Source organism: Capricornis sumatraensis, chromosome 8 (genome assembly GCF_032405125.1).
Source record: "Capricornis sumatraensis isolate serow.1 chromosome 8, serow.2, whole genome shotgun sequence".
NCBI lineage: Eukaryota > Metazoa > Chordata > Mammalia > Artiodactyla > Bovidae > Capricornis > Capricornis sumatraensis.
The window spans coordinates 44,452,103-44,596,281 of record NC_091076.1 but is presented as its reverse complement, the minus strand read 5'-3'; the positions used below and the strand labels follow the sequence as shown (position 1 = coordinate 44,596,281).

The following is a 144,179-nucleotide window of genomic DNA, read 5'->3' as shown; positions in this document are numbered from 1 at the left end:
ACACTTCCACAAGTGACTCCATAACCAACATCTGTGTGACTAGGTGTGTGCTGAATTGTGTCTGTCTCTCTGTGACCCCATGGACTATGACAACCCAATGTCCCTGACCATGGGATTCTTGAGGCAAGAACACTGGAGTGGGTTGCATTTCCTCCTCCAGGGGGTCTTCCTGGCCCAGGGATCACACCTGTGTCTCCTATGTCTTCTTCATTGGCGGGTTGATCCTTTACCACTGAGTCACCTATAAGCCTGTCCAATATCTGCACATTCTAAGGTTTTAGGTGCAGGTGGTAACTAAGTCCACAGGCAGACAGCTTCCAGCAGGGCTGTTCTTGGAGCTCAAAGATGTCAGCAGGAATCAAGGAATCATCTCTCCTGACCTCTCAGCTCTCCTTAGTGAGGCCCATGGGCTCGCAAAACATCAGACACGACTGAAATGACTTAATACACACACCTCTCTCAGGTGACTCTGCTTCATGAGAGCAAGATGGCACCAACTGCTACAGGGTGAGACCACGTGCCCACCACTCCCAACAGAACGAGAGCTTCTCTTCTCCAGGATTTCAGCACAAGACCCATAGCAGCTTTATAGGAAATATCAATAAACCATAGTAAGATGGCAATAAAATAGGAATAACCCAAGTATCTACTAAACAGGTGAATGGATACATGAATTGTGGTATATCCATAAACTGAAGCACTACTTTGCAATACATGAAATGACATTTATATTAAAACACGCTACAAAAAGATGAATCTCAAAATAATCATTCTGAGCAAAAGAAAGTGAGATTAAAAAAGAAGAGGATGTAGTATATGATTCTATTTATATAATGTTCTAGAAAGTACAGCTAATCAATAGCAACAGAATACAGATCAGTGATGCCTGGGGACGGAACTGGGGTGACTTGGAGTCTTGTGTGGGCAAAGTTTGGTGAGAAAGACTATAAATGGGCAGGATAATGTTTTGCATTTGGTGGGTATGCTCATTATCTCTGTCTAAAGGATACAAAATAATCACATATCACAGTCTTTGATTTTGTTATTTTAATGTTTTATAGGGAAGAGGATGGCAGAGAGGACTCTAGTGTTGTTTTCATTCATTTCCTAGATTTCCTCCACCCAACTTATTTATAACAACATATTTCTAGATTTTACTGTTAGACTCTAAAAATAAGTTTCCTCTTCTTACCAAGTAGGTGAACATACAGTACAGCCCAATGCAAAACTCTGCGTATTCTCTGTAGACAGTTTATTCATAGCACATGGTGCGTTCAGATTTTCATATATCCATCTGTCAGCTGATGTAGTCCAAGCTCACCTTTCAATTTACATAAGTAATACTGTTGGTAGCAAAGTCCAGGGAGAGCATATTTAAAACTCTCCTCTTGTGGATAAATTCTCCCTTGAATTACGGGGCATTCCGATTTGTGAACAGAAATGAGAGGAGCTAAAGAAGTGAGGAAAGTAAAGTAACTGGAGCTAAGATCTTGAAGCCTTCAGCGAGGTCAAAATGAAACTTGTTACAAAGTCAACACTGCCTCTAGTCAGGGTATTTCTCACAGTGAGGTATAATTTTTTGTGGGGAGAGAGGGTTGAGAAGTTGGGCGATGAACAGAATTTCATATCCCACTAAAGACCTGAGGATATCTTATACAATGGAATTGCAAGATAATACACTATGATCTTTCCAAAAAAAACATACATCAAATTTGAAATCCTAAATTGATTGTTGTATGACCAGAGGAACACAAAATAAAGCAATATCAGGGATAAACATATTATTATTAATCTGCAAATTCCAAGAGAAAACAGTATTAAAGATTAATTCGAAGACTTTCTTGGTGGTCCAATTGTTAAGAATCCACCTGCCAATGCAGGAGACGCGGATTCAGTCCTGGTCTGGAAAGATCTTATGTGCCACAGAGCAACCAAACACATGCACCACAACAACGGAGCCTGAGAGCTGCAACCGCTGAAGCCGTGAGCCTAGATCCTGTCCTCTGCAGCAAGAGAAGTGGCAACGAGAGAAGCCACTGCAATGAGAAGCCCCTACACCACAGCACAGAGTAGACCCTCTCACTGTAAGTAGAGAAAGCCCATGCAGAGCAACAAAGACCCAGAACAGCCGTATACCAACAGATAAATTTTAAAATATTAACATCGTAAGAATAGGCTTCACGTTTTTAGACATGGCTTTATGAGAAGAGCAGATTTGTGATGACTGATCATCTCATGTAGTTGAAAGAGAGTGTTTTAATATTCATGTCAAGTATCCTTCCTGAGTGAAGGTCCATGCCCAATCATTGACTGAACAGGAAAATGTCTTATGGAACAGGAAGAGGATGCAAACCGAGCCAAGATAAAGAAAACCTTTGGAGATATTTGATGAAACTCAGCACATAATCTCATATTTCTTTCAGAAAAACTATGATTCCTTTCAGTCAATCATGTGGTATACAACTATGACGTGATCATTTAGTCTACAACATAGCACCAGTATTTCAATTGTGCTTATATATCGAATAATAGAATGAGAGGGCTTGAGTACCTAGGGTACTAGGACAAGGGATAGACACTTAGAGAAGAACCACCAATAGCTACTGTGTGTGCAGTTATAGATGGAAAGAAAAAAAGCGCTAGTGTGCTACCAAAAACAAAAAACACAGAGGGAAGAAATTCGTGGAGAACCCAATGAACAGTGTAAAATTTCAGAGAATGCTAGTTCAGGTGAAGTTAACAAGACCCATCAAAGAGTAGAGGGCTATTTCTGCCAGTGCTATAAGTGGTATTGGGGCTTGACTGAGCTGAGTTGAAAAATGAAATGAGACTGAGCCTTATTTCTGAAAAAAAAAAAAAAGTCAAGGAAATAATAGAGGCAGGTTCAGACAGGTAATTAATGGATCAAGTGGGTGGTAATGGGTTACTGATTAGGATTAAAATATATTTTGTTAAGAGCTTCCCCAATAGCTCAATGGCAAAGAATCTGCCTGCAATGCAGCAGCCTCAGGAGACATGGGTTCAATACCTGGGTTGGGAAGATCCCCTAGAGGAGGACATGGCAACCCACTCCAGTATTCTTGCCTGGAGAATCCCAGGGACAGAGGAGCCTGGTGGGCTACAGTCCATGAGGTCACAAAGAGTTGGACACGATTGAAGTGACTGAGCAGGAGCATAATCTGTTAAACGCATATACAAAATTCATACTTTGGAAATTCACTTATTTTAAAAACAACACTTCCAGGGGTTAAAATGTGAATTTTGGCTATAGCTATTTGACTATAGATTGGATTGTGGCAATTGGATTAAGTAGGTTTCAGAGGTTTCACTTCAGTCAATGGTGTTAGGGTGTGTTTTCAACTCTTCCAAAAGCTAATCATGTGCACCTTTCCACAGGTTTGATAACCCTGTCACTGACAGGAAGTGAGCATGGTCTTTGGGCAACCATGGGCGACCTCCTCCAAGAGGGCTTATGACATATCCAGTTCTGTGGCACCCAGAGCCTGTGCCCCTGCGCAGGCCACTGTGGACCCACACCTCCACAGGAGACACTCAAACACAGTTCTGTCTCAGTCTCTGTGGGGTCCCTGGGTCCTGGTGTGCACAAGGTTTGTTTGAGCCCTCTGAGCATCTCTGGCTTGAATACTGTAAATATTGACTCAATATTGTCAAGATGACAGTTCTTCCCAACTTGATATTTAGATTTAATTCCATTCCTATCAAATCCCAGAAAGTCTGCTGTCATGGGGGCCAATGCGCCCAGCTGTTTGCTCCTGGCTGCTCATCTCTGTAGCAACCAGCATAGAAATATGGACTGCGGTCCACAGTGGGGCCGCTGGTAGAGCTGCTGAGTGTGGAGAGTTTATGTGCAGAAGCAGGGGTGACAGATAGAAAGGTCTGATGGAGTTTCCACTTTTTCCTCAACAAGAGCTTCTTCCTTCCCTAAGACTATGGGCCATGTCACCTGGGGGTCCATCCTCCTGTATCTTGCTGGGTAGGCTTTCACTGTCCTGCCTGCTGAGTCTCTGGTCACTAGAACTCCACCCTCAGGATCCTCTGCTTTATATGGATACTCTTCTGAAATTTGTCTCAGAGCTTTAAAAAGACAAATGTCTCACAAGCAGTACTGTCCTGGCTAAGAGTCCTGGGAAGCTGGCAGGAGGCCTGCAATCCTTCTGTCCGTGGTTCTAACCTGTGTTCATCCCACCACACTTCTCATTCAGTGGAAAGTCGAAGAAACCTACTCACAATCCTTCATCCATCCAATCAGAGCAGAACCATCCAAGTCTGAATCAGGACAATCTGGTGGCAATTATCAGAAGCTTATGTGCACAAATCCTTTTTAATCAGCCATCCACCTTATCTATCTTTCCAAGGAATTATCAAAAACAAGGATACATGCACAGAAGGATTTATTATGTAGCACTTTCAATAGGAAAATTATAAATATAAAATCACTCAAAATTTCTGAAATGTGCACTATCATTTTAAAGTGTACTTAGTTCAGTTAACTTCAGCCACTCAGTTGTGTCCAACTTTTTGCGACCCCATGAATTGCAGCATGCCAAGCCTCCCTGTCCATCACCAACTCCCGGAGTTCACTCAGACTCACATCCATCGAGTCAGTAATGCCATCCAGCCATCTCATCTTCTGTCATCCCCTTCTCCTCCTGCCACCAATCCCTCCCAACATCAGAGTCTTTTACAATGAGTCAACTCTTCACATGAGGTGGCCAAAGTACTGGAGTTTCAGCTTTAGCATCATTCCTTCCAAAGAAATCCCAGGGCTGATCTCCTTCAGAATAGACTGTTTGGATCTCCTTGCAGTCCAAGGGACTCTCAAGAGTCTTCCCCAACACCACAGTTCAAAAGCATCAATTCTTCAGCACTCAGCTTTCTTCACAGTCCAACTCTCACATCCATACATGACCACTGGAAAAACCATAGCCTTGACTAGATGGACATTTGTTGGCAAACTAATGTCTCTGCTTTTGAATATGCTATCTAGGTTGGTCATAACTTTTCTTCCAAGGACTAAACGTCTTTTAATTTCATGGCTGCAGTCACCATCTGCAGTGATTTTGGAGCCCCAAAAAATAAAGTCTGAAACTTTCCACATCTATTTCCCATGAGGTGATGGCACCAGAGGCCATGATCTTCATTTTCTGAATGTTGAGCTTTAAGCCAAATTTTTCACTCTCCTCACTCTCCTCACTCTCCTCTTTCACTTTTTTCAAGAGGCTTTTTAGTTCCTCTTCAGTTTCTTCCATAAGGGTGGTGTCATCTGTATATCTGAGGTTATTGTTATTTCTCCTGGCAATCTTGATTCCAGCTTGTGCTTCTTCCAGTCTAGCATTTCTCATTATGTTCTCTGCATATAAGTTAAATAAGCAGGGTGAAAATATACAGCTTTGACATATTCCTTTTCCTATTTGGAACAAGTCTGTTGTTCCATGTATAGTTCTAACTGTTGCTTCCTTATCTGCATATAGGTTTCTCAAGAGGCAGGTCAGGTGGTCTGGTATTCCCATCTCTTTCAGAATTTTCCACAGTTTATTGTGATCCACACAGTCAAAGGCTTTGGCATAGTCAATAAAGCAGAAATAGATGTTTTTTTTCTGGAACTCTCTTACTTTTTCAATGATCTAGTGGATGTTGGCGATTTGATCTCTGGTTCCTCTGCCTTTTCTAAAACCAGCTTGAACATCTGGAAGTTCATGGTTCACGTATTCCTGAAGCCTGGCTTGGAGAATTTTGAGCATTACTTTACTAGCATGTGAGATGAGTGCAATTGTACGGTAGTTTGAGCATTCTTTGGCATTGCCTTTCTTTGAAATTGGAATGAAAATTGACCTTTTCCAGTCCTGTGACCACTGCTGGGTTTTCCAAATTAGTTGGCATATTGAGCACAGCACTTTCACAGCATTATCTTTCAGGATTTGAAATAGCTCAACTGGAATTCCATCACCTCCACTAGCTTTGTTCGTAGTGATGCTTTCTAAGGCCCACTTGACTTCACATTCCAGGATGTCTGGCTCTAGGTGAATGATCACACCATCGTGATTATCTTGGCCTTGAAGATCTTTTTTGTACAGTTCTTCTGTGTATTCTTGCCACCTCTTCTTAATATTTTCTGCTTCTGTTAGGTCTATACCATTTCTGTCCTTTATCGAGCCCATCTTTGCATGAAATGTTCCCTTGGTATCTCTAATTTTCTTGAAGAGTTCTCTAGTCTTTAAACTGTTATGTAAGTGATGATATTTGGTGCTTAGCCCATGATTTCTTACATATGTTCAAATAATAGATGTAATTAACATTCTAAAACCACTGGTTCTATATGAAAATAAAAAATATGAAGGAACATTCACAAAACTGACTGATGCAAAATGAAAAATAGAAAGTCCCTCATATCTGTCTAACTCAGAGATAGTAGTAAGCTTAGAACCCAAAATTTTACTTTCTTACCTTTTCAATCACCTAGTGCAATCAATTTATTGAGTTCTAAATGTCCATCTAGGACATTTACTCTGTCGGTGGTCTTCATCACACACTTATAAAAGAATAAGTAGATTTAATTTTATATTTGACAGATTTTCTGGTGTATAGACTCATGATGGCTTCACGACATGCCAATTTGGAAGAGCTAGATGACAAAGGGGGGAGTGAGGGCAGCAGCTATGTTGTAACATGGACACATCTTCTGTGATTATTCATTCAGGCACTAAGGCAATCCAAGGACCACCATGATGGAGGTTGCAGAAATAAGTAATATCATTATCCTAATTTTAAACTAGAGAGTTTACAGTGATTGATCTTCCTAGCTGCTGCCTGAGGGACAGACTATTAATTAGATAGGGTCTGACAAGACCAACTTCATCCTCTACAGGAAGCTCTGGGCTAAGTCCTGTCTTCAAGCTCTTCCTCTGAGGAGATCCAGTACAGTGTTTCCACAAGAGGAAACCTTATACTTGAGTTTGGTGACCTCACTTGTGTCTACCATCATTTTGTAAAATACAGAAACATAGAGAAATAAAATTGCTTTCATGTCAGCATCCATAAGAAGACTTTATGACTAATTTATAACAGGTTGTATTATTGTCATAATTACCTACATTGCCATACTTCATTTAGGAAAGGAGGGTGGTAAAAAAAATAAACTTGGTTAAGACTTGGAAATTAAGGCCCCTGGGGTTACTGTTAACAAGAGTCAGCTCTCATTAAAGAGTGGTTGTGCTTTTGCAATACAAGGTCATTTTTAAAAATTTGCTCATAAACTCTAAGAACCATCAGCCACTTGAAATGTGTATAAAAGGTACACGTGTTTTGAAAAACTTAAAGATAGGGTCATGATTCCTACCCCTTTCCAAAACTCTGAATTCTCCATGTGATTGTTCAGTGGGAAATATGTCAGAAAAGAAAGATGAGGATATGGGCTATCCCTTCAAAATATTTTTTATCCTAATTTTTCAATGCAGTGACTGTTGTTTCTATTTTGTTCTAAAGTAGCCTATTAATGACATTGGCCTAAAGTGATGTCTGAGCTGGGGTCTCTCTCTACTGACCCTCTCCTTTGGAGTTGGCTTGGAGAGCACCAGACAGAGAGCCCCCCATCCTGTCATTGCTCAGAGGCACTGGGGGGCTTGGTCCAGAGCATGAGGGTGAAGGACAAGAGAAATTTCCATTCTGAAGTGGTGGCCACAGGTGTTTCTACCTTAAAGAGTTCCTTTAAAATGTAAAAATCAATCAAAAAAATCAAACTATTTCTCCATGATAGAACATGTTTAAACAAACCTCACTATATAGTGTTGAAATAATCTTTTCAAATTCTTTGGTTAAAAATGAAAATTGTTGAAATTCAGAAACTCACATATCAATGTACATTTGAGATTGGGTCTATGGTACAATCAGTAGCTCTTGATGATAGAGTGTTCGTGGAGATTGTTTATGAAGATAAGCCAAGATGTTAGAGCAATCTTATCTTGTTTCAGGAAATCTCATCATCCACATTAGCACCATCAGAAGACTGATGAACAAATGGGTGGGATTCAGAGACTCAATATAAGGAAACTCCAGGAGCCAAGGTCAGTCTTTTCCAAAACTGAGAGGGAGCTCAACTAGATCAGGAGATGGCCACACTTGGAACACTTAATCCCTGAGCCAACTTCATATTATTGTCCAGGGTAGACTGTTTCTACAACTCCTTAGGTGAGTACACAGTTCACCACAGAGCAGCTCTTGGGACTCTTCTGAGGGAAAACAAACTAAATTTCCTATTTTTGATTTATCAGTAATATGAGGGTTTTTAAAATGAAACAACATTCTTTACCGACTTAGTGAAATGATTCTGTTCTGGTTTTGTTAGCTTGTCTTGACATGCACTGTGGAATGGTTAAGAGGATTCATTTTACTTCTGTGATTGTATTTCTTTCTTAGTTGTTCTCATGCATTTTAAGGACCACATGGGCTGCAGCAGGCCAGGCTTCTCTCTCTTCTTCGGATTACTTGATTCTATAAGTAGTACCTAATCATTTACCCTAAAAGTGGAGTGTGTCTGTAAATACAGTAGAGATAATAGTTTACGTTATAGAAGTAGATGGGCTTAGATGGGCTTCCCAGGTGGCTCAGATGGTAAAAAATATGCTTGCAATGCAGAAGACCTGGGTTCTAATCTTGAGTTGGAAAAATTCCCTGGAGAAGGAAATGGCAACCCATTCCTGTATTCTTGCCTTGAGAATTCTATGGACAGAGGAGTCTGGTGGGATATAGTCCATGGGGTTGCAAAAAGTCAGACACGACTGAGCGACTAACACTTTCACTCTCACTTTCACAGAAGTAGATGATACATACAAAGATTTGCAGAAAATATTGTTAAAATTAGGTACCAATTGACCCTTCAAAAGTATGCATTTTTGACTGAAATTTTTAGTCATGTGTCGGTGTGAGAGTTGGACTATATAAGAAAGCTGAACACAGAAGAATTGATGCTTTTGAACTGTGGTGTTGCAGAAGACTCTTGAGAGTCCCTTGGACTGCAAGGAGATCCAACCAGTCCACTTTGCAGGAGATCAGCCCTGGGATTTCTTTGGAAGAAATGATGCTAAAGCTGAAACTCCAGTACTTTGGCCACCTCATGTGAAGAGCTGACTCATTGGAAAAGACTCTGATGCTGGGAGGGATTGGTGGCAGGAGGAGAAGGGGATGACAGAGGATGAGATGGCTGGATGGCATCACAGGCTGGATGAATGTGAGTCTGAGTGAACTCCGGGGGTTGGTGATGGACAGGGAGGCCTGGTGTGCTGCGATTCATGGGGTCGCAAAGAGTCGGACATGACTGAGCAACTGAACTGAACTGAAACAACAACTTCATGGATTGCAACTGTAAATGTAAGATATGACTTTTTAGCAGAGATTGCAGTGTAGCAATTGAATTAAGTAGATTTCAAAGGTTTGACTTCAATCATTAGCAAATAAAAATGCTTTCAACTCTGCAAAAATCTAATCATGTTCACCTATACCTTTTCATAGGGCTGATAACCATATCACTTGGAGGAAATGGGTGTGGTCTTCAGACAATATATAGAGCATTCCCTGAAGATGCAATTGCATTCTTCTCCAGCATCCAGAGCTGTCTGGATTCGAGTTTGTTGCACTGAGGAGAATTTTTAAAGTTCCTGCCAGAAGGAGGTGAGCACCTAAGTGCTGACCTGAATTTAATAGTTACTTACCAAACAGGAATAGAATTTCATCAACTATATTTCATCAAGTGTACCCAAAGGTGAGTTCTTATCAAGGTACAATGAAATTCTGCTATGCTCACTTAAAAATGAAACTTTAATGGTAGTTGCAGACAGAAATGTAATTGTTTTCTATCAGTGCTATCTATATGTGAACACTGCATCAAGCATTTATTCCCTGTTGAATTTGTAAACAAGTAACTTCTTTTACCCTCACTATGTCAAGTAGCTTCCCTATAACATGTGGGTAAAAATAGAAAATTAGTAAATGTTGTTGAGAAAATTGAAATAGTTAATTCATATAAAAAGTTAATCTAATACCTAGAAATATTTATAAAAAATAAACAAAACAGCAGTCTTCTCCTGTTGTTGTTGAGTCACTAAGTCATGTCATCATTATTTCATGACCTTATGTTACTAGAGGTTCTTAAGTCTTAAAAGAGTTTTCTAGAGACCCAAGTACTTATAAAACACATAGTACTCCTAAAATGTTCAACATAATGTATATATTTCATATCCTTCACACAGATGAACATGAGTTAAATGGGTGAATTAATCAGAAAACCTCCTTGAAATGGTCACATTTGCTATCATTTTAGAACCCTCACTTTGCAGTGCACAAGTGAAAAGTGTTCAGGATAGATCTAATCAGCCAGTAAGGACTCCAAAAGCGTGAAGTGGAAAGAGAGGGAAGTCTCAGAAAACAAAGAACCTGATGTTGCTTCCATTAACCAAATGTCTGGAATTTCCAGGGTAGAGAGGAAATCCTTGGGTATATTCAAACTAATTTCTTTGCTTTTATTAAACAACTGATTCTTTTTACTAACTATTGTTATAGTGGAAATATTCATCAGTTCAAAATATGACATGCTCTGGTCATCTGAACTGACTCCAGGTAAAACTGTTTTCCTGAACTAGCAATGACAAGTTTTGTTTGTTTTTATTTTTTCTTTTTGCTTTGAAAGGAGTAGTTTTGTTATTTGAGTCATAAGGAAACACTGACTTATTTACATATTTAACACATCAAAGTCAAAACCAACATTGATTACATTAAGTTTACATTATTCATAAACATTTTTCTTTGTCTTTAGAAAAGCACATATGTCACTTCAAAGGCAGAAGGAATAGGGAACATTAGCACAGAGACAAAGTGAGTGCTAGTGTGGGTTCCAAGCAGGAAGAGATGGAGAGAGAGAGACAGACTGAGGTTATATATGTTCTTTTGTACCCGTCACCTGACCAAATTAACTCGAGTCATCCTAACATTTACACTCATGTTTACTTTAAACAAAAAACGTTGCTAGTGACTCTCTTATCTAATTTCATCTTTTTTATTATAGCATGAACCCAACCGGTCTGTAGCCACCATTTCTAAGTTTCTATTGTGATTGTGCTTAGTCACTCAGTCATGTCCAACTCAACTGTAGGACACCAGGCTCCTAGGTCTATGGGATTTCCCAGACAAGCGTGCTGGAGTGGATTGCCATTTCCTTCTCCAGGGGATCTTCCTGACCCAGGGCTCGAACCCATGCCTCCTATGTCTCCTGCATTCCTGACAGATTCTTTACCCACTGAGCCATCAGGGAAGTCCAGGTGGTGATAGTGGTAAAGAACCCACCTGCAAATGCAGGACGTGTAAGAGACATGGGTTCAATTCCTGGGTAGGAAAGATGTCCTGCAGAAAGACCAGACAACCCACTCTGGTTTTCTTGGTTGGAGAACCCAATGGATAGAGGACCCCAGGGAGCTCCAGCCCATAGGTTCTCAGAGTTGACCATGACTGAGCGACTCAGCACACAGGTTTAGACTGGGGGTAAGAAAGTGTGGAAATGAGATAGAGTTCAAAACAGGACTGTGCCAAAACTTTATTTTCCCTGATCACAGCATAAGAATAGCTTTTTCTCTTACCCTCTCTTATTTGTCTCTAATTTTCAGAAACATGGATTCAGACACACTGCAGGTCTTCCAGAGTGAACTCACCTGCTCCATCTGCATGAACTGCTTCCTGGACCCCATCACCATAGACTGTGGGCACAGCTTCTGCCGTCCCTGTCTGAGCCTTGGCTGGGAAGAAGGCCAGACTCCAAGGAGCTGCCCTGAGTGCAGGAGAATAGCAGAGAGGCCCGATTTCCAAACCAATATTGTCCTCAAGAGGCTGGCTTCCCTTGCCAGACAGGCCAGAGCTGACCACGACCACAGCTCTGAGGAGCAGATCTGTGTGACACACCAGGAAGCCAAAGGCCTCTTCTGTGAGGCTGACCAGACCCTGCTCTGTGGGCCCTGCTCTGAACGCCCCGAGCACGCAGCTCACAGCCACAGGCCAATACACAGGGCTGCTGAGGAGTCCCGGGTAGGTAACGCCTCTAGAGCAGTTTGGGATCTAGAGGCTCCTAAGTCAGAGAGGAGGATGAGGATGCTATGATGGTGGTGGGGGTGGAGATAGTGGAGGGGGGAGTTCTGAATGTGGATCCTCACATATAATGTGTCCTCTCAGTGTTGTTTCCCAATTGTCCACGCATGTGGAAATGCAGCATCCCGGGGTGGGTGGCACCAGGGCCACAGGCTTCTGATGGGAGCTTGAGGCTTTCTTAATCAAACTATATAAATGTGTAAGTCTCAATTTATTAGGGTATGGATGTTGTTATCTGTAAAGTTTCCCCTGTTCTCTACTATACACTTCTGTCACCATCACATTCAAGTGTTAGATTCAGATTAATCAGGGAAAATCTGACCACAGCATTCTAACTCAAGGTTTCTGTGTAACCAACAACTACTTTTGCTCATGAAAAAGGGGATGAAATTTATGGCGTCATCTTCCATGTCACTAAATCTCATGACTATTTTGCAGGGAAAATTTCTGAAAAGAATGGGCTCTTTATGGAAAATGAGAGAAGAAATGCAACTGACTCTGAATCAGGAAGCTAAAAAAACTCGGTCATTTAAGGTAAGAATAAAAAGGCTACTATTTATTTGTACAGATATTGATATAATTCTTGCTGTTTGGTCCATTTAAGTTCCCATTGGTCTCTTCCCTGGAAATTGTGAGGTTTCAAATGACCTATCAGAGATCACAATTGAAACAGGCCAATTCATGCTAGTTCAAGGATGCTAGTACAAGGGAAAACCACAGCATGAAAAGTGTTCCTAGGCCAAATTTTGAAGATTTGAATAAAACTTTTCAGAAATGAAGTATAAGACACATTTCACTAGGTGTGACTAGTGAAGTAGAAGAGATGAATAGAGTCGTAGTATATAGAGGTAAGGTTCATGTCAGAGAGGAAATAATGGATGGAGTAAGAACCTTAGAGAATCCTCCTAGAGAGAGCGCTTGGGACCCCTCAGATGGCTTGATTCAAGCAAAGAAAGATACTAGGAACTCAGAGAATGCATGGACAGGAAGGACCAGCAGATACAGGACCTTTGATGTGTGAGGCAAAAAGTTTGCCAAGAGCTTTCCTGATTACATCAAAGAAATGTTATTTGAGTTTTGTTTTCAATGTGAGAATAAGCAATGCTTTGAATCCACTATGCCCTCAGAAATATGTGACCCTAAGGAAGGTGATGATTAAATTTGAATATCAGAGGAGGCATACATTGCTCCAGGAGGAGGAGAAACTGCATCTGGAGGCCCTGAAGAAAGAAGCCAAGGAAATTTGTCTACAACTCAAGGAGAGTGTGTTCAGAATGACTCAGTACAAAGAAAGACTGAAAGAAATGTACAGAGAGCTGACCGAGATGTGCCAAAAACCGGACACGGAGCTGCTCCAGGTGAGAGAGGAGGGTTTATTCTCAGAGAAAAAAACGCTTTTCTAGATGAGCTGCTGTGAAATGAAATGTTTCCTGCATATACTATTACTTTTGGCTAAGAAAGGTTTTTCCTTGACCCCCATTATTGTATTTGTCCAATCCCCTATTTTATCATATCCTGGTAACGTTTAGAAGATTTTTTGCCCATTTCCTAGCTAAAATAAGACTTTTTTTTTTTTTAGTGTGATCAGGGGTACTATCCAGATAAGTTTCCAAAGTCAGCAAAATTCTATGACCAGGAGAATGTTAACTTTCATGGAGTAAATCTAAATATGCATTCCCCTAAACCCTTGTCACTCCCTGCTATCCCAAATTTTCTGAAGATACTGAGCTTCTGCTTTATGTCTCAGCAAGATTGTTAGAACTAGTCGTCAATTTCCATGCACTCTATAATTCATTTTATATGGTTCCCTGTTTTGGTTTATTGCTTTCATAGATGGTGAGCTTTGTCCTAGGGAATAGCACTGGGCAATGAGTGACATTGAAATCCTGGATGTTGCTACATCATTATATACTCTTCATGGCTCCCTTCCTTCCTTAATGTGCCCTGAGGAAGCCCATCATATTTTAGTTTAGGCTCAGTTATGATGCCTTCTGACTGTTCCTTAGAAAACAATTAGCAAAACAGTATCTTATTCAATAAAAAATAGAGACTGCTACTGCTAGGTCGCTTCAGTCGTGTCCGACTCTGTGAGACCCCATAGATGGCAGCCCACCAGGCTCCCCCATCCTTGGGATTCTCCAGGCAAGAATACTAGAGTGGGTTGCCATTTCCTTTTCCAATGCAGGAAAGTGAAAAGTCAAAGTGAAGTCGCTCAGTTATGTCTGACTCTTAGCGACTCCATGGACTGCAGCCTACCAGGCTCCTCTGTCCATGGGATTTTCCAGGCAAGAGTACTGGAGCGGGGTGCCATTGCCTTCTCCGAAAGGAAAAAAAAAAAAAGAGAGAGAGAAGAAGATGCAAAAAGACAGAAGTCTCATAATTAATATGATCTTTTTTTTCTCTTTGCAGGCCATGGGAAATGTATTGGAAATGTGAGTATACACTAATGAGTTTTTTATTTCTGGAAAAGTTGTTCTCTTTTTGGTGAAATGGATACCCAGTCATTCCTTGGTACCATGGAAGATTGTTTTCAGGTCCTCCCCAATATCTAAATTCCAGGATGCAGGATGCCTTATACAAAATGCCTTAGTATTTGCAGTTAACTTACAAGCATGCTCCCTTACACTTTGTCATCTCTAGACTACTTATAACAGCAAACATACACAAGGCAAATTGAATATTATTCAAAAAGTTCCCTCGTACGTGGAATTTTCAAGTTTTACTTTCTGGAATTTTTTTCTCCAAATTTTTCATTCAAAACCAGGAGTAAGGATGGAGGAATAGGTAGACTGGGAATTTGGGATTGACATGTACACACTGCTATATTTAAAATTATATGTAAAATAGCAGGTCCAACAAGGACTTCTCATAAAATACATAAATATATAAGTAAGCAACTCAGAAATTACAAATTGAATCCACATGTGAATCCATAGGTGCAGAGCCTTCATATGTGGATTATCAATATCATCTTTTTGGCTATTTTCTATTTTATTTCAAATAATTTCCAGGCCTTCTGATCCTTGATCTCAGAAGTTTCCTTTTCATTTGGCTGAAATCAAATATACCTGAAAACATTCTGACATGCTGGACTTGGTTTTACCCACTCACCCCATCCTCTCCAACCTCACCACAATAAGACTTTGGAAGGAATTTGCCAAGATATCACAGAGGAAACACCTATGCTAGTGAGTTGGAAGGTGAAAAAGGCCTGAAAGAGGCTAATTCCCTAAGAATGAGAAGAGGAAGTGTGCTTTTGTTCGGAGGAGCAGCAGTGACTCAGCCTGCTCCATCATTGTAAGCTCCCTTGTAGGCAGGACCTCAGAGGAAGTGGCTTTCTGCTGTGCACTAAGTTAGACTTTCAGACCAAGGTAACCAGGTTGGAATTGGAATCCCTTGCTGGTCTGACAAGAGCAAACAGGTCTGGATCAATGAACTCTTCCTTGTAGACACTGAATGCATCCTTGATGACTACTTGCTGACTGCAATCTCAAAGGCTTAGGTTGAATTTTTTCTCTCTGTAAAATGCCCAGGATCTTTCATTATCTGAGATGGAATAGAGAAAGGGAATGAGGTTCGATGAGTGGAAAACTGGACTAATATTTGAGAACAATGGGGAAGTTGAAATTTTATACAATTTATATTTAGTAAAAAATATGGTAATGTTTTTATATTCCCAGCTGTGTAGAATATATTGTATATGTAACTAACAAAATGTCCTGGGTTAAAAGTTGCTTTTATACAATGGTCATGTGATTAGACTTTGGCCTTGAAATGTATTAGATGTCATTTGTTTCAGGGCCGACTTGGCACAGATGCAGAAGCCTCAGCCAGTGAACCCAGAGCTCACTTGCTGGCCTGTTGCTGGAATCCTAGACATGCTGAACAAATTCAGAGGTAAGGGTCAGCCCTGTGGTGATCAGGACTATGCTTCATTAGAGCTTCCCAGGAAGGAACCTTCTTTTATTATTTTATTTTTTCTGAAATGATGGTAGTACTTAACTTCCCAAAGTGGTAACATCTTTTCTGCCCGTGTCGTCAGATTACAAAAGTCAAAGTTGAACTTAGCCACCTGTAGTTTACTGAAAATACAAAGCCAGATGCATACATTAAGTTACAACTGACATAAGTGAAGCAATAGTAGAACAACCAGGACGCTCATGTTGTTATAAAGAGAATATTTAGTTTCATGAGTAGCCATCAACATTGTGTTTATTCTGGTTATTTCACTCTTGAAAGGTTAATTGTGGCATTTCTGGTTTTTAACATGTTCTGCATTTCATATGCATGTGCTATGTATTGTACAGAGAATATTTATTATTCCTAAAATAAGGACTAATTGACAAAACAGATTAAAATTGGCTTATGCTGAATAACTGTAATGCTCTTAGAGCAATCTCAGGACAACTGAAAGGCAAGAGATATGTGAACATGGTTAGCCAGAACATCCTTTCAGAAGCTTCCAAACTATTCATTTATGGATTTCTTTCAAATGTTTGGACCTTTGAGAATGTAATAGGTAGAGAATACACCCCAATAAATTTTCACTTGACAGCAAAGTGTCATCTATCTATTAAATAATATTAAAGACAAAGAACACAAGAAAAGTTTTCTAAACAAAAGATAAAACATATTTTAGGTGAGCCCTGATATAAACTGTCAAGAGATAGATGTTAGAGACTTCACACAGTTTATGAGGAATCTTTTTTTTTCCTATATGATTTGAGGCATTATATATGCTGTAGAGATAGTGATAACTATTGTTCTTCATCGTAGAGCCAGTCTGAACTCCCTTTGCTTTGTTTTGTGTTTCCTTGGAGGAGGAAAAATGAAAAAAGGCAGGGAGTAGAGAGCCTCTGCCTCTCAGAGACACAGAAATCCCACTTGCTAACCCAGTTTTTTCTCTTTCTACAGTGGATAATGTTCTGACTCAGACCACCATTCACCATGTGAGCCTTGATGATGCAAGTGCGATGTCAGATGATGACCCCCACGGCATGTCCAGACAGCTCGATGGTGGGGTGAGCTTTGTGGCCTGGGGAGCTCAGGCTTTCAGCTCCGGGAGGCACTACTGGGAGCTGGAAGTGACACACTTCTCCAGCTGGATTCTGGGGGTCAGTAAAGATATCTTGGCAAGTGATACTATTATCCATATTAATTATGAAGAAGCATTTCTTCTATTTTCTGAAAAGGTGAATGACCAGTATAGTCTCTTCACCAACTCCCCACCCTTAGTTCAGTTTGTAAAAAGGCCTCTGGGTAAGATTGGAGTTTTTCTGGATTATGACAATGGAGCTGTGAGCTTCTATGATGTTTCCAGAGGATCCCTCATATACAGTTTCCTTCCTTCCTCCATCTCCTCCCCTCTGAAGCCTTTCCTTTGTCTTAGGTCTCCATGAATTATCTAGTTCCCTGACCATATTTTTGAAATTCTTCCCTGAGGAAGTTGCTATCGTAAACCTCATGCAAGGTCACAGAATGATACCTGACTTTCTCCGAGCACACTGCGATTTAATGAAACATAATGATTGCATGTTTATAAAATGGCTTAATCATGTTGAATGTATAAATTTGTTAATAAAGTTTAACACAAAAATTTATTATGGAGTATCTCATAGAATAAAATCGATTGCTTTCCTTTCTTAAATGATGTTTTTATTAAAATAAATGTTACATTTCATAAAGATTAGCCTATTTAAAGTATGTAACCCAGTTACTTTTTTAATATACAAAAATTTATGGAACCAGAGCTATGTAATTCCAGGACATATCCATCACCCCAGAGAGAAATCAATGCCCATCAACATTTATTCCCCATTGCCCCTCCCCTTTCTGATGTCACCTCAATCTAGTTTTATTCCTCATGGATTTTTTTTAGCATGTATATATATATTATTGAAGTATAGTTGACTTGCAGTCTTTCAGGTGCATACCAACATGATTCAGTTATACATATATACAAATATTATTTTTCAGACTATTTTCCATTACAGATTATTATAAGACATTGACTACAATGTCTCTGTGCTATACACTAAGCTTTTGTTGCTTGTTGGATATCCATACTTTAAATTAGAAATCTAGAATTCTATTCATATTGTCAAATAAATGGAATCAAAATGCCATAAATTTTTTAGTTAAGCAAAAATTTATGTTTTCTAAAATATATATATATGAATCCAAAAGCTTTTTGACTGTACTTGATAAAGTCTTCAGAAAGAACATTAAAAAAAAAAAAAAAGGAAGAAGAGATGGAGAAACTGGAAAACGTAAACCAAATGAAATGGGAGCCCTGAACGTGAAATAGAAAAAGTGGAACAAACTAGATAAAAGTAAAATATCATTGTACCTTGCCCACCAGGCTCCTTTACCATGGGATTTTTCAGGCAAGAATATAGCAGTGGGTTGACGTTTCCTCCTCCAGAGAATCTTCCCAAACCAGGGATCAAACCCACATCTCCTGTGTCTACTGGTTACCAGAAGGATTCTTTACCACTGAGTCACCTGGGAAGCCTATTGAAATGTACCTCAAGTTAATCAAATTCATCTAGAAGTAACTTTGAGAAACACCATCTTGGGTATTTGCAGTTCATGTTGGCATATCACAGGACATGTTAGATTAAAAAAAAAAAAAATCTGAGAAACTTTGTACAACTCATTATTTACCAAAAATGTGTGTCCATGGAACCCTCTTTCCTAAAATTGTTTATCAAAAGCTCAGGCCTCCAGTGGATTGAGGGACATACTGTGAACAAAGTCTATTTAAAATGCACATTAAATGGGGGTGGGAAAATCCTAAGTCAAAACATTGGATTAATTTTTGAGTGTTTTCTGTCTTGCAAAATATAATCAAATCACACCTTTAACATTGCATCAACTTCTTTTGTTCTATTAAGAAAAGTGAAGCACACAGCTACAGCTTTCTTATTCTCAAAAGACTGGATTCCCAGCAAAGGGGAAATCTGTGCTATACTCGGTGTTATTCAAAGGAAATATGACCTATTACGTTCCTGGTAGGGCTTGATCTTTTTTATTCAATGCTTTTCTTGTATCTTCCCTTTTGACTAGCTGGTAAAGAATCCGCCTGCAATGTGATAGACATGGGTTCGATCCCTGGGTTGAGAAGATCCCCTGGAGAATGGAATGGCTACCCACTCCAGTATTCTGGCCTGGAGAACTCCATGAACTGTATAGTCCATGGGGTCACAAAGAGTCAGACACAACTGAGCGACTTTCACTTTTATTATGGATGATACCTACCGGCAGAGTATAGGTGACCATTCAACCTTGCCTTGCCTTATAAACTAAACAAGAGTGTTAGAACTAGAATGGCTTGTTTCTCTATGTAAAATAATTACAAAGAGAAAGGGTTTCCCTTGTGGCTCAGTTGGTAAAGAATCCACCTGCAATGCAGGAGACTGCCTGCAGCACAGCAGACCCGGGCTTGATCCCTGGATCAGGAAGATCCCCTGGAGAAGGAAATGGCAACCCACTCCAGTATTCTTACCTGGGAAATCCCATGGGCAGAGGAGACTGACAGGCTACTGTCCATGGGCTCGCAAGACTCAGACATGACTTATGGACTAAATCAACACCAAAATAATTACATGCAATTTGGGGGGGTAAAGCACAGTAATATGGTAAGTGGAAGTGCATACATGCACATATTTTCATCCACCTAGCCAGTCTATGTCTTTCAGTTGGTGCATTTAATCCATTTACATTTAAGATAATTAATGGTATGTATGATCTTATTATCATTTTCTTCATTGTTTTTGGTTTATTTTCTGTAGGTCTTTTCCTTCTCTTGTGTTTCCTGCCTAGAGAAGTCCTTTTGCAATTTGTTGTAAAGCTGGTTTGGTGGTGCTGAATTTTCTTAACTTTTGCTTGTCTGGGAAGATTTTGATTTCTCCATCAAATATGAATGAGTCTTACTGGAGAGAGTGTTCTTGATTGTAGGTTCTTCCCTTTCATCACTTTAGATATGTGATGCCACTCCCTTCTGGCTTGTACAGTTTCTGTTGAGAAATCAGCTGATAACCTGATGGGAGTTCCCTTGTATGTTATTTGTCATTTTCCCCTTGTTGCTTTTGATATTTTATCTTTGCCTTTAATTTTTGTCAGCTCAAGCATTATGCATCTTGTTGTATTCCTCCTTGGATTTATCCTGCCTGGGACTCTCTGTGCTTCCTGGACTTGGTTGACTATTTCCTTTCCCAGGGTATGGAAGTTTTCAAATATTATCTCTTTAAGTATTTTCTCAGGTCCTTTCTCTCCTTATTCTCCTTCTGGGACCCCTATAATGTGAATGTTGGTGTGTTTAATGTTGTCCCAGAGGTGTCATCATTTTTTTTTTTTTTTCATTCTTTTTTTCTAAATTCTGTCTGTGGCAGGGATTTCCACCATTCTGTCCACCAGGTCATTTATCCATTCTTTTGCTTCAGTTATTCTGCTATTTCTTTGGAAGGAATGATGCTAAAGCTGAAGCTCCAGTACTTTGGCCACCTCATGCGAAGAGTTGACTCATTGGAAAAGACTTTGATGCTGGGAGGGATTGGGGGCAGGAGGAGAAGGAGACGACCGAGGATGAGATGGCTGGATGGCATCACGGACTCGATGGATGTGAGTCTGAGTGAACTCCGGGAGTTGGTGATGGACAGGGATGCCTGGCGTGCTGCGATTCATGGGGTCGCAAAGAGTCAGACACGACTGAGCTACTGAACTGAACTGAACTGGACTGAACTGAACTGAACTGAATTCTGCTATTGATTTTCTTCTAGTATATTATTCATCTCTGTTGGCTTGTTCTTTAGTTCTTTAGGACTTTGATTAACATTTCTTACATCTTCTCCATTGTTTTCCTGAGATGCTGAATTATCTTCATTATCTGAATTCTTTTTCTGAAAGGTTGCCTATCTCCACTTCATTTAGTTATTTTTCTTGTCTTTTACTTGTCCCTTCATCTGGAACATAACCTTCTTCTTTTTCATCATAATGAACTTTCTGTAATGTTCTTCTAGCCTCTGTGGGATTATGGCTTCTTCTCTCTACCCTCTGATGGAGAAGCTAAGAGGCTTGGGTAAGCTTGTGATAAAGGACTGGTGGTGGGAAAAACTGGGTGTTGCTTTAATGGGCAGGGCCTTGTTCAGTAAAGCTTTGATCCAATTATATGCTGATGGGTGGGGTTGCTCTCACTCCCTATTAGTTGTTTGGTCTAAGGTGACCCAGCCCTGATGTCTACGGGCTCTGCTGTTACTGTTCAATCTGACTCTTTGGGACCAGAAAGAAGAGGGTGTTTGCTATGACCAGTGCATTTTCTTGGCAAAACTTTATTAGCCTTTGCCATGCTTCATTTCATATTCCAAGGCCAAATTTGCCTGTTACTCCAGGTGTTTCTTGACTTCCTACTTTTGCATTCCAGTCCCCTATAAAGAAAAGGACATCTTTTGGGGGTATTAGTTCTAAAAAGTCTTGTAGGTCTTCATAGAACCATTTAACTTCAGCTTCTTCAGTGTTGCTGGTGGGTCATAGACTTGGATTACTGTGATATTGAATGGTTTGCCTTGGAGATGAACAGAGATCATTCTGTCATTTCTGAGATTGCATCCAAGTACTACTGCATTTTGGACTCTTTTGTTGACCATTATGGCTACTCCATTTCTTCTGAGTGATTCCTGCCCACAGTAGTAGATATAATGGTCATCTGAGTTAAATTCACCCATTCCAGTCCATTTTAGTTTCCTGATTTCTAGAATGTTGACTTTCACCCTTGCCATCTCCTGTTTGACCACTTTCAATTTGCCTTGATTCATGGACCTAACATTCCAGATTCCTATGCAATATTGCTCTTTACAGCATCAGACCTTGCTTGTATCATCAGTCACGTCCACAACCGGGTAATGTTTTTGCTTTGGCTCCATCCCTTCATCCTTTCTGGAGTTATTTCTCCACTGATCTCCAGTAGCATATTGGGCAGCTCTGACCTGGGCATTTCCTCTTTCAGTATCCTATCATTTTGCCTTTTCATACTGTTCATGCTGTTCTCAAGGCAAGAATACAGAAGTGGTTTGCCATCCCTTTTCCAGTGGACCACATTCTGTCAGACCTCTCCACCATGACCTGCCCATCTTGGGTGGCCCCACAGGGCATGGCTTAGTTTCATTGAGTTAGACAAGGCTGTGGAACTAGTGTGATCAGATTGACTAGTTTTCTGTGATTATGGTTTCAGTGTGCTGCCTTCTGATGCCTTATTGCAACACCTACTATCTTACTTGGGTTTCTCTTAGCTTGGACGAGGGGTATCTCCTCACCGCCACCCCTCCTGACCTTGAACGTGGAGTAGCTCCTCTAGGCCCTCCTGTGCCTGCACAGCCACTGCTCCTTGGACGTGGGGTTGCTACTCTCAGCCGCTACCCCTGACCTTGGCTGTGGGGTACCTCCTCTTGGCTGCTCCTGCGCTGTCGCAGCCTGGCACTCTTGGCCACTGCCCCTGACCTCGAACATGGAGTAGCTCCTCTTGGCCACCACCCCTCGGGCATGGGGTCCTCCTGGCTTCTTCCCCTGACCTCGAAGGTGGGGTAGCTCCTCTCTGCCACGCTTGTGTGCCGTCACAGCTGACCGCACTTGCATGCCTTTGCAGCTGCCCACGCTTGCAACAAAGACATACAGAAGGCCAATAAACACAGGAAAAGCTGTTCAGTATAACTATTGCTGCTAAGTCACTTCAGTCGTGTCCGACTCTGTGCAACCCCATAGACGGCAGCCCACCAGGCTCCCCCATTCCTGGGATTCTTCAGGCAAGAACACTGGAGTGAGTTGCCATTTCCTTCTCCAATGCGTGAAAGTGAAGTTGCTTAGTCATGTCCGACTCCTAGCGACCCCATGGACTGCAGCCTACCAGGCTCCTCTGTCCATGGGATTTTCCAGGCAAGAACTATTAGAGAAATGCAAATCAAAGCTACAATGAAGTATCATGTCACACCCCTCAGAATGGCCATCATTTAAAATCTACAAACAATAAATGCCAGAGAGAATGTGAAGAAAAGGAACCCTCTTGCACTGTTGGTGCGAATGTAAATTGGTACAGTCACTATGGAGAATAGTATGAAGATTCCTTAAAAAAACTAGGAATCAAACTGCCATATCACCTAGCAATCCCACTATTGGGAGTACACCCAGAGAAAACCATAATTCAAAAACACAAATGTATCCCCAATGTTCATTGAAGCACTTTTTATAACATGGAGACAACCTAGATGTCCACTGACTGATGAAAGGATAAAGACATCTTTTGGTACTTATATACAATGGAATATTACTCAACAGTAAAGAGAACTGAATTTGAGTCAGTTGTAATGAGATGGATGACCTAGAGCCTGTGATACAGAGTAAGTCAGAAAGCAAAAAAACAAATGTCATATATTGACACTTATATATGGGATCTAGAAAAATGTTAGGGATGAAGCAGTTGCAGGGCAGAAATGGAGACACAGACATAAAGAACCGAATTGTGGATACATCTGGGGATGCAGAGGGTAGGATGAGTTGACACAGTATCATTGAAACATAAACATTACCTAGTATCTAGTAAAAACAAACAAACAAAAAAGCTAGCTAGCAGGAAGTTGCTGTTTAACACAGAGAGAAGGTGCTCTGTGATGACCTAGAAGGGGTGGGACAGGGAGGTTAAGAAAGAAGAGATATATGTATATTTATGACTGGTTCATTTTGTTGCAATTATCCTCCAATTAAAAATAATTTTTTAAAAACCGTGAAAAGCTGTGTTTTTTAAAACACACACACACACAATACAAATTGTTTGTTTTGGATCTGTACTGGATCTTCCTTGCATTTTGCAGACTTTCTCTAGTTGCCGCAAGCAGAGCTCAGTAGTGGTGGCGCACAGGTCTTGTTCCTCCATGGCAAGCGGCATCTTCCCAGACCAGGGATCGAACCTGCATCCCCTGCACTGGCAAACAGATTCTTACCCACAGTGCCATCAGGGAAGTTCCTGAACTACATGCCTTATCCTAAACCTCTCGATTGAATGGCACATTTTTGGTTAAATTCCATCTAGGATAAGCTCTATAAAACTGGATGAAATGCAGGCTAGCGAGGCAAGGGGGATGATAAAGAGGACAGATGACGCACTGAAAAGCAAACATAAATTTCATACTGGATTTTGATACCGGTTTCATTTTATTTTTAAGGGTCAATTAACTTCTAGAATAGATATACAACAGATGAGGTGTGATTATTCCATTTAGGTCATAGAAGGAAAGGAACATTCCTTCCCTTTCCCAGCAGAAACAACATCACAAGCACATCACCCAGAGCTTCAAGAAATAATTCACCTAATGAGTCTTGTGTGTGATGAAGCTGGAGCTCTTATTGTGGTGAAAATTGATCAATTTAGGGAGTACTAGTCTGATCCGGTGGAGAAGGCAATGGCAACCCACTCCAGTACTCTTGCCTGGAAAATCCCATGGACAGAGGAGCCTGGTAGGCTGCAGCCCATGGGGTTGTTACGAGTTGGACACGACTGAGAGACTTCACTTTCACTTTTCACTTTCATGCATTGGAGAAGGACATGGCAACCCACTCCAGTGTTCTTGCCTGGAGAATCCCAGGGACAAGGGAGCCTGGTGGGCTGCCGTCTATGGGGTCGCACAGAGTTGGACATGACTGAAGCGACACAGCAGCAGCAGCAGTCTGATCAGTCCAATATTCCAAGAAATTGAGTGTCTCCAAAGGAATCTATACCAAAGCCCAAAAGAAATTTCAGGAAAATATGAAGGAAATGAAGTTTTCCCCCATAAAACTTTTTTTTTTTTCATGAAGATTAAATTACATGAAGAATCTATAAAACCCTCCAAGGGCAGATCTCATTGTTCCACCAGGACTTGTAGTCAGTCCGAGTTGCAAGATGTGCCCCTAAAAGATGGTGTAGTGGAGACTGGCAGATCCTGGCAAGGCCTCTGAAGAGTCAGAAGGAGGTTTAACTGAACTGAGCTGAGCAGGTACAGAAACAGTACAAGGTGGACCCGGATCACTGACTCAAGTCTGTTTCCTGAAGAATATGTTGCTGATGGGGACTGGGATCTGCTTGTTTGATCTTAGGGTTCAGGGATTCCCACATGTTCATGTTATTAAGCTTAGTACAGGTAGTCTCTCTGTATGCACCATATATTTTTGACAACTGATGAATGCACATTGACACATCATTGTCACCAAAGCCCAAGGCTTTTATTATTGGTATATGAAAATATTTTTAAGACATAAAAGTCTACGAAGTAGGTAGATAAACAGATAGATAGTGCAGGTAATTATTGTTTTTACTTTATGAAAGCCAATATTTATTAAAGCTGATTTTGAGTTTTCATTGAAAAAACAAAAATGAATAGTGCACAAGTCATTGGGCATTCAAAAAATGACTAATACATGTATTCCCCATGGAATCTTGGGTATGCAATTATATACACAGGTAAGCTCTGTAAATATGTGCTTTCAGTCTCTTAAAGTTTCTGGTAATTTATCAGTTTTACATGCCTTCTAGATGGTTGTGTGTTAGTTGCTCAGTTGTGTTCAGCTCTTTGCAACTTCATGGACTGTGACCCACCAGACTCCTCTGTCCATGGAATTCTTCAGGCAAGAATAATGGAATGGGTTGCCATTTATCTCTCCAGGGGATCTTCCCAACTCAGGGATTGAACCACATTGCAGGCAGATTCTTTTTCATCTGAGCCACCAGGGGAGCCCTCTCTAGATGGTTAACATGTTGAATTTCTTTGGAAAATCCTTTAGCAGTTTGTGTCACTTGTTTCCCTCAATTTTAAATCTGCAAAATTAGTCCTAAGATATGATTCTTTTTACCTGAAAATCAGGAGATTTTCTCATAAGTCATTTTTGCAATGAAGTGTTATGTTGTTCTTAGTCGGTCAGTCATGTCTGACTCTTTGCAACCCCATGGATTGTACTTCACCAGGCTCCTCTGTCCATGGGGATTCTTCTGGCAAGAATACTGGAATGGGTAGCCTACTTCTCCAGGAGAGCTTCCCAATCCAGGAATTGAACCAGGGTCTCCTGCATTGCAGGCAGGTTCTTTGCCAACTGAGCTACCAGGAAAGCCCCAATGACATACTAGTAATTGCTTATAACCCAGGATAGTGAGATATCCAGTCAATTGGGGGCTCTTCTTGTGAATTTAAAGCACATATTATCTAATAAATTCAGCTCCTAATGTTTTTGAAGCCATGTCTTATTGCACGTGATACAAAGATACAAGTTATAATTCTTGATTTTAAAATATTTCATTCTATCTTTGAAAACTGAACAGTAAGTGTAATAGAAAGCATTATTTGGTTAAAAAAAATTCTGGAATTGGACAAATAGAAATTAAAACTGTGAATTTGTTATTAAAGTAAGATGACACGGGTTAAAATATTTAATACTTTGCTTAGCTGTGTCCTCCTCTATTCTTTCATTAAGTGAGAATAAAATCACAGTGAAATATGATATTATTGAAGGTTAAGTTTAATGTCTATACAATGCCTGGCTCACAGTAGATTCATAGAACATGTTAGGTTAAGCCCATTGGGGCTGCTATAACAAAGATATCATAAACTTTAAAAACAACAGAAATTGACAGTTCTGGAGACTGGAAGTGTCAGATCAGGGTGCCACCATGATTGACTGATGGCTCTGTTTTGGAGGCAGACTTCTTGTATCTTCACTTGGTGGAAGAGACTTGGGATCTCTCCGGAGCCTCTTTTATAATGCACTAATCCTATTCATCTGAAGGATGAATTCATCCATCATTCTGAAGGAGATCAACCCTGGGATTTCTTTGGAAGGAATGATGCTAAAGCTGAAGCTCCAGTACTTTGGCCACCTCATGCGAAGAGTTGACCCACTGGAAAAGACTCTGATGCTGGGAGGGATTGGGGGCAGGAAGAGAAGGGGACGACCGAAGATGAGATGGCTGGATGGCATCATGGACTCGATGGACGTGAGTCTGAGTAAACTTTGGGAGATGGTGTTGGACAGGGAGGCCTGGCATGCTGCGATTCATGGGGTCACAGATTTGGACACAACTGAGCTACTGAACTGAACTGAATCCTATTCATCAGAACTCCACCCTCATGACTTAAGCAGCTTTCAAAGACCTCCCCTCCTAAAGCCATCACTTCAGGCATTAGGGATATATGAGTTTGGGGGTTACCTAGATATTTAGATTGTAGCACTTATTTTCCTGTATTGCCTTATTTCATCCATCTACCATACTTCTCATTTAATGAATTCCAAATAAGAAACCATTAACACATACCTGATAGCAAAACAAATTATGTTAAAAAGTTAAATACCTTTAATGAAATTGTTGTACAATATTTATGTCATGATGACCTACAATCTTGCTAGAATATGGTTTTTACTCTGGCTCAAAGCATCTTTCTAGAAATTTTTATAACAGTGCTGATGCTATATAGACATATTTACACAAAATAATAATAGGGGATGTGATGAAAGTGAAAGAGGAGAATGAAAAAGTTGGCTTAAAGCTCAACATTCAGAAAACTAAGATCATGGCATCTGGTCCCATCACTTCATGGGAAATATATGGGGAAACAGTGGAAACAGTGTCATACTTTATTTTTCTGGGCTCCAAAATCACTGCAAATGGTGATTGCAGCCATGAAATTAAAAGATGCTTACTCCTTGGAAGGAAAGTTATGACCAACCTAGATAGCATATTGAAAAGCAGAGACATTACTTTGCCAACAAAGGTCTGTCTAGTCAAGGCTATGGTTTTTCCGGTGGTCATGTATGGATGTGAGTTGGACTGTGAAGAAAGCTGAGCGCCAAAGAATTGATGCTTTTGAACTGTGGTGTTGGAGAAGACTCTTGAGAGTCCCTTGGGCTGCAAGGAGATCCAACCAGTCCATTCTAAAGGAGATCAGTCCTGGGTGTTCACTGGAAGGACTGATGCTCAAACTGAAACTCCAATACTTTGGCCACCTCATGAAGAGAGTTGACTCATTGGAAAAGACTCTGATGCTGGGAGGGGTTGGGGACAGGAGAAGAAGGGGATGACAGAGGATGAGATGGCTGGATGGTATCACTGACTCGATGGACATGAGTTTGAGTTTACTCTAGGAGTTGGTGATGGGCAGGGAGGCCTGACGTGCTGCGATTCATGGGATTGCAAAGAATCGGACATGACTGAGCGTGAACTGAACTAATCATAAAAGCACAATGCCTTGGAGAACTCCTTCTACAACTCCTTTGTCTTCTTTCTGTCTTATATACAATGTACAGAAACTACTGACAGAACAGTGATCCAGAATAGAGTCACTCTTTGTTTCCTTCTACAGTGCACTTCCCAAAACTACACTTGGGAATCCTGGCAATACACACGTAGTGCTCTATGTACCATAGGAATATTTCCAAATCTCAAAATAAAACAGAAGAAAAACTAGAATCCAAAATAAAAATTCCTGAATACTTTCCACAGTAAAACTGACTGAAAGTCCCAAAATAAGTGGAGATAAATCAGGGATATCTAAGATCCATGGGGCAACAATTTCTGTAGAGAAGGAAGCAAAAGGAAGAAATAGAGTAACTGGTCAATTTTAGAACCCCAAAACTTAGCGACAGAAATACATTGAAATGTTGGCAGGTTACTTCAAGAATGACTGCTTAACCCAAGTAGGGTGAGTGGAGGCTGAAATATGTAAGGAGTCCACAGTAACATGTGAAGTGGCTGGTACTACCCAGTTCCTATAAGTCTCCAACATAACCAAATAAAACTCTTTTCCAGGATCAAGCTCCATACTGAGGAAAAAAGTACTAGGAATAAAATATGTAGGGAGCAAGACTGAGGTGGTGGAAGCAGAGAAAGTCTCAGGAAAAGAAGTGGGAAAAGGAAGCAGGAGACAGCAAAAAGTGAAGAGTTTACATGACTGAACACCTTATTCAAACAACAGAGAACTCTAGACTGATGCAGTGAAGAAAGCTTTCTTGACCCTTGTTCACCTGATAAAAGTCCAGGGAAACTAACAGCATATGTGTTTAGTCACTCAGTCGTGTCTAACTCTTTCTGACCCCATGGACTGTAGCCCACCAGGCTCCTCTGTCCACGGGATTCTCCAGGCAGGAATACTGGAGTGGGCTGCCGTGCCCTCCTGCAGGGGATCTTCCCAACCATATATCATCAAAAGATCAGGTTTTCCACTTCATATTTAGGAAATGTTCAGAGGAAAGAAAGTACCTTTCCAAATATAATAGGACTTGGTACTTACTGTTCATGAAGTGGCTCTAGAGTCCCTAGTAGAGTCCTTGGGCCAGACCTCCGTGAGGACTGCACCTTGTCCTCCTATCTCGGGAGAACATGGCTCTGAGAGGCCCTCTCTGCTCCTCAGCCCCAGAAACCTGCAGCCCCACAGCCCCGTCTCCCCAGATCCTTCTCCACCATGTGCGGGGCCACTTCCAGCTGTTCCTGAAGGTAAGTTCTGCAGCGTTTCATATTCCTCTCTTTCACACACCATCTCTAGTCCCTGAGGTCACTCCCTCTAAGGAACCATCTATAAGTCATTTTGTCCTGGCTTGGCAACAGCAAACTATTCTAAGAAATCATTACAGAAAAAAAAATGTATATATAAATATATATGTTATATACACATATATAAAACCTCCCCTGAGGGCCCAGGCTTTCTTATTCCTAATTGTGGGCCACACACCCAGCTCTCACTAGGCTTTAATACTTTTCTGTTGAATGTGTGATACAAAGGACCCAGATATGTCTGGGACCACAAGGTATTTCCAGTGATCTACCATGTCTACTCCTGACAGAGTCATCAAACTTAACATTCCCCTGTGGTAGATTATATATTGTATATAACACCCAGATTAGACATTTTCAAACCCCATGCAAACACTAAGAGGGAGGATAGTAATGGGTAGCTTCAGTCTCCAGGGTAAGGGTTACCATATCTCTCCTCCTATTGATCCAGAAAGGACAAATACAAACAGGGATTTATTTTCTGCCCCTGGATTAAGGTGGCTGTCATTTTTCTGGGAACTGGCAGTGAGAATTTCAGGGGACAGGACAGAGAAATTGGGAACACTGGGGAACGGAAAGGAAGGAAAGGACTAGGACTCCCACCTAGAGTCTATAAACACTGTCCTGGCCCATTAACTTTTGTGACTGAGTGTTCTGCCTCTCCTGCCTCATTCTCATTATTGCTTTCACTTCTTCATCTTAGCTCCTGTATCAGTCACCCTCTGTTTGTTGTAACGCTAAGTGTGCTTTGCATGGCTCTCTCAAATGACCTCACCACCCCTATGGATCCCATTGTAATTCACTAACCCACATCTCTAAACAGAAGATATTCCTCATGGTCCTAATTTGCATTTTTAAATATCTATAGGGCACATCTTCTTCCTTGGTGGCTCAGTGGTAAAGATTCCACCTGACAATGCAGGAGATGGGAGTTTAATCCCTGGGTAGGAAGATCACCTGGAGAAGGAAATGGCAACCCATTCCAGTGCATTCTTGCCTGGGAAATCCCATGAACAAAGGAGCCTGGCAGGCTACAGTCCATAGGGTCACAAAGAACTGGACTCAGCTTAGTGACTAAACAACAACAAAAGTGGAAGTGTTAGTCACTCAGTCGTGCCTGACTCTGCGACCTCATGGACTGTAGCCCGCCAGGCTCCTCTGTCCATGGGATTTCCCAGGCAAAGATACTGGAATGGGTTGCCATCCCCTTCTTCAGGGGATCTTCCTGACCCAGGGATCGAATCCAGGTCTCCTGCTTTGCAGGCGGATTCTTTACCAGCTGAGCCATCAGGGAAGCCTAAACAACAACAAAGAACACATCTAATTATATAAGGACTGCTCGCTTCTATTTTATTTAATATCGTCAATATCTTCACTCTACCGTCACCTTCAGTCATCTTCCAAAATTCTGTTTCTTTCTTGAAAATCATTTGTAGCATATTTAAATTCTAACTTTATTTTGTTAAGTAATTATGGCTAAGAAGAGCAAATTAAGCACTAACAAAATGATGACAAGAACAATATTTTATAGTATAGAATCAATGTGATATTTTACTAAAAGGTGATTTATTTGTGGTCTGTAAACCAAACCTTCATAACTCTCACAATCACATGGTGCCAGTCACATGACAGCTCCAGTGTCACCTCTAGTACCTCCAGGTTAGGATGACACGTTCAAAGCTAAGGACACAGAACAAATGTCAGTTCATGAACATTCTGGAACAGGAGTTCAGGGCAGTCTCCTGGAACCGGAGGTTAAAAGGGTGGACTCCTCCTTCCTGATGTTAAGGAGAACATTCATTGTAATTCTCCAACACTCCCACTTTAATTCAAAGGTGACAAGATCTATTTCCCTCAGTGAAACATTATAAAGTGTGGAATTACAAAGCACTGGTATGAGCTTTGCTAACGTTGCCCCAAAATCCCTTATACATAGCAACCCTCTCACTCTTTTCTCCAACTCTCAGACCTTTCTTCTGCTATAGTCATATTTGACCCGGAACAAATTCAGGAGTAAGGGTGACTGGGATTGCTCAAATCTGAGAAACCCCTTCACCAGCGCACTCTTGAGTGGATCAAATAGGTGATATCTGATTGCCTTCAGATTCTCTTTAATGTAGTGAAAATAGTTTAAGACTAAGTATAGTGTTAATGTAAATGAGATGTATTTGAAATGTATGTATTAATCAAGAAAAATCATGATATAAATAGTACAGAATATACAGTTTCTCATATTAATTTCTCAATTACAAACAAGTAAAAAAATCATCAATGGTTTATTGCAGATTAATGTCTAATACCAAAAAAAAGGCATATTTTTTTCTTCCCCCCAAATTTATGTTTTCTGGAAACTTTTCTTTTTATTTTCTCCCAACTACATCCTACTTCACCATCATGCTCAAGTTTAATAATCCATTTGGAGGATAATTTTGACCACTGGTACTGTATTTTCTTTGTAATTTCAAACAATATGAGTAAATATTTATTCTATATCAGTGTTCTCTAAAAATCTGTAAGTTACAAGAGGAAAAGACAAGTTTTGAGCTGTAAATGGTTATAAATGTAGACAAAAACAAATCTTGAAGTTTATATCATGGCATAAAATAATTCCAATCCCTGCAATTATTACTGTGTAAAAGAATAATTTTAAAAAAAACAATAATAAAGAATAATAGAGAAAAACGAAGCTCTCGGAAAAGTTTAGGAGTATATATTTTCAGAGAAAATTTTCCTTACTAGTTTTCCTAAATTTTCACGTCATTAAACAAAGAAATAAATTGGAATGTGTTAGGATTCATAATCATTTGTATGGAGACACCATTGAAAATGCAAAGCAGTAATGAGAGTAGACATTTGACACATCTCCATCCAATAAATGACTCTATAAAGGAGACTCTATAAAATAGAGACCCAAAAGTCAATTAAAAAGAAGAAAAAAGTCAATTTGGTAGAAAAATGCAGGGAAGGATGATTTGAGCAAGCATTTCACCAAAAGGGGGCGCATGGCTCAGACGGTAAAGTATCTGCCCGCAATGCAGGGGACCAGAGTTTGATCTCTGGGTTGGGAAGATCCCTTGGAGAAGGAAATGGCAACCCACTCCAGTATTCGTGCCTGGAGAATCCCATGGATAGAGGAGCCTGGTACGTTACAGTCCATGGGGTCGCAAAGAGTCAGACATGACTGAGCGACTTATTTCACTTCACCAAAAGGGGGTATCCACGTGTCTGATAAACCTATGAAAAATTGTTCCACTGAATTTGTCATCAGGTCAGGTCAAGCTAAAACCACAATGAGGGCTTCCCTGGTGTCTCAGTAGTCAAGAATCTGCCTGTCAATGCAGGAGACAACGTTTGCTCCCTGATCCAGGAAGATTCCATATGCCACAGAGCAACTAAGCCCTTTTGCCACAACTACTGAGCCCCCATGCTAGAGCCCATGAGCTGTAACTACTGAAGCCCACATGCCCTCCAGACCATACTCCACAACAAGAGAATCCACAGAAATGAGAAGCCTCCTCACTGCAGTCTGAGAGTCGTTTCCCCACCACAACTGGAGAAACCTCCCACAGAAAGGAAGACCCAGCAGCAACAAAGACCCAGCAGAGCCAAAAAATAAAGTTGTTTTTTTTTTAATTTCTAAACATTAATAAAACCACAACGAAAACACAAAATGACCAAAAAAATAAGACAGATAAGTATGAAAGTTGACGTAGTCTCTTCGGAAAAATGTTAAGTATATGCTTTATGAGTCAACTATTTCACTCCTAGTTACAAACTGGGTATCACTTCTCTTTCAATAAAAAGATATGTATAATGTCTTCATGATAGCAGTATCTATGCTCACTCAATTGGAAATGAACGTGTTCTTCAGTACTAGAGAGAGTAAACTGAGGTATATTCATAGAATGAACTATTATGAAACAAAATAATAAAAACGCTGCATGCAACCAAGTGGATGAATCTCATCAACATAATTTTAAAGAAAACTACACAAAAAAGAGTATATGATATGTGTTTTCATTTACAAAAATTTTCAAAAATTGATAGTGTCAGTTCAGTTCAGTTCAGTCACGCAGTCGTGTCCAACTCTTTGTGACCCCATGAATCGCAGCACACCAGGACTCCCTGTCCATCACCATCTCCCGGAGTTCACTCTGACTCACGTCCATCGAGTCTGTGATGCCATCCAGCCATCTCATCCTGGGTCGTCCCCTTCTCCTCCTGCCCCCAATCCCTCCCAGCATCAGAGTCTTTTCCAATGAGTCAACTCTTCGCATGAGGTGGCCAAAGAACTGGAGCGTCAGCTTTAGCATCATTCCTTCCAAAGAAATCCCAGGGTTGATCTCCTTCAGAATGGACTGGTTTGATCTCCTTGCAGTCCAAGGGACTCTCAAGAATCTTATCCAACACCACAGTTCAAAAGCATCAATTCTTTGGCACTCAGCTTTCTTCATAGTCCAACTCTCACATCCATACATGACCACAGGAAAAACCATGGCCTTGACTAGACGGACTTTGTTGGCAAAGTAATGTCTCTGCTTTTCAATATGTTATCTAGGTTTGTCATAACTTTCCTTCCAAGGAGTAAGCATCTTTTAATTTCATGGGTGCAATCACCATCTGCAGTTATTTTGGAGCCCCCAAAAATAAAGTCTGACACTGTTTTCCCTGTTTCCCCATCTATTTCCCTTGAAGTGATGGGACCAGAAGCCATGATCTTTGTTTTCTGAATGTTGAGCTTTAAGCCAACTTTTTCATTCTCCTCTTTCACTTTCATCAAGAGGCTTTTTAGTTCCTCTTCACTTTCTGCCATAAGGGTGGTGTCATTTGCCTATCTGAGGTTACTGATATTTCTCCCAGCAATCTTGATTCCAGCTTGTGTTTCTTCCAGCACAGTGTTTCTCGTGATGTACTCTGCATAGAAGTTAAATAAGCAGGGTAACAATATACAGCCTTGACATACTCATTTTCCTATTTGGAACCAGTCTGTTGTTCCATGTCCAGTTCTAACTGTTGCTTCCTGCCCTGCATATAGGTTTCTCAAGGTCAGGTGGTCTGGTATTCCCATCTCTTTCAGAATTTTCCAGTTTCTTGTGATCCACACAGTCAAAGGCTTTGGCATAGTCAATAAACAGAAATAGATGTTTTTCTGGAACTCTTGCTTTTTCCATCATGTTTAGAGACTACTATAAAAGGAAGGGATATTTTAGGGTCAGCAATGGGGAACTATATACTTTTATTTCATTTCCATATATATGGTATTCAGATATGGTTTCCTGCTTCCAGTGACTTTTGTTTTTAATTAATCAATTTTTTTAATTGGAGGCTAATGACTTTACAATATTGTGGTTGTTTTTGCCATACATTGACATGAATCAGCCCTGACTGCACATGTGTTCCCCATCCTGAACCTCCTCCCACCTCCCTCCCCATCCCATCCCTCAAGGTCATCCCAGTGTGCTGGCTCTGAGCACCCTGCCTCATGCATCAAACCTGGACTGGTGCTCTATTTCACATATGGTAATATACATGTTTCAATGCCATTCTTTCAAATCATCCCACCCTTGCCTTCTCCCACAGAGTCCAAAAGTCTGTTCTTTATCTTTGTGTCTCTTTCACAGTCTTGCATATAGGGTCATCGTTACCATCTTTCTAAATTCTGTATATATGCCTTAATATACTGTATTGGTGTTTTTCTTTCTGACTTACTTCACTCTGTATAATAGGCTCCAGTTTCATCCACCTCATTAGAACTGCTTTTTTAAATAGCTGAGTAATATTCCATTGTGTATATGTACCACAGCTTTCTTATCCACTCATCTGCTGATGGACACCTAGGTTGCTTCCATGTCCTAGCTATTGTAAACAGTACCGCAATGAACATCAGGGTACACGTGCCTCTTTCAGTTATGGTTTCCTTGGTGTTTATGCCCAGCAGTGGGATTGCTGAGTCATATGGCAGTTTTATTTGGATTCCAGTGACTTCTAAGGGCACTTTTTCACCATATCATCACAAAAGAAGATAGGATTACACCACTGAACAGCATTTTCTAACCTGTGCTCAAATGGTCTCTTCTAATTACTTTGTTACTCAGTGAAGCCCATTTATTTTCCTTACTAAATGTGAAGTGTTGAGCTTAGTCTATTACTTTAGCCACATTTTAGAAAGCCTTATCAGTGCTGGAATAATACTTGTTTATATGAATTCATTAATTCAGGCATTTTTCATTGATCCACCTAATACTTGTATTCTATATGCTGCATTGGGTAGTAAAAACATAAAATATAAATATATAACACAATAGACATAAAATGCTAGGGATGATGTCAACAAAAGAGAGGAAATTGATTTACAGATTTACAAAAAATTCAATTATTTTGAGGTTTAAAATATCGACTGTATAATTCTATTTTAGGATATCTATTGTGGATCAGTAAATAAGAATCTGCCCTGCAATGCAGGTGAAGGTGGGTTCAACACTTGGTCAGGGAACTAGGATCCCACTTGCCCCAGAGCAACTAAACCTGTGTGCTGCAGCTACTGACCTTGCCTGCTCTGGAGCTCACATGGCACAACTAAGACCCAGTGCAGCCAAACAAATAAGTAAAGTATTTTGGAGCTTCCTTCATAGCTCAGTTGGTAAAAAATCTGCCTGGCATGCAGGAGACCCAGGTTTGAATCCTGGATTGGGAAGATCCCCTGGAGAAGGAAATGGCAACCCACTCCAGTATTCCTGCCTGGGGAATCCCAGAGGAGCCTGGCGGGCTACAGTCCATGGAGTCACAAAAGAGTCAAACATGACTTAGTGGCTAAACCACCACAAAAGGTAAATATCGTCTCTTCTTTCTTAGAAATTTCCATTAAGTACTAAAATTATCTACTAATTTGAGGAAAGTTTGCTCAGTGTTATGATGAGATGGTATATGCTTAGAGAGTTTGTAAACATTAATGGGCATTGGAAATTTGGGGGGTGATTGATATGTTCTGGAATTAGATATTTCTGGTTTCACACATTTTTATATATTTCTAGAAGACATTGAATCATGTGGTTTAAATGCAGTGATCTTTATGGTATATAATTTTTAGTTTAATAGATTGTTACTTAAAAAGGAAGAAAGGCAATAGATTATATTCTATTAAATATTCCATAAAAATTTTATTAAAAGAAAATTTAATTAACAAATTAATGCATAGAGCATGGTTATGCCATTTTGTAAACATACAATCATTATATTACATTAAGTAACAATGTGCTTGGACAGTCAGGTATCCTGTGGCCTCACATGAGGTTAAGGACAGCAATATCCCGAAAGAAGTAGTTTCAATAAATGGTCCCAGAAGTGGGCACCTCATGGAGACCTAAGGCAAAGAAAAGGCTTCAGAGGGGAGGAGAAGGGGGAAGGAAGGAAACTATATATGAGGGAACTCCTGAAAACATCATAGAAGCTCACAGCTCCATTGTCATAATCCAGAAACACGCCAATCCTACCCAGAGGCCTTTTCACATACTGAACTGAGGGTCGAGCGTTGGTGAAGAGACTATAATGATCGTTCACATTCATAGAAAAGAGAAGAAATGCTTCTTCAGAATCAATGCTGATAGTGGTATCACTTGTCAAGATGTTTTTACAGACTCCCAGAATCCAGTTGGAGGACTGCATCACATCTGCCTCCCAGTAATGCCTCCCGGAGGTGAAGGCCCGAGCTCCCCAGGCCACAAAACTCTCCGTACCCCGGGGCTGTCTGGACATGCCATGGTCGTCATCTCCAAACATCAGACTTGTATTATCCTCAGAAAGGCTCACATTATGAAAGGTCATTTTCTGACGCAGAACGTTATCCACTGCAGAGAGAACAAAAATCAGGTCAGCAACTGAGATTTCCATGTCATGAGAGATAGAATCTCTCGACTCAATAAATTCTTTCATTTTCCTTCCTCCAAGGAAACAAAAAACAAAGAGCAGATGAAGTTCAGACTGGTTTTCTGTGAAGAATAATTATTTTTAGTATCTAGAGCATATAGAAACATCTCAAATCAATTAGCAAAAGGAAAAAAAGACAGATATATGGAGAACTGTGTGAAATCTGATTTAATGTCAGTCTCTTGATACTTCGCCTCAGGACTAACCTAAACATTCTTTTTTCTTTTGTTTAGAAATCGTTTCTTATTTCCTTTGTCTTTAATACCATGAAAAATGTGGATGACATGTTACTATCATATGGACATTTTTGGGTTTTATTCTGTACCAATTATTTTCAAAGGTCCAAAATTTTATGAAAAGGCATAAATGAATAATTTGGGACCTTCTAAAACTATGTTCTGAACTCATTCTATGAGGCCACCATCACTCTAATACCAAAAGCTGACAAAGATGCCACACAAAAAGAAAACTACATGCCAATATCACTGATGAACATAGATGCAAAAATCCTTAACAAAATTCTAGCAATCAGAATCCAGCGACACATTAAAAACATCATACATCATGACCAAGTGGGCTTTATCCCAGGGATTCAAGGATTCTTTCAATATCCACAAATCAATCAATGTAATACACCACATTAACAAATTGAAAAATAAAAGCCATATGATTATCTCAATAGATGCAGAGAAAGCCTTTGACAAAATTCAACATCCATTTATGATAAAAACTCTCCAGCAAGCAGGAATAGAAGGAACGCACCTCAATATAATAAAAGCTATATATGACACTCCCACAGCAAACATTATCCTCAGTGGTGGACAGCAATCAGAGCAGAAAAAGAAATAAAAGGAATCCAGATTGGAAACGATGAAGTAAAACTCTCACTGTTTGCAGATGACATGATCTTCTACATAGAAAAGTTCTACATAGAAAACCCTAAAGACTCCACCAGAAAATTACTAGAGCTAATCAATGAATATAGTAAAGTTGCAGGATATAAACTCAACACACAGAAATCCCTTGTATTCTTATGTACTAATAATGAGAAAATAGAAAGAGAAATTAAGGAAACAATTCCATTCACCATTGCAACAAAAAGAATAAAATACTTAGGAATATATCTACCTAAAGAAACTAAGATTTCCCTGGTGGCTCAGAGGTTAAAGCGTCTGCCTCCAATGCGAGAGGCCTGGGTTCGACCCCTGGGTTGGGAAGATTCCCTGGAGAAGGAAATGGCAATCCACTCCAGTATTCTTGCCTGGAGAATCCCACGGATGGAGAAGCCTAGTAGGTTACAGTCCACGGGGTCGCAAAGAGTCGGACACAACTAAGCGACTTCACCTTACCTTACCTAAAGAAACTAAAGACCTACATATAGAAAACTATAAGACACTGGTGAAAGAAATGAAAGAGGACACAAATAGATGGAGAAATATACCGTGTTCATGGACTGGAAGAATCAATATAGTGAATGAAAGCATACTACCCAAAGCAATCTACAGATTCAATGCAATCCCTATCAAGCTACCAATGGGATTTTTCACAGAACTAGAACAAATAATTTCACAATTTGTATGGAAATACAAAAAAAAAAAACTCTAATAGCCAAAGCAATCTTGAGAAAGAAGAATGGAACTGGAGGAATCAACCTGCCTGACTTCAGGCTCTACTACAAAGCCACAGTCATCAAGACAGTACGGTACTGGCACAAAGACAGAAATATAGATCAATGGAACAAAACAGAAAGCCCAGAGATAAATCCATACACCTATGGACACCTTATCTTTGACAAAGGAGGCAAGAATATACAATGGAGAAAAGACAATCTGTTTAACAAGTGGTGCTGGGAAAACTGGTCAACCACTTGTAAAAGAATGAAACTAGAACACTTTCTAACACCATACACAAAAATAAACTCTAAATGGATTAAAGACTAAATGTAAGACCAGAGACAATAAAACTCGTAGAGGAGAACATAGGCAAAACATTCTCACAGCAGGATCCTCTATGACCCACCTCCCAGAATACTGGAAATAAAAGCAAAAATAAACAAATGGAACCTAATTAAAATTAAAGGCTTCTACACAATGAAGGAAACTATAAGTAAGGTGAAAAGATAGCCTTCAGAATGGGAGAAAATAATGGCAAATGAAGCAACTGACAAACAACTAATCTCAAAAATATACAAGCAACTCCTGCAGCTCAATTCCAGAAAAATAAATGACCCAATCAAAAACTGGGCCAAAGAACTAAATAGATATTTCTCCAAAGAAGACATACAGATGGCTAACAAACACATGAAGAGATGCTCAACATCACTCATTATCAGTGAAATGCAAATCAAAACCACAATGAGGTACCATTTCACATGAGTCAGAATGGCTGCAATCCAAAAGTCTACAAGCAATAAATGCTGGAGAGGGTGTGGAGAAAAGGGAACCCTCTTACACTGTTGGTGGGAATGCAAACTAGTACAGCCACTATGGAGAACAGTGTGGAGATTCCTTAAAAAACTGGAAATCGAACTGCCAAATGACACAGCAATCCTGCTGCTGGGCCCAAACACCGAGGGAACCAGAATTGAAAGAGACATGTGTACCTCAATGTTCATCGCAGCATTGTTTATAATAGCCAGGACATGGAAGCAACCTAGATGTCCATCAGCAGACGAATGAATAATAAAGCTGTGGCACATATACACAATGGAGTATTACTCAGCCATTAAAAAGAATCTACTTGAATCAGTTCTAATGAGGTGGATGAAACTGGAGCCTATTATACAGAATGAGTAAGCCAGAAAGAAAAACACTAATACAGTATAATAAAGCATATATATGAAATTTAGAAAGATGGTAATGATAATCCTGTATGTGAGACAGCAAAAGAGACACAGATGTATAGAACAGTCTTTTGGACTCTGTGGGAGAGGGTGAGGGTGGGATGATTTGGAGAATGGCATTGAAACATGTATATTATCATATGTGAAATGAATCTCCAGTCCAGGTTTGATGCATGATACAGGATGCTCAGGGCTGGTGCACTGGGATGTCCCTGAGGGATGGTATGGGGAAGGAGGTAGGAGGGGGGTTCAGGATGAGGAACATTTGTACACCCGTGGCAGATTCATGTCGATGTATGGCAAAACCAATACAATATAGTAAAGTAAAAATAAATAAATAAAATATTATTTTACAAATAACAAATAAAATAAAATATTTTTTTAAAAAATTAAAAAAAATAAATAAAAGTATGTCTGGCTAACCATGTTCACATATCCTTCAGCTGTTTTGAGATTGATCCGATAGCAATACAATTATTCTACTTAAGCCATTTTAGTCTTTCTTGTCGATTTTTTTTCTGATAACAAATATTCTTTTACAATGCAGTTTTTTATAAAGGCAGTTATAACATAGAGCATATTAGAACCCAGCAAGGACATATTTAACTTTCAAGAGTGAAATAACTGAGTAAACAAAATATTGATTGATATTTTGATTGACTGATCTTCACAAAACTAAATTCTATTTCTTTATAATCACATGAGCAACCTGGTTGCTCTTTTCTTGCTCTGTCTATGACATAAACATATGTCTGGCTTTAAATCATCAGTAAACTCTAGTTGAGCAAAGCTCAACTGCGATTGTATTAATATAGGCAGAAAATATGCAGCAACTTTGTAAAGTTATGTACTAACCTGATGTCAGAAAATATAAAATAACAGAAGAAAGTTCCTTCCTAGGAAGCTCTCATGAAATGCAGTCCTGATCACCACAGGGATGACTCTTACCTCTGAAGCTGTTCAGCGTGTCTAGGATTCCAGTGACAGGCCAGCAAGTGAGCTCTGGGTTCACTGACTGAGGTTTCTGCATCTCTACCAAGTCAGTCCTGTAACAAATGACATCAATATATGTCAAGACCAAAGGCTAATCATATGAACATTAAAAAAAAAAAATTTATTCCAGGAAATGTCAGAATTCTCTTATTTTTTGGTTAATTGCATATTATTATATTCTACACACTTGGGAATATAAAAATGTTACTATATTCTTCTCTAAATGTAAGTTATATCAAATTGCAACTTCCCCATTCTTCCAAGACATGATTTCAGTTTTCAAATCATTGAACTTCATTCCCTCCCTCTTATTCCATCTCAGGTAATGCAAAGATCCTGGGCAGTTTACAGAGACCAGAAAATTCAGGAAATTCCTTTGAGACTTAAGATAGCAAGTAGTTATCAAGGATACATTCTATTAATACAAGGAAGAGTTCACTGAGTGAGACACCTTTGGTTTTGTCAGCCCAGAAAGGGAATCCAATTCAAGCCTGGCTTCCCTGGTCCTGGAAGCCTAATATCCCAGAGAACACCAGGAAACCCTCCCTCTGAGGTCCTGCTTACAAGAGGGCTTGCTGTGATGAAACAGGCTAAGTCACTGCTACTGCTAGGAACAAAATCATAGCCCTTTTTCCCATTCTTAGGGAATCTCCCTCTTTACTCTCTTATTCATCTTCCAGCTCACTATGGTAGGTGCTTCCTTTTTGACAGCTTAGAAAGTTCCCTTCACTAAAGTTTATTGTGAGCTTCCCAGATGGTGTTAGTGGTAAAGAACCCCTCTGCCAATGTAGGAGACATGAAACACGGGTTTGGTCCCTGGGTCAAGAAGATCCTCTGGAGTAGGGCATGCCAACTTACTCCAGTATTCTTGCCTGGAAAATTCCATGGAGCCTGGAGGGTTTCAATCCATGGGGTCACAAAGAGCCAGATACGGCTTAGTGCATATATGTCAATTCCATATTCTCAATCTATCACACTCAAACCATTCCTCCACTCTGGTTCTGAATGGAAAATGCTTAGAAAAAACTTTCAGAAAGTTCCAAAAGGTAAAACTTGAAAATGCCAAATAGCAATGAACTATTTACATATCATTTAAATTGCATTTATCTATTAGGTGTTGCCTTGAGAATCCCATGGACAGAGGACCTGGTGGACTTCAGTCCATAGGGTCAAAAAGAGTCAGACAGGACTGAAGCAACTTAGCACACACAAACATACACACATAAGTAGTCTACAAATGACTTAAAGCGTATGGGAACATGCTTATAAGATATCTGCAAATACTATGCATTTTCAATAAGAGATTTTTCATTCTGGAATTTAGATATTCAGGAGGAGCTGAAAGCAATTTCCAATGGTACCAAGAAAGAAATGTGTAACACACTTAATCAAACAGAGAAAGTTGATCAGAATTAAAAATCATTAATTTATACTCACATCTCTAATATATTTCCCAAGGCCTGCAATGAAAAAAAAAAAAAAGATGTTACTCATGAGAGTTCTGTCCTTTCACATCTTCTGTACTGTTCCTGATTGTTCAATAAGGTATTGTTTTTCTAATTTTCTTCTAAGGAACAATCAGAAGCCATGTTAATAACAGAGCTTAAAGTAAAACATGATGGGCTTCCTCAGGGCACATTAAGGAAGGAAGGAGGCCAGGAAGTGTGTTAAATGATGCAGCCACATCTAGGATTCCAGTGTCACTCATTGCCCATGCTACTTCCAAGGAGCAATCTCACCATCTATGATAACAATTAAAGCAAAACAGGGAACCATGTAAGACAAACTCTAGAGTGCCTTAAAACTAATGACCAATTCTGACAATCTTGCTTAGAAAATGGGCAAAACCTCAGTGTCTGCACTAAGTTTGGGATAACAGCCAAGTGACAAAGGTTTAGGATAACATCTACTGAGATTTATTCCAAGAAGTTAACTTGACCCCTAGTCACAAAATATTGCTGATTTTGGATCATCTGTCTGAATAGTACTCTGGATCAAACTGAACATATCTGGCCCTATGTTAGCTAGAAAAAGGGCAAAAATCTTCCTAAGATTACCAGGATATGATAAAATAGGAGATTAGACAAATACAATAATGGGGGTCAGGGAGCACCATCCCTTAGCTGAGAGTAACAGTATATGCAGGGAACATTTCAGTGTCACAGCAGCTCGTCTAGAAGACTGTCTCTCTCTCTGAGGACGGACCCTCCTTTCTCACCTGGAGCAGCTCCATGTCCGGCTTGTGGCACAACTCACTCAGCTCTCTATACGTTTCTTTCAGACTTTCTCTCTGTTGAGTCATTCTGAACACACTCTCCTTGAGTTGGTGACAAATTTCATTTGCTTCTTGCTCCAGGGCCTCCAGGTGCAGTTGCTCCTCCGTCTGGAGCATTGGATGCATCCTCTGATATTCAAGTTTGATCATCTCTTTCCTTAAGGCCACAAACTTCTGAGGGAAGAGTGGATTCAAAGCATTGATTATGTTCACATTCAAAAGAAAATCTCAAATATTATTTCCTAAATATCATCAAAAAAGCTGTTGAAAAAATTTTGCCTCACACATCAAAAGGTCTTGAATATTTGTTGGTCCTTCCGGTCCATCCTTTCTCTTAGTGCTTAGTCTCTGCCTGTGTATAAACCAAGCTATCTGAGGGGTCCCAGGCTCTCTTCCTAGGAGAATTCTTCAGGGTTCTTCAGTCCAGTCCCTCAGTTGTGTCCAACTCTTTGCCACCCCATGGACTGCAGCACGCCAGGCCTCCCTGTCCACCACCAACTCCCAGAACTTGCTCAAACTCGTGTCCATTGAATCAGTGATGTCATCCAACTGTCTCATCCTCTGTCGTCCCCTTCTCCTCCAGCCCTCAATCTTTCCCAGCATCAGGGTCTTTTCCAATAAGTCAGTTCTTCCCATCAGGTGGTCAAACCACTGGAGTTTCAGTTTCAGCATCAGTCCTTCCAATGAATATTCAGGACTGATTTCTTTTAGGATGGATGGGTTGGATCTTCTTGCAGTCCAAGGGGCTCTCAAGAGTCTTCTCCAAAACCTCAGGGTTCTTACTCTATCAATTATTTCCTTTCTAACCTGAATGTTGTTTTTCTCTTTTTTTTCTTTCCCTGATTTTTCCAAGTATTCTTCTATGAGGCAAATCCCACTTGGTAAAATTTTTAAAATATGCTCTATTTTCCCTCTAGGTACTACTCTCCTCTCCTTCTCAGTCACACTGAGTACAATATTGTCTTATACTTCACATCTGAGAACATTCATTCAAACCTTCAAAACTTGCCCTAGGCATACTTTTCATGTTTTGGTTCTCCAACACACCAGTATTCTTCAAACTAGAATGCACTGGCCTGTTCTAAATGTGATTACTGATAGGTCATTTGAAAACAATACTTTTCCAAGAAAGAGACCAATATCCTTTAAGGGGAACTTATAGTGACCTAAACGTCTAAGCTAGCATTCTATCAATATCTATACAAATAATTAAATTGAACATTTTTATTCTTACCTTAAATGACCGAGCCTTTTTAGCTTCCTGATTCAGAATGAGTTGCACTTTTTCTCTCATTCCCCATAAATAATCCATTCTATTCAGAAGTTTCTCCTGAAAAATATCCATGAGATTTACTGATATGGAAGATGATATCATAAGTTTTATCCCTTTATTCATGAGCAAAGGCAGTTGTTGGTAACACAGAAATCTTGAGTTAGAGTACTGTGGTCCAGTTTTCCCACATGAATCTAATTTGACTGGAACATTTCAGTGTCAAAGTGACAGAAGAGCATACTAGAGAACTGGGGGAACTTTACAGATGATGAAATCCATTTCCTAAGAAATTGCCACTCAAACTCTGATACAGCACGAGTAAGAAAGCTTCAAGCTCCCATCAGAAGCCTGTGGCCCTGGTGCCACCCACCCCAGGATGCTGCATTTCCACACGTGTGGACAATTGGGCAACAACACTGAAAGGACACATTATATGCGAGGATCCACATTCAGAACTCCCACCTCCACTATCTCCACCCCCACCACCATCACAGCATCCTGGTCTTCCTCTCTGACTTAGGAGCCTCTAGATCCCAGACTGCTCGAGAGGCATCACCTACCCGGGACTCCTCAGCAGCCCTGTGTATTGGCCTGTGGCTGTGAGCTGCGTGCTCGGGGCGTTCAGAGCAGGGCCCACAGAGCAGGGTCTGGTCAGCCTCACAGAAGAGGCCTTTGGCTCCCTGGTGTGTCACACAGATCTGCTCCTCAGAGCTGTGGTCGTGGTCAGCTCTGGCCCGTCTGGCAAGGGAAGCCAGCCTCTTGAGGGCAATGTTGGTTTGGAAATCGGGCCTCTCTGATAGTCCCCTGCACTCAGGGCAGCTCCTTGGAGTCTGGCCTTCTTCCCAGCAAAGGCTCAGACAGGGACGGCAGAAGCTGTGCCCACAGTCTATGGTGACGGGGTCCAGGAAGCAGTTCATGCAGATGGAGCAGGTGAGTTCGCTCTGGAAGGTTTCCAGTGTGCCTGAATCCATGTTTCTAAAAATGAAAGAGAGAAATATAGAATATAAGAGAGAGAAAGTCTTTCTTCTGCCCTGATCAGGGGAAATAAAGCCTTTGGACCAAGTCTTGTCTTGAACTCCTAATTGATTTTCATATTTACTTACCCCCCAATACAAATCTAGAAATGTTAAATACAGAGAGGATGGGATCATGGTTTGATACAAATGATGAAATTAGATAAAGAGTCCCTAACATCTTTTTTTGTATAAAATAAACCATGATCTCAGTCATAACTAAATTACATGGAAAAGCTAAAGATTATATCAGAGGGTAAATGTTACGATGATTCCAGAGTTACTTTTATTAGCTGATTGGTGTAGAAGTACATATGTATTCTCAGTCTGTCTCTATCTTTCTCTCTGGCTCTTCATGACTCACTGACTAGATCCTGAACCTGCACACACTTCATCTCTATGCTAATGTTCTCTTTTGCTTTGAAGTATCATATGTGCTTTTTTTTTTTTACAGACAAGTAAAATTGTTTACAAACAATTTAAACTTAATATAATCAATGCTGGCTTTAATTTTGAAGTTCCAAAACTATAAACATTTCAGTGTTTGCTTCTAACTTAAATAGTAAAACTCCTTCCTTTAAGACAAAAATAAATAAAAAAATATGTTATTTCTAGTTCAGGAAAACTATTTTTCCTGGAATCAGTTTAGATCATCAGAGTTGGTCTTATTTTGAACTAGTAAACATTCAAGCTACAACAATAATCACTAAAAATTAATCAACTGGTTTTTAAAACATAAGAAAAATGTTTGAATGTACACAAGGTTTCCTGTCTACACTAGAAATTCCAGAGTTGTAGTTAATGGAAGCAATTTAATATCCTCTTTGTTTCTAATATTTCTCTCTTTGACAAATGCCACTTCTTGGGAATCCCTATTGGTTGATTGGATCCACTCTGAAAACTTCAATTCCAGACTGCAAACTAATGGTTTTAAAAAGGTAACAATTATGACCTTTACAAGAAGGTATTCTGATTAATTTCATCCATTTAACTCATGCTCTTCTTTGTAAAGACTATGAAAGGTATACATCATTTTGAACATTTTAGGAGTTCTACGGATTTTATAAATACTCATGTCTTTAGGAATGTCTTTTAAGACCCAAACACATCTAATGACCTAAAAGGTAATGGGAAATATAAATGATTAAATAATATTACAGATAAAATATCTGCCACAGATATTCTCAATATTGGTGTCATCTTCCAAACCTAAGAAAACCACTTGCTTGCTTGAACAAGAGCCAATCTAATCTTTAATTAAATTAAATATTTAATTAAAACAAATATTTAAATGGAAAATATTTGGATAAGGGAAAGTGAGCATGAAGATATAATTTCAGTTATCACACATTGTGACTAAGTATTTGGTTTAACTACATGATTCTTGTTATCTTCCCTGTCTTTGAGAAGTTGAATGTAACAGCCTACTTCTTTCCAAGGCTGAAAATTTAGCTCTGGTCAAAAGAGACAGAAAGTAAACCCTTGCTTAATTGAACAACAATAACATCAGGTTTAAGATGCCTTTGGAAAAATTATGAGCAGTGATGTGCACAGTTATATTTATAGGTAAAAAATTATTGACAGGGCCATTACAGACTTCTGATCAACGACTACAAAATGTTCAGCAGTATAGAACCTAACGCCATGGACTAAAATGTCCATCAAATAAGGACACAGTTTGATGAAGAGGAAATACAGTAAGCTCAATTTAGAATGGCCTGCTGCTGCTGCTAAGTCGCTTCAGTCGTGTCCGACTCTGTGCAACCCCATAGACGGCAGCCCACCAGGCTCCCCCGTCCCTGGGATTCTCCAGGCAAGAACACTGGAGTGGGTTGCCATTTCCTTCTCCAACGCATGAAAGTGAAAACTCAAAGTGAAGTCGCTCAGTCGTGTCCGACTTGTAGCAATCCCATGGACTGCAGCCCAGCAGGCTCCTCCATCCATGGGATTTTCCAGGCAAGAGTACTGGAGTGGGGTGCCATTGCCTTCTCTGTTAGAATGGCCTAGAGACTGGCAAAAAATTCATTATGAATATAATCACTTCTATACTGATAACATTAATGATCATGATAATATGAAAATAATAGGAGAACCTAATATGTGTTGCTTACTATTTCTAGGCATTGGATTAGCTCCTGTTATATAGGTTAACTATTTTAATCTTCTGAACAATGCTAACCAGTTTTCTATTTTTACCCCCAATCTGTAAGGAAGTGACTTGACATAGAGTGAGTAAAATAAGCAGTTTGTCTACAAATATCACATGGAATAAAATGCTTGATTCAGTGATCACATAGAGATATTACTGTTGAAATTAAAAACAATCTTTTGTGTCCACAATTACCATTACAGCTTACTTAAGTGAACATAGCAGAATCATTGTACCTTCATCAAACTCACCTTTGGGTTCTGTTAATGAAAATTTCCAATCTTATTCAGTAAGTAACTCTGTTAAATTCAGGACAGAGTTTAGGTGCTCACCTCCTTGTGGCAGAAACTCAAAAGTATCCACAGACCAGCCAACTCCAAACACAAACAGCTCTGACGTCTGGAGAAAAAGAGCTTGGATCTTTGCTGGATGCTTTATATATGCTCTGAGGACCACACCCATTTCTTAACAAGCTCTAGAGTTATGAGCCCTATAAAAAGGTATAGGTGCACATGATTAGATTTGGAAAAGTTGATTGATTAGATTTTGGATTCGATTGATTGAAACCTACTTAATCCAATCCCCATGATCCAAGCTCTAGTAAAATGTAATGACATTACTTTACACTTGTAATCCATGAAGTTGTTGTTTGGAAAATAAATGAACTCCCCAAATATGAATTTCATCTCTCCATTTAATGAACTATATTATAGCCCTAATTGCATTGACTCATCACTCACTAGATTTATTCATCTGTCTGAGTTTGCCTGCGTTCCTTCGGTGACAATTCTTCAGAAAGTGGAATCCTTCGCATTCCATTTTTCAACCCCCAAGCTCCTCAATAACACCACTGCTCTGGTCCTTACAACCTTTCACTCTTTGGTGACGACTATTCTCAACCTCATCTGAACTAAAATTCTCTCAAATTTCATTCTTTTCATTCAGTCCTCCATGAAATTCTTTCCTCTAAGATTTGAGTTTTTTTGTTTGTTTCGTATGTGTGTGTTTGGTTACGCACTATTGCCTTTTTTCTGTCCATAACTGCACACACAATAGGTGTTAATGACTGCTTTCTAAAACCGTCCCTTTACTTCCCTCCCTGCATATGATTTCATTCCCATTCATTCAAGAATAGAAACATTGATACTATGTTGCAAAATTAGTGATTACATCATAGTTGTATACTATATGATTGACTAAAAAAGTCCTAGACAATTTGAGGAAGAAATGTTATACTGATGGTTAAGTATGGGCAGCTATCTTTTAAGGTTTTCTTTATTTTTTACAGTGTTTTCATTCTAGCCTTCAAAAACATTTTCTTACTTTAACCCAAGACGGGTCATAGTGCTTCACTCAAGAAAGGAGAATAGACATGAAAATTTATTTACTTTAAAATTTTTATTGAAATATCATTGATTTACAATGTTTAGTATGAAGTATACAGCAAACTGAATCATTTACACATATACATATAGCCACTTTTTAAAAGAAATTTTTCCCATATATATCAATACAGAGTAATGAGTAGAGTACCCTGTGTGATACAGTGGGCCCTTATTTATTATCTATTCTATATATTATAATGGCTATAAGTCAATCTCTCAATTTTTCTGCCCCTTCTTATAAATTGCTAATCATAAATTTGTTTTCTACATGTGTATCTCTTTTTTAAATAACTTCATTTGTACCATTTTCTTAAGATTCCACATGTAAGTAATGTCATATGATATTTTTCCTTTTTTTTTTGCTGACTTCTTTTCTTCCTTGTCCTGACAATATCCAGGTCCATCCATGCTGCTGCAAATGGCGTTTTGATCTTTTTTATGGCTGAGTAATATTACATTGTATATATGTATGACATCAACATCATCTTTATCCATTCATGAAAAGGCAAAAATATATAACACTGAAAAATGAACCCTTCAGGTCAGTAGGTGTCCAATATGCTACTGGAGAGGAGTGGAGAAGGACCTCCAGAACGAATGAAGAGGCTGAGTCAAAATGGAAATGAAGCCCAGTTGTGGATGTGTCTGGTGGTAAAAGTAAAGTCCTATGCTGTAAAGAACAATACTGCAGAGAAACCTGGAATGTTAGGTCCATGAATCAAGGTACACTGGAAGTGGTCAAACAGGAGATAGCAAAAGTGAACATTGATATTTTAGGAATCAGTGAACTAAAAGGGACTGGAATGGGCAAATTTAATTCAGACGACCATTATATCTACTATGGTAGGTAAGAATCTCTTAGAAGATATGGGGTAGCCATCATAGTCAACAGAAGAGTCCAAAAGGAAGGATTTGGATGCAATCTCAAAAATGACAGAATGATCTCTGTTTGTTTCCAAGGCAAACCATTCAACAGCATGGTAATCCAAGTCTATGCCCCAACCACTAATGCTGAAGATGAGGCTGAATGGTTCTATGATGACCTACAAGACCTTCTAGAACTAACACACAAAAAAAGATGTCCTTCTCATCATAGGGGACTGGAATGCAAAAGTAGGAAGTCAAGAGACACCTGGAGTAACAGCTAAGTCTAGCCTTGGAGTACAAAATGAAGCAGGGGAAAGGGTAACAGAGTTTGGCCAAGATAACACACTGGTCTTCCACCCTCTTCCAACAATACAAGAGATGACTCTACATGTGGACATCACCAGATGGTCCATACCAAAACCAGATTGATTATATTCTTTGCAGCTAAAGATGGAGAAGCTCTATACAGTCAGCAAAAACAAGACTGGAGCTGACTGTGGCTAAGATCATGAACTCCTTATTGCCAAATTCAGACTTAAATTGAAGAAAGTAGGGGAAATCACTAGGCCAGTCAGGTATGACATAAATCAAATCCTTCATGATTATACAGTGGAAGTGACAAATAGATTCAGGGATTAGATCTGATACAGATCTAATGTAAGAGTTGAACCATAAAGAAGGCTGAATGCTGAAGAATTGATGCTTTTGAACTGTGGTACTGGAGAAGACTCTTGAGAGTCCCTTAGCAGCAACGAGATCAAACCAGTCCATCCTAAAGGATATCAACTCTGAATATTCATTGGAGGGACTGATGCTGAAGCTGAAGGTCCAGTATTTTGGTCACCTGATGCAAAGAGCTGACTCATTAACAAATACCTTGATGCTGGAGGCAGGAGAAGGAGGCAACAGAAGAGGAGATGTTTGGATGGCATTACCAAGTCAATGGACATGAGTTTGAGCAAACTCCGACAGATAGTAAAGGACAGGCTGTTGTCCATGGGGTCACAAAGAGTCAGACACAACTGAGTAACTGAACAAAAATCCTTAATATTATTCAATTAAAATACTGTATCAGTTTTTTTTTTTAATTTGTGCAGTTGTATAACAAATACATAGTGGAGACTGCCGTGGTGGTGCAGTGGAAGAATCAACCTTCAGGTTGATGGGTCCTGGAAGATTCCACATGTCTCAGAGTGACTAAACCCCATATACCACAACTACTGAGCCCAAGGTCTAGAACCTAGGAGCCACAACTACTAAGCACGCATGCTGCAACTACTGACTATATGCCTAGAGCTTGTGTTCTGAAACAAGAGAAGTCACAGCAATGAGTAGCCTGTGCACCACAATGCAGAGTAGCCCCTGCTGCTGCTGCTGCTGCTAAGTCGCTTCAGTCGTGTCTGACTCTGTGCGACCCCATAGATGGCAGCCCACCAGGCTTCCCCGTCCCTGGAATTCTCCAGGCAAGAACACTGGAGTGGGTTGCCATTTCCTTCTCCAATGTATGAAAGTGAAAAGCGAAAGTGAAGTCTCTCAGTTGTGCCCGACTCTTAGCGACCCCATGGACTGCAGCCTACCAGGCTCCTCCATCCATGGGATTTTCCAGGCAAAAGTACTGGAGTGGGGTGCCATTGCCTTCTCCAGAGTAGCCCCTACTTGCCACAAATAGAGAGAAGCCCATGCAGCAGTGAAGACTCAGCACAACCAAAAATAGGTAAGTTAAATTAGGAAAAAAAATTTTTTTAAGAAACGCATAGTAGGAGGAAAATAGATGTTGAGTGCCAAAAAGAATAAACTGTCATTGCTGGGACTTGAATGTGTTCAGAATCTTTGCATATCTTCTCCTACTTTGTTCTTTATCTCAGGTAGCCAGACACTACAGCCTGAGATTCCAAAACTTTTATGCAACTTGGTTTCCAGCAGGCTCTGGAACGACATTAGAGGGTAAGAGAAAGAGAGAAGTCGCTGTTATTTCTTCTCTTCCTCTCTACCTCAGGCACCATCTCCTTCATGGCTTCAGCCTGGAACTGACTCTGACTCTGACTCTAAGGATAATTAGAGTCTCCACAGCCTAGTTTGGTGATGGCTTTCTTGCTGATGCTAATCTCTGGGTGGTTCCACTATCTCTTGTTTCTATTGTCCCCTCTTATTTCACCAGTATAACCAATCCCTTGCATTACATTCCCTCTTTTTTAAATGCCCAGAATTTTTTTGAGCTTTACCGATCCATTTTGCATTTCATATTTTAAAGCCTCAAGACCACAAGTTAAAATATGAATCATGGACTTCGCTGGTGGTCCAGTGGTTAAGAATCCACCTTCCAACCAGAGGACCCTTAGTTGGGAAACTAAGATCCCACATTTCACAAAACAACTAAGACTCAATGCAGCCAGTAAATAAAATTTTTTAAAATGTTAATCGGTTCCAGGTAACAAATTATCCTTTATGAAATGAAGTAAATGTAACGTAAGAGAAGTAATCTCTTCTAAAATGGACTAAGTATGCCCTATTTGTGCTTCTCAGAGGAGAGCATAATCTTTTGTCTCTTTTTTGTTCCAGAGGTTTTTGTTTGTTTGTTTTAATTTTTATTTTTACTTTATTTTACTTTACAATACTGTATTGGTTTTGCCATACATTGACATGAATCCACCACAGGTGTACATGAGTTCCCAAACATGAACCCCCCTCCACCTCCCACCCCATATCATCTCTCTGGATCATCCCCGTGCACCAGCCCCAAGCATCCTGTATCCTGCATCAAACATAGACTGGCGATTCGTCTCTTACATGATAGTATGCATGTTTCAATGCCATTCTCCCAAATCATCCCACCCTCTCCCTCTCCCTCAGAGTCCAAAAGTCCGCTCTACACATCTGTGTCTCTTTTGCTGTCTCGCATACAGGGTAATCATTAGCATCTTTCTAAATTCCATATGTATGTGTTAGTATACTGTATTGGTGTTTTTCTTTCTGGCTCCTTCACTCTGCATAATCGGCTCCAGTTTTGATTTACATATCACTCAGAGCAGTCCCTGGTGGCTTCCCGGATGGTTCAGACTGTAAACAATCAGTCTGCAATGCAGGAGACCCAGATTCAATCCCTGAGTCAGGAAGATCCCCTGGAGAAGGAAATGGCAACCCACTCGAGTATTCTTGCCTGGAAAAATCTCACGGATGGAGGCACCTGGCTAGCCCGTGGACTAGCAGCGTTTAGCGGACTGAGCAACTAACAGTTTCACTTTTCAGCGCTGTCAATCAGCAAGTTTAAATATTTGTTTAAACTAGCTAGAGAAGGGAATGGCAACCCACTCCAGTACTATTGCCTGGGAAATCCCATGGACGGAGGAGCCTGGTAGGCTACAGTCCATGGGGTCACAAAGAGTTGGACACCACTGAGCGACTTCACTTTCACTTTCAACTAGCTAAAATTTATTTAAAGGTACATCTATAAATTAAACATGTTAAAGATATATGAAGTATTGCATTTCACTACCTGTGTTCCCTATGGATTCAACTCAGTTATCCAGTTTATATGAAACACTTATCTTTGCCTTTCAGGTATGGTGGGTGAACCAAACAAGATACTCAGCCTTGTCCCCCAGAAAACATACCACATAGTTGTGTGTGAGTCGCTTCGGTCATGTCCTTCTCTGAGACCCCATGGACTGTAACCTGCCAGGCTTCTCTGTCCAGGGGATTCTCCAGGCAAGAATACTGGAGTGGATTGCTGTGTCCTGCTCCAGGGTATCCTCCTGACCCAGGGATTGAACCTACATCTCTTATGTCCCCTGCATTAGCAGGCAACTTCTACCTTCAGGGTGACTAGACCAGAGCTGCCCAACTACTGATAGAATAGAATACAGCAATCCTCTCAGCCCTGGGAGGCCCGGCAGACCCAGATCCCAGGCTTGCCGAAGCCCTGTGGATTTTCCCGTGTTCTGTAACAAACTGATGCTTTCTACATGTGCAGTGACAGGAACAGATCTGGAAGTGTTGAAGGAGACATGTTTCTCTGATAATGCCACCTAAGTGTATTAAAATTTTAGGCACTTCTTACTTTCATCATTTAGTTCAACTTCAGAATAACTTTCTATAATTTTAGAAGAAAAATATCCATCTTTCTTACTGATCTATAAGAAGAAGAAAAGAAACACCAAGGTAGATGTATGTATCTATCTATACCTATGTATATATATGTACACAAATTTACCTCTCAGTTTATCAATACATCCAACATGGTTTTTTCCGATACATCATACCAATTCAGTATGTGTTTTACGAAGAAATTTCTTAGGCAACTTCTCTCAGAGTCCCTGCTGCAGCCTGCACTGTGAAGGCTGCAATAGAAATCTGTTTTTTCACTTCTTCCCAGGCCTTGGATGGGTCCACTCTGTTTTCAATATCAAAGAGAGCGTCGTAAATCCCAGGGAATGACTCCCCCATGTACTTGTTGTGGCTGCTTGGAGCATAGATGATATGCCTGTTGATAGAAATAGTTTGGTATCAGTTGCTCAAATTACATATACAAGGGAAGAAACAAGGGCGCTCTACAATTCATGGATTGTATAACTCTAATTGCCACTTGTCAACTAGACTTCCAAGTTCAATCTCCAAAGACTATGAAGTATGTGGTAATTAACTATATTTTGACTTTAGACAATGACCTAAAGTGGCTCAGAGCAACAAAAATGATGACAATGATAGCAACAGCAGCTTGTCACCTACTATGTATCACACTTAGCATTAAATTATTAACCTATAATTTTTCTAAAGGGTTTCCCTGGTAGCTCAGTGGGTAAAGAATCCACCTGCAATGCAGGAGACTGCCTGCAACATAGCAGCCCTGGGTTTGATCCCTGGGTCGGGAAGATCCCCTGGAGAAGGAAATGGCAACCCACTCCAGTATTCTTGCTTGGCAAATGCCACTGACAGAGGAGCCTGGCAGGCTACAGTCCATGGGGTCACAAGAGTCAGACATGACTTAGTGAGTAAACCACCATAAGTTTTCTAATTCTTGAAAATAAAGTCTACAAAATTGATATTAGCATCTTAAAGAGGAGGAAATTGAGGTCTGGGAGATGAACTGATGAATCTCAGTGTATACTTTAAAGAAGTGATGACTTCAAAATACCATTCTATCTTCTGAAATGCAGAACAATAGGGTCTCATTTGTGACCCAGCCAATCAGTTATTGTATGGACTTCCCTGGTGGCTCAGAGGTCAAGAATCCGCCTGCCATTTCAGGATATGTGGGTTCAATCCCTGGGTTGGGAAGATCCCTTGGAGGAGGGCATGGCAACCTACTCCATATTCTTGCCTGGAAAATCTGTGTACAGAGGAGACTATAGGGCTGCAAAGAGCTGGACATGACTTAATGACTAACAACAGTAACGACAACCTGTCACTATGTTTTTCTCCTATTTAAAAAGGAAGTCGTGCTGCAATACATAGCACCAACCGAGAATCAACAAAAAACAGTTTTGTAACATTCAACATGACCTCGGCAGAGGCTGCTGTTTTACTGAAGGAGCTAGTGAAAGTGAAAGCAAAGGTCATTCAGTTTGTCCAACTCTTTGCAACCCCATGGACTGGATTCTTCAGGCCAGACTACTGGGGTGAGTACCCTTTCCCTTCTCCAGGGATCTTCTTCCAGCTGAGTCACAAGAGAAGCCCAAGAATACTGGAGTGAGTAGCCTAGCCCTTCTCCAGCGGATCTTCCAACCCAGGGATTGAACCGGGTCTCTTGAATTGCAGGCGGATTCTTTACCAACTGAGCTATAGGGGAAGTGAATATAATAACCTTGGAAGAGAAGGACAAGTTCCACAATAAAAAAAACAAAAAAGGAAAGGGGCATAGTGCTGCCGCCAGGGGGAGACCATTCACTCTGTTTGGATGACACCCTTAGTCTCAATTCCGATTCTTCACAAATAATCCCTGCACATAAAGATGGGGTCATTTCTGGCTGGTCAATGATCCAATTCTTTCTGAATTCTTAGTAAGATCAACCTGGGGACAGTTGATGGTTATCAGAAATAATTAATGATTATCAAAAATTAGGGGAAAAATCTATCAACATTAAGACAGTAAGTAAGTATATATTTATTATGCCTTATGTATATGCATAAATACACATTTAAAAGAAAATAAAAAGGGGCTAAAGTTTATGAATACCAAAGGGGAGATTTTTATTTTCTACTTCTGACTTCCTCAGTCTTCTAAATTTCCTACAATGAGCATATACTCTTTTATATACGGAAACAATCAAAAAAGATAATAAAAACCTGTAGTAATCATTTTATATAAATAAATAATACTTACCATTTACTACATATGTTTTGGAATTTTTTGTTTGCAAGAAATCAAATGCATTTTTGCCACAATGCAAATAACAAGAAAAAAATTTATTAAAATGAAGAGCCATATTTTTATCCTTACCTATAGAAAGGCCTGTCTGGTAATCCTAAAGGATCAGTAAATGCTCGTTCCAAAAACATCAGTTGATCATTCATAATTCTTAATAATATTGGGCTAGAAAAGGAAAGCCATAAGTTGCAGCTTCACGAAAATAGGTGCACTACCCAGCAAACTAAACATTCAAAACAAATCTAAACACAGCTAATTTTAAATTCCTATAACATGCAGATTAAGAACAGTAGCATGCATAGTTATATTTCTTTAAATCCCATAAAGTAATATTCTGCTGAGGCTTATAATTAGGTCAGAAAGAAAGAAAGAAATATCATATATTTAATCCATATCTGACGAAACTAGAGAAATGGTACAGATGAACATATCTGCAGCGCAGTAATAGAGAGTGCAGGGAATGACGTGTGGACACAGGGGCCTGGGAAGGAAGGCATGGATGAACTGGGAGATTAGGATTGGCATATATATACTACCATGGATAAAACAGACAGCTACTGGGAACAGCTACAAAGCACAGAAAGTTCAGTTCAGCGCTCTCTGCTGACCCAGATGGGTGCGACGGGAGCCAGGTTGAGAGGGAAGTCCAAGAGGGAGGGGATATATGTATACATATAGCTGATTCATTTCTTTGTACAGCAGAAACTAACACAACACAAAATTGTAAAGCAACTATACCCCCAATTTAAAACACAAACCAAAAAAACCACTAAAAATGTTCAATGTGCCAATGGAAAAAATTATAGTAATTTTTATTTACACTGAAATAGCTAACTATAAACCTAGGTATTTAAACAATAGGCAAGACTTTTTCATTTTAAGTATCCTAATAATCTGATCATAAGTCATTTAAATATTGAAATGGATTAGTATATTAATATTTAGTAGGGTGCCTAGAGAATTATATTTACCAAATGATGGCTAATAATATTTTATTGTTTTTAAAGACAAACCTACATGAACACAGGGATGTTGCTTATTTTGTCCTTTCAAAGATATCTGAATGCCTGTTAGGTATCAGACTCTTCCTGCTTACAGAGTTCACATTTCCAAGTGTGCAGGAGAGTGTTACTGTAATAAAAATGCCTCAATATACCTGAAAATTTACCAGCAATCCTGGAGTAGGGCAGCAATATGTTGTTAAATTCAACGTATTGTCATAATTTAATTAACTAATTAAAAATAATCACTACCATAAGGAATCAAATTACTTTATATAAAAATGAATTATCTCTAGCTTTGTTATGTCTTAGTTTTAATAAGAAAACTATGTGACCATTACTATTCTGAATGTTTATAAAATATATTCCTTTTAATCATCTAAGCAATCCTTCAAGTTATACATGAATAGCAGCCCCATTCTATAGATGAGATATTCAGATTCAGTAGAGAAATAACTTGCCCAAGTTCACATCTAGAAAGTTTTAGAGTGAAATAGGAGCTCAGTGGGCTTCCCAGGTGGTACTAGTGGTAAAGAACCCACCTACTAATGCTGGAGATGTAAGAGACATGGGTTCTATCCCTGGGTCAGGAAGAGTCCCTAGAGGAGGGCGTAGCAACCCACTCCAATATTCTTGCCTGGAGAATCCCTATGGACAGGGGAGCCTGGTGGGCTGCAGTCCATGGAGTCACACAGAGTTGGACCCGACTTAAGTGACCCAGCAGCAGCAGCAGTAGGAGGTCAGTACTATTCCTTCAACTGCAGCATGTCAACAAAAGGCAAATTGAATAATTAAAGGCCACAGAATTTGGAGATGAGCTATTTTCAACATTCATTTATTTAGCATCAAGAACTCAGGTTAAGTGATAGTATAAAGGTAAACCGTGGGCACAGACTTTACCTGTGAACAGTCCACATTAACTAATAAAGAGGAAAATGAATGAACCGTAATTTCAATAAGGTATCACAAGTTTCTGAACCAAATTCACAAAGCATTGCTAAGAACACAGAAACTCATGTGAATATACACACACATACCCCATTCGGATGTTCCTTGTTCAACACAGTAAGTCACTTGAGTCATGTCTTACTCCATGAGACCCTATGGACTGTAGCCTGCCAAGCTCTTCTGTCCATGGGATTTTCCAGGCAAGAATACTGGAGTGGGTTGCCACTTCCTACTCTAGGGGATCTTCCTGACCCAGGGTTCGAACCTGAGTCTCCTGCATCTCCTGTCTCCTGCGTTGGCAGGCAGATTCTTTACCACTAGCGCCACTTTGCAGGTTTCAAACTAAAACATCCCTGGGAGATAAATGCTCAGAGCACCAGACTTATGTAAACAGGATCTATTTCCACCAGAAGTATGCTGGCCTCCCTACGGAGACTGGAGGAGGCTAGGTCTTGAGGTTGAAAACTATGTGACCATAAAGGTACCAAGAAGTCAACACTCTGTTTTCTTCAATGGGTTAAGACATTGAAGAAAAGCAGGATTCAAGAAGTGTCTCTTCCACAGATTTCAAAGTTTGGTTGAGAAATTCTACATCCACTTTATTTTAGCCAGCACTTACTCTTATTATGTACAAACCACAGCTCCAGGTGTTTCAGGGTATGCATACATAATATAGAGATACAAATTGTACTTTAACTATCACCTAGAGATAGTAAGACAAATCCAGAAATACTCAAGGAAGTGAAAGCCCAGTGTGCTAGGCTACCATACTATGCCATCAGGCAGTTCCCCCACAAGGAAGAAACATCATTTATTTAATGACAGAAAATCAGGCAGTTCTCCCACAAGGAAGAAACATCATTTATTTAATGACAGAAAATCAGCTTTATAGACTGGAGTGGGTTGCCACTTCCTACTCCAGGGGATCTTCCCGACTATACAGTGTTTGACATTACTCTAAAATTTATTTATCATTGGTTATTTTTACTTAGATAAAAATTTGAAAAGAATTATAAAGTATAAGGGAAAAAATCTTCACATTCACCTAAGGATAACACGATTATTATACTAATTGCTTTTTTGTAATATTTTCTGTGTATTCAATAAAATAGTGTATATGAACAATTTTATGACCTTTTTGTTTGCTTAACATATTATTATATCTTAATAAACTTCTTTTATAATTATCAATTTTAATGTTTATAAAATGTTTAAATTGGTGGACATCCAATTGTTTAGTAATTTCTGTCCTCATAGGTATTAAGGCTGCTTTGAGTTATCTGATATTATAATTTGATTTTTTCTATGAGAAGCCATTTCATTCTCTCAGACTTGAGACCCTTTCCTGAAGGAAAAAATTTCAAGAAACAGAAATACTACGGCAGAGTGTAAGAACACTGTCATTGCTCTAGAAATTGTAATAATATATATTTATGTTTTTTAATAGCTTAAAGCAATAGCAATTTTAATGCTATCAGAAAAAATAAAGCCCAACAGCATTAGCTTCAGTGTACTGCCTGCAGCAATTTGCACAAACAAATTTTAAATTGCTACTCACTTGATATGAAAATAATACATTTTCATTTGTGGTTTTGGAATTACTAGTAAATTTGAATTTTTTTTCTATTTCTGTATAGATAATATGTTATTTTTTAATTCGCTTGTCTAGTGTCAATATTTCCCACTTTGTCTTTTGGATTCTCTAATCAGTTTTCAAAAACAAATTTCTTAAAATATCTGTATTACCCCCATTCATATTTTCTGGGTATTTATTACCCACCATCCAAACTCCCCAGTCTTTTATCTTTGATTTGGATTATTAATTTTCATATTATTAATCATTTTAATATTCTCAAATCTGACTGCATTATCATTCCTAAACTTTGAATCTCATTTCTAAGATATTTCTATTTTTATTAAAAAATTCTTCTATACCTGTTATTTTTGCATAGACTGTGAAGTGAGATTTTGGATTCACTTTTTTTTTTTTTTACCAATTCCTGAAAGAGCTTATACAATATTACTGAATACTTTTCTCATTTGATTTTAATATATCCTTCATTACAAATACTTCCTTATATATCACTGGTCTAACTTTTGATCTGTCTGCACTGTCTCTTTCCATGTATTCTTGCATCAGTCCCCAAGGATTTGATATTTGTATCATCATTATGTATTTAATTGATATTCACTCTCAAAATTCTACTTTATGGAAAAAAAAATAATGGCTTTATCTTATTTGCTATTCCGGATATAGAGAATTTTTCCAGGTGGCAGTGTAGATTATGAAGTGTTTGTGGAAGTAATGATATTAAGAAGAGGGAAGAAGAAGGTGTGTTTTGGGAAAACTGGTCGAAATATGATGTACAGATGTTGAAACAACAAGAAAAAAAAAACAAGAAAATTATGGGGACATATAGTGAAAGACCCTTCAACGTTAAGGTGGAAATTTTGTTACTACTACTCAGTTCATAGTAATGGAGGCACCAGCATTCTCAACAGCACATATGTAACCTGAATGTCAAAAATACATCTTTAAGAGATATGGCAGACCTGTATAGGGTGTGTTAGAATAGAAAGAAAGCAGAAAAACACTTTCCAAAGATAGTTCAACAATAAGACATCAACTAGTATTTCTTTTTTATTATATACAGTGCATGCATAGCATAACTATCTGTCTCTCTGTATATATGCAGAACATACTTGTTTTTATCCAAGTCTTGCAGTCTCTCACTGAAATTAGAAGCAATCTCTGTAAAATTCTTCACTGCAGAAAAGAGTGAATCTAAAAGAGAAATTAGAACCTAATGAAACGGCATTGCTCTATAGTTTAAACAAGGGGAACCATACAGGAAGCTGTTCCCTTTTGTATTTAACAAGGTAATTATATTTTGTATATTGCAAGATAGGCATCAGTGATACAGAGGAAACACTTATATGCATAAAATATTTGATCATGTGGAATAGCAATAAATAATAAATGGACCTAAGGTAAGTCATTACATTTTAGAGATTATAGATTGAGAGTTTTGAAAGAGGAAAAGTAGCATACCAAATGACACACTGTATGTTTTCATTTCTTGTGGATGCTTCATTGAAATATTGTAGATTTTATCAGCATACTTTCTTAAAACAACAGCATAATCTCGACAGTCGAAGGGCAGCACTATGGAATTGGCTATTTCGAAGATGATTCCACCTCGAACCTGGGCCACAGCGAGGTGATACTTAAATGCTGGATCGTAAAATTTTTCCACTAATTCATACGTTTCATAGATACTATGATACAGTGGATAGCTGCTGAATGTGCTTGTTTCCTACAAAAAAAAAAAATCCAAAATGTATCCCTTGTAAGATAACTTATATAAAATGCATAGTACCACAGTTACTGTTAGTAAGACTGTTTTTGTCAGTAATGAATAAAGGAAGTATCTAAGTACTTCAATAAGCCACTCACTAAATGTTTATTATTGTATTATTAAAACCTGCCCCAGGTTCTCACTAGTAAAAAAGTATGTGTATATAACATAAACAATACTGTAAAAATGATCTTGGAAGAAACCTAACATTCTTGCCTTTAAGAAAACAGGAGATGTAAAAATCTTCCTCAAATAAAGACAAGATAATGCTGCATTTGTGTGAAAATAATTTAAGACAGAGAATTGTTAGAGGCAAGAAAATAAGCATAACATATCATATACAGCAATGGTGCAAACTGTTTGCTGACTGAAATTTCATGAATGAGTAATTTTCTGACAAGCAGCGTGCTGATGAGTGAGAGTCTAAACAGTGAGGGTTCAGTAGTAGATCCGAAATCTCACTAAAGAGAGAAGCAACGCTCAGACGGTTGTAAGAATACAAGAACATACACAAAAGGCAAGAGGGAACAACTTTTCAAATTTTGAGTTGCTGATTTATGCCTTTTGCCCACTTTTTAAAGATGCTTGCCTTTTTTTTTTAACTGATATAATAGAACACTTTATATAGAGGTGTATTGAGAGTGGGACTCTGGAATTAGCCTGTCAGAGTCTGAATCCAGGCTTCAGAACTTATTACCCCAAATAACTCTGGCCATTTATTAACCCCAGAATTGCTAACCTTTCTTGCTGCAGTTTTCTCATGAGAAAATGTAGATGATATTTACATCTACCCTCAATACCAACGCCAGCGGTGAGCGATTTTCTGTCTGGGCAGAATAACCAACCAAAGACAAAAGACTACAGATCCTCAGTATTAGCTGTCACCCACCGAAACAACTAGAACAGGCACCCCCAGTCCCTCTCTTGTGAAGCTTCCCCTTCAACACACACCACCTCGCATATGAGCTCTCTCTAGTCTCACTCCCAAACAAGAGAGATAGCCAAAGATGGCCAGGCATTTGAAGACACCTTTTAACTTGAAAGTTATAGATCCAGCCTGCAAACTAGAATAAAATCATCTCAGAGTAAGGAGGTACTACAGGGAATGGAGAAGGACATGGCAACCCGCTCCAGTGTTCTTGCCTGGAGAATCCCAGGGACGGGGAGCCTGGTGGGCTGTCGTCTCTGGGGTCGCACAGAGTCGGACATGACTGAAGTGACTTAGCAGCAACAGGGAATGGAGGGAAACTTAATAAAAAATCATAATAAATGAATGGCATAGTTGAAGAAAACATTGCAGAATGTAAAAAAAGACACAGATAGGAATGCAAGAGAACAGATAAAGGCATTGGAAAAGAATCCCCTAGAGGCTAAACAAATTCATAAGAGTTGAGAAAGAGAAAAGAGGGAATAATCAAAGAAAAAACATTTCCTCCAACTACAATCCGTAAGTTTCCAGGACAAAGGGTATAACTTGTGCCCAGTTCAGCATATTAAAATATGACATAATACACATTTGTTCACCAAGGATAACACAGTCATAAAGAGTAGATACTAAAGTTTTCCTTTAAAAATAAAAAGCAACAAACAATAGATCAGGGAGCAAATAACATCTCTCAACAGGCTGGGAGACAATAAAGCAAGAAGATCAAAATTCTAAGGGTACAGAATTTGCAACAAAATTTTTCTTCCCAGTCAAATCATTGAAGAATTCTGTGTAGTGTAACAAGCATGCAAGGTATTTAGCTTTTGTTCACTCTTTTCAAGAAGTGCCTGAAAGATGTGATCCAAAAAAAGAGGTGAGTAAGTAAGAAAAAGGAAGTCACAAAATCTGGGGAACAGAAAATTCAAAGTATGAGTGAAATGAAGATGTTCTCAGCTTTCTTTTAAAATTTAGGCAAGAACTGTGCCACAGGCAGAAAGAATAACCAGAGAACCCAGAGAAGCAGAAAAGCCCCAACAGGGAAAAGGAACTCTGCCAGATCACCTGATGAGTTTGAATATACTAGAAGTTTGTAGATACATGGAGGAAAAAAAAAAAAAAAAAGCCTTCTAATCAACAAGCAAAGCACAAATATGATATTGAAAACAATGCCATGAAGGAAAGTAATTGGGGGTTGGGAGAGGATGTGACATAAGAGAACTGAATGCCTAGCTTCCCGAGAAAGAAGTAAATGGATAATAACTAAAACTGAAAAAGAAAGAAATAGCAGAAGTATATGATTGAGTGAAGTGAGTGAGTGAAGTCTCTCAGTCGTGTACAACTCTTTGCGACCCCATGGGCTGTAGCCCACCAGGCTCCTCCATCCATGGAATTTTCTAGGCAAGAGTACTGCAGTGGGTTGCCATTTCCTTCTCCAGGGGATCTTCCTGACCTGGAGATCGAACCCGGGTCTCCCGCATTGCAGGCAGACGCTTTACCCATCTAAGTAGACAGACATCAGAAGAAACCAATTAAAAATGGGAAGAATTCTAAGTTGCTGAACAAAACCAGGGATGTAGCAAGCATGGTGCTTAAGTCACTTTTTTTGATCCAGAATTATTTGTTTAGCTAAAATATATTCATAATTAATCCTGAAGAACTTATTAATAGACTTACCCAATCTTTAGTATACCTTGCTCTGCCTGAAGCAATTCCAAGTCTTTGGAAGAACACTTCAAAATCATTTCCAGATCCTAATTTGCTAATCCTTTTAGAGATAAAATACAGGATTATTTGAGTGACTTCTTCATTGACTACAGATCAAAATGAATTAAACTAAATATCCACTCAATACTATAAATATAATTTTTAGATATACTGCCTTTAGAGAAGCAGCAAGAAAAAAAAAAGTGGGGAATGTCATTTTTGATCACAGAATATCTATTTCCTGAAGACTATTTTGGGGAGGGGTTATCATTGTTCTTTTGAGTTTCTGGACCCAATTCCAACCTGTTTATGTGGGGAGGGGAGGGTTTCCCACACCAACAGCACACAATTCTCCAGGACACCAGCTGGGTGTTCTACAATTCAACTCAGTTCTGACACTGCCCACCTGGAGTCAGGTCCCAGACATGAAGGGCTTGCCACCAGAGACTGTCCCACCCCCCCAACTCAGAATCCTGTGCTTCTGACCAACCACTACAGAGAGGAGGGTCCCACAAACCCCTCCTTGGATTGGCTAGAGCAGCTCATAGAACCAAGAGAAGCATTAGATCACCAATTTATTGTGAAAGATTATAACTCAGAAACAGCCAGATACAAGAGATGCATAGGATGAGGTACAGGAAAAGGGTCAGAACTCCCAACCTTGTCTAGGCTCACCACTCTTCCAGCATCTCCACATGTTCACCAGCCAGGAAGCTCCTCCAAACTCTATAGTTTTGAGGTTTTATGAAAATCTCAGTACATGGTCATGATCAGTTAAGTTATTGGACACCAGTGACTGAGTCAACCTCAGGCTGCCTCCCTTCCAGGGAGGTTGAGGGCCAGATTGAAAGTTACAACCCTCAAATCACTCGATTGGTTCTCCTGGCAACCAGTCCCCACTTTAAGTGTGGGTCTATGTTACCTCATTAATAAAACAAAAGATACGTTTGTCCCTCTCACCTCTTAGAAAATTCCAGGGATTTTAGGAGCTCTTTAAGAGAATCAAGAAGAATTGTATTTCACTATTAAAAATTCTTGAAGTTGGAAACTATTTTCCTTCACTGACTTATTTTATTATCTTTATTTGTTGTACATGATACAGTTAAAAGAATCCGAAAATTTTCAGATAACTCAGATTTAAATCCTATCCTTAAAAATTTAAATTATTCAGACCATTACCTTAATCTCAAACTACTGAGATATTTATTCCTCATCCCTTGCTTGTGAAGATATGGCTAAACCTGATATGATGCTTATATTCTTCTCAGAGTAACCAAAATATTGCATGATGTTCAGAAAAAAAGGAAATTTATTAAGCAGCAAGAGGACAGACTTAGGTACCATGTGCATAATCTATTCAAAAGAGAACCACAATTTGATGGCCTATAGATTTAATTTCAAAACATATACCAATATTTGTAAACAACAGGGTAGGGGGTCCCCAGAAAAAGAGAACTAGTTTTGGCTTTCTTGACATACGACAACTCACTGTTGATCTAAGCCATTTTGTGATAAAGCCCTGGCCACAGTGCTTATCCCTGAACAGGTCTCAGTAATAAATAATTTTAAGGCAACAAGAAAATTTAGGAACAAATGGCTTGGGCAAGAGAAGTAACAACAGCAAAGATAATAAGCCTGTTGTAAAGACTTTCAGTTCAGTTACAATGGTAAATATTAGCCTAAAGAACATTTTTGAGCTGTTCTTCAGAACGTAAACCCCTATGTGTGCTCAACCACCAGATCAGCTGGGAATGATGATGTTAACCTTTTCTGAACTCACTCAACTTAAGTTTGGACTTTTTCAAATTTTGTCCCAATTTTATTATGAATTATTCATGGGGTCGCAAAGAGTCGGACACGACTGAGTGACTGAAATGAACTGAACTGAACTGATACTCTTCTCAAGACCCTTCATGAATGTGCATGTACTCTTAGCTTAAAACATCTATGATGTTACTGTTCAGGGAAATACTGCTTTAGGAGAGATCCCCAGTGTTTTCCAGGTTACCATGATGGCTCAGCAAGAATCTGCCTGCAAGGCAGGAGACACAGGAGATGCAGATTTGATCCCTGGGTTGGGAATATCCCCTGGAGAAGGAAACAGCAACCCACTCTAATATTCTTGTCTGGGAAATCCCATGGACAAAAAAGCCTGGTGGGCTACACCCCTGCAGTGGGTCACAAAGAGTCATACAGGACGGACTAAGCACATCCAGTGTTTTCCAAACTTGCTGCAAGTAATTCATCCTTCCATCTCCAGGTCTTTGACTTGGTTGTGTCTTTTGGCTCTACACCCCTTGAGAGGCAAATCCAGTTTTCAGGTAACAATTTTATTTGTGAACCTAAACATTGCTTAATCTTTATCAGAAGTTAGAGAATTTTAAACTTTTATTACTTATTAAGAAAAGCTATCCTTTATTTTTGACACAATTCCTTACAGAGTTCTGTTTGTTTACCTTGGCAAGTCACTGAATTCAGGGGAAGGACTTTTTTCATTCCAGCTCTCAAAAAGAGACTTGCCTTCAAAACCTTCATCAGGACTTCGGAGCTACATGAGTTAAACAGGGGGAAAAAGAGAGTATACTTATAAATCAGATGTTTCAAAATCTAAATATCTATTAACCAGGGAATGAGTAGTTAAATCATATTAAGGAAAACATGAGAAGTAATTCATACATTAGCAGTCATTAAGAATTATAGCACTGAGTTTCTGATGATATGGGAAAATGTTACTATATATAATACAACTATTATAATAAACATACATGGAGTATATGGAAAGAAAGGGTACACTAAATTATTACCAAGCCATTAAATTCAGATGAATGGTCATAATATAAGATTTTTTCAATCTATTCTTCTGAATTAAAGGAGGCTACTTTCAATGATCCATTCCTTCTCCTCTTTAAAAAAAATGAAAAGGAACAAGCTGGTTAAGGGAAGATTTTTGTTTTGTTTTAACATTGCTTTGTGCCAACAAGGTTGTCAAAGTCATTAAATAATACATAAGAAAATAAATGCACTAATATTTTACTTAGTTGAGTGTATATTGTATTTATGTTAAACACAGGGCTTTTAATGAATTTTTAGATTTTACAGATAAGAAAATTAAGGGAGTAAAATATGCCCTACTACTGAATGTGAGTTTCAGAGCATTAAATGTTATGCCAAAACATTTAGCACACTAAATTGCAATTAATATTCCACTATTATTGGGAATTGACTAGTATATGGTAAAAATTTTTCATTTTATATTTAATAAAAGTCCTATGATCTTTTTTTTTAACAGATTCAACTCAAAAAAAATTATAGACTACTTATGCTGTGGAAGACTTTTTGTAGATGCTAGCAATACAAAGAATAATAATACACATTACATATCATCTACTAGTGGGAACTGTAAAGAAAAGTGTGGATTTCATGTGCTAGGCGCTATAACACAGGGATGTGCAATGGTCAATGGGAACACAATTAAATTTACATAAGCATGAGATAAAATGTCAGTATGTAAAGCAACAAAATAACTTCACTCAAGCTTATAAATTTACGCAAAACTTTTTGCTACAAATGGTAGAAACATTCCATTTATTTTAGGAAATATGAATTTTTGCATAATGTAGAAACATATTACTAGATTGCTTAGTTTATCACTAAAATTTGAAATGCTGCAAATCATCTTCTCAAAATAAACAAGACATAATTTTAAAAAATCCAAAATAACCAAGTATCACATAATTTCAAACCTAACCTAGAAGTAGTGTTTTTGCCTTTGTCACAGAGAACCACCAAACCACCTGGCAAGTAAATATAACTGCCAAGCTTCCCTGGCATTGGCTTTAAATTCCATAAATGGTGGGAATTCTCTGAGATGCAATGTTTCAAATATTTAATTTTGTAACAACAACACAGGAATTGATTAAAAACTGCAGATCCTGAAGGAACTCTTAAGTAACATACAAATAGATTAGTGCCAAATTAAACTTTTCCACTCCTACTGGAGACGCCAATAAATTAAATTCCATGCTTGTTAAGCCAAAGCTTAACCATATGTTCGAAGTGAAGTGAAGTCGCTCAGTCGTGTCCGACTCTTTGCGACCCCATGGACTGCAGCCCACCAGGCTCCTCTGTCCATGGGATTTTCCAGGCAATAGTCCTGGAGTGGATTGCCATTTCCTTCTCCAAAATCCCTACTTGAGGGAAACAAATATTTTTCTTAGTAAATACCTTGCAGTTGATAATTCTGTTAGCCCTCTGTTAAATAAGCAAGTTTTTTTTTTTTTTAATCCTTTTTCTGTTCACAGGAGGTAAATAGCAGTAAAAACAAAAATCTGCCATGCAAAAGTTCATTCATTATGACTAAATCTAGGACCAGAGGCTTTATGGGGCAGGAGAACTAAAATGAAGAGCTGCCTGCAGAAATTTCAGTCCTACAGAAATTCAGACACCACCAGGTTCAGCATCTTGTGCTGCTCTCAGAAGGAATAAGGCAACTTTAGCTCAGTGGACTGAAAGCCACAGCAGGAAATCATGAACTGAGTACATTCAACCCATGTACTCCAGTCTCTGTCCCAGGACTCTGCATGCAGTGATTTACTTACTCTTTCTCAACAAGTTAGAAATATCAACTTTTCCTGAGTCCTGAATTAATTGGTATCATATTAAAGAGTAAAAATCAGTTTTAAAACTAAGAAGTTAAACCACAGGACTCAGTCATGGTGCAGGTACTGAACAAGTTGTATGACTTCAATGGCTAATGCTGTTTGAGCTCCATTGTTTCATTTCAGATGGATACGGCATACTCAATACTCCCCAAAGACTGCCTCACACTGATGTGGGGCAAAACAGGATAGCGTGCATCCACCATTTATAAGACATTTCTAGGAGTGGATCTTTGCTATGTGGAAAAAAAAAGTTATAAAACAACAGTTGTTCAACATAATAAACATAATAATGCCACCTCAGGAAAATATTTATAGAACTTGAAATTCCATGTAATTATTTTTACCTCCTTTGTTAGGTTATATACCAGGCTGTACATAAGTGGAGTACAATCAACTCTCAGAGTGTAGTTTCCTGAAAGACAAGGAGAACATTGGTTTTTTTTTTTTTTTCTACATGCGTTCCCAAACATGAACCCCCCTCCCACCTCCCTCCTCATAACATCTCTCTGGGTCATCCCCATGCACCAGCCCCAAGCATGCTGTATCCTGCATCGGACATAGACTGGCGATTCGTTTCTTACATGATATTTTATTCTTCCATTCAAAGACCATTCCTAACTCCTTAGCCAGAATGACCCTTTTAAAATCTGACTGGGGACTTCCGTGGCAGTCCACTGGTTAGGACACTGCATTTCCACTGCAGGAGGCATGGGTCTGATCTCGACCAGAAACTAAGTTCCCACGAGCCCTGATGTACAGCCAAAAATAAATAAATAGAATTCAAATCTGACCAAAACTCTCCAATTCATCCCTGGATAAAATTCATCCTTATCTTGACCCTTGCTGCAACACATAAAACAATCTCTAATCACCTCTCCCCTTTCCAAATCTTCACCTTCTACTCTGCTAAAGCAAATGTTCTATACAACAGAAATAATAAAAGTACTTCCCTCACATGATTACTGTGTCAAACAAATGTTTATATTTAAAGCTTTACTTTAAAACACTTAAAGTAAATGTTTATATTTAACAGCATTTCCCGTTGTTGGCACTTTGAGCTAAATTTTGTATGTGAATGTCAACACCCTAAACTGAGGATAGTAGTGTCTTTGAAGAGAGAGTTATATCAGAATGGTTTCAGTAGAAATTTTTTCTTCATAAATTCTGCATCTTAACATTAGGAAGCCAATACATCATTTACTGTATTGTTTGAGAAAGGAACAGTTAATCAAATTTTAAATACAAAACAAAGTGAGATAAGCTGTGTTCCAATCACAGACTAATGGGGGTGTTATTTGCTTTTGATCCTAAAAAGGATGGGGAAAAAACAAAACAGCATTAAGTCAGAGAATGACATGATCAGCAAAATCCACAGATTAAAAAAAATGCATTAAAATCTTAAAAAAAAAACAGCAATAGAACATTATTCTACTTTTGAAGAATATATGTTTGGAAAACTCATTCTGTGTGACAAGGTATTTCATCTTCATATGTGTTTAAACAAGGATGATAATAATCCAAGTTAACATTTCTGAACATCAACCCTGTGCAAGGGACAACTCTGGGAGTTTTGTAATTATTAACTTCTTCTACCCTTACAAGAACCTTTGAGATATGTGATCTAACTTAGTAACTTTATTGAGAGCTGAGAAAACTGAGACACAGAGAGCAACAACCTGAGGTCACAAAATTAAGAAGTAGAAGGGCCAGATATAAGCCCAACCCCTGAGCCACTAAGGAAATTCAGAGGAAGGAGGGGAGGATGTCCGAAACGCACTAACTAAATGAGGAGACTACACAGCTCAGATACATGGACAAAGAAGAAAATGTAAATGCCAATGTGCCTCCATTATATGCAATGTCCCAACTGTTTTTGACATGGCAGACTTACTAATAAACTAAAGAAAATATTCTATAGTCCACCCTTCATTCATTTGTTGCACCCATGCAAATAACATTTATTTATTGAGACATGCAGGGATGAAGACGTATGATCCCACCTGTTCCTGGTGGAAGAATATAGTCTAGAAAGGGAGGCAGTTTGTAAAACAAATAATTACTTAATAATGGCAGTGATGAGTATTGCAAAGATACCTTTACCTGGGAAAAATTGGCATTCCTAAGGAGACTCTAAGAATTAAACAGATGGTGTGTTGAACAGCAATCTGAGTATACAGAACAGCAGTCACAGTGGCTGACAAGTTGCATGTGGTCAAGGAACAGAAAGAAGGGCGGGGCTATGGTGTAATGTGATTCATACCAGCTTCCCTGGTAGCTCAGTCAGTAAAGAATCTGCCTGCAGTGCAGGAATCCTGGGTTTGATCCCTGGGTTGGGAAGATCCCCTGATGAAGGAAACAGCAAACCACTCCAGCATTCTTGCCTGGAAAATCCCATGGACAGAGGAGCCTGGCAGGCTACAGTCCATGGGGTTGCAAGAGTCAGATACAGCTTAGCAACTAAACCATCACCATGGTGCAGTGAGTGACAATGGATTGTTTGGGTTTCTTGGAAGTTGACCTAAGCTTGTCTCTTCATTTGAATCTCTGTTTATCAAAACAAACCCATTCAAAAGTCCTGTCTTCAATGCTTATCTCATTTCTCTAGCCTTTCCTGAAGTTGCTATCATTCTGTCCTCTGAATTCCAAAATCAGTACATTAATATCTTTCTGAGAGTACCTGCATATATCAGAATCCTAGACTGATTTATTTTATCATCTATACTAAATCTTGGGCTTCCCTGGTGACTCAGATGGTAAAGAATCCTCCTGCAATGCAGGAGACTTGGGTTCGATCCCTGGGTTGGGAAGATCCCCTGCATGAGGGCATGACAAACCACTCCAGTATTCTTACCTGGAGAATTCCCATGAACAAAGGAGCCTGCCAGGCTGCAGTCCATGGAGTCGCAAAGAGTTTGATATGACTCAGACTAAGCACATCACAGCACATACTAAATCTTAACTCTTGAATATTAGATTGTTCGTTATCAACCTCTAATTCTTTTGAAATCTTGGAAAGTTCATTGCATAGAGAGGAGCTTAGTAAGTATTTGAATTGAAGAAAAAAATTTAGAAGGAAAAAATCTTGGTGAAAGATGAAATCTTGGAAGCCAGTATCTGTCCTCAAAATTTGTATGCAAGATGTGATAATGACAGGAGTTAAACATAATCATAGCTTTTTGATATCCCACTCTAAAATTATAGAAATCTCTAGTTCCATAAATGATTTATTCATTTAACAATCACTGAATTCCTACCATAGATACGGTATCTGCCAGATGAAACAAACAAATCAAAGGGTGCTGTTTCAATAGAGTCCAAATTAGCATCCTAGAGCTCAGAGCTGCCGTGAGTGCAACAAACCACCAGGAGATTCCCTCACCACCTGTCACCGGATTTCTATTCCTTGTCAGTGCATGATTTATGAACTAAACTGCTGCTATTACCAAGATCATATATATTTTCCTATGAAACTGATGATATTCACCTTCTATAGAAGAATCAGCATTGATATAGGCCACACCACGCTCCTGAAGGAGTCTGGAATTTTCCTATAATAAATAAATAAAGTAAATGAATAAATAAACACATAGTCATAACTCCCTTCTTAAAAAAAAATGCACATACACATTTACTGTATGGTGTGTGAATGAAGTTGGCTCAAATTCACCCCAAATTTGACATATGACTTTCCAGATTTTCAACGTTTGAAAGGATTTGGCAAGAAATAACAAGAAAAACATTTTTAAGATTAAAATTTGAGATGAAACTGTCCACATTCTTAATATGGTGAACAGAAAAGTTCATTTCTTAATCACACATAACCCTAGAAGCTAAGTTCTTCTGTGTTATGGTACCACCTACTGGTCAAAACTTTAAAACTTTGTTTTCAAGTTTAAAACACTGCCAAAGAGTAACAAGATTTTTTTTTGATAGAAGTGGATTCTGAACCTTGAAAACAAGCAATTTTCTGTGTCCTGACTATAAAAAATAAAGTGAAAAAACATGAAACTAAGTGAAGAAAATATGAAAGAGGGAAATCAAGATATTTCGGCTCTTGTTGACACCAGCATAAATCTTCATTTACAGGAACACCATTTTTTTCTTGGCAAACTTCAAAGAAAATATAAGTACACATGGCTTCTCATAATTTCAAGATAATAGGAGATAAGTAAATATTTATATCATGACTAGAAGTTAATGTAATAAATGTTATTTTTGCATATATCTACTTTACCAGCAATGCTCTATTACCCACAGCCGACAATGTATGCAGGTAAAATTACTTTGCAAGAAGCCTCATAAATATTCTGTGGTGAGATTTTCCATCTCACTCTTAGCATGATTTAAAGTAGGCCATTATGATATGAGGAAGACAGTACAACCTCAAAGAGTATTTAAATGTGAATAGCTTTAGCTGCTAACCTGAAAAAACTGGCCTGATATCTTATTATGATGTACAGTTTCTAGTGGATTTATTTAGCTACCAGCACATCCTCAGAAAGCAAAAATTATTTCCACAATTGACATTAAGTGGCTTTAAAAGTTCAAGTACAATTTAGTTCTCATGTGACAAGATTTTTGAACATGAATACGTTGTTTCAGACTTTTGAAAAAAATGTTTGAATATTTTCTTGCTAGATTGACATTATTCTTACATTCTTGTGAAGTAAATATTATGTTTTATTATTATGAAAATGTGTCTTACATCGAATTACCAACTAACCTCTGCCCACTCAGTAGAACCAAAAAGACCAAATTCTTCTGCATCCCAGCTCGCAAACAGAATTGTTCTTCGAGGCCTCCATCCTGAAATATATGTGCATACCTAAGATGATGACTGCAGCCATGAAATTAAAACATGCTTTCTCCTTGGAAGAAAAGTTATGACCATTCTAGATAGCATATTAAAAAGCAGAGACATTACTTTGCCAACAAAGTTCCATCTAGTCAAAGCTATGGTTTCTCCAGTAGTCATGTATGGATGTGAGAGTTGGACCATAAGGAAAGCTGAGTGATGAAGAATTGATGCTTTTGAACTATAGTGTTGGAGAAGACTCTTCAGAGTCCCTTGGACTGCAAGGAGATCCAACCAGTTCATCCTAAAAGAAATCAGTCCTGAATATTCATTGGAAGGACTGATGCTGAAGCTGAAGCTCCAATACTTTGGTCACCTGATGCAAAGAACTGACTCACTGGAAAAGACTCTGATGCTGGGAAAGATTGAAGATGGGAGGAGAAGGGGACAACAGAGGATGAGATGGTTGGATGGCATCACTGAATCAATGGGCATGAATTTGAGTAAACTCCAGGAGTTGGTGATGGACAGGGAAGCCTGGCATGCTACAGTCCATGGGGTTGCAAAGAGTTGGACACAATTGAGCAACTGAACTGAACTGATAAAAGCTGGGAAAAAATGCACAATATAGTCAAGACATCAGCATGCCCAACAGCATAACAACAGCAAAAATTCATTGGTTGCTTAGGAATGGTGAATTATGGTGATAATTTTAATTTCCTTCCCAATGATTTTAAAGCTGATCTGTCAATACAAAGTAGAGCATTTGTATTGAAAAAGAGGGGGAATGTAGACATGGTAAAAATTCTATGAGATCCAAGGAACTCAAACAGGGGCTCTGTGACAACCTAGAGGGATGGGATGGGATGGGAGGTGGGAAGGAGGCTTAAGAGGGAGGAGACATATGTACACAAATGGCTGATTCATGTTGGTGTATGGCAGAAACCAAAGCAATATTGTGATTATCCTTCAATTAAAAATAAATTTAAATAAATAATTTTAAACAAATATTCTATGAGTTCATAAAACATTCTAATAGGTTTACAATGACTGGCTAAAATAGGAAGCCATCTGTGGTCTGCAGCTGCCTGGAGTGAAAGAAAGTGCTAGATGTAGACTGTGCTCTTATAGCCAATAGAACTGAGAGAAAATCCTTTACAACTCTTCCGAGCTGCACTGGCATCACACAAACAATTGTTCAGTGTCGGTTGTGTGACTTCACTCCATTCTCTGCCAGAATTAGTCAACAGAAGCTCCGTTTGCAACAACAGTGTCTGCTGCTGCTGAAAAGTACACCATTCAGTAGGAAGGTCATATGGCTTGGAGTTAAAAACACTGACCTTGGAGTTTAAAAGATCTTAATTCAAGCCCTGGTTCTTTCACTTACTAGCAGTATGACCAAGGGAATGTTACTCAGACTTGCTAAATCCCTGTTTCATCATCTGTATACCAGGAAGAGCAGAGCAAAAATAAAGATACTCTTTGACTGTTGGGAGGATGAAATGGCATAACAGTTATAAAGATACCATTAAACAAGTCTTCTAAACAGTGCAAGTTGTCATTGTTTCAGTACATATTTCATTTGTGCTTATTAAGACTGAATATCCCTCTGGCTATTGAGTCAAGTGCTTCATGTTTGTTAAGAGTATTAATAGTTATTATTCAAATCCCCAAATAATTATTATTCTTCATCACTGCAGTCTGTAGGCATACTCTGAAACTGTCATAGTCATGTTTTATATTTATCACAGGGATCCTTCTTGCAAAATAATGAAACATTTCATAATAATATTAAAAACTAACTATGTAAATTCTAGTTTCCATAATTCTGTTTTCTTAAAGAATAAGAAAACTATGGTAAAAAAGAATAGAGCACCCTTAGATTTGATTTCAAAGAGAGATGTCATGGTTTTTTGGACTAGGAGCCAGAAATCTGAATTTCAGTCCCAGACTCTGTTGCACACCCACTACACAACCTTGGGTGAATTACTAAATCCTAAACACTTCAGCAGAAAGTGAAGAGGAACTAAGAAGCCTCTTGTTGAAAGTGAAAGAAGAGAGTAAAAAAGTTGGCCTAAAGCTCAACATTCAGAAAACTTAAGATCATGGCATCTGGTCCCATCACTTCATGGCAAATAGATGGGGAAACAGTGTCAGAGTTTATTTTTTGGTGCTCCAAAATCACTGCAGATGGTGACTGCAGCCACAAAATTAAAAGATGCTTACTCCTTGCAAGGAAAGTTATGACCAACCTAGATAGCATATTCAAAAGCAGAGACATTACTTTGCCAACAAAGGTCCATCTAGTCAAGGCTATGGTTTTTCCAGTGGTCATGTATGGATGTCAGAGTTGGACTGTGAAGAAAGCTGAGTGTCAAAGAGTTGATGCTTTTGAACTGTGGTGTTGGAGAAGACTCTTGAGAGTCCCCTGGACTGCAAGGAGATCCAACCAGTCCATTCTAAAAGAGACCATCCTGGGTGTTCTTTGGAAGGACTGATGCTGAAGCTGAAACTCCAATACTTTGGCCACCTCATGCAAAGAGTTGACTCATTGGAAAAGACCCTGATGCCAGGAAGGATTGGGGACAGGAGAAGGGGATGACAGAGGATGAGATGGCTAGATGGCATCACCGACTCGATGGGCATGAGTTTGGGTAAATGTGAGTTGGTGATGGACAGGGAGGCCTGGCATGCTGCAGTTCATGGAGTTACAAAGAGTCAGACACAACTGAGCAACTGAACCAAACTGAACTGAACTGAACTGAAACACTCAGTTAATTTATTTTTGCTTTTTGTTTGTTTTTGGCCACACTTCACTGCATGTGGTATCTTTCCAACCAGGGTTCGAATCTGTGTCCCCTGCACTGGAAGCATGGAGTCTTAATCACTAGACCACCAGGGAAGTCCATCAGTTAATATATTTGTAAATTGAAATGAGAAATAACTAGGTAAACATCTCCCTGGTGCTATGTGTTCAAAACAGATAGCACACATAATAACATTGTTTCTCTGAGAAAATAGGTACCATGCAAACATAACATATTTTTACTAAACATAACATATTTTCACTACTTTCACTGTTGCTAAAAAAAAGAAAAATTATGGATCACATTTCCAGTCCATAGACACCTTGTCTGCAGGAGCAGTAAACACAGACCTTCTGTTCTCAGTGTGCAATGTTCATTTTAACAAACAACCATTTGAACTAAATTTTATTTTGGTTTCATAAAAAGGTTCTAAAATGACTGAAGTAATGGTCAGTCTAATAGTATAGTATAATCTGAAAGTCTGTGAGAGAAACCAAAGCTGGAGTGTGAGAATGCAGATATAAAACTTTTGACAGCATCCTATTAAGCAAGACGACCAGCATTTACCTGAATAAGCTTTCATCTCCTCAGTCACTTAGTGCCCTTGACCTGAGGCCTGAGGCTGGAAGAGCCCAAGGAACTCCTGTTCACATTTCTCAGACCAGGACACAGTGGCTTATAATCTAAAACTGGTGGCTATTCTCCAGTGAAGAAACTCATTTCCATCTTCTTTGTTGCCAAAAGAAACCATGAACAGTATAATTCCTTTATTTCAGATTATAATTTAATATCTAAACATAAGTAATGTGAATATTATATACAAAGGAATTATTACAAATAAATATATAAAGGAATAAACAATATTATTAACCAACATAAGGTGGCACAGTTGGTAAAGAATCCATCTCTAATGCAGGAGATGCAGGTTTGATCCCTGAGTTGGAATGATCCTCTGGAGGAGGAGATGGCAACCCACTCCAGTATTCTTGCCTGGAAAATCCCATGGAAAGAGGAGCCTGGTGGGCTACAGTCCATGGGGTTGCAAAGAGTCAGACACAACTGAGCAACTGAACACAAATAATTTAGCTGCTAACTACTGAAAGCTACTCTCTGCTCTTAACCACTATTACATATTGTATGCTACTACTATGATTTAATTTGCATGCAGCCTCTCTGCTGTTTCACACAAACCACTGAGGTGGTAATTTTACACTCACTTTACTGAAGACCAAACTGAGATTCAGAAAAAATGGTCTTTTTACTTTTTGCTTATATTACCTTCTTTTTTCAGCTTTCCAAAACTCCGGACAATTTCATGAACGACAGCTGCTCCACTCTGAGGGTCAATGCCACCAAATACCCAGGAGTCACGGTGACCTCCAAGAATGACATATCTGTCTAGAAAGCATCATTGCAAAATTACTTTCCATTCCAGGTCAAGAACAGAGCAAACAGCAAATGACTCAATAGCATCCAAACACAAGGCACTAAGGACTCAAGATAGCAACATTCCTAAAGACTTACATAAATATATCACTATTCTGAATGTGATGTATGAAGAAAATATACATGCGATAAGCAAATGTAAATACTTCAATGAATTATAGTAATTCTAACTATATAAGTAATGATAAGTGAATATAAAAGTATCCTTTTCCACCTCTTTATATAATTCTCTGTTACTCCTCTTTTACCAATTTACACTGCTTCCAGTATTTTCAGAGTAAAAGAATACAGTGGCCATGTAATGAGTTCTCCACATTCTACTCTTCCTACTTAGTTTTTAAGGTACAGCTCAGAGATTCTACCTCTCTATAATCTGCTCCCATTTCTACAGGGAGAGGAAATCACACCACTACCCTGCTTTCAGGGCAGTCTTTTCATGTTGATAAAGCATTTACCACACTTAAATGTAAGGGTCTCCTTGTGCCTGGTCTGGGTCTTTTATAAAAATCCCTCCATCCCCAAAGCCTAGCACAGAGCTGGCACAAAACATGTACTCAGTGAGGTTCAATAAATAGTTGCATATCACTTAGTGCTCACTGGGAGGCATATCAATATTCTTTATCCCTGAAAGAAAATACTGGCTGCTTGTATGAGAGATATGCAGTTTAACTCTATTTTGGTTACAAATTTATAGGTCCTAAGGAATCAAAACATAATAAAGTAAGATTATTTTCAAATGTATCACTGAGTAGGTTATCTGAAATCATATGAAAATCACATCTATGTATTTTACCAATTTCAGTGTAAAAAAAATAAATCTATGTACAGGATTCATTAACTTGAAGTTATCTTAACTGCATAAGAGTATTATTTATCATTATTATGAAGGTATTTCTCCATGCAAAATATGCAGTAAAGAAATCTGGAGTTCCTTAAAAAGAAAAAATGCTCAGATTAAACACCTAGAAACCATCTCTCCCTGCTCCTCCTCCCTTGTTCCTTTAATTGAAGCATGCATAGTTTTCCAGCAAGCTTGCTCATCTGACCAATCTAGCCCCAACCTTTATTCACAACATGCATCACAATGCAAAATTACCTCCTATGGATCTGTTTTGTGTTTACATGAGTTCCATTAGGACTAAGAGTTGCCTTGCTTTGTTCACTCTACATTCCCGGAGCGCAGAGCAGTATCTGGCACCAAAGAACTGCCCAATCCATATTTGCCGAACAAATGACTAAATTACCTGGCTCCACTGCCCCTCTGAGAGTTCCAATCACGTTGTAAATTCTTTCCACTTTATTGTTGGAATGGACATGCATCTTGACTTTTCTAACACAAAAATAGAGGACACAGGCTAACAATATTGGTTAACAGCTTGCCACCCACATTTTTTAAATCTTCCATTGTTTTGACTATTTCTAAATGCACATAAGCAATAATTGTCCAATTGTGAGGATACAAGCATAATACCCTTTCCAACCTGTTGTTATGTCTCCTGCTGATGGTATATTTTACTTTTCAGTCATCCTCTAAAATTGCTTTTTGAAAAAAGGTTTCCTCCCCCTAAAGAGGGTTACAATTAAAATAATCTCTTAACTGTGCAGAAAAGTTTCCAATAAATCCAGGTCCAACATTGTAGGGCACTTGAAGACCTCCTTTCCAGCTGTCATCTGGGGGTGCTAATCCACCCATTCTTCTGTTGAACATAAAATAAATATTATTAGCTGATGGATAATTCTGAGGTTATAAGTTAAAATGTCAAAGAACTTGCTTTCTGTTTTTGTTTGTTTGGCCACACTGTGCATCATGTGGAATCTTAATCTCTGACCAGGAATCAAACCTGCGCCCCTTGCACTGGAAGGCCAAGTTTTAACCACTGGACTGCCAGGGAAGTCCCTGAACTTGCTTTCTTGAATGCTTGCTTATAATAGCTTCTAGTACAATTTGCATAGGATATACCATTTAACCCTTACACCATGGTGACTACAGATGTGAAATTAAAAGATGCCTGCTCCTTGGAAAGAAAGGCTATGATAAACCTGGACAGCATCTTAAAAAGCAGAGATATTACTTTGCCAACAAAGGTCCATATAGTTAAAGCTACAGTTTTTCCAGTAGTCATGTATGGATGTGAGAGTTGGACCATAAAGAAGGCTAAGTGGCAAAGAATTAATGCTTTTAAACTGTGGTGCTGGAGAAGACTCTTGAAAGTCCCTCGGACAGCAAGGAGATCAAGCCAGTCAATCCTAAAGGAAATCAACTCTGAATATTCACTGGAAGGTGAAGCTGAAGCTCCAGTACTTTGGCTACCTGATGCGAAGAGCTGACTTATTGGAAAAGACCCTGATGCTGGGAAAAACTGAAGGCAAGAGAAGAAGAGGGCAACAGAGGATGAGATGGTTGGATGGCATCATCAACTCAATGGACATGCATTTGAGCAAACTCCAGGAGATAGGTAAGGACAGGGAAGCCTGGTGTACTGCAGTCCACGGGGTTGCAAAGAGTCAGACATGACTGAGCAATTGAATAACAACAATAACAAAGTTTTACATCAGACATGAATTTGGATCCCAGATCTATCACGTATTCTCTGAACTTTGATTTCCTTATTTGTAAAATAAGTTATTAGAATATTATCTCATGCAGTTGTTTTATGAGTAAATTGATAAAAAATATGCAAAGCATTTAGCACAGTGTAAGTGCTAGAACCTAATTTGTATTTTATGTACGTTAATGCTATTGTCATTGTCTTTATTATGATTGTTGCTGCTGTCATAATCCTGGTAGTTACTCAGGGAGGCAGATAGAAGCCATATAATCACATTCACTTTAGAATAAAAGAGTAAAAAACAATATGAACATCCACCCAGGTAAATTAAAATTTTATTATAACTCAAATTTCATCAACTTTTTATAAAGTTCTCAGCATTCCTGGGCCATTATATAACTCTATGTCTCTTTTCTTCTTAAACATTTATTAAGAAACTTTCATTTTATGATATATCTAACTTATAAAATACTGTCTTTAATAATTAATTCATAGTATTACATTGCTAACCATTTGTGGGAATATGAGAATTGACCATCAGGGACAAGTACCACATTCCTTAATTATGCAGAGGGAGTAAATTTTCACAGTGAAATTCACAAATTGTATGTTCTTACATTTTTAATAAGATTAAATTCTAATCACATATAGTGTTTCATTATACCTTACAAAGTATAAAATAAAGTGTTAGTTGCTCAGTTGTGTCTGACTCAGATTTTTTACTGTCCACCAGGAAAGCCCTTACAAAGTATAGATAAGGATGGAGAAATGGAAACTATCTTATTGCCTTTGTATGTGCAGATCATTGCCTCCTTCCAAAAATTATGCTGTAGGCTTTCCAAAATTCATTTTTAATCACTGTCTTGAATGCAAAGCATACTTCCATAGAAGTTGTGATATTAATGACTGCATTTACAAAATGACTTACTAAAGCTGACTTAAACACATTTGGTAATTTTTTCATTAAGTAATTACTGTAGTAACACAGTTAGAGCACAGCCAAATTTGACTAGTTTACCCTAGTCAAATGGTAGACACTAGATTAAACAAACCTCATTTCTAATTCCATAAAATCCCTCCTTTTTTCCTTCCATGCATTCTTCTTCTAACGACAATGATAATACAGGTTTACTTTTGTACAGCATTTAGGATTATGGACTTCCCTCGTAGCTCAGTCAGTAAACAATCTGCCTGCAATGCAGGAGATCCAGGTTTGATTCCTGGGTCAGGAAGATCCCCTGGAGTAGGGAACGGCTACCCACTATAGTCTTCTTGACTGGAGAATCCCATGGACAAAGGAGCTTGACAGGCTACAGTCCATGGAGTCACAAAAAAGTTGGACATTAACATCGCCAATAAACCACCACCATAGATATTTTTGAAACTGTTTTTCCCATTCAATACTATATTATAAGCATATACCCACATCATTAAATACTCTTATACAATATATATTTTAATAGCTTCATGTACTATCATAGTAATGTATTTAACTACTTATCAATGATTGAAGTTCTGTATTGTTTATAGTTTTCCACTATTACAAGTAATGCTATAATCACACTCATCTTTTAAATGTAATGAATATTTAGACTATATTTAGACAAATACATAGTCCATGGTGCCCTCAAAAGTTCTGCCCCATCCTGAGCCTTATCCCACATGGTAAAGCTAAGAGTTCAAAAGAAAAACAGACCAGGGTGCTGTTCCTTAATCTGCCCTTCAATGGAACATGCATGAGTGCATGCCAAGTCACTTTAGTTATATGCAACTCCTTGTGACCCTATGGGCCAGCCCACGAGGCTCCTCTGTCCATGGGATTCTCCAGGCAAGAATGCTGTAGTGGGTTGCCATGCCCTCCTCCAGGGGATCTTCACACCTTGGGATTGAACCCAAGTCTCTTATGTCTCCTGCCTTGGCAGGTGGGTTCTTTACCACTAGTGCCACCTAGGAAACCTCGTTAAATAGGACAAATTCCTCCAGCTGTTTGATGACAGCTTCCTCACCTACAATGAGGGCACTGAACTAGGTCATGAAAAGTTTTCTCATACATTCTAAAATACAGTTATGGTGGATTCACGTCAATGTATGGCAAAACCAATACAGTATTGTAAAGTAAAATAAAGTAAAAAAAAAAATGATAACTTTGAAAAAAAAATTTTTCTTTAAGTCAAAAAAAAAAAAAAAAAAAGAAAAATAAATGCTATGATAAATTTAGTAACATTGTCCCTTCTCAGCTGTTTTGAGCCTTAAAGGAAAATATATCTTTGTTGATACAACTGCTTCTCACTCAAGTATATTAGGCTCATTTTAAAAACAACTTTGTAATTAAATTTCCTTCTTTCCTAAAAAGAAACGTTGGTTACAGTAATGTGTCGGAATAAAAATACATCTGCTTGAAGACAGTTATTTTCATATCAATGAAAATTGCTCACTTCTAATTTATATCATTGTCTGAATCCCAGTGTCATACTGTTTTAACTACTGCAAGTTTGTAAAAATAAATATATTTTTAAATTAAAAAAAAAAGACTGCCTTAAATTCAAAGAAAAGAAATTAGCCAAATGCTTTGGGCTCTAGTGATAAATCACTAGAGAAATCAGTGATGACTTCTTGAACCCTGCTCAAGAGTAATGGAGAAGAAAGGACAGGAAGACAGTAGAAAGCAGGACAAGAAAAAGGAAAGAGTTCTAACATCAGGTTAAACAATAACAACTTTGGAGAAGCTTCAATGATGAAAGCAGAGGAGGAAGAGGAATGAATTAAGATGATAATCAAGGGAAGATGCTCTCAAAGGGTGTTATTCTAGGTCCATGAAAAAGTAGTCAATAAGGGAATTCAATAAGTAAGAGATTTATCAGGGGAAAGGCCAGTGAAAGAAATAACAAGGGAGCTGGGAAAGGCCAAGAAAGCCAGATAGGGAGTAAAAGAGAAAGAGAGAAGAGTGTTGGTGGCAGAATCCCAATAGCCTTGCTCTCAGCCTCTCTAACCCTCCCATCAGAGGAGCCTGTGTCTCCCAGTAATGGGCCTCATTTAATATCCTTGCAGCATCTAGTTCCTCACTGGGAGCATCTAATGGAAGCATGGCCTTGACACAAATAGGGCGATAGATTTAGCACAATGCTTCAGCACAGTGGAGCAGACTTCCCTGGTGGTCCAGTGGTTAAGAATCCTCCTACCAATGCAGGGGATGTGGGTTTGACTTTTTATCCTGAAAGATTCCACGTGCAGCAGAGCAACAAAGCCCATGAGCCACAACTACTGATTCTGGCTCTAGAGCCAGTGCTATTCAACCAGAGAAGCCCCCACAATGAGAAGCCCATGAACCACAATGAAGAATAGCCCCCACTCGCAGCAACTAGAGAAAGCCTGTGTGCAGCAACTAAGACCCAGCACAGCCAAAAATTAATTTTTAAAAATGCAGTGTAGGGGCAGTCCCAAGATGGTGGAATGGGACAGGGAGACCACTTTCTCCCTGACAAATTCATCAAAAGATCATTTAAATGCTGAGCAACTTCTACAAAACAACTTCTGAACACTGGTGGAGGACACCAGGCACCCAGAAAGGCAACACATTCTCTTCGAAAGGAGGTAGGACAAAATATAAAAGACAAAAAGAGAAGCAAAAGAGTTAGGGATGGAGACCTGTCCTGGGAGGGAGTTGTGAAGGAGAAGTTTTGACACAGTAGGAAACCATCTCACAGACGGGTCTGTGGGGAGTTTTGGAATCTCAGAAGGCAACATAACTGGGAGGAAAAAAAAAAAAAAAACCCACAGAATACGCACCTAACCACAACAGTCATTGGAGAAGTAGCACAGATGCTCATGTCCACCACAGGTGAGTGGGGGCTGGACAGGGAGGCACGGGCTGCATGCTTAGAATAAGGACTAGGCCTGAGCCCTGAGGACAATCTGAGGGAGCTAACATGAGATAGCAACCCAAACTGTGGAATCACCAGAAAGAAAAAAAAATTGAATTTTCCTGTGAAAGGCTCTAACGCGCAGCCTGGCCTGCTCACAGAACAAAGGACTGAATGAATACCGAAGGAGAGCTGGCCGGCTGCACACAGGCCCCTCCCCACGCTGGAGGCAGAGAGGCAGGTGGGCAACACCACAGCTGGAAGGCGAGGGGCAATCTCGGCCCCAGAGATGGCATTCTCCACCAAACTGTGAGCAGGCTCCCAGTTGCTAACCACAGCTTCCTGAGGTCCTGGACGGTTGACATCTGCCAGGAGGGTTGCAGCCTGAGATCAGCTCCCCACAGAAGACACATGGCACACCTGAGATGGTGTTCTCACAGCACACCCAGGAAACAGAGCAGCCAGGAACAGGAAGGTGATTAAGATGCACAGCCCACCTGGGACAGTGCACTCTCCAAGCACCTGGTCACCTAAGCTGCTCGAACCTTGGAAGAGCACAAAACGCAGGTCCAACTGAGTCTGTGCCCTTCAGAGTACCCAAGAGCGGCTGAGTACCTGAGCGGCTTAGACCTGGGAAGTGCACAAAACGCAGGGCCCACTTTTGACAGTTCCCTTGCAGAGCATCCTGGAGCCTGAGCAGTGTAGACCCGGGAAGCACATGCTTCCATGAGCTGGTACAAACCCAGTGTGATCCACACACTACGAGCACTCCCCACACACGCCAGCAATATTTGTTTGCAGTGTTCCTCCCTCCCCACAACACAACTGAACAAGTGAGCCTTGTGTCAGGGTGGAAATTAGACACCAAAGAGACTTGAAAACAGAGGAAGCAAAATAAACAAAGAGGAGGCAATTGCTCTGGAAGTGACAGGTGCAACACATTAAAACACGGTAGCTAACATTGACTAAGCATTGGAGGGTTGGGCCTTGAGAAGAAGTACAAGCTGGAAGAAGGAACTATATGAAACTGAACTCACCCCACACTGCCCACAACAGCTCCAGAAAATTCCTAGATATATTTTTACTACTACCACTTTTTAATTTTTTTAATTTGTTCTTTATTATTCCTTTAAATTTCATTTTTATAGCCTACTATTACCTTGCAAAAAGACTACCCTATTTTTAAAGCAAATTTCATATATATATATGAGTTTTAAATTTTGTGAATGATTTTTCTTTGTATTTTTTATATTGTATTTTTGAGAGTCTAACCTCTAGATTTTTAATCTTTGCTTTCTGGTATTTGTTATCAGTTTTGTACCTTTAAGAATCTAATCTCCAGTATTGATTTTCACTTAGGGATGTCATTACTGCCTTGATTGCCCCCTCCCCTTTTGACTCTCCCCCAGGTCACCTCTATCTCCTCCCTCCCCGTTCTCTTCTCTACTTAACTATGTGAATCTCTCTGGGTATTCCAGACTGTGGAGAGCACTTAGGGAATTGATTACTGGCTAGACTGCTCTCTCACCTTTTGACTTCCCCTCTTCTCCTCCTGGCCACCTCTATTTCCCTCCTCCCTCTTCTTTTATCCATGTAACTCTGTGAACCTCTCTGGGGTATCCTTCACTGTGGAGAATTGTTTCACCATTAACCTAGATGTTTTATCATCTGTGCTATATGGATGGAGAAGTCTTGAAGCTACCATACGAGAAAGAATGAAAGTCAGAGGCAAGAGGCTTAACTCCAAAACTTGAGAACATCAGACAACTCGTGATTCCAGGGAATATTAATAGACAAGAACTCACCCAAAAGTCTCCATATCTACACTGAAACCAAGCTCCACCCAAAAGCCAACAAGTTCCAGTGCAAAACATACCACACTAATTCTCCAGCAAAGCATTAAAAGCCCTGAGCATTAAAAGACAGGCTGCCCAAAGCCATGCCAAACACATAGACACCCTAAAACTCATTACTGGACACTTCATTGCACGTCAGACAGAAGAGATTCAGCTTCACCCACCAGAACACAGGTGCAAACTCCCCAAACCAGGAAACCCTGACAAGCCAACACACCCACCAGGAGCAGGCTCCACAATAAAGAGGAAGCACAAATTCCAGCCTACACTAAGGGCATCCCCCAAAACAGCAATCCAAACAAAATGAAAAGGCAGAGAAATATTCAGCAGGTAAAGGAACACGATAAATGCCCACCAAATTTAAACAGAAGAGGAGGAGATAGGAAGTCTAACTGAAAAAGAATTCAGAATAGTGATAGTAAAGATGATCAAAATCTTGAAAACAAAGTGGAGTTACAGATAAATAGATGAGAGACAAGGATTGAGAAGATGAAAGAATAACTGAGGCAGAAGATTGGATAAGTGAGGTGGAAGATAGAATGGTGGAAATAAATGAAGCAGAGAGGAAAAAAAGAAAAAAAGAATGTTAAATGCCCCAACATTCAAATCTTAGGTGTCCCAGATGGGACAAAAAGAAAGGGTATGAGAAAATACTTGAGATAATAGTTGAAAATGTTCCTAAAATGTGGAAGGAAATAGCGTCCCAAATCCAAGAAACCAAGAGAGTCCCAAACAGGAAAAACCTAAGGTGAAATGCCCCAAGACACATAACAGTCAAACTAATGAAGATCAAACACAAAAAGCAAATATTAAGAGCAGCAAAGGAAAAGCAATAAATAACACACAAGAGGATCCCCATAAGGATAACAGCTGATCTTTCAAAAGAAACTCTTCAGGCCAGAAAGGAATGGCAGGACATATTTAAAGTGATGAAAGAGAAAAAACTACAGTCTAGATTACTATACCCAGCAAGGATCTCATTCAGATAGGAAGGAGAAATTAAAAGCTTTAAAGATTTTAAAATTAAAAAAATAAATAAATAAAATAAAATTGCAAAAGCCTCAAAAAAAAAAAAAAAAGCTTTACAGAAAAGCAAAAGCTAAGAGAATTCGGCACCACCAAACCAGCTCTTCAACAAAGGCTAAAGGATCTTCTCTAGACAGGAAACAAAGAAAGTTTTATAAAACTGAACCCAAAACAACAAAGTAAATGGCAATGGGATCATACTTATCAATAATTACCTTAAATGTAAACAGGTTGAATGCCTCAACCAAAAGACAAAGATTGGCTGAATGGATACAAAAACAAGACCCCTATATATGCTAACTACAAGAGATCCACCTCAAACCAAGGGACACATGCAGACTGAAAGTGAAGGGCAGAAAAAATATTTCACACAAACGGAGACCAAAAGAAAGCAGGAGTAGCAATACTCATATCAGATAAAATAGACTTTGAAATAAAGACCGTGTAAAGCAACAAAGAAGGACACTACATAATGATCAAAGGCTCAATCCAAGAAGAAGATATAACAATTATAAATATATATGCACACAACATAGAAGCACCTCAATACGGAAAGCAAATGCTAACAAGTATGAAAAGGGAAATTAATAGTAACAAATAATAGTGGGAGACTTTAATACCACACTTACACCTATGGATAGATAAACCAAACAGAAAATTAGCAAGGAACCACAAGCTTTAAATGATACAATGGACTAGTTATACCTAATTGATATCTATAGGACATTTCACCCCAAAACAATGAATTCACCATTTTATCAAATGCACATGGAACATTCTCTGGGATAGATCACATTCTGGGCCATAAATCTAGCCTTGGTAAATTCAAAAAATTGAAAGCATTTCAAGCATGTTTTCTAATCATAATGCAGTAAGATTAGATGTCAACTACAGGGAAAAAAAAAACTGTTAACAATACAAACACATGGAGGCTAAACAACATACTTCTGAATAACCAACAAATCATGGAAGAAATCAAAAAGGAAATCAAAATATTCATGGAAACAAGTGAAAATGAAAACACAACAACCCAAAACATATGGGATTCAGTAAAAGCAGTGCTAAGAGGAAGGTTCATAGCAATACAAGCTTACCTAAAGAAAAAAGAGAAAATCAAATAAATGCCCTAACTCTACACCTAAAACAACTAGAAAGAGAAGAAATGAAGAACCCCAAAGTTAGCAGGAGGAGAGAAATCATAAAAATCAGAGCAAAAATAAATGAGAAAAAAATAAAGGGGACTATAGCAAAAATCAACAAAACTAAAAGCTGGTTCTTTGAGAAGATAAATAAAATAGAAAAACCATTAGCCAGACTCATCAAGAAACAAAGGGATAAGAATCAAATCAACAAAATTAAAAATGAAAACGGAGAGATCACAACAGACAACACAGAAATACAAAGGCTCATAAGACACTACTATCAGCAATTATATGCCAATAAAATGGATAATTTGGAAGAAATGGACAAATTCTTAGAAAAGTATAACTATTCAAAACTGAACCAGGAAGAAACATAAAATCTTAACAGACCCATCACAAGCAGAGAAATCAAAAATCTTCCAACAAACAAAAGCCCAGCACCAGATGGCTTCACAGGCGAATTCTAATGAAATTTAGAGAAGAGCTAAAACCTATCCTACTCAAACTCTTCCAGAAAATTGCAGAGGAAGGTAAACTCCCAAACTCATTCTATGAGGCCACCATCACTCTAATACCAAAACCAGACAGAGATGCCACAAAAAAGAAAACTACAGGCCAGTATCACTGATGAACATAAATGCAAAAATCCTTAACAAAATTCTAGCAAACAGAATCCAACAACATATTTAAAAGATCATACATCATGACCAAGTGAGCTTTATGCCAAGGAAGCAAGGATTCTTCACTATTCACAAATCAATCAATGTGATACACCACATAGCAAATTGAAAGATAAAAACCATATGATTATCTCAATAGATGCAGAGAAAGCCTTTGACAAAATTCAACACCCACTTATGATAGAAACTCCCCAGAAAGCAGGCACAGAAGGAACATACCTCAACATAATAGAAACCATATATGATAAACCCACAGCAAACATTATTCTCAGTGGTGAAAACTGGAAAGCATTTCCCCTAAAATCAGGAACAAGACAAGGGTGCCCACTCTCACCACTACTATTCAACACAGTTTTGGAAGTTTTAGCCACAGCAATTAGAGAAGAAAAAAGAAATAAAAGGAATCCAGATTGGAAAAAAAGAAATAAAACTCTCCCTATTTGCAGATGACAAGATTCTCTGCATAGAAAACGCTAAAGATACCACCAGAAAATTACTAGAGCTAAGCAATGAATATAGTAAAGTTGCAGGATATAAAATTAATACACAGAAATCCCTTGCATTCCTATACACTAACAATGAGAAGACATAAAGAGAAATTAAGGAAACAATCCCATTCACCACTGTGATGAACAGAATAAAATACTTAAGAATAAATTTACTAAAGAAACAAAAGAACTATATATAGAAAACTATACAACACTGATGAAAGAAATCAAAGATGATACAAATAGATGGAGAAATGTACCATGTTCATGGATCTGAAGAATCAATATAGTGAAAATGAGGACACTACCCAAAGCAATCTATAGATTCAATGCAATCCCTATCAAGCTACCAATGGGATTTTTTTCACAGAACTAGAACAAATAATTTCACAAATTGTATGGAAATGTAAAAAACCTCAAATAGCCAAAGAAATCTTGAGAAAGAAGAATGGAACTGGAGGAATCAACCTGCCTGTCCTGAAGCTCTACTACAAAGCCACAGTCATCAAGACAGTATGGTACTGGCACAAAGACAGAAATACAGATCAGTGGAACAAAATAGAAAGCCCAGAGATAAATCCACACACCTATGGACACCTTATCTTTGACAAAGGAGGAAAACATATACAATGGAGAAAAGACAATCTGTTTAACAAGTGGTGCTAGGAAAACTGGTCAACCACTTGTAAAAGAATTAAACTACAACACTTTCTAACACCATACACAAAAATAAACTCAAAATGGATTAAAGATCTAAATATATGACCAGAAAAAACAAAACTCCTAGAGGAAAACATAGACAAAACACTCTCTGACATAGATCACAGCAGGATCCTCTATGATCCACCTCCAAGAGTAATAGAAATAAGAGCAAAAATAAACAAATGGGACCAAATTAAACGTAAAAGCTTTTGCACAATGAAGGAAACTATAAGCAAGGTGAAAAGACATCCTTCAGAATGCGAGAAAATAATAGCAAATGAAGCAAATGACAAAGAATGTCAAAAATATACAAGCAGCTCATGTAGCTCAATACCAGAAAAATAAATTACCCAATAAAAAAATGGGCCATAGAAATAAACAGACATTTCTCCAAAGAAGACATACCGATGGCTAACAAATACATGAAAAGATGCTCAACATCACTCATTATCAGAGAAATGCAAATCAAAACCACAGTGAGGTACCATTTCACGCCAGTCAGAATGGCTGCAATCCAAAAGTCTACAAGCAATAAATGCTGGAGAGGGTGTGGAGAAAGGGAAACCCTCTTACACTGTTGGTGGGAATGCAAACTAGTACAGCCACTATGGAGAACAGTGTGGAGATTCCTTAAAAAATTGGAAAGAAAACTGCCTTATGACCCAGCAATCCCACTACTGGGCATACACACCAAGGAAACCAAAACTGAAAGAGACATGTGTACCGCAATGTTCATTGCAGCAATGTTTATAATATCCAGGACATGGAAGCAACCTAGATGTCCATCAGCAGACGAATGGATAAGAAAGCTGTAGTACATATACACAATGGAGTATTACTCAGCCATTAAAAAGAATCTATTTGAATCAGTTCTAATGAGGTGGATGAAACTAGAGCCTATTATACAGAGTGAAGTAATCCAGAAAGAAAAACACCAATACAGTATAATAACACATATATATGGAATTTAGAAAGATGGTAATGATAATCCTGTATGCAAGACAGCAAAAGAGACACAGATGTATAGAACAGTCTTTTGGACTCTGTGGGAGAAGGAGAGGGTAGGATGATTTGGGAGAATGGCAATGAAACATGTATAATATCATATATGAAACAAATCGCCAGTCCTCGTTCAATGCATGATACAGGATGCTTGGGGCTGGTGCACTGGGATGACCCAGAGGGATGGTATAAGGAGGGACGTGGGAGGGGGGTTCAAGATGGGGAACACGTGTATACCCATGGAGAATTCATGTTGATATATGGCAAAACCAATACAATATTGTAAAGTAATTAACCTCCAATTAAAATAAATAAGTTTATATTTAAAAAATGTCTACAAACAATAAATGCTGGAGTGGGTGTGGAGCAAAGAGAACCCTCTTACACTGTTGGTGGGAATGCAAACTAGTACAGCCACTATGGAGAACAGTGTGGCGATTCCTTAAAAAACTGGAAATAGAATTGCCATGTGACCCAGCAATCCCTCTGCTGGGCATACACACCAAGGAAACCAGAATTGAAAGAGAAACATGTATCCCAATGTTCATCACAGCACTGTTTACAATAGCCAAGACATGGAAGCAACCTAGATGTTCATCAGCAGATGAATGGATAAGAAAGCTGTGGTGCATATACACAATGGACTATTACTCAGCTATTAAAAAGAATGCATTTGAGTCAATACTAATGAGTGGATGAAACCTGAGCCTATTATACAGAGCAAAGTAAGTCAGAAAGATAACCACCAATACAGTATATTAATGCATATATCTGGAATTTAGAAATATGGTAACAATGACCCTATATGACAGACAGCAAAAGAGACACAGATATAAAGAACAGACTTTTGGACTCTGTGGGAGAAGGTGAGGGTGGGATGATTTGAGAGAATAGCATTGAAACATGTATATTATCATATGTAAAATGGATTGCCAGTCCAGGTTCAATGCATGATACAGGGTGCTCAGGGCTGGTGCACTGGGACAACCCAGAGGGATGGGATGGGGAGGGAGGTGGGAGGGGGCTTCAGGATGGGGAACACATGTACACCCGTGGCTGATCCATGTCAGTGTATGGCAAAAACCTTTACAATACTGTAATTAGCCTCCAATTAAAATAAATTAATTTTTTAAAAAAACTAAAAAAAAAAAAAGCACAGTGGATCAAATGATTGTTACAATCCCTGAAGTTGATGATCTGGAAAGACTCACTTTCATGATGGTATTTCACTTTAATATCAGTGTTTAAAGCAAATCCCAGATTAGAATCACTGTTGTATAAAACGGTGATAAAATTATATATTCCACCCACCACAGAGAACTTTGGTATGGAATAATGAAGATAAAAGCATGACACCTGAAGAATGTTGGTAAAGAGAATTACTCAAATAGCCATCTGCTTGTTTCTTACAAACTTACTCCAGGAGCTTCTGTGCATCATAGTATCCAATTGGATGAACAGGAATGTTTGGAAGACCAACAGCCTCTGCCATTTCACGTCTATAAGCATATTCTGAAAAAGTTGAGCATATTTCTAATAAAAATGGAGTCCCTTTCAAAACGTACTCTGTAAATCACACTAACGTGAAAGTCACTGTCATGTCTGACTCTTTGCAACTCCAGGGGCTATACAGTCCATGGAATTCTCCAGGCTAGGATACTGGAGTGGGTAGCCTTTCCCTTCTCCAGGGGATCTTCCCAACCCAAGAAACAAACCCAGATCTCCCACACTGTGGAATTCTTTACCAGCTGAGCCAAATCACACTAAAACACACTTTTAAATTTCATATACTAAAACTGTTAAAATTAAAAAGACAGCGTCAAATGTTAACAAAAAATGTGTTGCAACTAAAACTTGCATACGTTTCTTCTAAGAGTGTATATACTCTTTACAATCACTTTAAACAACTTCTTTGAAAATTAATGTTATGCAGAAAATTATACCCTATGGCACAACAACTACATTCTTAGTATTTACGCAAGAAAGATAGAAACATATGTTCACAGAAAGACCTGCACAAAACTGCTCATAGCGGCTGAATCTCAGTAGCCAATACTGGGAACCATCCTGCTGTTCATAAATAGGAGAATGAATAAGCAATTTATAGAGGAGTCCCATAATAGAATTCTATTCAGCAAGTAAAGGGAAGGAACTATCAATACACACAATGACATGACTAATCTCTACTTGTTATACTGAGTGAATACAGCAAAACAAATGATGAGGAAAGAAATCACAAATTTTTCTATGACAAGACAATTAAACTAAGAAGGAAAAAGGATAACGTGCTCTGTTTGTGGCAGTCTTTGCAAGTGTGAAATGTGCGTCTGCAGAGTACATTAACCAGACCTTCTCAAAGTAGGATAATATTAACCTCTGAGAAAAATGGATCCTTTCTTATGATGTCAGTATTGACATTTTAAGGTTAATACTTCTTTTTCACACCATACATGGAGTTGTATTGACCAAAGGCTTATTCTATACGTGCATTACTGGATCAAAATATCTTTGGTCAACTTTATGTACAAATCTAATCTGCCAGTATGATGCATAAATTCTTTTGTCAAAAACAGATAAAATTGCATCTCTAACTCCCGACCAGTGGAATAGTCTCAGAGTTTCTGAGAATCTGTTCCCTGGGTTATACTCCTCAGTTTGGCATAAATAACATTCTCTTTTCTTTCTTCTTAGCTTGACTGTTACTTGATTTTCTGTCAACACACAAAAGAACAGATATAATCTGAATCAATTTATATGAAGTTCAAAACCAAACTAATGAATGACAGAAGATATCAGAAAATGGCTGCTTCTAGGGGTGGGGCTATGGTAAAAACTGACCAAAAATGGGCACCAGAGAACTTTCTGAAGTCACAGAAATGTCCTCTATCTTATCTTGAGTGACACAGATACATACAACTTTTTTAATTTAGTGAATTAATGCTTAAGATCTTTGCATGTTATTACATGTAAACTGTACCTCAAAATAAAAACACACATCCTGTCATTTCTCCAGATTTAAGAAAAAGAAAAGCTATTCTTCCATTTTTTTCTCCAAAATTTCAAATCACAAGAAATTTATTGTTAATGTTCAGCTGCTCAGTCATGTCCAACTCTTTGCGACCCCATGGACTGCAGTATGCCAGGTTTCCCTGTGCTTCACCAACTCCCAGAGCTTGCTCAAACTCATGTCCATTGAGTCAGTGATGCCATCCAATCATCTTGTCCTCTGTCATCCCCTTCTCCTCCTGCGTTTAATCTTTCCCAGCATCAGTCTTTTCCAGTGAGTTGGCTCTTCACATGATATGGCCAAAATATTGGAGCTTCAGCTCTAGCATCAGTCCTTCCAACGAATATTCAAGGTTGATTTCCTGTAGGGTTGACTGGTTTGACTTCCTTTCAGTCCAAGAGACTCTCAAGAGTCTTCTCCAACACTAAAGTTCAAAAGCATCAATTCTTCCACATTCAGCCTTCTTTACTATCCAACTTTCACATCCATTCATGACTAGTGGAAAAACCAGAGCTTTGACTAGACAGACCTTAGTTGGCAAAGTAATATCTCTGCTTTTGAATATGCTGTCTAGGTTGGTCATAGCTTTTCTTCCAAGGAGCAAGCATCTTTTAATTTCATGGCTGCAGTCACCATCTGCAGTGATTTTGGAGCCCAAGAAAATAAAATCTGCCTCTGTTTCCATCTATTTGCCATGAAGGGGTGGGACCAGATGCCATGATCTTAGCTTTTTGAATGTTGAGTTTTAAGTCAGCTGTGTCACTCTCGTCTTTCACCTTCATCAAAAAACTTTTTAGTTCCTCTTTGCTTTCTGCCACTAGGGTGGTGTCATCTGTGTATCTGAGGTTATTATTGATATTTCTCCCACAAATTTTGATTCCAACTTGTGCTTCATTTAGTCTGGCATTTCGCATGATGTACTCTGCATATAAGTTAAGTAAGCAAGGTGACAGCATACAATCTTGATGTACTCCTTTCCCGATTTGGAACCAGTCTGTTATTCCATGTCTGTTTCCAAATGTTGCTTCTTGACCTGTATACAGGTTTCTCAGGAGGAAGGTAAGGCGGTCTGGTATTCCCATCTCCTTCATAATTTTCTAGTTTGTTGTGATCCACATAGTCAAAGGTTTTAGTGTAGTCAATGAAGCAGAGGTAAATGTTTTTCTGGAATTCTTTTGATGTAGGTGATTGTAAAAGCTAGTCTTTTTATGGCAAAATGACATAACAATACATTACATGGGATTTTTTAAATTTAGAGCAATAATCAAAAAAGTGCAATGAATAGATAAAATAACATTGACAAAATGTATTCATTATCTCTAATTTTTTGTGTCAGAACTATTCCATAATAAAGAGTGAAATTAAAAGAAAAATAAGAAAATAGGGCACAAAAGGGAATTCAACAAATGGAAGCTTCATAGGGATAACATTTCTACAATATCATCTTTTAAATCTGAGTATAGTAAACAGAAATATTCCAGTTAATCTTATTTTATGTTCATAATTTTAGCTTTGTATAACAAACAGAGCTTAGGAGAAGCTGCATTTTTTACAACTTGGCAATAAAAAGACTAAGTTAGTAAAGTTCAGATCGACACATGATTTTATCACAGGATAATATGTATTGCTTAAAAAAAAACTATGACAATGTACTATGTTCAAAAATTTACAAAGCCAAACACATAAGCTTTAAAGGAGTCTACAATTAGAATCCCAGATGAAAAATAAATATGGAAATACCACCAATACTTTGGTAACCTACTTTATTCAAGTTATAAACCTTTATTAATTTTAAACCACACAAACTAAATGATGATGGATTTTTGTAAATGTCATCAAATAGCTGAGTACATTAAAAATATGCTCCAAGTTCCCTTGTTAATGATCTACTATTATATAGCAGGGCATTTCAGCATAAGACAAATACATGGACTCTGGAGCCAGATAATCTGAATTTGAATCCCCACTCCTCACTTAATGGTGCAATGAACAAGGCAGACTGTTTACTTCTGTCTGGTTTCACATTCCCCCTCTGTCAAGTAGAGATAATAATACAACAAAGTTTATAGGGTCATTAATGCATTTAAAAGCTAGAATTTTGGAATCACTCCTTGAAAGTGATCACTATTGTCTTTACACAGTAATGACACAAGAAGCATTTTCCAGACTCTATATTCAAAATATGCCATTTCATGGATTTATATATTTGTTTTACTGTCCCTTATCTACAATTAGAAATTTTTTAAAAATGTGAAATCCATTAATTGGGAGAGGGCATTTATTAATACTTGGCAACAAAACATGATCTGATATAAACTAATTTGGCAGCAACATCTGACTTGAGCAGACAGGAGGCTATTTATATTATTTATGTACCCTCTGCTTAAAATGATTATTCATACATATGTTTTACTGTAAAATATTTACGTGCTTGCTTTCCACATTTTGTCCCAGCCTATGTGAATGTTATGCAGTAAGGTATATGCACCATCTTACTTTTAAATATCTAAAAAATGTCTGCATTTCAAAACCTACCAGATCCAATGGTTCCAAACAAGGGATAAGGGACCCAAACCAATAATTTTCTGACTTCAAATTATTTTTAGAGGCAAAGACAGTAAGAAAATGACATACTTTATCCTTTTGTCTAAGGAAATCTTTTGATAAAATCACTTCAAAATGTTAAAAGTTTCTGTGAGGATTGAAGCCTGATCACTCACCATTTGCCGGGTAGCCAGGTGTGAGAGGGTCCCCTGCACCATTAAGATTTAAGATATTTCCACGCTGAACACCACCTCCAGGAAGATTCCAACCATCCGGATAGGCCTCCACCCCAGGAGCAAAGTAATCAGCAGGATCTGAGTACAAAATGATCCCTCTGGCCCCAGCTAGCTGGGCATTTTTAACCTGGAAAACAGTCTTTCTTATTTTAGGTTGGTTATTTGAAATTACACTTAAATAAGTAGCTAAAACTTATCTTCAGTCCTTATCTTTTAATCCTTATGCTTACAACAAAGGCCATCTCACAGAGAGTTGGTTTTGTCTTTTTCTTATGCAAGCTCTAAGACCTAGTTTCCAGGGCTGGATTAGCCCTTGGAGCAGATTTTTAAAAATGTACATGTCAGTGGTAACAGGTACCTGCTGTTTCCTTCCTCTCTAGTCTAGAAGCACAGTAAGCAAGTAGATTTCACAGACTAGATTCCCATTTCTTCTATGGTTGAAAGAGAATATTTTTTATATTAATTTCCCACAAAAGAGGGGGAAAAAAAATCAAGTGCTCTATGCGCTCAGTCACTCAGTCGTATCTGATTCCTTGTGACCACACGGTCTGTACCCATCAGGCGCCTCTGTCCATGGGACTTCTCAAGTAAGAATATTGGAGTGGGCTGCATTTCCTACTCCAAGGGATCTTCCTGACCCAGCAATCAAACTCCTATCTCTGGCATCTCCTGCACTGGCAGGCACAATCTTTATCACTATACTACCAGGAAAGCCCCAGATCAAGTACTGGTAACTTTCAAAACTGCTGTGTATAGACTGGCTTGTCGCATTACCTCTAACAAAGAATTAACACCAAAATTTAATTTAGTAAATATTTTCAAAGATAATATTTAAAGATACTAAAGACTAACAACAAATCCAATGCATGCTACTTCACAGACCACAGGGACAATGTGTAGGTATGGAAAAACCTGTGCTGTTCTCCTTGAACTTCTACAATGGCCAAATTCCAATGACCCAGTTTAAAACCTGCCTATAAACTAGCCCATGTACCCTCCCTATTAGGCGGGAATGGTAAAGAGTATGGGAAAATCATGGTCATCAAAAAATTGTAAGGATGTGGTTCTACCCATGTAAGATACAATATGAAAAACAGAAAGTGTTAGTCCCTCAGTCATGTCTGACTCTCTGCGACCATATGGGCTGCAGACCACCAGGCTCTTCTGTCTATGGGATTCCCCAGGCAAGAACACTGGAGTGAGTAGCCATTTCCTTCTCCAGGGGATCTTCCTGAGCCTGGGATTGAACCCAGGTCTCCTGCATTGCAGGCAGGTTCTTTACCTGTCCCAGTCACCAGGAAAGCCCAAGATACAATATAACTTTTTATTTTTTATTGGAAAGAAAAACAAAGAGTTTTTGTTGTTGTTTTTACCTTATTTCCTCTGAAAATTTTCCCATATCTGGCAATCAGAATCTTCCCAGAGCAATTGATTTTCATGTCCCGCTCTAGTTTAAAGAAGTCTTCAGTTTGTGCATAGTTAACATACACTAGGTCACCCTGTTGAGAACATAGATGACTTAGTACAAGAAAGATTTCATAAAAGAGGTTTCTCAGCATGAAGACTGTTTTGCGTTTTTGAAAGAGGAAAGAAGCAAGACGACGTAAGAGGGTCAAAAAACCCTCTGGTAAGAGATTCAAGGGAGAAATGAACTTGAATTGAGAAGGCAATTAGCTGGATAGAAACTTATTAATTAAATATTAAGTTTGTTTATGTCAATGTCTCCTCCGTAGTGACCATAAAACTATATAGAAGCATTCCCCAGGAAAATGCACATAAACATACACACTGTCCTATGCAATTTGAAGGGGGCCAGGTACCCTAAGGGTAAAAAGCCCTTCAAGAGAGCTTTATTGTTTTTGAAGTATATTCACAATGCATCTTCACACAACCAGGTAAGAAATAATTGTCAGGTAACGCCACTACTTTACAAATTTGGCTTCATATCATTATAATGATCACAAGCAAGTCATCTGTAAAATGGCCTGTTAGATTAGATCAGTGTTCTTCATGCACTTTTTTTTTTGCTTACCTATTTCTTAAAAATTAATTTTGAAAAGCAATGTATCTCTCCTTTATTTTTAAGTTCACATCTGAAATTGTTTGTCATATCTTTAAGTTGCCATAAAGAATGCAATTTCTAGAACATTATAAATAGTAACATTTTCAGAAGCAATTTTACCTCTTTTATTTATATCCAAAAGAAGTTAAATAATATAATGATTTATTATTCAACATCATTCAACAACATTGTAAAGCCACACTTTTAAGTCAGAATTTTATCATCAAGTTTTCTTCTTGAACTCGTATTTTCCCCCTTGCCTAAAGCATCTTACTATATATACTAAGGTGACAGCAGGGTGTCCTGCCTAGATTCCTCTTCATTGAAGATGTCCTTGCTCCAGAGAAGGCAGCTCTCTGCAGGCATCTTCAAAGTCAGCCCTTGCTCAAGACCAGCTACACACAGCCACTCTGCTAGAGGTCATGCCCTTCCATACATGCTCAATGACTGATCCATGTGGGAACAGAAAGATCTGGTCATCTCTGTCCAGTCCAGGGCATTCTGAAGGGCTATTCTGACTCCAGAGCAGCCCACTGGGTCAGTTGAGGCTGTCCTTGAACTGTCATTGACGTGCAATTTCTCCCTCTGTCTGTTCCAGCTTCCTTCCCCTCCCTGCCACAGATATTGATCCCAAGAGAACACTCCTTAATTAACATCTAGCATGGCAAATTCCATTTCAGTTTCTGCTGCCTAGAAATCTGGATAATGCTTGTAAATCTTAATCACTGCCAAACCTGCCTTGATTAAGAATGCATGTGTATAGTGTTTAAAAATATTTATTTCCTATGGTAAGCTGTACATGTTAGGAAAATTCTTCAAGTAACTTACTATTATAATTATTAGCAGTATCAAAGTGAGTCTAAGCATCATTACAAACTTTCATAAACAATGCCTAAGCATAAAATTTTGCTTGAAATACAACTTTCAGTGCCATGGGATGTTAAAACATTTGGTCATGGATCTGTGGATGAATAAATTATTTCCAGAATAAGTCAGGACTATTCACATTTCTCATTGTTAGGCATGTTTTGAGAAATGTTAGGATATGAATGAAAAAAATGTTGTTATGGAATTTTCCCTGAATTATTTTAACTCTTTCCAAGTTAAAACCCCTAAATCTCACACTGATCTGTTATCCAAGTTAATTCTAATGGTATTAGCTGGAAACTCAATTAGACTCATCTTTAATTTTGTTCAACTATAAACCATTCAACTTGACAAATTTATGTCACCTAGCTATTAGAATCTTTCACTAGCATCTCTTTGTTTGGAGGCCTAGAGATTTTTTTTTTCTACAACTCAGAGATGTTTCAGGATGGATGAGTGATATCTCTCATTCATAAAATAAGAAATAAATAATTGTAAATTAGGGAGGTGGGAACAGGGGACCAGCAGAGCCTTACCACAGGCTAGTTCTCAATTCCATGAGGAGTCCACTGAGAAACAAATAATGCGACTGTTTTATTTTAAATGATCCTATATCTGCCTTTGGAAAATCTTTACATACCCTAGTGTTTGAAGTCCCCACCCTACACTATTTCTAATATCCTATCCCTGTCTCACACTATTTCTAGTATTCCATCATTTTATTTTGGTTATTGTTTTCCTCTTTGACTATGTCTCATAACATGTGCACTGCAAATTTATAATGTATTGCAATAAGGTTGTTTCCAAGCTGACTCTCGGATTCCTTCCACAAATACGTTGAAGACATATCATTCTAGGAACTGCAGATACAGAGAATCCCTGTCTTTGAAGAAACTTACGTTCATGTGGAAGTCAGAGACAATAAATCATAAAAGTAATAAGCAAATTGTATACAATATTAAAAGGTGATGACTTCTATAGAGAAAAAAAATTAAGTTTAAATATAGTAAGCAAACGGACCTTGTACTCAGTTGCATGCAATTTCAAAAAAAAAAAAATGAAGAAAGCTTATTGAGAAAGTGACATTTGAATCTTTGCTTCAGGAAAAGGATTACTTTTAGCTATTATTTTTCTTCCCAAAATTGATGCAAGACTAACAAAGTATTGATGATAGCACTGTATGTCTGGTTTATAATCATTAGCCTTCTCTAGAGCACACTTTTACGCCACCTGTGAATACACAGCCATTAACCAATTTCGTTCCAGTGAATTCTGTTTAGCATAAATGTTCTACTTAAAATTTATTCATATTTAATATCACCAACTTTGGGAAAACTGACTACTTCTTTAAATGCCTATAAATTGTAGCTACCTTTTAATCCGCACATCTCACAAGACAAATTAGGATCCAGAAGGGACAGGAGAAGAAATTAGTTTGAAAATGACAGAAAACTTTGAAAATGAAAACAAGTGTGGGCAGACAAGTCCTCTTGGCACTTCACAAATGCAAGCTGTCATTGCTAGTTAGAAAAAATCTTTGTTTTCAGACAATGACCTTCTTGTAAAATTTACACTGCACAATTGTTCTATAACTGGAAATAATTAACAATGTTGCACTGTTAGAATTTTCCATTTCTTTCAAGCTCCCATCTTCCTGCTCTTGTTAATAGAGATAGAATTGGGACATAAGACCAATGGTTCTCAAAGCATGGTTCCTGAACCCAGAGTCAATACCATCTAGGACCTTACCAGAAACAAACCCTCAGGCTTCACCTAAGATCTAGTGAAATTTAGGGGATGTGAATCAGAATCTGTGTTTTATAAGCCCTCTAGATTATTGTGATACAAGCTAAGTTCAAGAACCACTGAATTAAACTATAATTACAGACACTGTTGAATTGCTAGTTTCAAATAACCTAAAGCAAAACTTCTCTGATAGCTCAGTTGGTAAAGAACATGCCTGCAATGGGAGACCCCAGTTCAATTCCTGGTTTGGGAAAATCCTCTGGAGAAGGGATAGGCTACCCACTCCCATATTCTTGAGCTTCCCCTGTGGCTCAGCTGGTAAAGAATCCACTTGCAATGTGGGAGACCTGGGTTCGATCCCTGGGTTGGGAAGATCCCATGGAGAAGGGAAAGGCTACCCTCTCCAACATTCTGGCCTGGAGAATTCCATGGACTGTATAGTCCATGGGGTCGCAAAGAGTTGGACACGACTGAGCCACTTTCACTTTCAGAGGATTCAGACGTAGATCCACAGACTGCGTGTGCTTAGTCGCTCAGTTAAGAGCAGGATCCTCTGTCCTTAGGGACTCTCCAGGCAAGAACACTGGAGTGGGTAGCCTGTCCCTTCTCCAGGGAACTTCTCACCCAGGAATCGAACCAGGGTCTCCTGCACTGCAGGCAGATTCTTTACCAGCTGAGCTACCTGAGATCCATAGATGCTCACAGTGAAATATCCTAAGAACACATACAGACATACCTAATTAAAAAACAAACCACTCCACTGCCTGGGTTATAGGTAATCCAATGAAACACACCAGCCAGCAAACCAATTTAGTATTTGGGCATACACAAGTTCTTGGAGATTCCCTTGGAGAATCACATGTATCTTCCAGCCTCCCACTAACGTAGAAGAGTTTAAATCTACTTGAAAGAAATGAGTTAATCATCTCTATAATATAATTTTCTTATGAGTAAAATAATTCTGTCATAACTGGACAGTTGCATTTCAAAGAATCAAACTGGACCACTTTCTCACACCATTAAAAAAAAAAATTCAAAACGGATTAAAGAGTTATATGTAAGACCTGAAACAATAAAACACCTAGAAGAAAACATAGGCAGCCCACTCTTTGACACCTGTCTTAGCAATATATTTTTTTTTGGATAGGTCTCCTCAGGCAAGGGAAACAGCAGCAAAAGTAAACAAATGGAATGACCTCAAACTAAAAAGTTTTGCACAACAAAGGGAACTAACTCTTAATACAACTAAAAGGCTGTCTACTGAATGGGAAAATGTATTTGCAAATGATACATCTGATGAGAGGCTAATATCCAAAATATACAAAGAATATAAACAAACAACCCGACTGAAAAAATGGACAGAAAACGGAATAGTCATTTTTCCAAAGAAGACATACAGATCGCCAACAGGCACATGAAAAGATGTTCAACATCATTAACCATCAGGGAAATGAAAACTAAAACCACAATGAGGGACTTACTTTCCAAGCAGTCCAGTGGTTAACACTCTGTGGTTCCACTGAAGGGGCACAGGTGTGGTCCCTGGTCAGGGGGGAACTAAGAACCCACATGTTGTGAGGCACAACCAAAAAAAGAAAAAACACAGTGAGATATCACCTTACACCTATCAGAATGGCTATCACCAAAATGACAACAAATGACGTGACGGTGAGGATGCAGAGAAAAGGGAACACTCTGGCACAGTTGGTAGGCTTCCCAGGTGGCTCCATGGTAAAGAATCTGCCTGGCAATGCAGAAAATGCAAGAAAAGATCCCTGGGTCAGGAAGATCCCTTGGAGGAGGAAATGGCAACCCACTCCAGTATTCTTGCCTGGAAAATCCCATAGACAAAGAAGCTTGGCGGGTTACAGTTCATAGGGCCGCCAAGAGTCAGACACAACTGAGCACACACACACACTGACATGGGCAGTTGCTATGGAAAACAGCATGGTGGTCCCCTCCAAAATTAAAACTAGAACTGCCGTACAATGCAGGAATTCCACTCTTGGGGAATATCCAATCCTGGGGTATTTATCAAAACAAAAACACCAATTCAAAAAGACACATGCAACCCTACGTTCACTGCATCATCATTTACAATAGTCAAGAAATGGAAGCAACTTAAACTCCCATCAAGGAAGACAGATAAAGAAGACGTGGTAAATATAATCTACAATGTAGTATTACTCAGCCATAAGAAGAATGAAACCTTGTCATTTGCATCAACACGGATGGACCTAGAGGGTATTCGGCTGAGTGAATTAAGTCAGAATAAGAAAGACAAATACCTGATCACTTGACTTATATGTGGAATCTAAAAAACACATGAATAAACAAAGCAAAACAGTAACAGTCATAACTACCAACTAAGCTGGTAGTTGCCAAAGGGGAGGGAGTGAAAGGATGAGAGAAATACGTGAGGGAGATTAAGAAGTATAAACTTCCAGTTACAAAATAAAGAAACAGGTATGAAATGTACTGTCTGGAGAATATAATCAGTAACTATTAATATATCATCTTTGTGTAGTGATAGATGGTAACTAGACTCGTGGTGATCATTTTGAAATATACAAAAATAATGAATCATGTTGTATAACTGAAACTAATAGAGTGTTATGGGTCAACTGTACTTCAAAAAAAATGCATAGAGATCAGATCTGTGGTTACCAGAGATGGAGGGTGAGAGGTACAGGGTACTGGACAAAGGCAGTTCATGGGTATAAACTTCCAGTTAGTACTAGACTTGAAATGTACAACATGGTAAATAAAATTAATTCTGCTGTATCTAATATATGAAAGTTGTCGAGAGTAAATCCTAAGAGTTTTAATCACAAGAAAAAATTTTTTTTTCTATTTCTTTGTATCTTTATCACTAAATTTATTGTCATAATTTTGTCATGATGTATGTAAAGTCAACTCATTATGTTGTGTATCTTAAGCTCGTTTAGCTTATTTAGTTGCTGAGTCGTATCTGACTCTTGTCACCCCATGGACTCTAGCCCGCCAAGCTCCTCTGTCCATGGGATTCTCCAGGCAAGAATACAAGAGTGGGTTGCCACTTCCTTCTGCAGGGGATCTTCCTGATACAGGGATCGAGCCCATGTCTTCTGAATTGCAGGCAAATTCTTCACTACTGAGCCACAGGGGAAGCCCCAAACTTATATCTTATTGAGATACCAATTATATCTCAGTAAAACTAGAGTCCCTTGGACTGCAAGGAGATCTAACCAGTCCATTCTGAAGGAGATCAGCCCTGGGATTTCTTTGGAAGGAATAATGCTAAAGCTGAAACTCCAGTACTTTGGCTACCTCATGCAAAGAGTTGACTCATTGGAAAAGACTCTGATGCTGGGAGGGATTGGGGGCAGGAGGAGAAGGGGACAAGAGAGGATGAGATGGCTGGATGGCATCACCGACTTGATGGACGTGAGTTTGAGTGAACTCCGGGAGTTGCTGAGGGACAGGGAGGCCTGGCGTGCTGCGATTCATGGGGTCGCAAAGGGTCAGACATGACTGAGCGACTGAACTGAAATGAAAACTAGAAGAAAACAAATGAAAAAACAACAAGAAACAAAAAACAATGTACAAAAACTAATCGGGAAATTTTCATTGATTATAGAGTAAACCCACAAACTAATGAGCACTTATATTATAAAACTCTGTCTTCCCAGCCAGAAATATGATCTTCTTTATATGAAATATTGTCACTGCTCAAAAAATTTCACTGTTCTTCAACCAGTTCACACTCATTTAATAATTTTTACAATTCATTTTATATTTGAGGGCTATTTTAATACATATTTGTTATATTTTCTGCTATTATATATCATTTTTCCTTATATTTAATTGGTAATATCAAGGCTATTTTTAAATAAAGTTATTAGTATTTTGGGGATATTCTGACTGTATCACTGTAAATAAAGAATGAGGAAATTAAGAAAGACCCAAATTGTGAAAATATAAAGAGAACACTGGACAATGTCACAATAAAAGAATTCTTTTCAGTAAAAAGCATTATAGACAACATGAACAAATATGAATAAAATTAGAAGCTGTTTGCAATATTTAAACCAATATGGTATGAGTAACTAAAATATTTAAAAAACCACTGAAGTTAGAAAGAAAATGGCCAGAAATTCAACAGGAAAAGATGGCTGGTAATCATTTCACAGCATTAAAAAAAAAAAAAAAAAAAAAAAACACACACACAAAAACAGAATAGCTAACAAATAAGTGTGCTTAGATATGTATGATCTCATTTTTAATCAAAAATGTGAATCAAAATTAATTAAAACAATAACACAATTCAGTTCAGTAAAGTTGCTCAGTCATACTCAACATTTTGTGACCCAAAGGACTGCAGCACACCAGGCTTCCCTTTCCATCACCAACTGCTGGAGCTTGCTTAAACTCATGTCCACCAAGTCAGTGATACCATCCAAACATCTCATCCTCTGTTGTCCCCTTCTCCTCCTGCCTTCAGTCTTTCCCAGCATCAGAGTTTTTTCCAGTGAGTCAGTTCTTCACATCAGGTTGCCAAAGTATTGGAGTTTCAGCTTCACCATCAGTCCTTCCAATTAATATTCAGGGTTGACTTCCTTTAGGATTAACTGTTTTGATCTCCTTAGTGTCCAAGGACCCTCAAGAGTCATCTTCTCTAGCATCACAGTTTGAAAGCATCAATTCTTTGGTGCTCTGCTTTCTTTATGGGCCAACTCTCACATCCATACATAACTACGGGAAAAAACCATAGCTTTGACTATATGGACCTCTGTCGGCAAAGTGACATCTCTGCTTTTTAACATGCTGTCTAGGTTTGTCATAGATTTTCTTCCAAAGAGCAAGCATCTTTTAATTTCATTGCTACAGTCACCATTTGCAGTGATTTTGGAGCCCAAGAAAATAAAGTCTGTCAGTGTTTCCATTATTTCCCCCATCTATTTGCCATGAAGTGACTGGAACAAATACCATGATCTTCATTTTTCTAAAGTTGAGTTTGAAGCCAGTTTTTCACTCTCCTCTTTCACCTTCATGAAGAGGCTCTGTAGTTTCTCTTCACTTTCTGCCATAAGGGTGGTGTCATCTGCATATTTGAAGTTACTGATGTTTCTCCCAGCAATCTTGATTCCAGCTTGTGCTTAATCCAGCCTAGCATTTTGTATGATGTACTCTACATAGAAGCTAAATAACCAGGGTGACAATATAGAGCCTTGACTTAACTCCTTTCCCAATTTGGAACGAGTCTGTTGTTTCATGTCCGGTTCTAAGTGTTGCTTCTTGACCTGCATACAGATTTCTCAGGAGGCAGGTAAGGTGGTCTGGCATTTCCATGTCTTTCAGAATTTTCCACAGTGTTTTGTGATCCACACAGTCAAAGGTTTTGATGTAGTCAATGAAACAGAAATAGATGTTTTTCTGGAACTCTCTTGCTTTTTCTATGACCCAACAGATATTGACAACTTGATCTCTGGTTCCTCTGCCTTTTCTAAACCCATTTTGAACATCTGGAAGTTCTCAGTTCACGTACTGTTGATGCCTGGCTTGGAGAATTTTGAGCATTACTTTGCAAGTGTGTGAGATGAATACAATTGTGCAGTAGTTTGAACATTCTTTGGCATTGCCTGTCTGTGATTGGAATGAAAACTGGCCTTTTCCAGTCCTGTGGCCACTTCTGAGTTTTCCAAATCTGCTGGCATTTGAGTGCAGCACTTTAACAGCATCATCTTTTAGGATATGAAATAGCTCAACTGGAATTCCATCACCTCCACTAGCTTTGTTCATAGAATCACAGAAAACTAACCAAGCTAATCACATGGATAATAGCCTTGTCTAACTCAATGAAACTATGAGCCATGACATGTAGGGCCACCCAAGATGAATGGGTCATGGTAGAGAGTTCTGACAAAACCTGGGCCACTGGAGAAGGAAATAAATAGCAAACCACTTCAGTATTCTTGCCTTGAGAACCCCAAATTAACAAAACAACACAACTAGATAGGCAAAATTTAGAAAGTCATATAACCTCAATTGTTGATGAAAATGTAAGGAAAAAGGAACACTCATATATAGTGTTGCAAGGAGCAATAAACTGCTGCAGTCTGAACATTGTGAAATGTAGTATTCCTTACAAACTGGCAATCCCACTACTGGTTTACTGTACACAGAGAAACCCCTGCAAGCCCATACAGGGACATGTATGAGCACATGCTCTCCACACTGTGGTAATTTAGATTTAGAGGCAAACCACATGTTTGCCACTAAGAGAATGGATAAGCTACATGTGGTGTGCACATAAAATGGGGTACTAAGAAACAGTAAAAAGTAATGAACCACTCTGACATAAAATAGATTTTTTAAAAATAGCTAATTGAAAATAGTCATGGACCAAGACCTAAGGTATAATATTTTTGCATATATTCAAAATATACCAATCACTAATAAGCCCATGTTTTTATAAGAATACATACATTCCTAAAAGTATAAATACATTACAGATGGTGGCAGGCTGTAGAGGATGTAGAGAAAAGGAATGAGATTGAAAATAAGGATAAAAGATGAAAGGAAAGAAATCAAATTAGGAATCTTACATGGACCCATGATGGCAATGTGCCTTACCCAGAAGATAAAGTCTGTGTAATTCTAGACACCTGAGATCTAAAATATATTATCTCTTCATTCCTAGTTTCTATATCCTTTATTTTTATGTTATATCAATTATGAAGTAACTACAATGACTGTAAGGAATCTATTTATGTGCAAATTTGGGGGAGAATTTTTCTAATATTGTGCCATTAACTATGATGTTAACTATTCATTTGAAACAAATTTCATACAACTATAGAAAATATTCTAAACCTGTGAGAGTTTTTAAATATGTTAATCAAATGCATTAGAAAATAATAAAAAAGAGTATGTTTTTAAACTTTACATATTAAAAAATATAGCATTGCCTAATATTAAATCATAGGTTTAATAATTAATTAAAAACATAGGTTTATTGCCTATGTTTTTACAATAAACATTAACTGACTGGTGAAGTGTTTTAGTCACTCGGTAGTGTCTGACTCCGCAACCCCTTTGACTGTAGCCTGGCAGGCTCCTCTATCCATGAGATTTTCCACGTAAGAACACTGGAGTGGGCTGCTATTTCCTTGGAGCTTTAAATATCAATTCAGTTCTAAATGTAAATTTTTTACTAGGGATGTTTCTGATAATAGTCGAGTGTCTATCTCTCTACTGAGTGATACTTACCTCAATATTCCAACTTCTTGGAATATCCTAGGTACCTCAAACTCTGTATGTCCAAAACTGAACCTGCTGCTGCTGCTAAGTCACTTCAGTCATGTCTGACTCTGTGCGACCCCATAGACAGCAGCCCACCAGGCTCCCCCGTCCCTGGGATTCTCCAGGCAAGAACACTGGAATGGGTTGCCCTTTCCTTCTCCAATGCATGAAAGTAACAAGTGAAGGTGAAGTTGCTCAGTCATGTCCGACTCTTCGTGACCCCATGGACTGCAGCTACCAGGCTCCTCTGTCCACGGGATTTTCCAGACAAGAGTACTGGAGTGGGTTGCCATCGCCTTCTCCAAAACTCAATCTACCTTATGTCAAATACTATAGCAAGAGAGGTAACATTTTAAAAGACATTAATAAATTATATTCAACTCTTTCAAGTTTAGCTTTCTTATAAAAAAAACAAAGTACTATCCAAGAATCTGGGGATTTACTGTGAAAACTCAGATAATAAATATGCACACTGCCTTATTAAGTAAACCATACAAATTTTCTAAAAAGGATATCTGTATTCTTCATTTGAAAATGGCAACAATTTCAAATTCTCATTCAGGTTCTTTATAAAATTAATCCAAGTCTTACAACAGTAGCAAAATATGTAGTATTTTCATATGGTGGAAAATAATTGGCAATAAAAAAAGAAAATCTATGGATAAGTGCAAAACATGTGAATTTTCACAGGTCCTATACTTACAAATGCTATCAATTCCATTTATATGAATTTCTAGTATAGGCAAAATTAATCAAAAGTGGCCAAAATAAAAACTGGAGAATGAGAATGACTGCCTTGGGAGTATGTGGGGCTGACAGAAGGGGCTTAGAAGTACATTCTGAACTGACAGTAATATTCTATGCGTAGATGGTCCTTTAATTACACAGGTGTATGCATTTGTCAAACAAATGTTCACTTTGGATATCCCCATCTCAGTGCGGTAAATTTTATCCAAAAAAACACTATGAACACAAAATGTATATTCCTTCTTATTACTAAGACATTCTATTTCTTCAAATTAGAAAAAGATAAAGTTGGATTGCATCAAAACCCTCTACAATACCCTTTTAATTATTGCCTGCATGTACAAGGAAGCTCTGTTTGTTATTTTTATCACATGCATTTTTACCTCTGGCATTCCTTGTGGAGAAAAGGCACTAAAGGGTGGCACAACGTCTGAGACATTTTCATATCCTGGAGGAGGTGGTTCAAATAACGATGTGTTGAAAATCTGGAGAAGCAAAACATAATAATCAGAAGCAAGTCAGGTAAAGCTTAATTGCTACAGTCAAGCAAAGAAATATGTATCATCTCTTTTGCCAGGAGAGGGTTAGTCAAGACTTTTCATTTTAAAGATGCAAATCAAAGAGCCAGCCCTGTGCTAAAAGCTGTGAGGAGTTCAAGAGGTGAATAAACTATAGAACCTCAGAGGGTCTACAAGCACCAGCTTTTGATTTAGAAGGAAAAGTTCACTTTCCAAATAAAAAAATAACATCACGTAGTGTTATTAGTTGGAGAAGGCAGTGGCAACCCATCCAGTACTTTTGCCTGGAAAATCCTATGGATGGGGGAGCCTGGTAGGCTGCAGTCCATGGGGTCACTAAGAGCTGGACACGACTGAGAAACTTCACTTTCACTTTTCACTTTCATGCATTGGAGAAGGAAATGGCAACCCACTCCAGTGTTCTTGCCTGGAAAATCCCAGGGACCGGGGAGCCTGGTGAGCTGTTGTCTATGGGGTCGCACAGAGTCGGACATGACTGAAGCGACTTAGCAGCAGCAGCAGCAGCAGTGTTATTAGTCACTTATAAAAATGCTAAGCTAATTACTTATAAACAAATTAAAGGTTAAATTCAATTCTAACCAAACATAATTTTTCAAGCGTATCACTGACACTGTTAAGTGGGAATCAATATTATTTTACTTTCCAAACTACTAAAAGAAATATAATTAATAAAATTAACCGTTGCCCCACCCCCAAAAAAGAAGAAAAGAAAAAAAGAGAGAGAGAGAGAGAAAAAGCAACATTAGGGGGGGAAAAGTAAAAGTAAAAATCATATAAGTATTATTACTATAAGTCAGTAATAACAATTTTTTTTTATTTTTTAAAAAAGCTTAGTATGTCAGACTAGATAAATTCAACTGTGTACCATTTTACAAGAAGCTACTTAAACATATGATCACAGTAAGTCTGAAAGTAACAATGTAGAAAAAGAAACACTAAACAAATACTGTTTATGTCTAATGGAAGAGCTCCAAACTACAGTAATTGACAGAATTCAAAACGGAAATAAAAATAATCCACCATTATGATGAGAAAATCTAATATTCCTTTCCTAGTAATTAATAAAAATAGACAAAATGAGAGCACATCAAGGATAAAGGATTTTTTAGCCAAACAATTAATAAATTTTAACTAATAAGCAAATATGAAATTATTAAATTCAAAACTGAAAATATTTTTTTCAAATAACAAGAGAACATTTATAAAAATTGATGACATAATAGACTGTAAAGAAATGACTGCAAAGGATTAGAGTCATACAAATTACAATTATTTGATCACAATGTAGTTAATCTAGAAAATCAGATTTTGTGAGATCTAGTTGAAGGAGTTCTTAGAAGGAAATGTATGGTTTTAAATACTTATATTAGAAAAGAAGAAAAGCCCAACATCAATAAATTAAGCATTCAATTGAAAATTTACAAAGAACAGCAAAATAGAGACTAGGAAGGTAACGGGGGAACTTAAGAAAACAATGTAATACAAATAAATAATATTAAGAGTAGAAAAACAGGCATATCTATAGATCTTGCAAAAAAGACAGTAAGAAAATACTAGGAAGAACTATGCCAATAATTGAAAACTTAGATGAAATGGAAAAATGCATTTAAAAAAATTAAAACTGACATAACAGTGCATTTAAACAAATCTAAGCACTCTCATAACTAAAAAGAAATTGAATCAGTAGCTTAAAATCTTCCATAAATCAAAGTATCAAAACCAAGTGGTTTTCCTTTGATCTGAAATACTAAGAGATTTTTTAAATACAACACAACCTATTTCAGAGATTAAAAACTCATTTTATAAGGCAAGTATAATTTAGAAATTATAACTGAATAAGCAAATTGCAGAAATACAGGCCAAACATGTTAGCAATAAATGTATACAGATATGAGTTGAAAACTCTACTACAGACTAATATTATACATTTCAAAATGTAAACTATTACATCATTTATTATAATTATCATTATGAAAAAGAAAACTTATATGTTCATCTCAAAAGTTATCCAGAAAAAGAAAAAATTTCTGATAAAATTCAATATAAATTCATGACAAAAAAAAGCCTTAGTGAACTTGAAAAGCGATTTAGTGCATGCTGTGCTACGTCGATTCAGTTGTCTCCAATCTCTGTGATCCCGCGGACAGAAGAGCGTACTGGAGTGGGTTCCCAAGCCCTCCTCCATTGGATCTTCCTGACCTAGGGATCGAACCCACGTCTCTTATGTGTCCTGCATTGGAAAGTGGGTTCTTTACCACTAGTGCCACCTGGAAAGCCCTGAATTAAGGTAACCTGACATAAATATCAAAATTAAGGTGAAACATTAAAGACATTCAAGGCAAGGACACCTGCTTTCTTCACTTCCTTTCAATATTAAACTATAGGTCCTGGCCAGTGCAGTAATTTAAAGGTGCTGGGAGATGGAGAGTGAATCTGACCTGATACTATACTAAAGCACCAGTTACCTCCTTCAGATGCTAACAGAATCTAAAATGAAACCAAATCAACTACTACTCTTCAAAAATTCCCACATCTTCCATTTTTCCTGTAATTCTTCTCTGGTCCACATTGAGAACAAACTGAACTGAATCACTGGGGAAAATTCTAAGAAAAACTATGCTAAAGCCCAGTAAAAATCCACCTTGAGACAAAGTCATCACATCACCAAGTCTTTCAGTCAAAGAAGCATTCAAGCTAGTCTCACTTGATTAGCCTTTATGGTAACCTTCAATTTTACAGCATCACTGAGCAGGTGGACTTCACATCAAGTTTATGAGTTATTCCAACAACTGGGAAAAGTTTCTTATGGTCAAGCAAATGACTCTTTTGGGTGACTTCATCAAACACAGACAATACACCAGTGAGCAATGTTCACTATCCAACATTCACTAACATAGCCTCAAACTATGTATTCTGAGTATAACTAAAATAATTTTGGCTTATAAATTTTTACTTAACTTTTGCAACATAAAAAGGCAATATATATATATATATATATATATATATATATAGTTGAATCTATATGGTGCATTGTCCCTACATAAATAAAGAGAAAATAATGCATAATATGTGTTGAAAACATTTCTGGTAGAATCTATAAAATATTAATCATATTTGTTATCTGTGGGAAGGGGAACATGTCTGTGCCATGCAGGACAGTAAAGTTCGCAGTTTACCTAGCTTGGCTATGAATGGTCAGTCACATTAATTGATCTGGGAGATTGGGATCCAGTAAGAGAGCATCTGTAGCTGGGGCAGAGGGGTGAGAATAGAGCTGACCTGTTATAAGGTCAAAAGAAAATGCTTGAATCTGAAATACAAGCAATACAAGCACATCACTTAAAGAAACAGAAGCAAATATCAAAAGAATCAGCTCAGGGCTGAACAGTGATTCCCTCAGGGAAGAGGGAAATAGGGAAGAAGCAAGGCCCTTTGAAGAACTGTGTGAATATTTATGTACAGATATAACAGACAAAAACAAAATTGAATTAATGATATAACTTTCAAAAAAGTTAATAAGCTTTTGGCAGCTAACTCCATTCAGGAAAACCTCCAAAATAAAACTTCTACATTATATGTTTATGTTACGGGACAGGCTTTAGAAATTTCATAAATGCTTATAATAGGAAAAACAAATAATGAAATGGAATAAAAGCAAAGGTAGGGATGCAACTGGGAAGTGAAGAGGAAGAAAAGAGAAGAAAAATGAAAGTTTGTTATTTTCCTCATTGTATACAATCACCAAATTTGAGAAAGCAAATTTGGTTTAATGCATTAATATTTTTTTTTTTAAATTTTACAGTGTTGTTTTGGTTTCTGCCATACAACAATGCAAATCAGTCTTAATTATACATACACGTCATTACAGAGCACCAGACTGGTGTGCTACACAGGGACTTCTCACCAGCTGTGCATCTTAAACCAATAGTGTGTATATGTTGATGCTACTTTCTCTATTTGTCTCACTGTCTCCCTCCCCAACTGTTTCCACGTATTTTTTAATATTACTGGCATTTTACTATGTGATCAAATACTCTTCCTAAATATACTTTTTAAATAATTATATAGATAATGTCACCACTTATAAAGGCTATGGAATTTTATGGAGTATATTGGTATTCCCCACACCAACCTTAAAAATATTTTTATAATTGTGAAATGGTTTGAGAGTATTTTTAAAAGTTAAACTGTATTAACTACTATAATTTTAAAAGAGTGAATATGTCAAGTTTCAACTCATACTAGGAAATTTACCATGGGATTATATCACTGACTGCAAAATAGCATATTAACCATTAAGAAGAAGCTGATTCATCAGTCAATAAGAGGAGGTGATTAACAATTTGTATGTACAAAAATCACATGATATTTTGTGCTGACCAATCAAACTGGATACATTTGAAGCTATATGCAATTTAGAAGCTCCAGAGAAGGGGACTCAAGAAAGCTATCTAGAGGAAAAGGGCTATTTTAGATATGGATATGGTAGCTCTAAGGCAAATAGTGATGAATATATGAGTTATATTTTATGAGCTTTCATACTGAATATACATCATGATATGAAATATCTCAACTACTTGTATCATCTTCTTTTCCAATTATGTGCCCTAACTAGCAAAGAAGACTGTAAGTTTTTAGCGTAGATGTAATTCTCTAGTGTTTCTCTCCAAACTCTCTTCTTTCCAAATGCCCACACCCAAGTTCTGGGTACACAGCTGAATACATGATCATAGGAAATATAATCATGAATTACCAATAAAAATCTACTAGCTCAAACAACACATCTCTCACAATTTCCTAGCATCCTCAAATTGATGCATGATCTTTTATCATCTGAACCAATCAAAAATGTATCTAATTTAGCTGTAGTTTACTAACATATCATATTTTGTTAGTGAACAATAGTTAAAAAGAAGAAAATAGCAACTGTCATCAAGCATCAACTTCTCAGAATCTTTTCAACATCACATTAAATTCAAACATCATTAAGAAAGAGTTGGCACCAACAGTAAGATCATTAAAGGCATCATTCACAAGTGTCAATACTCATTTCTATCAGTGTTTGGAGATGGCACAGGGCATTCTTTTACAGAAGGCATTTCAAAAGAGAAGATGGGGGAGCTTATTTTTTCTTTCTTTTTACCTCATTTCCATCTTCATCAATTATTGAGATGTAGTTGGGAACAGTCTCATTTGGATAGGACAACAGGACATCATAATGGGCTAACTCAACAGAATCCAGGCCAAATTCTTTCCACTGAGCTTGAATTTCCTTTGCAAGCTGGAAGTTTTGTTCTGTTCCAGCTAAATGTGGTATCCGTGTAAAATTACTGTTGAACAAAAATTGAAAGTGGTTAGAAATTGTTTAGTTAGGCTTTGTCTTAAATCAACAACCAAATAAAGCAGATTTACATTTAAAAAAAATACTTTTAAATGCTACACCTTAAAAAAGCAAAGTGGTACCATTATCAAGTCAAATAGATTTTAAAGTGTGTTTTAAAATCTTCATGCTCTAATTTGTACTCATTCAAGAGAAAAATCAGAAAAACTGATCTTCATAGAGAATTGGTAAGTGTATGCCTGTAGAGGATCTCTCCATATTAGATGAAGAAAGTGTTCGTTCTAGTCTTTCCTTAAGACTCAGGCATATTTGAACTTTCATGGAATTATCTATTTATTTTATCTTGTAAAATATAATTGGAAAGTAAAAAATATTTTCAGCCAAAGATCAAGCTGTGACATTCTAAGAACTACTGATAATCACATTTATTTTAAAATAATGAACATTATAGCCAAGTGAGAAACCTTTTGACTAGCAACCATTTTAAATTGTCTTCTTTAAGAAGTAATTTGGACATATTTACACACACTCAAACTGAATCTTTTGTACTCCATTCACCATGCATTCTAAGTATAATACTAAAAATCAACAATGATAATTAGTCTGACCAAGAATATCTTTAACAAATAACAAACTATGTGGCTAAAATTTTAGCTACCACAAGTATTTTCAAGAATAGACTAATTTCTCATTTAATATGTGTAGATACTGGGGCTTTTGTTTTAAAATTCTCTTTCTTGGAAATTTGTTGTTTCCTTGAAGATTCAGTTCACTGTTATTTTCAATTTAAGTAGTTTCAAGAAAAAAAAATCCCATATGACAAAGCATCATGTGTCATGAAATGACATTTATTCATTTCTAGCTTATAAATGTCCTGAGCTTCATGAAATTCTCATTCTAATTATGTAGGTTTTTCTAAACTCAACCTACTTCCATTCTTACAGTGATTAAAAAAAAAAAAAAAACAAATAACCAACATAGCTATAGTCATCCTAATTTCAAGTGCTGAATCAACTGCGTATCTTAAAAATAAATAAGGGAGGAAGAGGAGTCCTGGGATTAATTTTATAATTAGAGTAAAATCATTTAAATTTTTATTTACAAAAACAGTACTACAATTCTCATTCAATAAATATTTAGAAGTTTAAAACCCTACATATGATTTCTAATGTATATTTGCAAAATACAGTCATGAAAAGAACACAATTTTAAGAGGCAGCTGAGCATCTATGCATTTCCTCATCGACCTGGAAAGAAAACATTACACAGCCAACATGTGGCTCTTTTATTCCCTATTACACAAATCCAAACTGTAACATAACTAAAATAGATGCAAAGTATGTAAATTTCCTGAAGTCATAGCTATCACTCTATTCTTACATGAATAATTCTTACATGAATTGTTACGGGGGGCTTGACCCTGCCCACACAAACACACACACACAGGAGATCATTATCAGATCTAAAACTAAATTCCCCTGCCAAGATCATGATGAACCTGTCTATCCAAAAAGCCTTATTCCTTTTTCTCATTCAGTCTCTATTCCTGTCAGGATTAAGGAGTGTCAAAGAAAAAGGCAGATTGAAGCCAAGTAGTACCTCGAAGGGCCCTCCCAGATACAAAAGCCCCACAGAGCCCCCTGTTTATATTTTGTAGTAAAAGGCTTTAATCTCCTAGGCCTTCCCTGAGTTCCAAAGAGCAGACACAAGCAATTACTATTATGGAAGTGAGCGAATACAGAAATAAAGGAAAAGTGGTAAAGCAAGAAAAGTAATGATAGTTTAAACAATTTAACAATCTGATGCATATCTTTGGGCTGTTCTGCAGAAACTGAGAACCCCACATAGCTGGAGTATGGTGACTACGTGCTGACCACAGGACATAGACCTGAGACTACTCAGAACCACAAAGTTGATGATTCAGATTTCTGAAACATCTTCTGGTTACCTCATCACCAACCAATCAGAAGAAAGTCCATGAGCTGCAACCAGCATCTCAAATGTTGTCTTTAAAAACCCTCCCCTTGAAAGCCATCTATGATTTCCGGTCATTTGAGTATGAGGTTCTGTTCTCTCTGTTTGGCACCCTGTAATAAACACCGTACTCCTTCACCTCAACCCAGTGTCAGTAGATTGACTTTGCTGCCCAGCAGGCTAGCAGACCCAAGTTTCATCAGGTAACATGATGAGTGAAATTCCTGGTGAAAGTTTTGTTTTTATCAATTGACATACAACAAGCATCCTAGGATTAGCATTAGAATCCATTCATTTGGAGAAAAGTTGATCCTAAAAATGATGAGTAAGAAAAAAAAGATTTGTTTCCAAGGATAAATAACATCAATTGGCACAAAATCAGTGTACTGCAGGTTTTGCCACTGTCTTGTTGTATGATCCTGGCCATGTCTTAAATTTCTCATTCATTGTGCGTGCTTAGCGGCTCAGTCATGTCTGACTCTTTAGGACCCCCATGGACTGTAGCCCACCAGGCTCCTCTGTCCATGGGATTCTCTAGGCAAGAATACTGGAATTGGTTGCCACTTCTTCCTCCAGGGGATCTTCGCAACCCAGGGATGGAACCCGAGGGTACAGTGTCTCCTGCATTGCAGATGACAGGATTCTTGGCCCTCTGAGCCATCAGAGAAGCCCTCTCATTCATACAGAAGGAGAAAATTGCTACCTCACTAATACACAAAGATCTGAGGCTCAATGAGACAACTGGTAATAAACAGAAGTTCCTATTTTTTTGTTTTAATCAATTGAGAAGTGTGTCACAATTTCTTGACCTACTAGAATATCAAGTTATTTTTAAATTTATTTGAATAACTTATTAACTATCCAAAATAGCTAACATTGTGCATTTTAAAAATAGGCACATACATCTCTGTCTGGCTAGAAAACTTTAAATATGTCCTAAGTATCATTATGTTGTCTCAATTAATAAAGGGAGCTATTGATGTATGTTTTAATACACTACATTTGGTTTACGAATGAACAATGCTTAGAGACATTAGGTGACTTAAAGACAACCAGTGAAAGGTAGAACGGGTATTCAAATGCAGATCAGCGAAATTCTAAATCATTCCTCTAAAATATCCTTGTCTTTCAGAACAGGTGGAGGAAGAATGCAAAATAATGAACAAATCTGAGACTTTAACCTGGTGTTACAAAACAAAAGGATAACAGGGGACAACCTTGCACGCCAAGGTTAATCCTCCCAGTCAGAGTCAAGTAACTTTGAAACAGTAGAGAATCTTTAGCAGTAAAGCAAAGGGTTAGAAAAGGGGAGAAGACAGATCTGAGCCTTTATAATGACCCCTGACCTAAGGGTATAAATAGACTGAACAGCTCCAATGGACAAATGGCAAACTGGAATTATGGGGAGTTCAGGAGGCTTCTGGAGATTCTGTGGCCCTTGGAGGGGTGAGTGGGGGTTCTGTTCATCTCTTTTTGTGTTAATGGTGAAAATTCTTGAGTTCTAAATGATGCCAAGCAGGGCCCTGTGGGGTTTCAGGCATGGAGGCCTTTTTGTCCCCCACTTCTATAGGCAAGACTCTACCTTCATGACCTTCTCTGAGTTCCAAAGGGTAGACTCAAAACAGCTGCTAATCAAGAGAGGGACAGCCAGGAAACCACCTGAGATATGGTGAGATTAAAGGAATCAGAAAAACTCATCAAGTTTAGGAGACCCAACCACCTGAGACCCTGCACACATGCTAACCCTGTCAGTTTGCAGAAGAATGCTAATACCTTGATCCCTGTCACATAACCCTATCTGACTATTTAACCTCTTCCATTCTCCAGGGCTTCCCTGGTAGCTCAGATGGTAAAGAGTCCGCCTACAAGGCAGGAGACCTGGGTTCGATTCCTGGGTCTGGAAGATCCCCTGGAGGAGGAAATGGTTACCCACTCAAATATTCGTGCCTGGAGAATCCCCCTGGCAGGTCATAGTCCATGGGGTCACAGAGTCGGACACAACTGAGCGACTAACACCATACACTACACTACTCTCCAGGGAGAGGAGCACAGTTCTTGAGGTACTCCCCCTCTGCCTGCCAAAGAAATAAAGTCACTCTTTCCTCCTCCATAACTGTCTCCATATTTATGTTCATCATCGGTACACAGAGAACCAAGATTTTGGCTGCATACACAGGAGATCTTGGTCAAGGCCATGGAGAATAAGCAAAAAGCTGAGGGCCCAGAAAGTGAGAGAGGAAGGTATTCATTTTTCTTCTTTGCTGGTCACTCCATGTCACAGAGGATGAGATGGATGGATGGCATCATTGACTCAATGGACATAAGTTTGAGCAAACTCCAGGACATAGTGAAGGACAAGGAAGCCTGGCATGCTGCTGTGTATGGGGTCCCAAAGAGTCAGACACAACTTGGCGACTGAATAACAACCACCATCCCACAGGTCAGAAAAGGAAAAAGGAAGCAGAGGCAGCACCTGTCTAGGAGTGAAGATTATGTCTACAGACTTCCACTTTCACTACATCTATTATACAAAACTACAGCAAAAGACATGAAGAGGCAGGAAAATTTCCACGAAAAAAAATTTTAAATTCCACATCTCTCACCAGAAATGGCCCTTATAAAGACTTGACAGATGCCCTAGCAAATTTTATTCATAGTTTTAATTCTAAAGACTATGTGTACATTCTCTCTGGTGTTAGTTGCCTCATTATGTCCAACTCTTTGAGATCCCATGGACTGTAGCCCACCAGGCTCTTCTGTCCATAAATTCTCTAGACAAGATACTGGAAAATGTAGTCATTCCCTTCTCCAGGGGATCTTCCCAACACAGGGATAGAACCTGGGTCTGCTGCATCTATCTATCTGTTCACTTGGCTGTTTTTATATAAAATTATAACTTGTATTCATAAAGGAATCCTTTAATCATTATCAGGACTTCAAGTATTTTGTTTTGAAAGAGTCTTAAGTATTCCAATTGATTAGTCAATAAAAGTGTTTTATTATTAGTTGTCTTGCAAATACCTTTTAAGTTTACTCATTTACTCTTTTTCTCTATACCAGGGATAGCTATTTCAGGAAATAGGCAGCAGGTTTTTATACTAGGTCACACATATGCTCATCATAACAGTATCACTATTCCCATTTTATAGATGTGAAATGAGAGCTCAGGAAGGTTACATACTCAATCAATGTTATGTTAATATCAACAGGCAAAGATGGAATTTAAACTTGTCAATGTCTGACTTCAAAGTCCAAATTTATTCTTTTGACTTAAATACATTATCTTCCTCTAAAACAGGAGTCAGCAAACTATGTTTCCCTGACCAAATCCAGATCATTTCCTTTTTTTTTGTACAGCCCACAAGCTAAAAATGATTATCATGTTTTAGATAGGTGAAAAAAACCAAAAGGAATAATATTTTGTGACATATTTATACAAAGTTCAAATTTTATTTTGATAATATAAAGTTCTATGAAAAATGACCCTTATTCCAACATGTATTTCCTATCACTTCTTTGGTGCTACAATAGCAGAGCTGAGTAGTTGTGACAGAGATCAGCCAGCCTACAAAAGCTGGCTCTTTACAGGAAAAGTATGCTGACACCTGCTTTAAAACATCTATCATGATAAAGTTCAGCTGAGGGTACAATCCTTTTGAGATGAAATGTGATACAAGATCTTCAATAATAAGACTTTTTTTTTAAGTCAGTTTCTGTTTATGAAATAGTGGATCAAACTTCTAAACAGAATAACAAAATTTTTCAACTTGATATAAACTTTGAAGTATCTGCTTACTACAAGAAGGTCTTGATGTTCTCTGCTTTCAACTCATCCAAAAACGCTTTCTTTACATTATGCTGTGGAATGTTAGTAGCTTCACTGGAGGACTTTATAAACCATCCTGCAAAAGACAAACAAATATAGGAAATGGGGTATGACCTTACAGACAGAGCCTATTTTTCTTTATTATTTTATTTATCATATGTAAAACACAAATTGTCCATGACCTCTGGCATTAACTGAGATTTCCTGAAGTTTTCTCTTGCCTACCTCCATTGGAAAAAAAATCATGCACACAGACTTAATTACAAATCAGTCACAATATATTTTTAATCTAATTTCATTATGTATTGCTGTTATTCTAAGAAATGCTTTATGATATTAGCACTAAAATTAAATACACTTCAACTAATGGGGAAAAGGAAAGCAGAAAGGAGATCCACCTTCTTTCTCCTTCAAGCTTCTATCCCCAGTGACTATTCCTCTGCTGACCCAGAAGAAACATTTAGTAGATGTTTAATGAATTAATTATGAACGTATTTCATGTACATAAATCATTTCAAAGAGTTGAAGGCAATTCAGTCTTGTAATTTGTTCTGGTTCTGACACTAAAACAAAGTGTGATAAAATATTTTGTGCTTCCAGTTGAAGGCAGGCTTGAGAAATCCAACTTCAGAGAGCTACAATGAAACTGCAAGACACCCAACATCTCTGCAAGACAACCAGAGGCTAGAGGCAACGGGCAGGCAGTTCTCCCAGGACCATGATCCCTTGTAGCTGGCTTCATGACAGATATTCAGCTAAATGATACGATTTGTGCATAAATGGTTACCAAAACCACCCAGCTAGCTTTCATGGAGCTTTCCAATTATTAACCACATACATGTTACACACATGCATATATACATGTGTACTGAAATAAATGGTTGGCAGCAAATGGAAATATAGTTCCACCAGTATGTTTAAAAAAAAAGGGGGACTTGGAAACGACTTTAAGATCAGGGCACACGAGGGATGAAATGCTTGAATCGAGATCTGAAAAATGAGTTGGATAAGAGGATGGAGGCCTGTGGGAGGGAAGGAGCAGAGAATCCTAGGGGAAAATTAACATTAATAAAGAACACACTCTGTAAGCCACTGTACGGGGCCGAGGACAATACTGGGTACACACTCAGTTGCTTCAGTCGTGTCTGACTCTTTACAACCCCATGGACTGTAGCCTGCCAGTCTCCTCTATCCACCGGGTTCTCCAGGCAAGAATACTGGAGTGGGTTGACATGCCCTCCTCCAAGGGATCTTCCCAGCCCAGGGATTTAACCCAAGTCTCCTGCATTGCAGGTTGATTCTGTACCCCACTGAGCCACCTGGGAAGCCAAAGGGCAACACTAAGAAGCACAAAAGGCTTCTAAAAGACAGAGAAGACTTCCCTGGTGGCACAGTGGATGGGAATCCACCTGCCAACACAGGGACACAAGCTGGATCCCTGGTTCGGGAAGATGATACATGCCAGGGGCAACTAAGCCTCAGTACCACAACTGTTGAGCCTAGAGGCCAAGAGGTCCAACTACTGAGCCGTGTGGCCCCCACTCCTGGCAACTAGAAAGCTCAAGCACAGCAAGACCCAGAGTGGCCAAAAAAAAAAAAAAAAAAAAGACATAAGATCCTAATCTTCATGCTAACCTTGCCAAGTGAATTTCCCACGTATTCAGTTGAGACAATTGAAACTCAAGTTGGCGGGTGTCCTTAATGAGCACACTTATCTCACCTTAGCCCCACAGCAACCCTGATATCCACATTAGTTATAAGCACAATGTGGTTCAAAGGGCACAAAGCAAGCAAAAAGAGACTGAGTTTGAGCCAACCTAGCAGATTTATTGGAGAAGGAAATGGCAGCCCACTCCAGTATTCTATGCTGGAGAATCCCATGGCAGGCTCCTCTGTCCATGGGGTTGCAAGAGTCAGACACGACTTGGTGACTAAACTACTATTCCTAGCAAGTTTATGCCCTGGTCTTCTAAATCCCAGAAAGGGAGCCCAGAATTCATAGTAGGGGTAAACTACCTGGCGATACCTTACGCTAGTCTTGTGCATTAAAAGTAAATTAGAAGCTTCTCCTCACCAGGAAAGAATAAAGTGCCAATTTACAATTCCCAGTAAGTTACAGCTATTGTTCTTACAAAGACTGACAAACTGAGGGGAAGAGAGACTCCCTCACTTGCTCAAGGTCAGGAAGAAGTTGCAGAGTCTTCAAGAAAAATCTCAGCGTTGCTCCCTGATTACCTTGGGGAGTTGGGTTAGGTCTGCAAATTAGTACAAAGGGGGAAACTCGAAAGCACTGCTGTTAAAGTTCCGTTCAGAGCACTGACAATAAGGTCAGCCCGTTACTAACTGTTCCTCTATTACTTACTTCCAAAAAGAGAGAAAGGGGCTCCCGAGAAGCAATGCCCAGCGCTCTCCTCACTGTACACATGAAGCAGTATCAGATAAAAACCCCAAAGAGGTAAGAGTCGTTTCTTACAAAGCTTCTTGGACGACCTAGCAAATGCCCCCCAGATCCTGCGGAAAGGTGCCAATTTCTCGCAGGCCTGCAGCCGGTGGAACTTTCTCAAGTTCAGTTTCAGGGTTTCTGCACTCTCCTCCTGACCCTGGGAGCCTGTCCTACAGCAGCCCGTCCAGAACGCAAACGTGCACCGTCCCCGGCAACTAAGTCCCACCTAACTCGCGGGAGCTGGTCTGCACGCCCCCTAGCCCGATCCCCGCCCCGGAGCCCAGCAGCAGGATCCGCCGCGGCAGGGGGCCCCGGAGCCCGGCTGGCCGCGAGGCAGCCGGGCGGGCTGGGGGCCGAGCATGGCGCGGACCCCCGTCCTCCCCCTCGTACCGAAAAGGAAGCCGAGGACGAAGAGGCCGGCGCCCAGCACCAGGGCCCCCGCGCAGAGCCGGCGCGGACGGGGCCAGGCCACCGAGGCCGAGTCGGTTTCGTGAAGCGGGTTCCACATCACGGCGCGCGGCGGCAGGGCCTCCGGGACCGTGGAGCGGCTCCGCTGCAGCCTCGTGGGCGGCGAGGCAAGTGCGTCTTTCCCCTCCCCGCGCGGATCAGCCCGGCCGCCGGGAGTGCGCTCCCTGCCCGGGCTCCGCGGACTCCGCCCCGAGCCTCGGTCCGCTAGACTCTCAGCCAATCCGGGCGAGCGAGAGGCGGAGCCGTCCCGGAGCAAACCCCGACTCCGCGGAGAGGTGCTTAAAAAAGAGAAAGAGTTTAGCTTGAGGATTTCTAGCTCTTATTTCAAAATGAAAGGAAAAGGAGGAACAAAGGGAAGGAGGAAGCGGAGGACAAACGCTTCTCCTTTCTGCACTCCCAGGCCACAGAACTATGGACAGAAAGAAAACTGCTTCCCGCGGAATTCAATGGAAGGGTCCTCTATTTATTTCTGTCTCGGAAAATACATATTCCAGGCTAGTTGGTAGACTAAATTATTTCTCAAGAACTTTTTCTCCGACCTGAGATCCCATTCGACTCTGCGATCCCGTGAACTGTATGTATAGGCCATGGGATTCTCCAGGCCAGAATACTGGAGTGGGTAGCCGGTCCCTTCTCCAGGGTATCTTCCCAACCCAGACATGGAACCGGAGTCTCCTGCATTGCAGGCGGATTCTTTACCAACTGCGCCATCAGGGGAGCCCCATTAAATACTATTACAGCCCTGTAATGAGTTGGTGATGTAGGGAGGCCTGGCGTGCTGCGATTCATGGGGTCGCAGAGTCGGACACGACTGAGCCACTGAACTGAATTGAACTGAATGAGGAAAATCGAGTAGAAAACGGTGATGCCCTATTTTGGCACTGATTTGGATTCAGGGAGTGAATTTTGATGTCAATGTGAGTTACCGCTGTGCAGTTTTTCCTAATGAAGATCATTGATATTAATAAACTATTAGGAAATTATTCCTGCCTTACATTACACAACCATTTTTTTAAGAAGTGATACTGGTATTTGCTGAAGGCGGAGACTTTATCTCATTTCATATCCCAGCTGCACTTGGCACTCTATTACATTGTGGGCGTGAAAATCAGTGTTTGTTGAATTAACCTGACAAGTCAATCGCACATAATTTTACCCCTGTTATAAATTCTTAAAAAATGATAACAATAGTATCTAAAGGATGACAGTAACCACAGCCTTCATAAAATCAATGATGTTCTTAAAATCTATAAGGGAAACTGCATGCAAGGCCTTTAGCTAGGACTGCTTAATGGGAACATTGTATTTAACAAATCCAGGAAATAGCAGACCTTGAACCTGCTGGAGATAACAAGAAACTTGGGGCCCTGGGAGCTGCTGGAGGGGTAGTCAAGGAAAAGCAGACAGGTTACTTTGGGAAAGGCAGAGGACAAGGAGAGAGTGAGGAGAGACAGGACTAGATGGTAGAGAATCTCAGGTACTTTATATAAAGAATTTCTGAGCTAAGTGAAGAGATATGGGAGAATTAAAACATCAACAGTGAACCAAGTTGACTACTAGATGACCTAGGACAGGTTAGGGTTAGGAAACCCGAACCTTAACCCTTAATCCCTTTCTAACAATACCTTTTATTTCTTGAATGTTGCCTAATGTTCTTGTCAATTCTAACCAAGAATGGTGGAAGAAATACACACTGAGCACTTTCTAAACGAGACACTTTATATGTACATTAACTTGTTTAATCATTGGTACCTTTCATAGTTGATACTATCACTTTTCCCATTTTACACGTAGAAAAACTGAAATTTAATTAGATGGAATGAATTACTCAGTCACAAAGCTAAAACACAATCCAATGCCTCAGTTCAGTTCAGTTCAGTCATTCACTCGTGTCTGACTCTTTGCGACCCCATGAATTGCAGCACCCCAGGCCTCCCTGTCCATCACCAACTCCCGGAGTTCACTCAGACTCACGTCCATCGAGTCAGTGATGCCATCCACCAATCTCATCCTCTGTCGTCCCCTTCTCCTCCTGCCCCCAATCCCTCCCAGCATCAGAGTCTTTTCCAATGAGTCAACACTTCGCATGAGGTGGCCAAATTACTGGAGTTTCAGCTTCAGCATCATTCCTTCCAAAGAAATCCCAGGGTTGATCTCCTTCAGAATGGACTGGTTGGATCTCCTTGCAGTCCAAGGGACTTTCAAGAGTCTTCTCCAACACCATAGTTCAAAAGCATCAATTCTTCGGTGCTCAGCTTTCTTCACAGTCCAACTCTCATATCCATACATGACCACTGGAAAAACCATAGCTTTGACTAGATGGACCTTTGTTGGAAAAGTAATGTCTCTGCTTTTGAATATGCTATCCAGGTTGGTCATAACTTTTCTTCCAAGGAGTAAGCGTCTTTTAATTTCATGGCTGCAGTCACCATCTGCAGTGATTTTGGAGCCCAAAAAAATAAAGTCTGACACTGTTTCCACTGTTTCCCCATCTATTTCCCATGAAGTGATGGGACTGGATGCCATGATCTTAGTTTTCTGAATGTTGAGCTTTAAGCCAACTTTTTCGCTCTCCAGTTTCACTTTCATCAAGAGGCTTTTGAGTTCCTCTTCACTTTCTGCTATAAGGGTGCTGTCATCTGCATATCTGAGGTGATTGATATTTCTCCTGGCAATCTTGATTCCAGCTTGTGCTTCTTCCAGTCCAGCATTTCTCATGATGTACTCTGCATAGAAGTTAAATAAGCAGGGTGACAATATACAGCCTTGATGTACTCCTTTTCCTATTTGGAACCAGTCTGTTGTTCCATGTGTAGTTCTAACTGTTGCTTCCTGACCTGCATACAGGTTTCTCAAGAGGCAGGTTAGGTGGTCTGGTATTCCCATCTCTTTCAGAATTTCCCACAGTTTCTTGTGATCCACACAGTCAAAGGCTCTGGCATAGTCAATAAAGCAGAAATAGATGTTCTTCTGGAACTCTCTTGCTTTTTCCATGATCCAGCGGATGTTGGCAATTTGATCTCTGGTTCCTCTGCCTTTTCTAAAAGCAGCTTGAACATCTGAAAGTTCACAGTTCACATATTGCTGAAGCCTGGCTTGGAGAATTTTGAGCATTACTTTACTAGCATGTGAGATGAGTGCAATTGTGCGGTAGTTTGAGCATTCTTTGGCATTGCCTTTCTTTGGGATTGGAATGAAAACTGACCTTTTCCAGTCCTGTGGCCACTGTTGAGTTTTCCAAATTTGCTGACATATTGAGTGCAGCACTTTCACAGCATCATCTTTCAGGATTTGAAATAGCTCAACTGGAATTCCATCACCTCCACTAGCTTTGTTCATAGTGAATCTTTCTAAGGCCCACTTGACTTCACATTCCAGGATGTCTGGCTCTAGGTGAGTGATCACACCATCGTGATTATCTTGGTCGTGAAGATCTTTTTTGTACAGTTTTTCCGTGTATTCTTGCCACCTCTTCTTAAATCTTCTGCTTCTGTTAGGTCCATACCATTTCTGTCTTTTATTGAGCCCATCTTTGCATGAAATGTTCCCTTGGTATCTCTAATTTTCTTGAAGTTATCTTACTCTAAATCACTGTCCTGTCTGCATTGAGCATTTGCTAAGAGCTTTGGGAGGAGCACTGGGCTTGAAGTCAGAAGACTTGGACATAAGCTTTAATTTTGTTCCTGTCTAAACCCTAAATCCTCAAGAGTGACATAATGTATCGTCTCATTTGTGAAAAAAAATCATATAATAACATTATTAAGAACTGTTCTGAAGGTCATATGTGACTATAAATGAGGCAAATTATATTTATTAAATACAAGAAATGTTTTTGAACAATATAAGAACTACATGACAATTTAGTTAATACCCTTTACAATGAGGTGGCTACATTTGACGAAATCAGAGAACAAATGATAGTTTCTCATCTTATAGAAAGGATTCCTTTTCCCCTCATGAAGCATACAGTTTAGTGGGAAAGACATAGCTTTTATGAGTAATCCATGACTAGTTATTATCTTGAGTACATTCTACATGGTAAGCACTTACTATATGCTTTGAAAGGTAATTTTATTTGATTACCAAGATTTTGCCAGAAAGAATTTGAAATCTCTAAAAAGTGATTTTACAAGCCACACTAGATTTTTCTATTGTCATTTTTATTGTTATTTCCCTTTTATAGCTGAAGAAACTAAGCTTTAATGAAATTAAATTACTCCCTCTGCTACAAAAACACACGTGTTTGCTTTGATAAGTGTTGGATCACATTCTACTTCTTTCTTTGACTATTGAGGAAAGATTGTAGATTACCTTTATACAAGGACTTGTAGAAGAGTCCAAAATCCAGCGGAACATGCTCTTATTTCTCTTGATTATAACATTTATCATTCTGTATTATAACTGTGTTTATATGTCTATCTTCCTGAATACTGTGATCTTTTTCGAGGTCAGGTACTTTATCTGACACAGGTTTATACCCATAATTTTGGCACAAAATAACTATTTGATAAACATGCATTCACTAAATAAATAAAATGAGTGATTGAAGAACAATTTTAATGCTAAAAAGGAAAACCATTTGCTTGCTAATTCACTATGTATTATGTCACCTAGTGACAAATGAAGATTCTGTCATCCCTATACCTTGCCTGGGTGCCTATTTGAGTTTTCAAAAGCACTGATTTCATACGATACTCTCCCCAACCCTGAACCACTTACTTCCTCCACACATTTATTATGATTCACAAATTCCCAAGGAAAAACAAATACAAAATTTGTTTAATAATGCTTTATTTGAAAGTGTTCAGAATTGCAAATATACTCTTCTATTTGGATATCTTATTTCCACTTTTATATGCATAATATTTTCTCTCTTTAAAGAGCCTGCTTAAAATCACTTATGTTGTGTTCTTGATATTCATAGACATTTGCTACTAACACACTGATCTCTAGTTTTCCTCAATTTTATGTGTTAGCCTTTTGTTGCACATTTTGTTCTCTTATTCCCTTTCAGGTTTTAAGCTTCTTGGTACCAGGAACAATATCATGTTCCCATCTATTTTCCAGAGTTATCACAATGCTTCATATATAGAAACATCCTTTTGAATGACTGGATGACATTATACTAAGAGTTGAAGCAATTATGAGATATGAGAGATGATTTCTATCACTGAAGAACTTTATTCAAAGGGAGAAGATAGGGCCTAAATAGAAAGATAAATAACAATACCAGAAAGCAGAGATTATGAGCCAAGACGAATAGCAATAGCTGATGTTCAGGAAGCATTATGGGCTCCACATTTATACCTAATGATTCATATTAACCTCATTAGTGTTTGTTTGAAGAATACCTTGAAATATTTCATAGTGTCATATGCCCATCCATACACACAAAAATTGTGTGGCATAACTTTGTAGTATGGTGGACAAAATAAGCTAAAATGTGACCTGACCGTCCTCTTCATCTCCCAGTGCATGAAATAATATATTTAGAATAGAAATATTAAATGAAGGAAACATAGCACATGCATGCAAACGTAGTATTTGCATCTGTATTAGTTACAGAACTCTTACAGCATCTCTCAGCTGACAACTCTGCCTGTTGGGCCTGGCAGAGTGCTTCTCACATAACGCATGCATGCCGTCACTTCAGTCGTGTCCAGCTCTGCAACCCTATCAACTGTAACCCACCAGGTTCCTCTGTCCATGGGATTCTCTAGGTAAGAATACCAAAATGGGTTGCCATGCCCTCCTCCAGGGGATCTTCCTGACCCAAGGATTGAACCTGGGTCTTTTTATGTCTCCTTCATTGGCAGCCAAGTTCTTTACTACTAGCCCCATCTGGGAAGACTTTGTCACATAATACTCATACAACAAAAGCTTTTAAATGAAAGAACTGTACAGCAACTAGTAGATGATGACTAGTTATTACCTAGTTACAAAACTCTTTTAAACAATAAACAGTATGGTGCAAAATACAAGTATTTAATTCAGTAATGAGAAAAAGCGTTTTTGTCCTTTACTATTATATGCTCATAAAGGTATTTTATTCAATCTAAAAAGCATTTCTTAAAATTATCACCAAGGGCCAAGAACTGGCCTGGGTCACAAACACCAAATAAGAAGAATTTTCTTTGCTTCAGTTGAGATTTCTTACTCCTGGAACGTTGGCAAAAACAGGTTGCAAAGTCTTGTGAGAAGAAAAATTAAGTAAAATCTAAACCCAAGTATGTAATCTCTGTTGGTTATTAGATCTACAAGACTGTTATATGAGTTGCTATAGTGACTACACATAGAGCATTATAAGCACAATGTCTTGGTCAGCATTTCAGGTAAATATGCCAAACACGTAAGAGTATCCTTGAAGAATATATCCTTGAAGAATCTTTGAAATGACACCAATGTTTCATTTTTGAGAAAGTAGATTTTAAACTCTAGAATATTTAGATTTAAACATAGAAATGTTTAGGTAATCAGATTATGTATTATTCCATTAATTACTTAGTATTTCAAAACCATGGTTTGTGATATTTAAGAGAATTTGGTCTATGCAATTAGACTTGATTCTAATATAAGCTATATAATGGAATAATTCAGTTACCTACTATCTTAACATGCAGTTTTTTCCTGAAATATGTAAAAGAAGTTAATATTCTCCATAGTTACAGATTAAAATTTTAGACTGATGAGAATTAATTTTAAGTACTAGATAAGATTTGTTAGATATTGAATTGCCTAAAAATTAACAGAATACATTACATGTATAAATGCTGTTTAAAATGTTTAATAGTATTTAATTAACTGTGTAAACATAATACTAAAATTATAAAAGATCCCAGAGTTATTGTTAAAATTTATTAGATTTATAAATGGAATAGGATACATATGCAGAAAATAAGGAAGTTAAAGAACGTTTTTTTTTTAATTTCTAATTTCAATCAACCGAATAATGACTATAAAAGTTAAAGTAAAGATTTTAAAATTAAAAAAATAAAAAAATAAAAAAAATAAAAAATAAAAGTCCTTTTCCTCCAGCTAAAAAAAAAAAAATTCTGAATAGATTTATATATATATGTAAAACCTGCCCTTAAGGACATTTAAAAAGGTTTTTACAATATTGCAACACAGATCCTCAGAGAGTTTAGTAAGGTGAAATGCTAGTTCCCCAGTGAACACTTTCTCTCCTGGACGAGATGACATCACTTCTCTTAAACGGTCTGGCATTCCTTCTCAGCTTCCTCTGCCAGCTCCTCCTTTACCGGCCCTTTACCTGCTAGGCTGCCTGAAGCCTCTGCCTTCGGCTCTGGGTTCTCTTCTGTCTGTAGCATCCCTTGAGGTGATTTTAAACTCCAAGCACCATCATGCCCTGGTAGAAACTGTTCACCAAACATATTTCCTGTTTCCTAAGCATACAGCGTAGACGACAAGTCTCATTCTCCCTTGAAGTTAAGTAGGCCTATATTACTGTGTAAGAGTTAATAAAATATAGAAGGAAATGTTATATACCACTGCCAAGCCTACCCCTTAATACTCCCTACATAACCCTCTCTCTGTTCACCTCAATTATGTGGTGGAATACACAAGATCCAGCAGAGACATCAGGGACCAGTAGAGCCTCAAAACACAAAAAGCGTCAGTTTCTGAATCACTGTTTGGAAGAATGACCAGCAATCAAGAATGTCTATTGGACTTTATTAAAAAAAGAAATAACTTCTAATTTTTTAATCCAATAGATATATTACAGAAGTTAGTGTCACTAAATTTCACTTATCTCGATAGAATCCTCTAGTTTTTCACATTTGTTGTCTGCCAAGACTTCATGCCCAAGATCCAGAATTAAACGTTCCATTGTTGAACTGAGATCTCCACCTGAGCGTCTACCCGGCCACTCAAACTTCACATGAACAGAGAGCAGCTGAGTGACTGACAGCCAGTGTTAGTAAGGGTTCTACAGAGAAACAAAGCTAAAAGGCTATGTAGAAATAGATGGAAGAGGAGAGTTATCATGGCAATTGGCTCGTATGGTTATGGAGGCCAAGAAGTCCCACAGTCTGCTGTCTGAATGCTGGAGAGCTAGGAGAGCTGATGTTAAAATTTAGTCCCGGTCTGAAAGCCTGAGAAGGGGTGTGGGGGGGGTACATCTCTAGTCTTCAAGTCCGAGGCCCAAGAACCACTTCCTCTGATATCTGAGAGCAGGAAAAGATGAACAAGAAGAAATTGACCATTCCTTCACCTGTTTGTTCAATTAAGACCCCAATCACACTGGTAAAGGTCAATCTTGACTCAGTTTACTGGATCAGATGCTAGTCTCTTCCAGAGACACCCTCACAGATGCAACCAGTACTAATGTTCTGCAGCTCTGAGGGCGGCCCTTAGTCCAGTTAAGTTGATGTATCAGCCACTTCACCACCACCCCCAACACCTTCACTTTCCTCTCTACAACATCACCCCATCTCCAATCAGACTTCTCTGTCGGCTCTATCTGAATAAATGGCACCATTCTCCATTGTTGTTCAGGATAAATGCCGACGTCATTCTTTATCCACTTACTTATGAAACATTTATTGAGAGTCTCCTCTGCATCAGGAAGTATGCCAGGTACAGCATAGACAACAGTAAACAACATAAACCTGGTAGCTCTTCTCTCTTTAAGTCAAACCTGACCACCAACAGGGTCCTCTTAAAACATAAATACAATCACATTTGATTTTTTTAAATATTTGTTTTACTTATTTATTTTATTTGGATTTGCTGGGTCCTGGTTGCAGCACATGGAATTTCTATTTGCAGCAAGTGGGGCCTAGTTCCCTGCCTGAGGATTGAACTTGGGCCCCCTGTATTCGGAACTCAGAGTCTTAGCCACTGGACCACCAGGGAAGTCCTTCATGTTTGATTTCTTGCTTGAAAATCTTCACCTTCACTCTTTTTCTCTACAAAATAAAGTGCAATTTTATTTCATCAAGATATATATATATATAATTTTTCCCAAGACCTTGTACAAATCAATTCTTATAGTGGACACCTTGAAAACCTCATGCTTCTGGATGCAGTTATTAATAGTTAAATGAAGAATAGATACCTAATTCAGCTTCGAGAAAGGTCTTTCTTTGCTGCAGTGTTGAATTGGAGATTGAGGTGGCTGGAAGTGTTATGTACATGACCAGTCAGCTTCTGGCGACCACATGTTCACAGAGAACTAAGGTTAACTAGAAAGTAGAATAAAGCACATGAGCAGGGAGGAGCAGAAATAGTATTAGAAATGGAGTATTCCCTTATCTCCTGACCTTCAAGACCTTGATTCCAGGTTTCATTGAGACCCAGTGTTGTTTTTACCTTTGGGTTCTGAGATACTCTTATTTTCTCCTTGTAATAAACACCTGCCCCTTTGCCCAGTCTCTATTTTCATGAAACAAGTTTATTTTACTTGCAACATTTAATCCTCAATAATTAAGCTCTCCAGCCACATCTCTAATTCAGCACTACTGCCCCATTCTCTTCTGCTATCACCTATCATGAAAAACTTGTCACAAAGAAATGTAAGTGGTTTCTGAAACATTCTTGGCTGTTTTGTGGCACTGAACTTTGTAAAATTTGTCTCATTTGCCTCAAATGTCCATTACCACTTAACTTTCTGGGAGTGTCTGGTTATGTATTAAGGTTCTTCTCAAATACCATCTCTGCTTTTCACTTTTTGTAGACTTTGGTAAGAAGATGTTTTCATTTTCTGTGTTGCTATAGTACTCCACCTACATATCTGTTACCGTGTGAAGGAAATGAAATCACTCTAGAAAGCTTTTCTTTCTTATTAGACTAACTCAAGTGCAGGAATGTTCTTTAATTCTGAAAACTATTTGAGTTAGTCTGTATATTTTTTAGAGTATTTCTAAGGTATAGAAATGTTTGTCTTTAAGCCAATCAAATAAAGTTCTTTAAAAATTAATCTTGGCAATATCATAAGTAGAAAAATATCACACACTAAAACATACATAGACATACATAAATGTACAGACAGACACAAACAGAGACCTTATGGTTCTAAACTTTCAGCCAAGAAGCAGATAGGGTCGGGATCCCTGAAGAAAGAAAACCAGACAAGGATTTCTTGATGTAAGAAAAGCCATTTTTGTGATTGAAGCTTGGCCACAGTGCTTTTTATTGGACAGGTCTCAGTAATTAATGATCTTATAAGAACAAACTAATTCTTGTTATCAGGCAAGAGAAGTAACAATAACAAAGATAATAAATCAGTTGTAAAGACTGTCACAATGGTAAATATTAACCAGAAACACATTTTTGAGCTGTTTTGCAGAATTCAAATCCTCTTGAGGATTCAATCACTTAATCAGCTGGAACCTAAGAAATGATGATGTTGACCCTTTCTGAACTCCATCAACTACAACTTGGATTCTGTCAAACTTGCCCCAATTCTATACTGAATTCTCCTCTGCTCAAATCCCTTCATGAGTATGTATGTACCCTTAGCTTAAAAGTTGCCCTATTTTGCTGTTCAGAAAGAAACTTCCTTGGGAGGAAAATCCCCAGCATTCTCTGTACTTGCTGCTAGTAATAAATACTTCCTTCTCCCCACCCTTCACTCCCCACAACAAATGGTTGTGCCATTTGGCTGACACCCACCAGGAAGTGAATCCTATTTTTTGGTAACAATATAATAATACAAAACTCACAAGTTTAGAAAAGAGTAGTAGTTGGATCCAAACTGTGTTCAAACTCACTGGGTTTTTTTGCAGACCCTGGAGCTCTGCTCTATTTGCATTTTAAAATTTTCCAGTCTTTATTCAAGGGACCTGATTTTTTTTTTTTTTTTTTTTTGAAGGCTTGGTCCCTTCTGTTAAAGGCTTTGCCTTTTTTGTGAGTACTCATTTGGCACTTTGACCTGACTCTTTTGAAACTGGGCTGCTTCTATTGGAAATGTGTGCTAAGCCTTTGGTCGGATTCCTTTGGAACCAGTCTGTTCCTATAGAAACTATGCTGTTTAGGATTTTTCTTTTCTTTTCTCTAGAGTAAAACCTCTAAGAAATGGAATCTAAGTTATCTAAAAGTTTTGAGCTCTCTCTCTCATTTCAGAGACTCCAGCTGGTTTTATGAATAAAAACAATAGTCCCTCCTCATGCAAATTTCTATTTAAATGGACCTACTTAACCAAAAGTAATGTAGAACATTGATCACCATTATGGGGAGCTTTTTGAATTCCCCAAACATACTTTTCTTAAACCTAAATTGGACAGCCATGGCTCTAAAACTGTCAGAACCGAATGGGATGCTTATTTCAATTGGTATTTCAAGGCTTCCACATGTTATCAGACACCTAAAATTGTCTCTCTGCAAAATACAATTTTTAAATTAACTGAGGTAAACAAATAGCTGAAGACAAGGTGGCTTCTGAGGCTTCTCTCTCTGTCCCCCTGCCCCAGATCTTTTTATCCAGATGCATGGCCACCATATTTGTGCTCAGGCCTCCCTCTACTGCCATCTTTCTGCACGGTCTCCACCTTCTCTATAACTTCTGCTTCTTCATTCCATTTCTCTCACCAAATTTCCCTTTTTTTTCCCCCCCTAAACCTTTCCCCACTTCCTCCTACTATGGACTTATTAGAACCTGTCCTTTAAAGTTAACTCTTCTGAGAAGTCAAACAAACCCCAAGTTTTTTATGTTCCCTGGGCTAAGGCCAAATTGTGAGTCGTAATTAAAGAGTTTCCAAAAGTAACTAAGGACCACCCCCTCTCCACAGTTTTGCTGAAGAACTTAACTTAGTTATCAAGCTTTCCAACCTGTTTTTTGTTTGTTTGTTTTTTCTGATCTATGTCTGTTATTTTACATGCTTTTTGGCGAGAGTCGAGCTAAACATTGGATGAAATTTGTCCAGAGAGAACTTCCTTAAAGAGATTTAGAAAAACAAACTCCTAACTTTTGGCAAGAACCTAAAACATTCTCTAGAGAAATCGACCCAGCTCTTAGAGTAGCTTTCCTTAAGCCTATTGATTGGAACAAAATTCAGGTTAGCACACAAAAATCCAATGAACCATCTCATAGCTATTATAATCAACCAGATTTTTTTCAGAGAAAATTCTCATCTTTCTTCAGATGTTGAATCTACTTGGGTAGCCTTTAACTCTATGTTTGTAAACATGCTGAACTGGCATCTTTCTTTTTAAGCTAAAAGGACCAGGGTGTAATGAGAAACTATGTCCACTCCAGATTTAGTTAAAATCTGTGAGCAAATGAGCAAAGTGAGCAAATCAGCTCACTTGCACCTGAGATGAGTCATCTAAGAAAAAGATTGCTGAAATTTTTAATTTTCAACTCCATCAAATGAAGATTCCCAAACCTGAAGTTGCCCAGACAAAACCAAAGTCCTCCTAATTTCTTCTATTATTGAAGCAAGCTAGGACTTTGGAAAAAAGACTGTCACAAACTTAAGTGTTGCAGATACCTTCAGCCGTCTAACATTTTTCAGTGTCGTCCTAATTCCCAATGACCCAAAGGGATGTGAAAGATACTATCTTCTCGATATCCAGAGCCACTTCAAACAATGGTAGGACCTCAGCTACAAACGAAGTGCAACCCACATTTCTGCTCCTCTATGCTGTGCTATGCTTAGTTGCCCAGTCCTGTACGACTCTTTGCAACCCCATGGACTGTAGCCCACCAGGCTCCTCCATCCATGGGATTCTCCAGGCAAGAATACTGGAGTGGGTTGCCATGCCCTGCTCCAGGCTCTTCCTCTATATCCAGCCACAAATAAGGTGTAACTCACAGTTCTCTCTCGCTATATCTGGAGGGCCCAACCTGACAATTGTCAGGCCAAGTTCTCAGGACACAAGACAAGACAGAAGAAAGATAATAGCTCTTCCTGGGAAAGAAAGGACTGACAACCAGTGAGTATCTGAAAGCAAATTCAGGAATTAAAATTCAAAGATCTAATTCTTACCATTTTTTTCCTTCAAATATGAATTTGGAAAGGAAGTAACAATGTAAAATTTACTTTTCTTTCTACCAAGCACCACAGGCAGAGATATGAGAGAGCTGACTTAGGTAAGAATTCTCACCCTTTGCTGGCTTCTGCCAGTTTTCCTAAAATCCCATCTACAGGCTCTGGAAATAAAAGGATGTCCTAGCAGGTCCCATCTTGGTCACCAGAAATGGTAACAGGAATAAAAACTTTCCCTCTACCCTTTATGATGAGTTCTTGGCTGAGACCTCTTCTTCTCTAAGACACCGCATAAACAGACAAGTTTATCTAAATTAAAGTTACTCCACTATGGTCACTGTACTTCAGAAGTTTCATTGGTTAGGTTAACTGCTTGTTCAGCCTTAGGACAAAATTTACTTATCCAAAACTTAACTCAGACCCAGCCCAACTCAAGATCCAGTCCAGTTAGTCAAACCCAGTCTGATTCTGGCCAATTTCTGGACCTGATCTGGAAAAAGAAATGCACAGATAAAGTCTGGAAGCTAATTATACAGAGCCATAGAGCTAGGATTAAAGAGGAGGCAAATATCATCTCCAGCTTCCCAAGTGGCTCAGTGGTAAAGAATCTGCCTGCTAGTGTAGGAGATGAGAGTTCGATCCCTGGGTCTAGAAGATCCCCTGGAGAAGGAAATAGCAAACCATTTCATTATTCTTGCCTGGGAAATCCCATTCCAATTCCAAAGAAAGGCAATGCCAAAGAATGCTCAAACTACCGCACAATTGTACTCATCTCACACGCTAGTAAAGTAATGCTCAAAACTCTCCAAGCCAGGCTTCAGCAATACGTGAACCGTGAACTCCCTGATGTTCAAGCTGGTTTTAGAAAAGGCAGAGGAACCAGAGATCAAATTGCCAACATCCGCTGGATCATGGAAAAAGCAAGAGAGTTCCAGAAAAACATCTATTTCTGCTTTATTGACTATGCCAGAGCCTTTGACTGTGTGGATCACAAGAAACTGAGGAAAATTCTGAAAGAGATGGGAATACCACACCACCTGACCTGCCTCTTGAGAAATCTGTATGCAGCTCAGGAAGCAAGAGTTAGAGCTGGACATGGAACAACAGACTGGTTCTAAATAGGAAAAGGAGTACGTCAAGGCTGTATATTGTCACCCTGCTTATTTAACTTCTAAGCAGGGTACATCATGAGAAACACTGGGCTGGAAGAAACACACACTGGAATCAAGATTGCTGGGAGAAATATCAATAACCTCAGATATGCAGATGACACCACCCTTATGGCAGAAAGTGAAGAGGAACTAAAAAGCCTCTTGATGAAAGTGAAAGAGGAGAGTGAAAAAGTTGGCTTAAAGCTCAACATTCAGAAAACAAAGATCATGGCATCTGGTCCCATCACTTCATGGGAAATAGATGGGGAAACAGTGGAAACAGTGTCAGACTTTATTTTTTTGGGCTCCAAAATCACTGCAGATGGTGACTGCAGCCATGAAATTAAAAGACGCTTACTCCTTGGAAGAAAAGTTATGGCCAACCTAGATAGTATATTCAAAAGCAGAGACATTACTTTTCCAACAAAGGTCTGTCTAGTCAAGGCTATGGTTTTTCCTGTGGTCATGTATGGATGTGAGAGCTGGACTGTGAAGAAAGCTGAGCGCCGAAAAATTGATGCCTTTGAAGTGTGGTGTTGGAGAAGACTCTTGAGAGTCCCTTGGACTGCAAGGAGATCCAACCAGTCCATTCTGAAGGAGATCAACCCTGGGATTTCTTTGGAAGGAATGATGCTAAAGCTGAAACTCCAGTAGTTTGGCCACCTCATGCGAAGCGTTGACTCATTGGAAAAGACTCTGATGCTGGGAGGGATTGGGGGCAGGAGGAGAAGGGGATGACTGAGAATGGGATTGGTGGATGGCATCACTGACTCGATGGACGTGAGTCTGAGTGAACTCTAGGAGACAGTGATGGACTGGGAGGCCTGGCGTGCTGCGATTCATGGGGTCGCAAAGAGTCGGACACGACTGAGCGACTGAACTGAACTGAACTGAACTGGGAAATCCCATGGACAGAGGAGGCTGGCATGGCTATAGTCCATGGGGTCACAAAGAGTTGGACATGACTTCACGACTATACAACAACAACCCACCATCTCTAGAGACACTGAGAAAGCAGATAGTTCAGGGGTCTCATCAGTTACCTTTGATTGGTTGGTTGCTTCTTGCTCCTGGGAGCTTTAGTTGGAGGGAATCTCCTTTGGTTCCCTCTTTTGATACCAGAACCATTAAAAGATAAACTCAGCTATATTAAAAATTTTAAGAGTTAATTTGAGCAAAAATCAAATGGAATCTGGCAGCACCAAACCAGAATCGGTTAGGAATGCTCCACAGACAGGAGTGCAGGGAGAAGCGTTTCTAGAGAAAAGGTGGAAGTGAAGTAAGAAGATTACTCCTTGGGTATAGGTTGAGGTTTGCTCCTTGTTTATGACTGGCTGTGCTTAGCATTTTGATTGAAGCATTTAAGGGCTAGATTTGGCTTTGCTTACACGGGCCACCATGAAATAGGGCCACAAAGTCTAATGGCTTTCTGGCTTAATAAATTTAACACTGCTCATCTATCTGTTCAGGATTTTGGATTTTATTGCAAGTCAAGTCAGTATCAGGCAAGGGTCCTTTGCCAATGATATCTCTAATGCAAGTTATTTAGGCTTATAAGGACTTTGTTGTTGTTGGAGTAGTAGTTTATCAAGCAATCATTTGAGGGCTTAGAAGAGGTTGTTTGTGACCTGTTTCACAGTTTTCTGATACTTTGGGGTACTCAATGCCCTCCTGCACTATAATACTTGATATTTTCTTCAGTAACATCTGCACTATGATTGAGTCCATTTCCAAAATGTACTATATCTCGGTTAAGAAATTTTATGAATTTCCACGCTTTCTTCCTCCAGCAACTGAACCAAACAAGAAGTGTTTTGAACTATTGATTAATAATATGCTAAAAAAAATGTTCTTCGTGCATTATAAGTTTACTAGCTAGAATGGCTTTAGAGGAGAAAGACCTCTTTATCCTTTAGAAGTGGTGGGAAAATCAAGCTGTTCCTCACCATTGGTTCATCTACCTATGGCTCTGACATGATCATATGAAGTGATATTAATGAAATTTTTATAATCCAGATCATTGTTTTTTGCTCTTTCTTTTGAGGAACTTAATCTGTTCTTCTGTTCTAGCTCTTCCTTTTCATAGCAAGTGAGTCATAGGAGAAGGGGGAGGAGTGGGGACTGCGACAAAGACTTGAGAGTGAGGTCTCGAGGTGACATTCTCTAGAATGGTTGAAGAATTAGGCCAACTAACTGGACTTTGCTGTTTAATGAAAAGAACACCAAACCAGGAATCAAGAGCTGTGGTTTAAAAGAAGTGATAATAGAATAACGTCAGTTCCTCTCACTTTGTAACTATTTAGCTTTTAAAATTACTTAAAACTTCTTAGTATTTTCATTCTTAATTATTTGCTTAACAAGCTGTAATAGCTGCTATAAATATTTTGATATAATCTTTGAAAATAAAACAGCACATAGTAATGATATTTTTTTAATAACAGAAATAAAGATGTTATAACAGTTATTGCTTATTTTCTATGTGTCTGGGATTGCAATAAATCACTGACATGGGTAATTGAAAATAACTGAAATGTTAAGTGAGCAACATTCTAGATATATATGACAACATTTATTTGGTTACAGATTAAAATATAAAATAAAAACATAAATTTTATATTTGTATTATATAAAATAAAATTATAAATTTTAGATTTAAAAATTTTAATATATCTATCTTATGAAATAAAAAATTTTATATGTCATCATACTTATTTAACTTCTATGCAGAGTACATCATGTGAAATGTCAGGCAGGATGAAGCACAAACTGGAATTAAGCTGGAATCGAGATTGGTGGGAGAAATATCAATAATCTCAGGTATGCAGATGACATCACCCTTATGGCAGAAAGTAAAGAGGAACTGAAGAGCCTCTTGATGAAAGTAAAAGAGAAGAGTGAGAAAGCTGGCTTAAAGCTCAACATTCAAAAAACTGAAAATCATGGCATCTGGTCCCATCACTTCATGGCAAATAGATGGGGAAACAATGGAAACAGTGACAGACTTTATTTTCTTGGGCTCCAAAATCACTGCAATTGGTGACGGTAGCCATGAAATTAAGACACTTGCTCCTTGTAAGAAAATCTATGACCAACCTAGATAGCTTATTAAAAAGCAGAGACATTACTTAGCCAACAAAGTCCATCTAGTCAAGGCTATGGTTTTTCCTGTGGTCATGTATGGATGTGAGAGTTGGACTGTGAAGGAAGCTGAGCCCAGAAGAATTGATACTTTTGCACTGTGGTGTTGGAGAAGACTCTTGAGAGTCCCTTGGACTGCAAGGAGATCCAACCGGTCCATTCTAAAGGAGATCAGTCCTGGGTGTTCACTGGAAGGACTGATGCTCAAGCTGAAACTCCAAACCTTCAGCCACCTCATGCAAAGAGTTGACTCGTTGGAAAAGGCCCTGATGCTGAGAGGAACTGGGGGCAGGAGGAGATGGGGACGACAGAGGATGAGATGGCTGGATGGCATCACTGACTTGAAGGACATGAGTTTGGGTGAACTCCAGGAGTTGTTGATGGACAGGGAGGCCTGGTGTGCTGCGATTCATGGGGTCACAATGAGTCGGACATGACTGAGCGAGTGAACTGAAGTGAACTGAAGCACTGAAGTATTGATCCTTTTGACCTGTGGTCTTGAGAGTCCCTTGGACTGCAAGGATAACAAACCAGTCAATCCTAAAGGAAATCAGTCCTGAATATTAATTGGAAGAACTGATGTGGAAGCTGAAGCTCCAACACTTTGGCCACCTGATGTGAAGAACTGACTCACTGGAAAAGACCCTGATGCTTGGAAAGATTGAAGGCAGGAGGAGAAGGGGATGACAGAGGATGAGATGGACATTAGTTTGAGCAAGTTCTGGGAGTTGGTGTTGGGCAAGGAAGCCCTGGCATGCTGTAGTCCATGGAGTCACAAAGAATATTGACTGAGCCACTGACTTGAAGTGCCAGGAACTGAAATAAAGGTTTATATTGTTATTTACTTTCACAGGCTTTTGACATGTCCTATAGAGACGGCTGGATGGCATCACTGACTCGATGGACGTGAGTCTGAGTGAACTCTGGGACTTGGTGATGGACAGGGAGGCCTGGCGTGCTGCGATTCATGGGGTCGCAAAGAGTCAGACATGACTGAGCTACTGAACTGAACTGATAGTTGTCTCAGCTTACAGATGAGGATGTTGAAGACTGTTCAACCATTGCTTTGATCTCATGTTACTGTAGCAGAAACTATTTGAGGCACCTCATTATGTTAGCCCTTGTTGCTGAATATTGTTAGTCACTCAGTCATATCTGACTCTTTGCTCAGTCGTGTATCTTTGTGTATATATATATATTTTTGTTTGTTTGTTTTCTTTTTCAATTTTATTTTATTTTATTTTTTAATCTTTTCTTTTGTGTGTGTGTGTGCTCTTTATTTATTTATTTATTTTTTACTTTACAATACTGTATTGGTTTTGCCATACATTGACATGAATCCACCATGGGTATACATGAGTTCCCAATCCTGAACCCCCCTTCCAACCACCCTCCCCATATCATTTCTCTGAGTCATCCTGATGCACCAGCCCCAAGCATCCTGTTTCCTGTATCGAACCTAGACTGGCAATTCGTTTCTTACATGATAGTATACATGTTTCAATGCCATTCTCCCAAATCATCTCACCCTCTCCCTCTCTCACAGAGTCCAAAAGTCTGTTCTATACATCTGTGTCTCTTTTGCTATCTTGCATACAGGGTTATCTTTACCATCTTTCTAAATTCCATATATATGTGTTAGCGTACTGTATTGATGTTTTTCTTTCTGGCTTACTTCACTCTGTATAGTAGGTTCCAGTTTCATCCACCTCATTAGAACTGATTCAAATGTATTCTTTTTAATGGCTGAGTAATACTCCATTGTGTATATGTACCACAGCTTTCTTATCCATTCATCTGCTGATGGACATCTAGGTTGCTTCCATGCCCTGGCTATTATAAACAGTGCTGTGGTGAATATTGGGGCAATATTCTCTTTCAATTCTGGTTTCCTCGGTGTGTATGCCCAGCAGTAGGATTCTGAGTCATAAGGCAGTTCTATTTGTAAGGAATCACCACACTGTTCTCCATAGTGGCTGTACTAGTTTGCATTCCCACCAACAGTATAAGAGGGTTTCCCTTTCTCCACACCCTCTCCAGCATTTATTGCTTGTAGACTTTTGGATCACAGCCATTCTGACTGGCATGAAATGGTACCTCACTGTGGTTTTGATTTGCAT

The 144,179-nt window shown here is 38.6% G+C and overlaps 3 protein-coding genes across 5 annotated transcripts; 1 reads left to right on the top strand and 2 right to left on the bottom strand.

Annotated features, from left to right (window-relative positions):
• Positions 1-11,673: 11,673 nt before the first annotated feature.
• LOC138084500 (tripartite motif-containing protein 64-like) lies at positions 11,674-17,543 on the top strand. Its single transcript, XM_068978816.1, has 5 exons — positions 11,674-12,084; positions 12,583-12,678; positions 13,272-13,515; positions 15,928-16,041; positions 17,059-17,543. The coding sequence occupies exons 1-5, from the start codon at positions 11,674-11,676 to the stop codon at positions 17,541-17,543; spliced, it is 1,350 nt and encodes a 449-aa protein (XP_068834917.1).
• Positions 17,544-37,051: 19,508 nt separating this feature from the next.
• On the bottom strand, positions 37,052-45,978 carry LOC138084453 (tripartite motif-containing protein 64-like). Its single transcript, XM_068978749.1, has 6 exons — positions 45,568-45,978; positions 44,969-45,064; positions 43,665-43,908; positions 43,361-43,368; positions 41,415-41,514; positions 37,052-37,545 (listed from the first exon to the last, which is right to left on the bottom strand). Exons 1-6 carry the CDS (start codon positions 45,976-45,978, stop codon positions 37,052-37,054), a joined length of 1,353 nt encoding a protein of 450 aa, XP_068834850.1.
• Positions 45,979-54,711: 8,733 nt separating this feature from the next.
• Positions 54,712-124,860, bottom strand: FOLH1 (folate hydrolase 1). 3 transcript variants are annotated; one of them, XM_068975829.1, is made up of 19 exons: positions 124,743-124,860; positions 121,880-121,985; positions 115,912-116,098; positions 110,613-110,714; positions 98,897-99,022; positions 97,464-97,650; positions 93,155-93,248; positions 80,030-80,128; positions 79,676-79,761; positions 78,264-78,383; positions 74,107-74,189; positions 72,868-72,931; positions 69,728-69,795; positions 67,179-67,270; positions 64,693-64,783; positions 61,787-62,051; positions 61,438-61,519; positions 56,858-56,950; positions 54,712-54,901 (listed from the first exon to the last, which is right to left on the bottom strand). In XM_068975829.1, exons 1-19 carry the CDS (start codon positions 124,858-124,860, stop codon positions 54,712-54,714), a joined length of 2,253 nt encoding a protein of 750 aa, XP_068831930.1. The 3 variants fall into 3 exon arrangements, with proteins under 3 accessions (XP_068831930.1, XP_068831931.1, XP_068831932.1); XM_068975830.1 differs by lacking the exon at positions 56,858-56,950; XM_068975831.1 differs by lacking the exon at positions 80,030-80,128.
• Positions 124,861-144,179: the final 19,319 nt, after the last annotated feature.

Coding starts and splice junctions, on each gene's coding strand:
- LOC138084500 (XM_068978816.1), top strand. CDS start 11,674: ATGGATTCAGACACACTGCAGGTCTTCCAGAGTGAACTCACCTGCTCC. Junction 13,516..15,927: donor GCTCCAGGTGAGAGAGGAGG/GTTTATTCTCAG, acceptor GAAATGTATTAG/ATGTCATTTGTTTCAGGGCC. Junction 16,042..17,058: donor CATGCTGAACAAATTCAGAG/GTAAGGGTCAGC, acceptor CTCTTTCTACAG/TGGATAATGTTCTGACTCAG.
- LOC138084453 (XM_068978749.1), bottom strand. CDS start 45,978: ATGGATTCAGGCACACTGGAAACCTTCCAGAGCGAACTCACCTGCTCC. Junction 45,065..45,567: donor GGGCTGCTGAGGAGTCCCGG/GTAGGTGATGCC, acceptor GATATTTTTCAG/GAGAAACTTCTGAATAGAAT. Junction 43,909..44,968: donor AAAAGGCTCGGTCATTTAAG/GTAAGAATAAAA, acceptor CTCTTCCCTCAG/AAGTTTGTGGCCTTAAGGAA.
- FOLH1 (XM_068975829.1), bottom strand. CDS start 124,860: ATGTGGAACCCGCTTCACGAAACCGACTCGGCCTCGGTGGCCTGGCCC. Junction 67,271..69,727: donor TATATAACCTAACAAAGGAG/GTAAAAATAATT, acceptor TAACTCATGTAG/CTCCGAAGTCCTGATGAAGG. Junction 62,052..64,692: donor CAAGGTATACTAAAGATTGG/GTAAGTCTATTA, acceptor TTTTTTTTGTAG/GAAACAAGCACATTCAGCAG.